At 50.0% G+C, this 144,179-nt stretch overlaps 1 protein-coding gene across 2 annotated transcripts; it reads right to left on the minus strand.

Moving 5' to 3' along the window:
• Positions 1-780: 780 nt before the first annotated feature.
• On the minus strand, positions 781-109,251 carry SART3 (spliceosome associated factor 3, U4/U6 recycling protein). 2 transcript variants are annotated; one of them, XM_075341708.1, is made up of 19 exons: positions 108,894-109,251; positions 92,625-92,751; positions 86,823-86,927; positions 86,490-86,674; positions 86,258-86,363; positions 77,194-77,318; positions 75,625-75,780; positions 75,352-75,490; positions 59,476-59,583; positions 58,720-58,797; positions 50,739-50,797; positions 49,909-50,018; positions 39,878-39,990; positions 39,715-39,791; positions 18,314-18,482; positions 7,562-8,001; positions 6,839-6,991; positions 5,702-5,889; positions 781-1,817 (listed from the first exon to the last, which is right to left on the minus strand). In XM_075341708.1, the coding sequence occupies exons 1-19, from the start codon at positions 109,083-109,085 to the stop codon at positions 1,637-1,639; spliced, it is 2,811 nt and encodes a 936-aa protein (XP_075197823.1). In that variant the 5' UTR covers positions 109,086-109,251; the 3' UTR covers positions 781-1,636. The 2 variants fall into 2 exon arrangements, with proteins under 2 accessions (XP_075197823.1, XP_075197822.1); XM_075341707.1 differs by having other exon boundaries at positions 7,562-8,004; positions 108,894-109,250.
• Between the last annotated feature and the right edge of the window lie 34,928 nt (positions 109,252-144,179).

Below are 144,179 nucleotides of genomic sequence, written 5' to 3' on the forward strand. Positions count from 1 at the left end.
TTAGCGATCTCGCTGTGTGTGACACTGAGCAGCGATCTGGCCCCTGCTGCGAGATCGCTGCTCGTTACACACAGCCCTGGTTCGTTTTCTTCAAAGCCGCTCTCCCGCTGTGACACACAGATCGCTGTGTGTGACAGCGAGAGAGCGACAAATGAAGCGAGCAGGGAGCAGGAGCCGGCGTCTGACAGCTGAGGTAAGCTTGTAACCAAGATAAACATCGGGTAACCAAGGTGGTTACCCGATATTTACCTTAGTTACCAGCCTCCGCAGCTCTCACGCTGCCTGTGCTGCCGGCTCCGGCTCTCTGCACATGTAGCTGCTGTACACATCGGGTTAATTAACCCGATGTGTACAGCAGCTAGGAGAGCAAGGAGCCAGCGCTAAGCAGTGTGCGCGGCTCCCTGCTCTCTGCACATGTAGCTGCATTACACATCGGGTTAATTAACCCGATGTGTACAGCAGCTAGGAGAGCAAGGAGCCAGCGCTCAGTGTGCGCGGCTCCCTGCTCTCTGCACACAGCGCTGGTAACTAATGTAAACATCGGGTAACCATACCCGATGTTTACCTTAGTTACCAGTCTCCGCAGCTTCCAGTCGGCGGCTCCGTGCAAGCGCAGCGTCGCTTGCACGTCGCTGCTGCCTGGGGGCTGTTCAGTGGTCGCTGGTGAGATCTACCTGTTTGACAGCTCACCAGCGACCATGTAGCGATGCAGCAGCGATCCTGACCAGGTCAGATCGCTGGTCGGATCGCTGCTGCATCGCTAAGTGTGAAGGTACCCTAAGTCAAGGGCTGAAACGTGTCTCTTCTGAATAAGTCAGAATCAAACTTAAAAGCCTGTTGCAGCCACATCGGACCTCTCCAATACCATCGTGTGACATATCACAAGGTGCACATTTACTTTTCTTAGAAGAAATTAAGAGCTTTTAGAATACATTAGTGTATACTAATGGGCACTTTTAACTTTTCCTCTGGTAGGTCTCACTCAGTACTAGTTAAATCGAAAATTGAAATGAGCAAAATAAGGTTCTACAATGATATTGTCCCAATACTACAAAGAGCCACAGTAGTCATTCAATATATCCCATTCCCCACTATGTACCTCGGACAGTGTATTCAAGTGTCACAAAAGCAGAAGTGCTCACAGAATTGCTGACTGCACATGGCTTAGATTGGCTTTAGAGTACAGCAAGTGCTTTAATCCAGTTTTAACCAACATAAAAGAAGTGTAAATTTCACAGGGAAAACAATGCATGAAATGTGGGGAATACATATAAAATGCCCATATCTGGGCTCGTTTCTCTATAACTTTTGCAACGGAGTGCGATCAATAGACATTCTGTAACAACAGGTGTAAAAACATACCCCGACAGACCATTATAAGCTACCCTCACTTTGCCTTGCCTGCCTCAATATGAGGGAAATAAGGAAGCCTAAAGTCTGCACTATTAAAACGTAAAAGGTAATCTGTAAAGGACCTAGAAAAACGAACAACCTGTAAAACAAACTGTACGTATATAGCCTGACTAGGCAGAACCTGCAGTCCAAGTGTTTGCTGCAGCTGCTTTCAGCTCCACTAATGTATAAGGTCACAAAAGGCAGTCTTTTTCACATTTTTCCCCATTGCACAGGTCCCAGTTTATTTCCGAAGCAACATCCTGGCAAAGTCAGCATTAGACATCTTCCGGGGCTCTCCTCCATCACCGGATGAACCCTCTGGTGTCTGCTGGGTACCATTTTCGGTCTTTGTGGTGCTTGGTGTATTCTGGCGATGCAGAGATCGGGGTAAGAGAGCCACCTGGGTTCTTCCTTTACCCCTCCTGTTAATAAAAATAAACAGAATTATTTTAAATGTTTAACAAAGTTCCCTATATGTCAGCAATAAAAGATAAAGATGTGTATCAAGATAGAATAGCCCAGGGTAGAGATGCATAGTGAGCCTGCACTCAAGCAGCACTTCTCTTTCTTGCCTCTCTACTGCAGCATAGGCTAGTATTAAAGATACTGTAGTGGCTTGTGTACAGCTTATGTGCAATTTATGAACTACCTGCAGTGCCATTTTGGATCTGGCTCTTGCTCGTGATAGTTTCCTCCCTGGCAGCAATTGCCAGTAGAAAGCAGAGGAGAGCAAAGTGAAGCTGCACTACGGAGAATACACAAGATTCTGTGCACATTATTTATACATTGTACAATTTTATGGCAGCCAATTACTCTACAATCTCACGTACTATATTACTACACTCTTATACAAAGCAGAAATGACATATTAGGCTGCGTGATGGACATGCATAGGAACTAGGAGGGTGAAGCTGAGAGAGCTGCCAGGAGGTACAGAGAGTGGGCCTTATTCCAGAGAGCTGTGTTTTTAAGGTGCTCTAGAGTAACAGGTGCACAGGGCATTGGGCAATCGTTGGTCACTTGCAAAACACAAACAAGAGAAGGCAGAAGTAGTATTTTACAATTTCTGCAACCCCCAAGAAAAAAAAAAAACCCAAAACTGACTTCACTCTCACATTCTAAAAAAAAATAAAGAAAAAAAACCATTTACAAAGTCCTGGCCATATAAACCCTTTAATCTAATATATAAAGCTGAGTGTATGTGTATGTCCGCTAAAAGAATCCGCACCATCGCATTTACAATCACGAAATTTTGCACAGACGCTCCATGTGACCCAGGCAACGTCATAGACCATGTTTGGGCGGCAAAATTTAACTCCGCGCTTTACAATTACTCTCTAAAAATCCTGCCGCCATTAAACTGAAAGGAGGTGGGAGCTAAATAGCAACTGTCAGTGATTGTTATTGGAACAAAATAAACTGTTAGTATAAAAAGCTTATGTGTGAGTAAGACACAGAAAAAGTCAGACAGCCCGGGGAAAAGAGACAGCCCGGGGAAAAGAGACAGCCCTGGGAAAAGAGACAGCCCTGGGAAAAGAGACAGCCCTGGGAAAGAGAGTCAGACAGATACACACAGAGACAGACACAGAAATGGAGACAGAGACATAGACACAGACAGACAAGGAAAGAGACAGAAAGACAGACAGACAGCAACACACATACAGAGACTGGGCGAGAGACAGTTACTATCCCGGGCAACGCCCGGGTACTACAGCTAGTCTAATATATAAAGCTGAATGTGTGTACAGTTAGGTCCAGAAATATTTGGACAGTGACACAATTTTCGCGAGTTGGGCTCTGCATGCCACCACATTGGATTTGAAATGAAACCTCTACAACAGAATTCAAGTGCAGATTGTAACGTTTAATTTGAAGGTTTGAACAAAAATATCTGATAGAAATTGTAGGAATTGTACACATTTCTTTACAAACACTCCACATTTTAGGAGGTCAAAAGTAATTGGACAAATAAACCAAACCCAAACAAAATATTTTTATTTTCAATATTTTGTTGCGAATCCTTTGGAGGCAATCACTGCCTTAAGTCTGGAACCCATGGACATCACCAAACGCTGGGTTTCCTCCTTCTTAATGCTTTGCCAGGCCTTTACAGCCACAGCCTTCAGGTCTTGCTTGTTTGTGGGTCTTTCCGTCTTAAGTTTGGATTTGAGCAAGTGAAATTCATGCTCAGTTGGGTTAAGATCTGGTGATTGACTTGGCCATTGCAGAATGTTCCACTTTTTCAACTTTGCGGCATTTGGCTGAATCTGGGCTGAAAGTATATCCCGGTACACTTCAGAATTCATCCGGCTACTCTTGTCTGCTGTTATGTCATCAATAAACACAAGTGACCCAGTGCCATTGAAAGCCATGCATGCCCATGCCATCACGTTGCCTCCACCATGTTTTACAGAGGATGTGGTGTGCCTTGGATCATGTGCCGTTCCCTTTCTTCTACAAACTTTTTTCTTCCAATCATTCTGGTACAGGTTAATCTTGGTCTCATCTGTCCATAGAATACTTTTCCAAAACTGAGCTGGCTTCATGAGGTGTTTTTCAGCAAATTTAACTCTGGCCTGTCTATTTTTGGAATTGATGAATGGTTTGCATCTAGATGTGAACCCTTTGTATTTACTTTCATGGAGTCTTCTCTTTACTGTTGACTTAGAGACAGATACACCTACTTCACTGAGAGTGTTCTGGACTTCAGTTGATGTTGTGAACGGGTTCTTCTTCACCAAAGAAAGTATGCGGCGATCATCCACCACTGTTGTCATCCGTGGACGCCCAGGCCTTTTTGAGTTCCCAAGCTCACCAGTCAATTCCTTTTTTCTCAGAATGTACCCGACTGTTGATTTTGCTACTCCAAGCATGTCTGCTATCTCTCTGATGGATTTTTTCTTTTTTGTCAGCCTCAGGATGTTCTGCTTCACCTCAATTGAGAGTTCCTTAGACCGTATGTTGTCTGGTCACAGCAACAGCTTACAAATGCAAAACCACACACCTGTAATCAACCCCAGACCTTTTAACTACTTCATTGATTACAGGTTAACGAGGGAGACGCCTTCAGAGTTAATTGCAGCCCTTAGAGTCCCTTGTCCAATTACTTTTGGTCCCTTGAAAAAGAGGAGGCTAGGCATTACAGAGCTATGATTCCTAAACCCTTTCTCCGATTTGGATGTGAAAACTCTCATATTGCAGCTGGGAGTGTGCACTTTCAGCCCATATTATATATATAATTGTATTTCTGAACATGTTTTTGTAAACAGCTAAAATAACAAAACTTGTGTCACTGTCCAAATATTTCTGGACCTAACTGTATGTATGTACAGTATGTCCGGGATTGGCATCTGCACAGTCACAGCTACAGCCACAAAATTTTGCACACTCACACGTCTGGACCCCGAGAGCATCATAGGCTATGTTGTGAGGTGAAATTTTAACCCCGCTCATTCCAATTTACCAATCAATTTTGCCCCTATCTACATAATGGGGAAAAAGTGAAACGAAAAGTGTATCCGCACCGTCGCATTTACAATCACAAAATTTTGCACAGACACTTCATGTGACCCAGGGAACGTCGTAGACTATGTTTTGACAGGAAAATTTAACCCCGAGCTTTACAGTTACTCTCCAAAAAACATGCCTTCATTAAAGTAAATGGAGCCTGGAACTACAGGTTATTAGTAGGAGCTGTGATTGGTTGCTATAGGAACAAAAGACATTCATAGTATAAGAAGCTTATATGTGAGGTAATAAGATGTCGGTGGGGAGACGGGGAAAGAGACAGACGGGGAAAGAGACAGACGGAGCACATTACTTGGCCAATTTATTTAAATCTGTGTGGAATATCTGTGGTGTTGAAATATATGTTGTGAAATGCTTCTATTAGCTTAGTTTTTGCCTTTTAATAATTACATTTATATCTATTTGTTTTGTGGTTTTTGTGTGCAGAATACATTTTTGTTAATACATTCTATTTTGTTAACAGCAGTTATTAACCTGGGCGAAGCCAGGTAGTACAGCTAGTAACCCATAAAAACAAAAAAATTCATCAGTTTGACTATTTAATAAATGAATCAATAAATAAACTATTGTATTGGTTAGCGAATCTTCTGTCAAGAAAAAAAAGGTTAAAATATAAGAGATGCAACTGAGCTGGGATGAATTATTGCACATCTAATATATTGCTAGTGAGTTAGCTCTATATATGAAAAATGTAATTTCCCATTGAGTATTTTTCACCAAAGCAGTATTACAGATAGAAGGTGAAGGTCCCTTGCTGACTGTTTAGTTGTATACGTACGCTCCATAGGCTTGTCGAGGAACCATAGAAGTTGTTGACCGAGCGGCTTCTTGACTGTCTTGCTGTTTCCTTATAGGAGGATTACTTATCGCCACCTTAATAGTATGGTCCTTTATTTTTGTACCATCCAATTTAATTACAGCCTGTGAAGCCTGGGTCTCGTTTTCATATTCAACATACGCAAGTCCCTAAAAGGAGGAAAGGATAATGAGGTTCTTATAATACCCAAAAAAAATGTATTGGATGAATGGAAAATTTTCTACCATTATTTTTCTGCAGCTATCATGTATTACAAAAAATACAGGCTGCTTGATGTTTTTCTGTACTTACTCCAACAAGTGAGTCTCTAATGGCTAAGTTCTATGTCCAGTAATCATCTGTTTGAAACAGCTCTAGTATGCAAAAAATGATCAGTTTCAACTGGAAGAAAAAATTATAGCTATTTTCTATAGGTTCAATGTTAAGAAATTCATTTCACCACTTTTTTTGTCCTGCTATGATAGCGGATTGCTGCTGGATACATTCCAAACAGATGATTGAACATGTGAACTCAGTTTACACCTCGGCTATATGCAAGTTCATATGTCCAGTAATCATCCATTGACACAGATCCCGTAAGCAAAAAATCTGGATCAGTTTCAAATTGATGAAAAACTAATAACATGAGTAGCCAAAAGACCAGGTCTATGTCGTTTGGCTGCTCACGTAACAGAACATGAATAGCATTGCAGTCAATCACTGAGCTCAGTTGCTTATGCCATCTACATCTGAGCTCAGAGATTTGCTGCAAAGCTGTCGACGAGATGTCAGCTCTGCAGCCAAACATCAAAGAAAGGATCAGCGGCAGAGACAGAGAACCTCATCTGGAGAAAGCTCACTTTTCTGTCACGTCACTATTTCTATAGGTAAAGGTTTATTGAAAGGGGACAACTCCACCAATCACATGCAATACAATAATATGTTTAGGTGGTGCCCATAGAATTTAAAGCCATATTCCAGACAAAACAGAGTTAAACAGACACAACTGTATGATGTTCTTTTGTCTGAATGCTTGGTCATGCTGGCAAAGGAGGCCACATAGAGCGGTGTACAACAAGATCAATGCCAGAGTTTTCCTTGCATAAGGCGCATACTCACCTTGGGTTTCCCAGACCGATTGGTCACCAAACGGATCTCTTTAATAGTACCGTGCTCTTTAAATACTTCTTCCAACTCTTCTTTGGTGCAAGTAAATGGTAACCCAGAAATGAAGAGCTTGTGTTTCTCCAGAGCGGTGCTGTACTTAAATACCTAAGAAAGTAGGAGGAAACATTAGAAATGTCTAATATTCTAGTTTGCCATTTTTTTCCAGCTGTTCCTTCAATCTTACAATATCGGGTTTTGGGTCTTTAGCTTTTGTGATTATATTTACATGTGATGGGTTACCGCAGACAACTGTGAAACATTTTACCTCAGATTCATTGTGTTCACACCAGGATTCTAAAAACATTGCAAATTTTTGAAGCAACAAGTTGAGTAAAAACTAGCGACTTTTGGGGTTTTCTGGCACAACCCCCAGCCCACTTTTACCACCGCCACTCTACATGATTAGTGAGAGAACCATCAATCACCCATTGTGATACAAAGAGAACATGGCCTGAGGTAGTGGCGGACTTGTTTCATATCCAGCTATGGTCTCCGGCCAGGTCCTTAAAGTAGATTTTCTCTGAAACGTGGGAGCGTTGCAGAGAAACGTATTCCTGGCTGTGGATGCAATCGTGCCGCCAAGCTCAGAATCATTCTCCCAGGGGTTTGGTCACCATGAATCACCTTTACAATTTGCTTTAACATTTTCCCAATACATTTCATTAAAAAACTGACCTTAAACTCTGGGTTCTTGTTCTTGTCCACACAAGGAGAAACAAACATGGGCCTCCCATTCACTTCATGTCGGTCCATATTCAATGCATTCAGAGCACTTTTCTCTTCAGTAAATTCCACATAGCAGTATCCACGGAAGGTCCCTTTGTTGTTGTAGATAACTCTAACTTGAGTGATCTCCCCGCAGCCAGAGAATATTTTTCTAAGATGCTTCTCTGGATCAGACAAACTGAAGGGCAAGTTGCTCACAAAAACAGTTATATTATCCTTGTGAGGATTATGAAGTATTTTGGGCTGTTCCTTTGCAGCAGGCGGCTTCTGCTTGGCTTCAGAACGGTTTGTGGAGGAACTACTCCTACCGAAAAGCCCAATTTCAGTCTCCATCTCATCTATCTCGTTGTCTTCCAGATCTTCCCCTTTGTGCTTCTTACTGGGCTGTTCTGCTGCAGGGAACAAATAATGACCTACTTAATAAAACACGCACAGAATTTATTTATATTGTTAGGGAATGTGCTCAAAATCCAGACATGCTGCTGCATCCAGGACGCATGTCCTCTCCTGCGAGGCTACGCGTGCTCTCCGCAGGAGACCACAGCTGCCCGTGGCCACGATCAGGGCTGCTGCGGTCTCTTTGTTCTCCTGTGGAGAACGCTCACATAACCGCATCAATGAATTGACATGCTGTGGCTCAGGAAGCTGCATCGCATGTCAGTGGGGGAAAAACAAGCACAGTGGGCATGGTATTTCTAGAAATCACATCCACTGTGCTTGTACTGTACAATGCAGGGTTTTGGACACAGCGAAAAACACTGCATCCAAAACACTGTGAACCCTAATCGTGGACACACAGCCTTAAAAAGTACCCCCCCCCCCAAAAACAAAAAGCCACAAAAAAATAAACATGATGTGTTCATTATATAAATAAAAAAGGGAATTTTGTTACTTACCGTAAATTCCTTTTCTTCTACCTCCTATTGGGAGACCTAGACAATTGGGTGTATAGCTTCTGCCTCTGGAGGCCACACAAAGTATTACACTTTAAAAAGTGTAACCCCTCCCCTCTGCCTATACACCCTCCCTTGGACCACGGGCTCCTCAGTTTTGGTGCAAAAGCAGGAAGGAGAAAACTTATAAATTGGTCTAGGGTAAATTCAATCCGAAGGATGTTCGGAGAACTGAAGACCATGAACCAAAAGAACAATTCAACATCAACAACATGTGTACACAACAGAACAACCAGCCCAAAGGGCACAGGGGTGGGTGCTGGGTCTCCCAATAGGAGCTAGAAGAAAAGGAATTTACGGTAAGTAAACAAAATTCCCTTTTTCTTTGTCGCTCTATTGGGAGACCCAGACAATTGGGACGTCCAAGAGCAGTCCCTGGGTGGGTAAAAGAATACCTCAATCAAAAGAGCCGAAAACGGCCCCCTCTTACAGGTGGGCAACCGCCGCCTGAAGGACTCGCCTACCTAGACTGGCGTCTGCCGAAGCATGGGTATGCACTTGATAGTGCTTTGTGAAAGTGTGCAGACTAGACCACGTAGCTGCCTGACACACCTGCTGAGCCGTCGCCCGGTGCCGCAATGCCCAGGACGCACCTACGGCTCTGGTAGAATGGGCTTTCAGCCCTGAAGGGAGCGGAAGCCCAGAAGTACGGTAGGCCTCGAGAATCGGTTCCTTGATCCACCGAGCCAAGGTTGACTTGGAGGCCTGAGAGCCCTTACGCTGGCCAGCGACAAGGACAAAGAGCGCATCTGAACGGCGCAGGGGCGCCGTGCGAGACAAGTAGAACCGGAGTGCTCTCACTAGATCCAAAGAGTGCAAATCCTTTTCACACTGGTGAATTGGATTAGGGCAAAAGGAAGGCAAGGAGATATCCTGATTTAGATGAAAAGGGGATACCACCTTAGGGAGAAATTCCGGGACAGGACGCAGAACCACCTCACCCTGGTGAAAAACCAGGAAGGGGGCTTTGCATGACAGTGCTGCAAGCTCAGACACTCTCCGAAGTGATGTGACTGCCACCAGGAAGGCCACCTTCTGCGAAAGACGGGAGAGAGAGACATCCCGCAGCGGCTCAAAAGGCGGCTTTTGAAGAGCAGTCAGGACCCTGTTAAGATCCCAAGGTTCCAACGGACGTTTGTAAGGTGGGACCATGTGGCAGACCCCCTGCAGGAACGTGCGGACCTGCGGAAGCCTGGCTAGACGCTTTTGAAAAAACACGGATAGCGCCGATACTTGGCCCTTGAGAGAGCCGAGGGACAAACCCTTGTCCATTCCAGATTGTAGGAATGAAAGGAATGTGGGTAAGGCAAACGGCCATGGCGGAAAGCCGTTATCAGCGCACCAGGATAGGAAGATTTGCCAAGACCTGTAATAGATCTTGGCGGACGTTGGCTTCCTGGCTTGTCTCATGGTGGCAATGACATCCTGAGATAACCCTGAAGACGCTAGGAGCCAGGACTCAATGGCCACACAGTCAGGTTGAGGGCCACAGAATTCAGATGGAAAAACGGGCCTTGTGACAGCAAGTCTGGGCGGTCTGGAAGTGCCCACGGTTGACCCACCGTGAGATGCCACAGATCCGGATACCACGACCGCCTCGGCCAGTCTGGAGCGACGAAAATGGCGCGACGGCAGTCGGACCTGATCTTGCGTAGTACCCTGGGCAGCATCGCCAGAGGGGGAAACACATAAGGCAGTCGAAACTGCGACCAATCCTGGACTAAAGCGTCCGCTGCCAGAGCTCTGTGATCCCGAGACCGTGCCATGAAGGCCGGGACCTTGTTGTTGTGTCGTGACGCCATGAGATCGACGTCCGGCGTTCCCCAGCGGCGACAGATCTCTCGAAACACGTCTGGATGCAGAGACCATTCCCCCGCGTCCATGCCCTGACGACTGAGAAAATCTGCTTCCCAGTTTTCTACGCCCGGGATGTGAACTGCGGAGATGGTGGAGCCTGTGGCTTCCACCCACTGCAGAATCCGCTGGACTTCCTGGAAGGCTTGACGACTGCGAGTGCCGCCTTGGTGGTTGATGTAGGCGACGGCAGTGGCGTTGTCCGACTGGATTCGGATCTGTCTGCCCTCCAGCCACCGATGGAAAGCCAATAGGGCTAGATATACTGCCCTTATCTCCAGGATATTGATCTGAAGGGACGATTCTATCGGAGTCCAGGTTCCTTGAGCCCTGTGGTGGAGAAAAACCGCTCCCCAACCTGACAGGCTCGCGTCCGTGGTGACCACGGCCCAGGTTGGGGGTAGGAAGGATTTTCCCCGAGACAGAGATGTGGGTAGGAGCCACCACTGAAGTGATGTTTTGGTTGCAAGGGAAAGAGATGTTCTTGTCGAGGGAAGCCGCACTCTTGTCCCATTTGCGAAGAATGTCCCATTGGAGTGGTTGTAGATGGAATTGCGCGAACGGCACTGCCTCCATAGCTGCAACCATCTTCCCCAGGAAGTGCACGAGGCGCCTTAAGGGGTGTGACTGACTCCGAAGAAGTGATTGCACCCCCACCTGCAGAGAAAGCTGTTTGTCCCGCGGTAGCTTGACTAACGCTGGCTTGGTATGAAACTCCATCCCGAGGTAAGTCAGTGATTGGGTCGGCGTCAACTTGGATTTCGGGAAATTGATGATCCACCCGAACTGCTGAAGAGTCGCCAGAGTGACGGTAAGACTTTGTTGACACGCCACCCGAGAAGGGGCCCTGACTAGGAGATCGTCCAAGTAGGGGATCACCGAGTGGCCCTGAGAGTGCAGGACCGCCACGACGGATGCCATGACTTTGGTGAAAACCCGTGGGGCTGTCGCCAGGCCGAAGGGCAATGCTACGAACTGGAGGTGTTCGTCCCCGATGGCGAAACGCAGGAAACGTTGATGTTCGGGTGCGATCGGCACATGGAGATAAGCATCCTTGATGTCGATCGATGCTAGGAAGTCTCCTTGTGACATCGAGGCGATGACCGAGCGGAGAGATTCCACCCGAAACCGTCTGGTTCTCACATGTCTGTTGAGCAGCTTGAGGTCCAGAACGGGACGGAATGACCCGTCCTTTTTTGGCACCACGAACAAGTTGGAGTAAAATCCGCGACCACGTTCCTGAAGGGGAACGGGAATCACAACTCCTTCGATCTTTAGGGCGTCCACTGCCTGAAAAAGTGCGTCGGCCTGTGCGGGGGGTGGAGAGGTTCTGAAGAAACGAGCCGTAGGTCAGGAGCTGAACTCTATCCTGTAACCATGAGACAGAATGTCTCTCACCCACCGGTCTTGAACATGTGGCCACCAGGCGTCGCCAAAGCGGGAGAGCCTGCCACCGACCGAGGATGTGGCTAGGTGAGGCCGAGAGTCATGAGGAGGCCGTCTTGGAGGCAGTGCCTCCTGCGGCCTTTTGGGGGCGTGACTTGGACCGCCACGCATAGGAGTTCCTCTGGCCTTTCTCCGGCCGGTTGGACGAAGAGGATTGGGGCTTGGCGGAGGGACGAAAGGACCGAAACCTCGATTGGATTTTTCTCTGCTGAGGTCTCTTAGGTTTGGACTGGGGTAAGGAGGAGTCCTTTCCCGAGGATTCCTTAATAATCTCATCCAATCGTTCGCCAAATAAACGTTCGCCAGAAAAAGGCAAACCAGTTAAGAACCTTTTGGAAGCAGAGTCTGCTTTCCATTCGCGCAGCCACATGGCCCTGCGGACTGCCACGGAGTTAGCGGATGCTACAGCCGTACGGCTAGCGGAGTCCAGGACGGCGTTCATGGCGTAGGACGAAAAAGCTGAAGCCTGAGAGGTCAAGGAAGAAACATGCGGAGCAGAATTCCGTGTGACAGCATTAATCTCAGTCAGACAAGCCGAGATTGCTTGGAGAGCCCACCCAGCCGCAAAGGCCGGGGCGAAAGACGCGCCCGTGGCCTCATAAATAGACTTCACCAAGAGCTCTGTCTGTCAGTGGCATCCTTCAGGGATGAGCCATCGGCAACAGACACAACGGACCTAGCAGCCAATCTAGAGACTGGAGGATCCACCTTGGGAGAGTGTGCCCAGCCCTTAACGACTTCAGGTGGAAAGGGATAACGCGTGTCAGTGTGCCTTTTAGCAAAACGCTTGTCCGGGACCGCTCTGGGCTTCTGGACAGCGTCCCTGAAGTTAGAGTGATCAAAAAACGTATTGCGCGTACGTTTGGGGAATCGAAATTGGTGTTTCTCCTGCTGAGAAGCCGACTCCTCTACAGGTGGAGGCGGGGGAGAGAGATCCAACACTTGGTTGATGGACGAAATAAGATCATTTACTAAGGCGTCCCCATCAGGGGTATCAAGGTTGAGGGCGAAGTCAGGGTCAGAGCCCTGAGCTCCCACGTCCGCCTAGTCATCCTGAGAGTCCTCAAGCTGAGATCCAGAGCAGCGTGAGGAGGCCGGGGAAGAGTCCCAGCGAGGCCGCTTAGCCGGTCTGGGACTGCGATCCGGGCATGAGTCCTCCGCCTGGGACCTAGGGGCTATCCTGGGAGCGCGCTGCGGCGCGGACCGAGAAGGCCCTGGAGGAGACAAACTAACAGGGGCCGGTGCCTGTGAAGAGCCCGGTCTGGACTGCAATGCCTCAAGGAGCTTAGATGACCATTTGTCCATAGACTGTGCAATGGATTGAGAAAGTGACTGAGAGTTTCTCAGCGAAAGAGGCCAAGGACTGTGACTCTGTCCCTGCAGCCTGCTCAGGAGGAGCAGGGGGATCTACATGAGCCGAGGGGCCCACAAGTGCCCGAGGCTCCGGCTGAGCAAGCGTGGCAAAAGTCAAGCATTGATCACAGTGAGGGTAGGTGGATCCCGCAGGCAACATAGCCCCACAAGAGGTACAGGCTGCGAAAAAAACCTGTGCCTTAGGGGCTTTGCTCCTTGTGGACGACATGCTGTAAGCAATAAGTGTCCCTTAGGAGAGCGACCACTGAGGGTATATGGGAAAGGGTTATACAGCCGTTCCGAATATATATAATATATATATATATATATATATATATATATATATATATATATATATATATATATATATATATATATATAAAAAACGGCACCCTAGGGGAACCAGCACCGGGTGACCGGTGCGGCTTACCAACCGCTGGTGTCCTCCAGATTCCCTGTCGTGGGTCCCCTGGAGCTGTAGAGCTGTGCAGCTGCAGCATGCACCGGCAGAATGCTAAACATGGCCGCCGGAGCTCTCAAGGGGGGAGTGGAGCCATGGGCGGCGCCGGCCAAAGGCGGGAATCTGGACGCCCCATAGTGGTCCATTAGAGGGGAGGGGAGACATGCAAAGATGCTCCAGCCCTCTGTCGGTAATCCCGCCCTTACCCCTGACAGGCAGGCCCGGGGGCGGGATTTTTCGCGACTAGGCTGCGATGAAGCCGGGGACTAAATTTAAGGCCGTGCCCGACAAGCAGGCACGGTCGGCGCGGAAGTCTGATGAAAAAACAACGGACGGCGCTACTGGGGAGAAAGGCGACCTCTCTCCCCGTACCGTCCCCACATGGGGACACAGAGTACCTTGAAGGTGCAGGGCCCGGTCCCTGGGGATGAAAACGCTCCGGTCCAGCAGGTTCCACCAGGGGCTGCGGATGGAGCACGGTCTCAGCAGGTGAATGACCGGTGAGGCTCCCACTTCTCCCAGAGCCGCATAAGGGATGGCGAAGGAGACGGCATGTGGCTCCAGCCTTTGTACCCGCAATGGGTACCTCAACCTTAACAACACCGCCGACATAGTGGGGTGAGAAGGGAGCATGCCGGGGACCCCATAGGGGACCTCTTTTCTTCCATCCGTCATACTATGTATGAGAAATCTTTTTTTTTTTTTTTTTTTTTTTTCTATGAGTGGATGTGTGCCTTCTTCCACACAAAGCATAAAACGGAGGAGCCCGTGGTCCACAGGAGGGTGTATAGGCAGAGGGGAGGGGTTACACTTTTTAAAGTGTAATACTTTGTGTGGCCTCCAGAGACAGAAGCTATACACCCAATTGTCTGGGTCTCCCAATGGAGCGACAAAGAAATTCTGTTTTATACTTATTCATGGTAAAATAGTGCATTAAACAGTGTTACAATATACTTTCTGTATCAGTTCTCTGGTTTTCAAGATCTCTGCTTCTTGTAAATAAATGAGAATATTACTGTTCACGTCCGACAGCTATACACCACATACTCATGTGATGCTCACATAGGTGGGTTCCCCTCAATAGGGAATATTATAACAGCTCATCAATGAAGAAAAAAAGAATAGTTACTAAATTATATATATATCCCACTAAGTTAGGAATCTTTGATAATTCCAAAAAACAGGGTTTTTTTTGTTAGGGATGAGCAAATTGATTTGCAGGACCCTGGTCCAGTGGCCACGTCAATAGAGCATGGCCAAAAGATGGAAGCCCTGCGAACTGGCTCCTGATTGCCAAATACCGTGGCAAATCTTCTGATTTGTGAGCCTGGCTTGATGATATCGTTGTGGCATAACGCAAACGTGTTGTCGCACTGGGCCCAATAATCAGAAGAGGTGGTCAGAATTCCAGTAGATCGACAATTCACTTATCTCCTCCACCAGAAACCGACGTGACCGCTCTATTTACCATGCTTTATTTGTGTAAGGTAAATCACAATGTATAGTGTTAAACATTGGGTGATTTGGTTCATATTTTTGAGAGTTATGTAAACTGTTCAAAGCCATTCATTCAACAGCTGCCTAATCAGGTGGGATGGGGACCAGTAGTCCTCTTCATCCATTCCCCACCTAGATGCGGCACCCAGGGCCGCCATCAAGGCATTACTACTGTGCCTGGTGTAGGGGGCCCGGTAAAGAGAGGGGGCCCGGCCAGGCCCGGGGTAAATGCTTATCTTTAGCCTCAGGCAGGACGGGCCCCTTTTCTTCACCAGGCCCCAGTCACAACAGCAGCAGCAGCGGGGCCCTTCACTACCAGACATGACTAATTTGTATGCGAAGGGGCGGAGCATGCAAATTAGCCATGTGCTGTAGTGGAGGCAGGGTCATTGGAGCAGAGCAGGGCGCCGGCGCGTCATCGCTGGGCCGTGCAGCAGGAGGTGAGGTCATCACTCTGAGACCTCATTACACTCCTGCAACAGCGGCTGAGGTGGCGAGGCTGCGGCAGCCAGCGGGACAGGTAAACGCTGTGAGCTGAAGATTTGCTGATCTCTGCCCCGGGCCTGCGCTGATCTCTGCCGGGGGGAGGACGCTGATCTCTGCCTGAAGGTAGAGGGGGGGGGGCGCTGATCTCTGCCGGGGGGAGGACGCTGATTTCTGCCCGGGGCCCGCGCTGATCTCTGCTGAAGGGGGGGGGGGCGCTGATCTCTTCCCGGGGCCCGCGCTGATCTCTGCTGAAGTGGGGGGGTTGCTACAACTAGATCAGGGGTGGGGAACCTCTAGCCTGCGAGCCTCCCGGCCTCTCTGCTGCGAGCCTCCCGCTGCTGTGTGCCACCCTCCTTCCAGTGCTGTCTGTGCTCCCTCAGTCCTGTTCATGTCTCTGGTCTTGTTTGTGCCCCTCTAGTGTTGTTCGTGCCACCGCCAGTACTGTCGAGCCCCAGCCCCTCCTGTGATGTGTATATGCCCCCAGTCCCTCCTGTGATGTATATAAAGTGCCTTGCGAAAGTATTCGGCCCCAATGAATTTTTCAACCTTTTTCCACATTTCAGGCTTCAAACATAAAGATAAAAAAATTACATTTTATGGTAAAGAATCAACAACAAGTGGGACACAATTGTGAAGTTGAACGATATTTAGCGCTTATTTTAATTTTTTGTAAAAAAATAAATAAGTGAAAATTGAGGCGTGCAATATTATTCATCCCCTTTACTTTCAGTGCAGCAAACTCACTCCAGAACTTCATTGAGATTCTCTGAATGATCCAATGTTATTCTAAATGACTGATGATGATAAATATAATCCACCTGTGGGTAATCAAGTCTCCGTATAAATGCACCTGCTCTGTGACAGTCTCAGGGTTCTGTGTAAAGCGCAGATAGCATCATGAAGACCAATGAACACAACAGGCAGGTCCGTGATACTGTTGTGGAGAAGTTTAAAGCCGGATTTGGTAACAAAAAGATTTCCACAACTTTAAACATCCCAAGAAGCAGTGTGCAAGCGATCATATTGAAATGGAAGGAGTATCATACGACTGCAAATCTACCAAGACCCGGCCGTCCATCCAAACTTTCATCTCAAACAAGGAGAAGAATGATCAGAGAAGCCAAGAGGCCCATGATCACTCTGGATGAACTTCAGAGATCTACAGCTGAGGTGGCAGAGTCTGTCCAGAGGACAACAATAGGTCGTACCCTGCACAAAACTGGCCTTTATGGAAGAGTGGGAAGAAGAAAGCAATTTCTCCAAAGATATCCATAAAAAGTGTCGTTTAAAGTTTTCCACAAGCCACCTGGGAGACACCAAACATGTGGAAGAAGAAGCTCTGGTCAGATGAAACCAAAATCAAACTATTTGGGCACAATGACAAACGATATGTTTGGTGTAAAAGCATCACAGCTCATCACCCTGAACACACCATCCCCTGTCAAACGTGCTGGTGGCAACATCATGGTGTGGGTCTGCTTTTCTTCAGCAAGGACATGGAAGAGGATTAAAATTGATGGGAAGATGGATGGAGCCAAAGACAGGACCATTCTTGAAGAAAACCTGTTGGGAGTCTGCAAAAGATCTGAGAATGGGATGGAGATTTGTCTTCCAACAAGACAATGATCCCAAACATAAAGCAAAATCTTCAATGGAATGGTTCACAAATAAACATATCTAGGTGTTAGAATGGCCAAGTCAAAGTCCAGACCTGAATCCAATCGAGAATCTGCGGAAAGAGCTGAAAACTGCTGTTCACAAACACTCTCCATCCAACCTCACTCAGCTCCAGCTGTTTACAAAGGAAGAATGGGCAGTCTGAATTTCAGTCTCTCGATGTGCAAAACTGATAGAGACATACCCCAAGCGACTTGCATCTGTAATCGCAGCAAAAGGTGGCGCTATTAATTTACAGGGGATGAATAATATTGCACACCGCAATTTTCAGTTCTTTATTTTTTATAAAAAGTTTAAAATAAACAATACATTTTATTGAACTTCACAATTGTGTCCACTTGTTGTTGATTCTTCACCATAACATTAACATTTTTATCTTTATGTTTGAAGCCTCAAATGTGGGAAAAGGTTGAAAAAAAAATCAAGGGGGCCGAATACTTTTGCAAGGCACTGTATATACCAGGATGTGCCCAGGAGGGGGATGTATATAGCAGGAGGGGCCCAGGATGGGACATATATACCTAAACGGGGACATAGCTACAAAGAAAGGGACATATATATATATATATATATATATATATATATATATATATATAAAATCACGCATGTTTTTCCAAGAGGGCCAGTGAGACTGTGGGAGGTTTGAGGGGTGGAGGCAGAGCTGGGGAGGAGCCTGGGCGGAGTCCCGAGGGGGCCTGAAAATTTTGCCAGTATGGGGCCCTGAAATTCCTAGTGGCGGTGCTGGCAGCACCTAATGGCCACTTCAAGAGAAGGATGGTTATCGGGGCAGCTGGTCTACACGAGAGTGCAGTTCCCTCTGGTCAGACATTTATGGCACATTTTGCCGATATGCAATATAATTGTATAACAAATATTACAGGCTTTTGCTTAAAAAAATTACAAGTGTGAATCCAGCCTCAGAGAACAATGATTAAGTGACATTTTTCTTTTGGAAATTGTGAAGGAATAACTCACCAGCCTCCTTGCCCCATTCATCATCATCTTCCTCCTCATCCTCTGCTTTACGTTTATCCCCAGGTTTGGCTTTTTTGGGTTTCTTAGCCTTCTTCTCTGCACGAGATTTTTTCCGCTGTTCGGCCTTTTCCTCCTCCTGCCTAGAAAGGATGGCTTGTTTCTCGGCAGCCTGTGAAAAAAAAGGCATAGAGTGTCATAAGACATTAACTCCTTAGCCCAACGCACATGTTTCAGACAGAATATTTACAAAATTGAGTATATTTGATACTCTACGTAAATTCTATTTCTCTGGGGGACACAGGAACCATGGGTTAAAGCCAGCTAGCATTTTGAGGTTGACATTAAAAACATATCATAATGAAAAAGAAGTCAGCTCTTCCCCAGCAGGTTAGCTAGCCTGCTAACAAGCCTATCCAGTTAGTGAGCAAGCAGTAGAAGCAAAAGAATAAAAAAAATTAAAGAACAAATCACACCTTTCCACCACCCCCAAGAGAAAAGAAGGGAATTTTGTTTACTTACCGTAAATTCCTTTTCTTCTAGGTCCAATTGGGAGACCCAGACAATTGGGTGTATAGGCTATGCCTCCGGAGGCCGCACAAAGTATTACACTAAAAGTGTAAAGCCCCTCCCCTTCTGCCTATACACCCCCCGTGCTCCCACGGGCTCCTCAGTTTTGGTGCAAAAGCAAGAAGGAGGAAAAAATTATCAACTGGTTTAAAGTAAATTCAATCCGAAGGAATATCGGAGAACTGAAACCATTCAACATGAACAACATGTGTACACAAAAAAACAGGGGCGGGTGCTGGGTCTCCCAATTGGAGCTAGAAGAAAAGGAATTTACGGTAAGTAAACAAAATTCCCTTCTTCTTTGTCGCTCCATTGGGAGACCCAGACAATTGGGACGTCCAAAAGCAGTCCCTGGGTGGGTAAAATAATACCTCGTAATAGAGCCGTAAAACGGCCCCTTCCTACAGGTGGGCAACCGCCGCCTGAAGGACTCGTCTACCTAGGCTGGCATCCGCCGAAGCATAGGTATGCACCTGATAGTGTTTCGTGAAAGTGTGCAGGCTCGACCAGGTAGCCGCCTGACACACCTGCTGAGCCGTAGCCTGGTGCCTCAAAGCCCAGGACGCGCCCACGGCTCTGGTAGAATGGGCCTTCAGCCCTGAGGGAACCGGAAGCCCAGCAGAACGGTAAGCTTCGAGAATTGGCTCCTTGATCCACCGAGCCAGGGTTGATTTGGAAGCCTGTGACCCTTTACGCTGGCCAGCGACAAGGACAAAGAGTGCATCCGAGCGGCGCAGGGGCGCCGTACGAGAAATGTAGAGTCTGAGTGCTCTCACCAGATCTAACAAGTGCAAATCCTTTTCACATTGGTGAACTGGATGAGGACAAAAAGAGGGTAAGGAGATATCCTGATTGAGATGAAAGGGGGATACCACCTTAGGGAGAAATTCCGGAACCGGACGCAGAACCACCTTGTCCTGGTGAAACACCAGGAAAGGGGCTTTGCACGACAACGCTGCTAGCTCAGACACTCTCTGAAGAGAAGTGACTGCTACTAGGAAAACCACTTTCTGCGAAAGGCATGAGAGAGAAATATCCCTCATTGGCTCGAATGGTGGTTTCTGAAGAACCATCAGCACCCTGTTCAGATCCCAGGGTTCTAACGGCCGCTTGTAAGGAGGAACGATGTGACAAACTCCCTGCAGGAACGTGCGTACCTGTGGAAGTCTGGCTAGGCGCTTGTGGAAAAACACAGAGAGCGCTGAGACTTGTCCCTTAAGGGAGCCGAGCGACAAACCCTTTTCCAGTCCAGATTGAAGGAAGGACAGAAAAGTGGGCAAGGCAAAAGGCCAGGGAGAAAAACCCTGAGCAGAGCACCACGACAGGAAAATTTTCCACGTCCTGTGGTAGATCTTGGCGGACGTTGGTTTCCTAGCCTGTCTCATAGTGGCAATGACCTCTTGAGATAATCCTGAAGACGCTAGGATCCAGGACTCAATGGCCACACAGTCAGGTTGAGGGCCGCAGAATTCAGATGGAAAAACGGCCCTTGAGACAGCAAGTCTGGTCGGTCTGGTAGTGCCCACGGTTGGCCGACCGTGAGATGCCACAGATCCGGGTACCACGACCTCCTCGGCCAGTCTGTAGCGACGAGGATGACGCGGCGGCAGTCGGCCCTGATCTTGCGTAACCCTCTGGGCAACAGTGCCAGCGGAGGAAACACATAAGGGAGCTGAAACTGCGACCAATCCTGAACTAAGGCGTCTGCCGCCATAGCTCTGGGATCTTGAGACCGTGCCATGAACGTCGGTACCTTGTTGTTGTGCCGGGACGCCATGAGGTCGACGTCCGGCACCCCCCAGCGGCAACAGATCTCCTGAAACACGTCCGGGTGAAGGGACCATTCCCCTGCGTCCATGCCCTGGCGACTGAGATAATCTGCTTCCCAGTTTTCCACGCCTGGGATGTGAACTGCAGAGATGGTGGAGGCCGTGGCTTCCACCCACATCAAAATCCGCCGGACTTCCTGGAAGGCTTGCCGACTGCGTGTCCCGCCTTGGTGGTTGATGTATGCCACCGCTGTGGAATTGTCCGACTGAATTCGGATCTGCTTGCCTTCCAGCCACTGCTGGAACGCTTTCAGGGCAAGATACACTGCCCGTATTTCCAGAACATTGATCTGAAGGGAGGACTCTTGCTGGGTCCACGTACCCTGAGCCCTGTGGTGGAGAAAGACCGCTCCCCACCCTGACAGACTCGCGTCCGTCGTGACCACCTCCCAGGATGGGGGTAGGAAGGATTTCCCCTTCGATAATGAAGTGGGAAGAAGCCACCACCGAAGGGAAGCTTTGGTCGCCTGAGAGAGGGAGACGTTCCTATCGAGGGACGTCGGTTTCCTGTCCCATTTGCGTAGGATGTCCCATTGAAGAGGACGCAGGTGAAACTGCGCGAAAGGGACTGCCTCCATTGCTGCCACCATCTTCCCCAGGAAGTGCATGAGGCGCCTCAAGGGGTGTGCCTGACCTTGAAGGAGAGATTGCACCCCTTTCTGTAGTGAACGCTGCTTGACCAGCGGAAGCTTCACTATCGCTGAGAGGGTATGAAACTCCATGCCAAGATATGTCAGCGATTGGGCCGGTGTCAGATTTGACTTTGGAAAATTGATGATCCACCCGAAACTCTGGAGAGTCTCCAGAGTAGTGTCGAGGCTGTGTTGGCATGCCTCTTGAGAGGGTGCCTTGATCAGCAGATCGTCCAAGTAAGGGATCACCGAGTGACCCTGAGAGTGGAGGACCGCTACTACAGTAGCCATAACCTTGGTGAAAACCCGTGGGGCTGTTGCCAGGCCGAACGGCAGTGCCACGAACTGCAGGTGTTCGTCTCCTATGGCGAAGCGCAAGAAGCGCTGGTGCTCTGGAGCAATCGGTACGTGGAGATAAGCATCTTTGATATCGATCGATGCAAGGAAATCTCCTTGGGACATTGAGGCGATGACGGAGCGGAGGGATTCCATCCGGAACCGCCTGGTCTTTACGTGTTTGTTGAGCAGTTTCAGGTCCAGGACAGGACGGAAAGACCCGTCCTTCTTTGGGACCACAAACAGGTTGGAGTAAAAACCGTGACCCTGTTGCTGAAGAGGCACAGGGACCACCACTCCTTCTGCCTTCAGAGTGCCCAGCGCCTGCATAAGAGCCTCGGCTCGCTCGGGAGGCGGGGATGACCTGAAGAATCGAGTCGGGGGACGAGAGGTGAACTCTATCTTGTAACCGTGAGACAGAATGTCTCTCACCCACCGGTCTTTTACCCGTGGCAGCCAGGTGTCGCAAAAGCGGGAGAGCCTGCCACCGACCGAGGATGCGGATTGAGGAGGCCGAAAGTCATGAGGAAGCCGCTTTGGTAGCGGCACCTCCGGTGGTCTTTTTAGGACGTGACTTAGACCGCCATGAATCAGAGTTCCTTTGATCTTTCTGAGGCCTTTTGGACGAGGAGAATTGGGACCTGCCCGCGCCCCGAAAGGACCGAAACCTCGACTGCCCCCTCCTCTGTTGGGGTATGTTCGGTTTGGGCTGGGGTAAGGATGTATCCTTTCCCTTGGACTGTTTGATGATTTCATCCAAACGCTCGCCAAACAATCGGTCGCCAGAAATTGGCAAACTGGTTAAGCACTTTTTGGAAGCAGAATCTGCCTTCCATTCCCGTAGCCACAAGGTCCTGCGGAGTACCACCGAATTGGCGGATGCAACCGCCGTACGGCTGGCAGAGTCCAGGACAGCATTAATAGCGTAAGACGCAAATGCCGACGTCTGAGAGGTTATGGACGCCACCTGCGGCGCGGACGTGCGTGTGGCTGCGTCAATTTGCGCTTGACCTGCTGAGATAGCTTGTAGCGCCCATACGGCTGCGAATGCTGGGGCAAAAGAAGCGCCAATAGCTTCATAGATGGATTTCAGCCAGAGTTCCATCTGCCTGTCAGTGGCATCTTTGAGTGAAGCCCCATCTTCCACTGCAAGTATGGATCTAGCCGCCAGTCTGGAGATTGGAGGATCCACCTTGGGACACTGAGTCCAACCTTTGACCACGTCAGGGGGAAAGGGATAACGTGTATCCTTAAGGCGCTTAGAAAAACGCTTATCTGGACAATCATGGTGATTCTGGACTGCCTCTCTGAAATCAGAGTGGTCCAGAAACATACTCGGTGTACGCTTGGGAAACCTGAAACGGAATTTCTCCTGCTGAGAAGCTGACTCCTCCACCGGAGGAGCTGAGGGAGAAATATCCAACATTTTATTGATGGACGCAATAAGATCGTTCACTATGGCGTCCCCGTCCGGAGTATCAAGGTTGAGAGCGGCCTCAGGATCAGAATCCTGATCAGCTGTCTCCGCGTCATCAATCAGAGATTCCCCCCGCTGAGACCCTGAACAATATGATGATGTCGAGGGAATTTCCCAGCGAGCTCGCTTAGTCGGTCTGGGGCTGGGGTCTGTGTCAGAGCCCTCAGCCTGGGATCTATGAGACACCCCGGGGGGACATTGTTGGTCCAACTGAGGGGGGCCAAGGAACAATGATTCAACAGTGTCCCTGTGCTGAGATACCGGTCTGGACTGCAAGGCTTCTAGTATCTTAGCCATAGTCTCAGAGAGTTTATCCGTAAAGACTGCAAACTCCGTCCCCGTCACCTGGACAGTGTCAGCAGGTGGTTTCCCCCTGGGCCCCCCTTAGCAGAGGCTCCGGCTGAGTAAGTGCAGCAGGGGCCGAGCAGTGCACACAATGAGGGTCAGTGGAACCTGCCGGTAGCGGCGTCGTACATGCGGCGCAGGCAGCATAGTAAGCCTGTGTTTTGGCACCCCTGCCTTTTGTGGGCGCCATGCTATTGTCTTCCCTGAGCAACACAATAGGGTATATAGCCAGAAATCAACTGTGCACCATACAGTGTAAAGTATATACCATAAACATATAATTTATAATTACACTTCTGCACAATGGGGCTAGCACCACAGGTGCTGCTTACCACCCGCTTAAAGCGGTTGTGAGGCCACCAGAATCCCTGCCTCTGTCTCCCAGAATTTGTCCCCCTCTGCAGCGTCCGAGGAGCTGACAGGAATGGCTGCCGGCGTCCTGAGGAGAGGAGGGAGCCGTGGGCGTGACCCAGAAAGTGCGGGAACTGGTGCCCCACTGTGCACAGTGAGGGGGGTGGAGTATGCAAAGCATGCTCCAGCCCTCATTGCTGCTCGTCCTGTACAGCGTCCCGCCCTTCCCCTGCCTGTCAGGGCTGGGGGTGGGAGGAAAAAAGACTAGGCCGCAAAAGCCGGGGACTCGAGTAATAAGCGCGGCTGCCGTATAAGCGCGGCCGGCGCGGAAGTCCCCGGCGCACTACAAGTCCCAGCCGCGCCGTAGTGTTAACCATAGCAGCGGCGGTCAGCGCGGTAGTCCCCATACACAAACACACTCAGCGACGCTGCAGTGTGTAATGGCACATTTAACCCGGTCAGCGCCGCGGTCCCCGGTGCACTAGCACACCCAGCAATGCTGGAGTGTTGCTGTGCGCGGTCCCCACGGGAACACAGAGTACCTCCAAGTAGCAGGGCCATGTCCCTGAACGATACCCGGCTCCTATCCAGCAGGCTCCTCAGGAGTTGTGGATGAAGCACGGTCTCAGTGCCTGGAGACCGATAGGATCCCACTTCACCCAGAGCCCTAAGGGGGATGGGGAAGGAAAACAGCATGTGGGCTCCAGCCTCCGTACCCGCAATGGATACCTCAACCTTAACAACACCGCCGACAAGAGTGGGGTGAGAAGGGAGCATGCTGGGGGCCCTATATGGGCCCACTTTTCTTCCATCCGACATAGTCAGCAGCTGACCAATCTGTGGAGCTGTGCGTGCATGTCTGCCTCCTTCGCACAAAGCATAAAAACTGAGGAGCCCGTGGGAGCACGGGGGGGTGTATAGGCAGAAGGGGAGGGGCTTTACACTTTTAGTGTAATACTTTGTGCTGCCTCCGGAGGCATAGCCTATACACCCAATTGTCTGGGTCTCCCAATGGAGCGACAAAGAAAACAAAAACTTATATGCATGAATGAGTGGGTACTCCAGGGAGGGTGCTGTGTCCCCCAATAACAGCTAGGAAAAAAAATATTAAGGCAAGTACCGCAAATCCCCATTTTGCAGTCGCTTTAGTAGGGTATTAGGGGGCACAGGAATCATGGTGCGACCAAAAACTTTCCCTGGAGTAAAGATAAAAATATATCATCCTGTTACCCCAGAAGGATTCGCTCTTGCGCTGAGCGACCGCTACTTGCAGCACCTTCTTGCCAAGACTTGCATCTGCCAAAGCATAGGTATGGACTGAAAAAAGAGAATTTTGTTAACTTACAGTAAATTCTTTTTCTTATAGTTCCGTATTGGGAGACCCAGACATTGGGTGTATAGCTTCTGCCTCCGGAGGACACACAAAGTACTACACTAAAAAGTGTAGCTCCTCCCTCTGAGCCTATACACCCCCTGGAGAACCAGATCTAGCCAGTTTAGTGCAAAAGCTGAAGGAGAATAGCCACCCACAAGTAAAAACAGAGCAAGAACCGGAACAACCGGAGACTCTGTCCACGACAACAGCCGGTGATAACACGCGGAACAAGAAACTGCCAACAGGCAACAGGGAGGGTGCTGGGACTCCCAATACGGAACTATAAGAAAAAGAATTTACGGTAAGAAAACAAAATTCTCTTTCTTTATCGTTCCTATGGGAGACCCAGACATTGGGTGTATAGCTTCTGCCTCCGGAGGACACACAAAGTACTACACTAAAAAGTGTAGCTCCTCCCTCTGAGCATATACACCCCCTGGATAACCAGATCTAGCCAGTTCATTGCTTTGTGTTCAGGAGGCATACATCCACACATGCATTCTCATCTGATTTTTCATTTTTGGAAAGAGTTTGAAGAAAAGCGGGTCCAAGCCTGGACTCCCGGCATGTCCCTTCTCACCCCACTGTGTCGGCGGTGCTGTTAAGGTTGATTCCAAGGCTGGAGCCTTACATGCCGCGCTCCTTCACCATCCCTCGGGCTCTGGCTTGAAGTGGGAGCCAGCACGGTTCTCCATGCTTTGCAGGAGACCGGTCTCCATCCGCAGCCCTTCAGGATCCTGCTGGACGGAGCACTCATCCCCAGGGACATGGCCCTGCGTCTCAGCAAGCTAAGTACCTGAGATGTTTATGTTGGGGGGTCCCTGTACTTTATTATGGTGAGAGAGTGTGCTGTGTAACTTTTCTGACATTTCCGGCCGGTTCTCTGGTTGTCGCCTGAGAACTGCGCCGATGGTGCCTGCACGCCGGCCGCATCGCTTAAATTTAGGCCCCGGCTTCACCGGAGGCCTACTTTCGATTTCACTGCCCTCGCATGTCAGTCATGCAGAGGGACAGTGCGGCTCCGCCCAGCGGCCGTTCGGCACAGGGGAGGGACACTCCTCTCTGAGTACATGTCCCCTCCCCTGTAAGTCTCCTTGGCCCTCCAGATCCCGCTCTCAGAGCAGGTCCCGCCCCCTCTCCTCGCTCCGGCGCCATTTTCTCAGCGTTTTTCTCTGGATCAGCGCTGGCTGCAGCATCCCTGCTAAGCTGCTTGGGGGTCCGGGCTGTGGGATCTGGAGGGCACACAAACGGTCTGGTAAGCCACAACCTCCGGTTGTGGACCTTCTTATATACTCTCTGGGGGTCATTCTGGCTCAGAGCCCCCACTTCAGCAGCATGTCTCACACGATGAGCAAGGCTGCAAGGCTGTACTCAATATGCACTGCATGTAAGCTCGTGCTGCGTGAACCGAGCACATATCCACATTGTGATGCCTGCTCAATGCCTCAGCCTGGAATCGCACCCACAGTGGTCCCTCCGGCTGCTCCGGTGGCTGAACCCCCGGCTTGGGTAGAATCCTTCTCTAGTTCAATCTCCCAGTCTTTTGCCGACTCCATGGGACAGCTGTCCCAGACTTTGCTGAACATGCATCAGCCCCCTTCTCAGGGCGCCTCTGCTGCTAGGGCTCTCTCAGCGAAGCTCACAGAGGATTCTTCATCTGGTCCCAGACCCCGTCCTCCTAAAAGGAGACGCAGGGTCCCCTCTCCTTCCTCGTCCCGCGGCTCTGATTCAAGAGCTGACTCGCAGGACGAGGAGGATGCCTTTACGGGGGGCTCGGAAGCTACCTCCATGTGCCCCATTGATCTGTCCGAAAGTGACTCAGATGTTAGTGATTTGATTGCGTCCATTAATTCTGTACTGGACCTCAATCCGCCAGTATCAGAGGAGCAACCCTCTCTGGCAGAAAAGCACCAGTTTACCTTGCCTAAAAGGACAAGGAGTGTGTTATTTAACCACTCCAGTTTTCAGGCCACTGTGACCAAGCCTAGGGCCTGTCCTGACAAACGCTTCCCAAAGCGTGGTTCTGATGACCGTTTTCCCTTTCCACCTGAGGTGGTCAAGGAGTGGGCTCATTCACCAAAGGTAGACCCTCCGGTGTCTAGACTCTCAGCTCGGACAGTTGTATCAGTGGCTGATGGCACCTCACTTAAGGATTCCACTGACCGCCGCCAGGTTGACCTTCTGGCCAAATCTGTATATGAGGCGGAAGGGGCCTCGTTCTCCCCATCTTTTGCAGCAGTGTGGGCTCTCAAAGCCATCTCTGCTTCTCTAGAGGAGATGCATTCCCTCACCAGGGAATCTATGCCCGAAATGGTTGCCTTGACTTCCCAAGCTTCAGCTTTTTCATCCTATGCCATGTCTGCCATGCTGGAGGCTTCTCACCGCACTGCGGTGGCTTCGGCTAATTCCCTCGCTATCCGCAGGATCTTCTGGCTTCGAGAGTGGAATGCAGATGCTTCTTCAAAGAAGTACCTTGCTGGGCTCCCTTTTGCTGGGTCCAGGCTGTTCGGTGAACAACTGGATGAAATTATTAAGGAAGCTACAGGCGGGAAGAGTACTTCCATGCCACAAACCAAAACCAGGAAACCTGTCCAGGGTAGGAACCAGTCGAGGTTTCGTTCCTTTCGTTCCTCCAACTGGTCGTCCTCTATGCCCTCGGCCTCGTCCACTAACTCAGCAAAAGGACCAAAAATCCAACTGGCGCACAAAGGCGCGTCCACAGAAGACCGCAGGAGCTGCTGCCACTAAGGCAGCCTCCTCTTGACTATCTGTCCGCGCCAGCAACGTCCTTAGTCAGTGGCAGGCTCTCCCACTTTGGCGACGCGTGGTTTCAACACGTCTCCGATCAGTGGGTGCGGGATGTTATCTCCCACGGCTACAGGATAGAATTCTCTTCCAGCCCGCCAAACAGATTTTTTCTGTCAACTCCCCCCTGTTCCAAGGCCGCCGCCTTCTCTCAGGCCGTGGCATCCTTGCAGGCCAACGGAGTAATTGTACCGGTTCCCGCCCGGGAAGGGTTCAGAGATTTCTACTCAAATCTCTTCCTAGTCCCCAAAAAGGACGGTTCCTTCGGGCCCATCCTGGATCTCAAGCTTCTCAACAAGCATGTTCAGGTGCGGCATTTTCGCATGGAATCTCTGCGGTCAGTCATTGCCTCAATGACCCAAGGGGATTTCCTGGCATCCATCGACATCAGAGATGCCTATCTGCATGTGCCAATTGCAGTTTCTCACCAGCGTTGGCTACGTTTTGCAATTGGAGAGGAACATTTCCAATTCGTGGCTCTCCCCTTCGGGTTAGCCACGGCCCCTCGGGTATTCACCAAGGTCATGGCAGCAGTGATTGCGGTTCTGCACCTCCAGGGGTTGGCAGTGATTCCTTACCTGGACGACCTTCTAGTCAAGGCTTCATACAGCGCAGACTGTCAGCGGAGTGTCTCGCTCACTCTCGCCACTCTAGCCCAATTCGGGTGGCTGGTTAATCTTCCCAAATCCACTCTGACTCCGACCCAGAGTCTCACGTACCTAGGGATGCAGTTCGAGACTCTGCCGGCACTTGTGAAGTTGCCCTTGATCAAACAGCAGTCCCTCCAACTGGCGGTGCGCTCTCTGCTGAGGCCCCGCCGTTATTCCATCAGGCACCTGATGCAGGTGCTGGGTCAGATGGTGGCGTCAATGGAGGCTGTTCCCTTTGCCCAGTTCCATCTGCGTCCTCTGCAGCTGGACATTCTCCGCTGTTGGGACAAGCGTCCTTCCTCCTTGCACAGGTTGGTGGCTCTGTCGCCACAGACCAGGAGCTCTCTTCAGTGGTGGCTTCGGTCCCTCTCTCTGTCTCAGGGACGCTCCTTCCTGGCTCCATCCTGGGTGATCCTCACCACGGATGCCAGTCTATCCGGCTGGGGAGCGGTATGTCTCCACCACCGAGCACAGGGCACTTGGACTCCTTCCGAGTCAGCCCTCTCGATCAATGTGCTGGAAACCAGAGCCGTGCTCCTGGCTCTCCTAGCTTTTCACCACCTATTGGCGGGCAAAACACATCCGAGTCCAGTCAGACAACGCGACAGCGGTTGCCTACATCAATCACCAGGGCGGGACACGCAGCCGCCTGGCAATGTTGGAGGTGCAACGCATCCTTCAATGGACGGAGGACTCCAAGTCCACCATATCCGCAGTCCACATCCGAGGCGTGGAAAACTGGGACGCAGATTATCTCAGCCGTCAAACCGTGGACAGTGGCGAGTGGTCCCTGCATCCGGCAGTGTTTCAGTCAATCTGCCGCAAGTGGGGCATCCCGTCACAACAACAAGGTTCCGATTTACGTGGCTCGCTCCCACGATCCTCAGGCCTTCGCAGCGGACGCTCTTGTTCAGGACTGGTCCCAGTTTCGTCTGTCCTACGTGTTTCCCCCTCTAGCTCTCTTGCCCAGAGTCCTGCGCAAGATCAGAATGGAGGGCCGTCGGGTCATCCTCATTGCTCCAGACTAGCCCAGGCGAGCTTGGTACCCAGACCTGCTCCATCTGTCCGTAGAGGTGCCGTGGCATCTTCCGGACCGTCCAGACCTTCTCTCACAAGGTCCGTTTTTCCGCCAGAATTCTGCGGCTCTCAGATTGACGGCGTGGCTCTTGAATCCTGGATCTTGACTGCTTCTGGTATTCCTCCTGAAGTCATCTCCACTATGACTCGGGCCCGGAAGTCTTCCTCGGCCAAAATCTATCACAGGACTTGGAAAATTTTCCTGTCTTGGTCTCGCTCTTCCGGCCATGCTCCTTGGCCTTTTTCCTTACCGACCCTTCTGTCCTTTCTACAGTCCGGTCTGCAGCTAGGACTGTCCCTCAATTCTCTCAAGGGACAAGTCTCGGCTCTATCAGTGCTGTTCCAGCGGCGTATCGCCCGGCTGGCTCAGGTCCGCACCTTCATGGCAGGGCGCGTCTCACATCATTCCGCCTTACTGGCGGCCCTTGGATCCCTGGGACCTCAATTTAGTCCTCGCGGCCTTGCAGAAACCCCCCTTTGAGCCTCTTAGGGAGGTTTCTTTGTTTCATCTTTCTCAGAAAGTGGTCTTTCTAGTGGCCATAACTTCCCTCAGGAGAGTCTCTGATTTGGCTGCGCTCTCTTCGGAGTCACCTTTTTTGGTTTTTCATCAAGACAAGGGGTGGTTCTCCGTCCGACTCCGGACTTTCTCCCTAAGGTGGTTTCTCCTTTCCACCTTAACCAAGACATTACCCTGCCTTCCTTTTGTCCGGCTCCTGTTCATCGCTTTGAAAAAGCGTTGCATACTCTGGATCTGGTGCGGGCGCTCCGGATCTATGTGTCTCGCACCGCTGCTCTTAGGCGGTGCATCTCTCTTTTTGTGCTAACCACAGGTCGGCGTAAGGGCCTCTCTGCTTCTAAGCCGACCTTAGCCCGTTGGATTAGGTCGACCATTTCCGATGCCTACCAGGGTTCTCAGGTGCCTCCCCCGCCGGGGATCAAGGCACACTCGACCAGAGCTGTCGGTGCCTCTTGGGCTTTCAGGCACCAGGCTACGGCTCAGCAAGTCTGTCAGGCTGCCACTTGGACTAGCCTGTATACCTTTGCAAAGCACTACCAAGTGCATGCTCATGCTTCGGCAGATGCGAGCTTGGGCAGACGCATCCGTATAGGAAGGATAAAGAAAAAGAAAAAGAGAATTTTGTTTACTTACCGTAAATTCTTTTTCTTATAGTTCCGTATTGGGAGACCCAGACATTGGGTGTATAGCTTCTGCCTCCGGAGGACACACAAAGTACTACACTAAAAAGTGTAGCTCCTCCCTCTGAGCATATACACCCCCTGGATAACCAGATCTAGCCAGTTTAGTGCAAAAGCTGAAGGAGAATAGCCACCCACAAGTAAAGACAGAGCAAGAACCGGAACAACCGGAGCCTCTGTCTACAACAACAGCCGGTGATAACACGCGGAACAAGAAACTGCCAACAGGCAACAGGGAGGGTGCTGGGTCTCCCAATACTGAACTATAAGAAAAAGAATTTACGGTAAGTAAACAAAATTCTCTTTTTCTTTATCGTTCCTATGGGAGACCCAGACATTGGGACGTCTCAAAGCAGTCCATGGGTGGGAATAAACAGAAAACTGAGAAGTAGGCAGAGCCTAACTTCACAAATGGGCGACCGCCACCTGAAGGATGCGTCTGCCCAAGCTCGCATCTGCCGAAGCATGAGCATGCACTTGGTAGTGCTTTGAAAAGGTATGCAGGCTAGTCCAAGTGGCAGCCTGACAGACCTGCTGAGCCGTAGCCTGGTGCCTGAAACCCCAAGAGGCACCGACAGCTCTGGTCGAGTGTGCCTTGATCCCCGGCGGGGGAGGCACCTGAGTACACTGGTAGGCATCGGAAATGGCCGACCTAATCCAACGAGCTAAGGTCGGCTTAGAAGCCGAGAGGCCCTTACGCCGACCTGTGGTTAGCACAAAAAAAGAGGTGCACCGCCTAAGAACAGCGGTGCGAGACACATAGATCCGGAGCGCCCGCACCAGATCCAGAGTATGCAATGCTTTTTCAAAGCGATGAACAGGAGCCGGACAAAAGGAAGGCAGGGAAATGTCCTGGTTAAGGTGGAAAGGAGAAACCACCTTAGGGAGAAAGTCCGGAGTCGGACGGAGAACCACCTTGTCTTGATGAAAAACCAAAAAAGGTGACTCCGAAGAGAGCGCAGCCAAATCAGAGACTCTCCTGAGGGAAGTTATGGCCACTAGAAAGACCACTTTCTGTGAAAGACAAGACAAAGAAACCTCCCTAAGAGTCTCAAAGGGGGGTTTTCTGCAAGGCCGTGAGGACCAGATTGAGGTCCCAGGGATCCAAGAGCCGTCGGTAAGGCGGAATGATGTGAGACGCGCCCTGCATGAAGGTGCGCACTTGAGCCAGCCGGGCGATACGCCGCTGGAACAACACTGACAGAGCCGAGACTTGTCCCTTGAGGGAATTGAGGGATAGTCCTAGCTGCAGACCGGACTGTAGAAATGACAGAAGGGTCGGCAAGGAAAAAGGCCAAGGAGCATGGCCGGAAGAGCGACACCAGGACAGGAAAATTCTCCAGGTCCTGTGATAGATTTTGGCCGAGGAAGACTTCCGAGCCCGAGTCATAGTGGAGATGACTTCAGGGGGGATACCGGAAGCCGTCAAGATCCAGGACTCAAGAGCCACGCCGTCAATCTGAGAGCCGCAGAATTCTGGCGGAAAAACGGACCTTGTGAGAGAAGGTTTGGACGGTCCGGAAGATGCCACGGCACCTCTACGGACAGATGGAGCAGGTCTGGGTACCAAGCTCGCCTGGGCCAGTCCGGAGCAATGAGGATGACCCGACGGCCCTCCATTCTGATCTTGCTCAGAACTCTGGGCAAGAGAGCTAGAGGGGGAAACACGTAGGACAGACGAAACTGGGACCAATCTTGAACCAGAGCGTCCGCTGCAAAGGCCTGAGGATCGTGGGAACGAGCCACGTAAACCGGAACCTTGTTGTTGTGCCGGGATGCCATTAGATCCACTTCCGGAGTGCCCCACTTGCGGCAGATTGACTGAAACACTGCCGGATGCAGGGACCACTCGCCACTGTCCACGGTTTGACGGCTGAGATAATCTGCTTCCCAGTTTTCCACGCCTGGGATGTGGACTGCGGATATGGTGGACTTGGAGTCCTCCAGAATCCTTAAGAGAGGTGCCATCAGCTACTGATACAACAGTCCGGGCTGAGAGTCTAGACACCGGGGGGTCTACCTTTGGTGAATGAGCCCACTCCTTGACCACCTCAGGTGGAAAAGGAAAACGGTCATCAGAACCACGCTTTGGGAAGCGTTTGTCAGGACAGGTCCTAGGCTTGGTGACAGCGGCCTGAAAACTGGAGTGGTTAAAGAACACACTCTTTGTCCTCTTAGGCAAGGTAAACTGGTGCTTTTCTGCCAGAGAGGGTTGCTCCTCTGATACTGGCGGATTGAGGTCCAGTACCGAATTAATGGACGCAATCAAATCACTAACATCTGAGTCACTTTCGGACAGATCAATGGGGCACATGGAGGTAGCCTCCGAGCCCCCTGTAAAGGCATCCTCCTCGTCCTGCGAGTCAGCTTCTGAAAAAGAGACGCGGGACGAGGAAGGAGAGGAAGCCCTGCGTCTCTTCTTAGGATGATGGGGTCTGGGACCAGATGATGAATCCTCTGTGAGCTCCGCTGAGAGAGCCCTAGCAGCAGAGGCGCCCTGTGAAGGGGGCTGATGCATGTTCAGCAAAGTCCGGGACAGCTGTCCCATGGAGTCGGCAAAAGACTGGGAGATTGACCTAGATAAGGATTCTACCCAAGCCGGGGGTTCAGCCACAGCAGCCGGAGAGACCACTGTGGGTGCGATTCCAGGCTGAGGCATTGTCAGGTTAAAGCAGGCATCACAATGTGGATATGTGCTCGGTTCAGGCAGCACGAGCTTACATGCAGTGCATACTGAGTACAGCCTTGCAGCCTTGCTCCTCGTGTGAGACATGCTGCTGGAGTGGGGGCTCTGAGCCAGAATGACCCCCAGAGAGTATATATAGAAGGTCCACAACCGGAGGTTGTGGCTTACCAGACCGTTTGTGTGCCATCCAGATCCCACAGCCCGGACCCCCAAGCAGCTTAGCAGGGATGCTGCAGCCAGCGCTGATCCAGAGAAAAACGCTGAGAAAATGGCGCCGGAGCGAGGAGAGGGGGCGGGACCTGCTCTGAGAGCGGGATCTGGAGGGCCAAAGAGACTTACAGGGGAGGAGACATGTACCCAGTGAGGAGTGTCCCTCCCCTGTGCAGAACGGCCGCTGGGCGGAGCCGCACTGTCCCTCTGCATGATTGACATGCGAGGGCAGTGAAATCGAAAGTAGGCCTCCGGCGAAGCCGGGGCCTAAATTTGAGCGATGCGGCCGGCGCGCAGGCACCATCGGCGCGGTTCTCAGGTGACAGCTAGAGAACCGTCCGGAAATGTCAGAAAACTTACACAGCACACTCTCCCACCATAATAAAGTACAGGGACCCCCAGAATATAAACGTCTCAGGTACTTAGCTTGCTGAGACGCAGGGTTCCAAGTCCCTGGGGAGGAGTGCTCCGTCCAGCAGGATCCTGAAGGGCTGCGGATGGAGACCGGTCTCCTGCCAAGCATGGAGAACCGTCCTAGCTCCCACTTCAAGCCAGAGCCCGAGGGATGGTGAAGGAGCGCGGCATGTAAGGCTCCAGCCTTGGAATCAACCTTAACAGCACCGCCGACACAGTGGGGTGAGAAGGGACATGCCGGGAGTCCAGACTTGGACCCGCTTTTCTTCAAACTCTTTCCAAAAATGAAAAATCAGATGAGAATGCATGTGTGGATGTATGCCTCCTGAACACAAAGCAATGAACTGGCTAGATCTGGTTCTCCAGGGGGTGTATAGGCTCAGAGGGAGGAGCTACACTTTTTAGTGTAGTACTTTGTGTGTCCTCCGGAGGCAGAAGCCATACACCCAATGTCTGGGTCTCCCATGGGAACGATAAAGAAAGGTGTGAATCCATGACCAAGTAGCTGCTTTAGGCTATGTGCCCACGGGGACAGTGTCCTGCGGTTATATCTGCAGGAGCTCCCAGAAATCCGCAGCACAACTTTTGTCTGTTTACATGCTGCGGATGCACAGCGGAATGTCCTGCGGATATGCTGCGGTCATTCTGCATTGAGGATACAGTACCATGGCTTCGGCACTGCATCCTCAATGCAGAACAAGTGCTGAGTGATCGGGAGTTCATACTTACCTCCATCACGCAGCACTTCTCTCTGGCCGTGTCTGCACTGTGCACAGGAGAAGGTGGGCGGGCCTGCACCAGCTCTGGCTGTCACATGACCGGAGCTCGTGCAGGCCCCACCCACCTCTTCCTTCCTGTACCTGGCTCCACCGTGGCCTTGTGCACCGGATGGAGAAAGTGACTCCGTTGTCTTCAATCAAGGCAGGTAAGTATGGGACCCTGTGGAGAAATCCGCAGGAATAATTGACATGCTGCAGATTTTTCCACAGGGAAATACCGCATTATTTCCGCTGTGGAAAAAAACGCAGCATGGGCACAGCAGTCCCCAAATGCCATAGAAATGGCTGGGGACTCGCTGTACTGCGGATTTTTGAAAAATCCACGGAATTTCCGCGAAAAAAAAATCGCTGTAAATTCCGCAAATTTTCCGCAGCGTGGGCACATAACCTAAGAGTTAAAGAACAAATGCTTAGTGACAGCCGGCCAAGTTAACTCTCAATTCACATAGAGTGTGCCCTAAACCTGAATGGAGGAGATATTGTCTTCGCTTTATATGCTTTGACAATGCCTATTCGAATCCAGTGAGCAATGGTCACCTTAGAGGCAGCCAGGCATCTGCCGGGGTGTTCTTGGAATGACAAACATGCAATCTAACAGTCTGAATGGAGCTGTGGTTGACAAACCAGGTCTCACGGCTCTGATTACGCCCAGCTTTTGCAAAGCTCTCTCAGTAGATTGAGAGGGCGAATGTCAGAAGGTAGGACAACGTTTTCACCTTACGAATAAAAGATGGACCCAGCTGCAACACCACCTTGTCCAGGTCTACGATAACGTAACGAGCACAACAGGAAAAGACAGCCAACTCTAAAATCTGCTTGATGGAGGCGACTGCTATAAGAAATGCCATCTTACAGGAGAGATGGAATGACTAGATGTCAAACTGGCTAAAGGCGCGTGGACTGAAGAGCGTCCAAAACAAGATTGAGATCCCAAGGATCGGGGTGGGGGAAAATAGTATGATGGCCTTTATGTGAGCAACTCCTGGGTGGAAAGTCTTGACTTGAAATTTAGAAGTCAGATCTGTATAAAGTAGAATATCGAAGGCAGAAACCTGGCCCCTAGGGGAACTAAGCACCAGTGCTGACTCTAACCCTGACTGCAAGAAGAACACTGTGGCCACATTGCTGCTTTTACAACAACAAATATAGGACATCCAAGTACGATGGGAGAACGAAAACGCCAGGAAGCCAGATCACAGGCCCATACCGCAATGTACTCCTACCATCTGTGGTGTCCGCTATAATCTTCTCCAACTGAACAGGCGAGAATCCTAAATCAGTGGAAGGAGGGGGATCTATCTCCATGACCTTTAGAGATAATCTCAACCTATCAATCCTCTCCCTCAACCTCCCAGCTTGATGGGAGTGCAAAATTAAGTCTGAATCGGAACTCAGTCCCTGTGGGAAATGGGCTTCGGAAGAGTGGGAACGAGACCATGACCGCATTGAAGGACACCCAGACAGAGAACTGGATGATGAGCTGATCTGAGGCTGCTTGAGCCGCCTCCGCAAACAGCCATGCTGGAGTAGTGTAGCATGTGGATCAGAATCACTATGGGCAGCAGTGAGAGTACCAACAGACATTAAATATTTCCACAAACATAACAAGGGTCTGCGATACCCTAGTTAACTCACTTAACAAAAGAGCTAAAGCCAGGGCCCATGCTGGAGGGAGCGCCTCATTTTCACACAGGCCACAGGGGTCCTCAGAGCGGGCATAGGCAAAGGAGGCAGAAGGGTAGAAGCAGAGCAACAAGCTGCTATTGAGCCACTGCCTGACGGGCGGGCAGGAATCAAAGGCAAAAGGACAAACTGCCCTAGGTAACTGATTACTGCTCTGTAGAATGAAATTGCGGCAATCCACTCAGTTACGTCTTTTTTACACACAACTGCTAGCCATTTTTTTTCCACAGATAACACTGGTACCTTTAACAGTCTATGGTGCTCTTCACATGTCAGATTTTTTTCCTTGGACCAAGTGGTTTGTGGAAAGTCACGGAGACAGGTGCTGATATTGATCCAAATGTTGGATGAAAATCGTCAATGCAAGTTAAAGGGTCAGTGAAAAAAAATGGGACAGCACTCCGATGTCATCCGTGTGCTGTCACTGATAGGAAAATGTGGATAAAAAAAATTGTTTAAAAGAACAGAGAGTCCTCAGTGGTTGATACCTTTTAATGGCTAACTGAAAAGATGGTAATAATTGCAAGCTTTCGAGACTACTCAGGTCTCTTCATCAGGCATGGTATAACACAAAATCTGAAGAGTCACATATTTATACACAACAGGACTTAGAATAGTGCAGTAAAAAAAAAAAAAAAAAAAAAAAAAAAAGAACAAGTTATATGAAACAGAACTATCTCTATGGCAGGGGGCAAACTGTTGTGGGGCCATAAATACTGCTGCAGTTCAGTGTGAAAGTTTTATTGTCCTTTGATAAGGGTCTGGTCCAGGGCTGGGACACGCTCGGATGGTCAGAGGAGCACATCTTTTAACTGATGTAAAAAGACATGAATCCATGAGACACATTCATTCCTTCTCTGAATGTGTCAAAGGTCATCATAAGTTTGTACTCCCATAGTCTCCTATCTCTCTGGGACTTGAAGTTTCCTTTCAATACCAGCAATTTCATGTCCATGATGCTGTGGTCTGGGTTACAAAAATGTTTGGCCACAGGTAGATCCATCCTTTTTTCTCTAATTGTGTGGCGGTGAGAATTCATCCTTGTCCTGAGCTGTTGTCCGGTCTCCCCTACATACAGACCCCCAGTTGGACATTTGGTACATATAATTAAGTACACCACATTGGTTGTGGTGCAGCTGAAGGTACCTGGGATCTTGTAGTCCTAGTTGTAGTCAACTACTCCTGCACGGAAATCAACTTCTTGGACACCATCATTAAACTACGGAACAATGAAATACAGACATCCCTGTACAAGAAGCCAATTGACCGTCCAACATACCTGAAATGGGACAGTTTTCATCCAAAACACATAAAAAACTCTATTGTATACAGCCAGGCTATCAGGTACAATCGGATATGTTCCAACAGTACAGATAGAGACAATCACCTTGAGGGCCTCAGAAAAACCTTTCTGAATCAAGGCTACCACCCAAGAACAATTGAAAACCAGATTATAAGAGCCACCAGAATATCAAGAAACCATCTTCTACATTATAAAACCAAAGAAGAGAACAACCGGGTCCCTCTTGTAGTCACCTACAATCCACATCTGGAGGTGTTTAGAGGAGCTGCACGGAAACTACAACCATTACTGCAAAAAGATGCCCGGTTAAAATCTATTTTTCCAGACCCCCCACTTCTGTGTTTTAGACAGCCCCCAAATCTAAGAAGCATCATTGTCAGAAGCTCCCTGTCCTCTCCAACATCAACAGGAACATTTCCCTGCAACCAGAAAAAATGCAAGACCTGTCCATTAATATTGACAACGGACAAGATAAAGATTCCCAGATCACATCAGGACTACAAGATCCCAGGTACCTTCAGCTGCACCACAACCAATGTGGTGTACTTAATTATATGTACCAAATGTCCAACTGGGGGTCTGTATGTAGGGGAGACCGGACAACAGCTCAGGACAAGGATGAATTCTCACCGCCACACAATTAGAGAAAAAAGGATGGATCTACCTGTGGCCAAACATTTTTGTAACCCAGACCACAGCATCATGGACATGAAATTGCTGGTATTGAAAGGAAACTTCAAGTCCCAGAGAGATAGGAGACTATGGGAGTACAAACTTATGATGACCTTTGACACATTCAGAGAAGGAATGAATGTGTCTCATGGATTCATGTCTTTTTACATCAGTTAAAAGATGTGCTCCTCTGACCATCCGAGCGTGTCCCAGCCCTGGACCAGACCCTTATCAAAGGACAATAAAACTTTCACACTGAACTGCAGCAGTATTTATGGCCCCACAACAGTTTGCCCCCTGCCATAGAGATAGTTCTGTTTCATATAACTTGTTCTTTTTTTTTTTTTTTTTTTTTTTTTTTACTGCACTATTCTAAGTCCTGTTGTGTATAAATATGTGACTCTTCAGATTTTGTGTTATACCATGCCTGATGAAGAGACCTGAGTAGTCTCGAAAGCTTGCAATTATTACCATCTTTTCAGTTAGCCATTAAAAGGTATCAACCACTGAGGACTCTCTGTTCTTTTAAACAATTTTTTTTATCTCTACTGGCTAACACGGTACAAAGATATATTTTACTTGTAGGAAAATGTGGAGAAACTTTTTTTTGTTCCTCAATATTGAAAAAACTGATTAAATTCTGACCAAACTGAGGAAAATCACTTATTAAACTCAGTTTGTTTTTCTACTAAGTAAAAAAAAAAACCTAAAAACCTAACTTCTGAATGAGGCCTTACCCAAACTAACAAATATCGGGGCTCCCAAAACACAAAGAAAAGGTTAGTTCCTAACCTAACCAATGTCAAGACAGGTCTACGTCTTGGACCCACATCTGCCTCTGAATGACACGAAGATAAACTGAAAAGGCTTGGTGCTAAAAGGCAGGTATAGTCTGCTGGGGGGAACCAACTTTATTTTATGAAGATGTATTGTTAGTGTCAGCCTCCAGGTGGCAGCAGACTTAACCCATGGTTCCTGTGTCCCCCAACAAAGCGACCAAGAAGTGCTGTTACCTTTGCACGCTGTTCATTAACTCTCGATAGCTTGGTTTCGGTTTTTAGAACAGCTGCATCCCAGTCTTCCAAACTCCCTAATAGAAAAAAAGAATGGCAATCGTATTGATGTTTATAAAAAACCATTACATTTCTATTGTAACATTTTACACAAGTTACCCACCTTCTAATCTCTCCAGGGTAAGCAGTACATCACACACATGCTCAGGATAATCCACTGTGCATTGCACGGCACGATGTAAAGCCTTCCTACAGTGTTGAGTGTCACCATGGGCTCTGCGAGAACACAAGGATACAACACAGATAAATACATTTTCCATATCGTACAACCTACATACCTATATCATGTCTACACTGCATTATGAGGAACCTGAAGATAAAACATGACTAATTCCATTATGCAAGAATTACAAAACACATTACATTGGAGTTGATGCCGGATGAAGATAAATGTGACAAAAATATCAGGACAACATCAAAGGACATTGTGCTCAACTGAAGGGGTCAAACTGCTGTATTCCAGCTGACCAAACACATACCATAATTGTCTACATGAAAATGTACATTAAAGGGACTCTGCTTGTTTTGGTTTTGAACAGTCATTCTCTGCTGACACTCAGTGCATCATGGTGAGGCCAAACATTTAAGTGCACCTTCCATCAACTTGTTTTCTATCCATTTTGAATTTGCATGTACCGTATTTTTCGGATTATAAGACGCACTTTACCTCCCCAAAGATTGGGAGGAAAATGAGGGGTGCGCCTTATAATCCGAATGCACCTTACCAGGAGGTGGTGGAGGTCGCAGGAGGTAGGCGTTGTGCTGGGGCGGTGCGTACCCAGATGGAGCTCTCGGCTCAAGATGTCATCTGTACACGTGCCACCTCCGGCCCTTTTGATCTCCCAGCAGCGGACTTAAGGAAAATTGCGCCCGAAGGTGGCGCGTGCACAGAGGAGATCTCGGCTTGTCATTGAGCCAACAGCTCAATCTGCATAAGCGCCGACTCCGGGCACCAGGTCTTTGAAGCCCACACCACCAACAGTTTCTGGAAGTTGCCTACCTCACAGCATGTGGGACACCCGCAACCTGGAACATCGACTGCTCCACCACTCCTGCCTCCAGTGACCCTGCGGCACCATAACTTCCCCAGTAAGAAACCACCGGATTGTAAGACAGACCCCATTTATTATTTTTTTTTCCTGTAAATTTTGGGTGCGTCTTATAATCTGGGGAATCCTATAAACCGAAAAATTCAGTTTCGGCAGGCTCCTTTCAATGGAATAATCTGTTTTAAAGCACCCTTAAAAGTGATATTGTTTTAGTTAATTAGAATGAAAATAAGTTTGAAAATCAACTTGCTTTTTCCATCTGATGACATTCTCCTGCAATGACAGCTTTTAGCGTTCATAGTGTACAGCTGGGGGAGTCCAAAATGGCTGCGGTCAGCAGCAGACGTGCATGAGGGAGCTCCTGACCATCCGATAACATCCAGCCCCCCAGCCGTCAATAATCAGTCCAAGACCCTCCACCTAGGCTACGGAGATCGGGCAGACAGAGGGGGATCCTAAATTTGACAGCAACAACAGCGCTGGGACCCTGTGGAGGCCCCTCGAGACTGAGGCCGGGAACCATACAGCAGGCCGCAGGGCCACAGCAATAACACTCCCGGGGACGAGGAGTGCTCGTGCAGAGGCGATTCAGAAGGCGACAGAGGGCTCAGACAGAGATAATTGAGGTTGCACTGAGCTGCCACCTCATCCCCCAGAATCGGCCCCATCAGCCAGCAGATCCGGCAACCAGAGAGGGGAGAAGAGGGACCGCCGCCATCTTGGAGTCCTGCACTCACCATCCTGATCCCGCGGCCCAGAGGTAGACGCGACAAACGAACAGCCGCAGACCACAGACCAGGAGACCCACGGGAAGTGGAGAAGAGACTGTCATCTGCCCGGTCGGCAGACAGAGGGAGCCGGAGCGGGGAGGTTGGCGAGTCACGCCGGGCCTTCCGGAGGCAGCCAGGAGATCGGAGGCCTCGGCCGGAACCCTCGCGACAGCTGAGGGTGACGCTCTGAGGAACCCTGCCGGGTCCGGAGAGGAGTCTGGGCGGTAAGTGATTGACCCCGCACCCCCGGACGACTCCTCGCGCCCGCGCGCCCACCCAGGAAGAACCGGGTGAGTTGGGGACAAACCCCGCCAAGACCCTCACTCACCGAGAAGGCGTGCTTTTCCTCCCCCCCCCCCTCCGCTCCCATAGCAGAACGTCGCAAGCCTGCCTGGGAACCAGAGGGCTGTCAGACCTGGGCCCGGGGTGAAGCCGCACTCAGGAACCGGACAGGGGAATCTGGGGGAGTCCTGAACCGTGAGCCCCCCCCCCCTCCCCTCTTGGCATTGTGGCTGCACTTACAACATAGCAAGAGACATACCACTCTTTCCTCTGCTGCCTGAGGGTCTGCCAGGAGTGAGACTTTTGCATTTAGGGTCACAAGAAGGGCTCTTAAGCGGTATTCCCAGACCTGGAGCTATATATCTTCCTGGACCCAGGGACTGCTGAGGGGAAAACACAGCAGAGGGATCATAGAGGACACCCCATTGGTCCTACATCATATAAAAAAGCACAGTCCACCTGACCCCCCCCCCCCCCCCACAGGGGTATGTAAAGCGGTGCAGCCCACGCTGCCCAGAGGGAGCGGAGAGACCGGACCCCCATTATACTGGATATAACACAATAACATAAAAGCTGACTTCGACATGGTCAAATTTGGTAATAAAATGGCCAGTGCTCTGCCTAAACCAGCGGTGACCACGACCCAAGCAGATGTAGACAAATTCCTCAAAAAGCATCTCCTGCCAGCAGAAGCGGGGGCTGAATGTCCTCAAAACTCATCTGCTAATACCACACAGGAAATGGAGGATGACGTCAGTGACGCAGAAGACATGGATTCTAGCAAGAGCCTTCCAATCTCCAGATCCTTTATTAAAAGGATTCTCAACAAAGCCTTGGAACCGGTAGTGAAGGAGCTCTCTCACATCAAACAGGATATTGGCCAGATAGGCCACAGAGTGGAAACACTGGAAGCCTCCCAGGCCACGATCACCACAACATCCAACGCCATCATCTCTAGTCTTCACCAACAAGAAGATAATGTCAACCAGATCCATACCATCCTGGAGGACCATGAAAATAGAGAGAGACGGAACAATCTCAGAATAAAAGGTCTCCCAGAATCGGTAGTAAACGAAGCCCTGACCCCAGCTCTTTTAAGCATCTTCTCCGACTTGATAGACACTGACCCTGTACCACCGATAGAGTTGGTCAGAGACCATAGATCTTTGAGACCCCGTCCCAGGCAGGGGGAACTATCAAGAGATGTCATTTGCCGTTTCATGGACTACCGTATTAAGGAGCTCATTCTCAAAAAAGCAAGGGAAGCTGGAACTATAAAATATGAAGACTCCGAAATCAGGATTTTCCAAAACCTAGCTGCCACAACTCTGACCAAGAGGCGAATATTGAAACCCTTCACAGAGGAACTGCGCCAACGCCAATTCCCATACCGCTGGCTATATCCATTTGGCATTGCAATAACAGCAAAAGGGAAACACTATCAAGGCAAAACATCAGGCGAAATTAGGCAAATCTGCGAAGATATAGGGATTACTTTGGAGAAATATCCTGAATTAGAAATCCATAGCTCAGCAACTGCGCTACAGCAACTTCCAGAGCCGTCACCCTGGCACAGCGTCATCCCGAAGGCACAAAGGCCTAGACGCAATGCGGCACAGAAGCTCCAGACGAACTCAGGAAACAAGCTCCATGAGAAGGCCTAGGCTCAAGCCTTTTATTGCCAACCAATGTTTATGCAAGTTAAAAGCATGAAGTCACTTTAGGGGCCCTACACTTTCTGCTCCCTCGTGATGCATATCTATTCTTATCTAGATGATAAATATGTTGTTATTGTTGACTTTAACATATTGTTCTTTTTCTGATCTTTTCTTCATCCCCCATCTCTTCTGCTCCCTTCTTTCCCAGTATGGTCGTTTGTCTGGTCCATTCACCCCACCGGAAAAAGGGTCGTCCACCCGCAACCGTCACTATGCAGACACAACATAAGGTATTTAATGTGACAAGTTTTAACGCTAATGGGTTGAATTCCCCCATACCAAGGGCACAAACTCTGTCTAATTTCCACAAGAAACATATTGACATAATCTTTCTGCAAGAAACACACTTCTGCAAGGGCAAAATTCCAAGCTTTGAAAAAGCATACTATAATACGTGGTGGTTTCATGCTCCCTCCCCAAATAAACGGACTAAAGGGGTGTCGATAGCATTCGCCAAAGACATACCCTTTTTACTCCAACATGAAGTAATTGATCCGGAGGGCCGGTTCATTTTTGTTAAAGGCCTATTAGCGGGTTCCATGGTAACTATGGGAAATATTTATGCTCCAAATGTCAAACAGGTGAGGTGGCTGCTTTCCACACTAAAAAAATTTAAGACCTTTTCGGAAGGTATCCCAATACTCTGTGGAGATTTTAATGTAGCTTTGGAACTAAAATTAGACTCAACCTCAAAAAAGAGCCACATATCACTCAGGGATCTTTCTCGAGTCAAGACTGCTCTCCTCTCTCTATCCTTGACTGATGTCTGGCGACTACAACATCCAACCACCAAAGATTTTACCTTCTTTTCTCACCCTCATAAATCATATCACAGGATAGACTGCATTTTCTTACCCAGGTTTCTACTATCTAACGTCACAGACAACAATCCAATCTACGCCGAACTCTGATCATAGTTATGTCACGGCAAGTTTCACATTACAGAGGGCATATCTGATTCACCGCACATGGAGGCTAAATGAGTCAGTTCTCTCCCCAGAAGACAACAGGAAACGTATTTCTGATCGTCTCCGCAATTATTTTGCGGAGAATAAGACGCAAGACATCAAAGCACCACTTTTGTGGGAAGCACATAAAGCGGTCATAAGGGGAGAACTGATTTCCATATCCTCACACCTTAATAAACAGAGGAAACGGATCCTACAGAATCTATATGAAGAAATAACTATATTGGAAACCCAACACAAAAAATCTCTGTCCCAACAGACTTTAGAATTACTGACTGCCAAACGGGTGGCACTAAGAGACATACTCAACAAACAATCGGCCAAGTTACATTTGAGCTGGAAAAACCGCATATTTGTACATGGGGACAAGGCCTCCAAACTCATGATGTCACTAATAAAAACAAGACAGGCCTGCACGTTTATACATACACTCAAAACACCACAGGGACACCGCACTCAGGACTATTCACAAATCTCAAATGAATTTTTACAATTCTATAAGAGCCTATATCAATCCCGACCAGAAGAAGCAACAACGGAAACAGACAAGAGAAAACGCGGCATACATAACTACCTAGCCAATCTAAGCCTCCCGACACTCTCCAAAACACAACAAGAATCCCTGACAAGACCTTTTTCTCGTGCTGAGGTTCAGTCTACCTTGTCCAGATGCCCCACGGGAAGAGCGCCAGGCCCAGATGGCCTACCAACCATATATTATAAAAAGTTCTTTGACATCTTGGGGGACCATCTCCTGGCAACATGCAATGCTCTGCTCCTGGGGGATCCTATTCCCAAACAAACTCTGGAAGCCCATATTTCATTAATACATAAGGAAGGGAAGGACCCGGAAAGCTGTGGAAGTTATAGGCCCATCTCGCTTTTGAATGTGGACCTAAAAATCTACGCTAGTTTAATAGCAAACCGGGTTGCGGAAATCCTTCCTGACCTTATATCCCCGGAGCAATCCGGATTTATACGGGGAAGAGAAGGGAAGGATAATGCGCTACGCTTACTTCATCTAATGCAACATGCTAGGACCCGGAGCTTGCCCCTTGTGCTATTGGGAACAGATGCCGAGAAGGCGTTTGATAGGGTGGACTGGACCTTCCTGCGGGGTACGTTGGAGGCTTTTCAGTTTCCTCAGTCGGTTATACATGCAATACTACAGATGTACACATTCCCCACAGCCAGAATCAAAATAAATAACACGCTGACTGACTCCTTCGACATCAAAAATGGAACCAGGCAGGGATGCCCCTTGTCCCCCCTACTTTTTGTCATGGTAATGGAGCCATTGATATGCTCCATCCAACAAAACCAGGGAATTGAGGGGATTAACCTACAGGGGACTCACCACAAATCCGCCGCCTTTGCCGATGACTTGTTGGTAGTAATGTCCAGACCCGAAAGAGGCTTCCCTGCCTTCATGAACACACTAGAAGAATACAGCCAATGGTCCAACTTTAAAATTAATCTCTCCAAATCTGAAGCACTGAGTCTAAACGTTCCGAGCGATGTCATCAAACGTCTCCAGAAGTCGTTTCCATTCAGGTGGCCAAAAAGCCACATTACCTATCTCGGCATCAAAATAAGGAAAACCCCCAAATCACTTTTTGACCTAAATTATAAGCCTCTCCTTCCCAAACTCAACACGCAGATAGCCTCATGGAAAGCGCCTTTCATCTCTTGGATAGGCCGGAAAAATCTTATCAAAAGCATAGTACTCCCAAAATTCATATACCTCTTTCAAATGTTACCTATACCAGTCCCCAAATCTTTCCTTTCTCAATGTAATTCTTTAATCTCCAATTACATCTGGAACAAGCACAAACCAAGAATCAATTTTCACATTCTAAGTCTCCCAAAGGACAAAGGGGGAATGGGTCTCCCAAACATATCCGTATATTATAAAGCTGCTGTCCTCTCTAGAGCAGTAGATTGGGTCAGATGCCCCCCGAATAAGTTGTGGACGGCAATAGAGGAACACCTGGCCCCCTCCCCCTTACGAGCTCTTTTACTCGCCCCCCCTTGTCAGGGAAATAAAAGGTCTTGCGCCAATGAACTGACTAGAACACTCTTGGACAACTGGAATCGTAACATAGAGCTCCTGGCCCCTCCTCTTTCACCACTTACCCTAATCTCCGATATACTTGACTCCAGTCTGAATCTCGCCAACACCGCGAAATCTACATATCTAAGTAATGCAAAGATCCCAGTCATAGATCTTCTAAAAGACCGTTCTTTGGTCTCAAGGCAGGAGATGGGTGAGATCCCCCTCCTTTCTAAACTCACATTTCTACATTATATGACAATAAAACGCACAATTCAACCATTACTGTCACAGTCCAACCTCACTAGACCCTTAACCGCATTTGAATCGTATTGCTCGCAAACAAGGTCTCCTAAAAAAATCTTATCTCGCTTATATAACACCCTACTTACAAAAGAATTGGTAGTAAAAAGAGCTTACATATTGAAGTGGGAGAAAGATCTGAACACCACATTTACTGACGCTCAAACGAATCAAATTTATAGGGCCTCGCATGGACCGTCATGTTGTGTGAGGGTTCAAGAGAGTTCCTTCAAAGTAGTTGCGAGATGGTACATAGTCCCGGACACGGCCGCTGCTTGGCAGTCTGCCTCTTCGGGTCTCTGCTGGAGATGTGAGGGGGATAGAGGAACGTATATGCATATTTGGTGGACGTGCCCTCGCCTCCAGATATTCTGGAAGATGGCAATCCAGTTGATTTTTGACCTTACAAACAAGCAGGGGGGCCCAGAACCCATGCATCTGCTACTAAATTTCCCATTGTGGCCTAATGATAAGGCTAACTCGAAACTGGTGTCTTTTGTGAGCTCAGCTTGCAAACTGCTGATTGCTCAATTGTGGCGCACGGCTAATATACCCACCATCTCGCAGCTGTTACAGAAAATTGACCAACTATACCACGCGGAGGAGCTCTCTGCCCTCTCACGACAACAATTGTTCTTCTTTGGGCAAGTTTGGAAGACCTGGAAGGACTACAAATACAATCCTTCTTTTCTGACGGCGATTGCGCAGGGGATGACTTAAAAGAAACCTAGGCTGTCTTCTCCCCCCCCCATTAGGGGACCGAGTGAGCGGACGACCTAGTCCTGAGTACCATGAACATATGATGAATGGACCCTAGACCAACACCCTTTCCCTACTCCATCCCCCCCTATCCTTTCCCCCTTTCTAAAATCTCTTAAACCCTCTATCTCCCTTCCTAAAGCTGGGGGGTAGGTGCTGAGGGCTTTGCTCGGAGCCCTCAGTGATTTCCCCCCCCCCTCCCCCCTTCTCCCTCCTTCTATTTTCTTGCTTCCGCTATATGTTTTCTTCTCTATTTTCTCTCCTTTAAATAGGAAAAAAAAAAAAAGGTTAAAACTGTTCCTCTTTTTTATACTGTTATGAAAGTAGGACATGATCTGGCTCACCTTCCACTATTCGCCTGATATAATGACTTTTGCATGATTTGAGACTCTGTTCTACAGACGACATTGTACCTGGAAGGTGGTTCAATGCAGTTTAATGCAAATTAGTTTCATAGTGATGCTAGTGATGTCCATATTTTTCTTGTTAGGCCTAAGCCACACGGCGAGAAAATCGGTGCGAGTGGAGTGCAATAAAACATCGCATTCCACTCGGACCAATTCTAGCCTGTGTGACAGCACACATGAGCGATTATTTTCTCAGCCCTAATCGGACCGAGAAAACAATCGCAGCATGCTGCGATTGTAATCCGAGACTCTTTCTCTCGCACCCATTCAAGTGAATGGGGCGAGAGAAAAATCGCACTGCACTCGCGGTACATCGGTGTACCGTGCGTGCAGAGCGAGAATGTCTATAGCCGGCTACACAGGCGAGAGGGAGAGAAATCCCTCCCTCCCCTCCTGAGTGCCAGCCCGCCCCCTGCAGCTGAGGTCTGCTCGCACGAACGGACCTCAGTTGCAAGGACACAAGCATGAGACTCGGCTCTGCTGTACTGCCAGCACGAGCCGAGTTTCATGCAAGGGGATCGCAGTAGTCCCCGTGTGGCCCCAGCCTTATGTGCATACATTCTGTTTATATTGGTTTAATAAACAAAACATTAAAACAAACAGTGTACAGCTGGTTTCCGTGGACCTCTGCCACGTGACATTGGCCGAGTGTGCGCCTTAGTTAACTCCTCTCCTGGAATGTAACTTCTAACAAACCAGTCAGCACTCTCCAGCCCAATGACTTCTAAAGTGCAGTTAAATGCTCACCTCATTCCCCTATCCTATGAGCTCCTGCCAAGGTGCGGTTTTAAATCTTGCAGAATCACCAGTCCCCTCAACAAGCTTTATAGCATGGTTCATTAGTTGCAGTGATAACAAACATGCATCTTTTTCAATGGTGTTTGGTTTGCATTTTTCCCAAATTTAACCACGTTTTCATATGTTTTTATTACTCCATTTTATTTTTACAATACATACCAGTTCCATACCAGTTTAATTGTTTGATCAGTTAGATAATGCACTGAACTGACTCAGGCTTGCCTGCATCTGGAAAATCAATGTTTTCTCTGCTACAGATCTAGCAGTTATACAGATCTTATGAATATGCTGGACTACCTGGGAGCACGCCAAGTAGTCCTGCAATGATAATCTACTGCTGATTAAACAGTGATTTTATCAAAACTACACTAAGCAGCCCAGTAAGTGACACCATTGGAATCAGGATCTCTACCCCTACGTTATGCTGTTCTCAGATTAGGTGGCAAAAACCTGGTGACAGACTCCATTTAATACTGTCCTGCAGCCATTTAATGGATTTAGCATAGGTTGTATCTTACAATAAAGTACATTTCTTTATGAAGATAGATAGAAGAGCTCAATGTACAAAGGAAAAAGCCAACCTGTGTTCTCACCGATTACCAGATGGTAGAAAGAAACTCAGAGAGAAGGATAGAAAACTATAGTAAATAAAAAATATGTAGTGTGTGTACAAATCAGATTGTTTTCCTATGCCTGTCAGATTGATTTAAGGGGATTGTCCAGTCATTTGATACGGATGTCAGATCAGCGGGAGTCCAACAGCCGGCACACTAATCAATGCAGCACTGCTCTGCTCTAATGCGTGTAGTGGCCGCTACTGGGTATTGCGGGTAGCATTTGAGCAGTGCCGATACTGGGTGCTGGACCCCACTATTATAAAATGATTGACCCAAGTAAAAGGTCATCAATATAATCACCAGAAAACCTACAGCAAGGAGATGTAAAGTACATTGCCCGCCAGTAATGTTAAATGCTCATATATGCTGAAGCAGAAAAGTCACTGACTAGCTCTGACCGCTGTTCTTACCTTTCTAAGTTGTAATACTCCAGCCACATATTGGCAAACTTGGAGTTGCCTCTGGTCATGATGCTATCCCACAGCTCTCTAGCTTTCTGCATGTTATTGCAGTGTCGGGCCTAAGGAATGAAGTGGAAATATTTTTAATTTCACATTGAAATACCCCTCTATAATGTGTCGGATTGTGACACAGAATATACAGCAGAAACCAGCAGCGTACACAGCAGAGAAAATGAATGCCACTTCCTTGCATATTTCATTCAGCCAGTAATATATAAAATGCACATTAGTTTGTATATAATTATTTGGCCTTGATATATCTAGCAAAGTGAAAAATATTTGCATAAACAGGTCATTTCTATCTATAGCTCCTGAGCTGCCATGAAATGGGTGGGTGGTAGCAAAGGGGACACAATAGGTGGCAGAATCTTTCATAGTATTCAAGCCATAATTAACAAGGAGCTGTGCATATCATTCGTTCACCATCTCCGGCTGTGACAGCGAGTGCACAGACACTAATCGATATCATAAGGGTGCTTTACACGCTGCGACATCGCTAGCGATCTTGTTAGCGATGTGACACGCCAGATCACAGATGCGATATGCCGAGATCGCACATGTGACCGGCGCTATAAAAACCGACCTATGTGCGATCTGGGCAGATCGCATCTGAGATCTGGCATGTCACATCGCTAACGAGATCGCTAGCGATGTCGCAGCGTGTAAAGCACTCTATACTGCATCTAGCAGACACAACGGAGCGGAATCACAGCCGGAGATGGTGGATAAACTGCAGGTGGAGCCAGCTCTTCAGTGTATCGCAAGGTTTGAAATCTTACCTCTATGCTCGCCCAGTTCTGCATGATGCTACAAGACGGATCTCCGCTTTCACTAAACCCTGTGAAGATTGCAGAAACAGTCAATATAACAGACACTTGACACTCCTTATAATGACCTTTTCACCCAACTAAAAAGGTTTGGACAACAGAAAATAAGAAAAAAAAATGTTAATATTAAAACTATAAGTGATATAAAGATGTGGAGGGGTAATGTTGGTGGTCTACTGTTGTGCTCGTTTCTTGGTGCTCTAGGTTAGGAGGGCAATGATTTATTCTAAAGTGGTAGAAGTATATTAGGAGGATTCTATAAAAAAAATAAAGGGCATTATGTACGGTCCCCAACAGTGACATAACAAGTCCCAATACACTTGACTTTGATTGTTTTGTACCTAACTTCATAAAGGGCACAAGGACATTTATGGCGGAATCAACGATGTGCCTGGTGTCTTCCATGTGTAATGTCTCACATTTATGCCACTTAAACTCCTTATACACAATTTAGCCGACTGTACACTTTAGTAGAAGTTATTCTAACTCCTGCATTATAAAAGGATGCCTATTGCAGATTTTATAATAATAATATTTATTCATTTATATAGCGCTATTAATTCCACAGCGCTTTCCATACATTGGCAACACTGTGCCCATTGGGGTCACAATCTAGGTTCCCTATCAGTATGGTTATATTGAACAGTGCCGTGCTACATTGATTTTCTATGCCCTTTATGATCACACAGAAAAGTGAACAAACAAGGACGGCGTTACATGTATTCTATGTTACACAGAGAATGGAAATGTAGGCGATCGGCTTTTGTCTGGGACTTCTGTGACGTATAAATCTACTAGCTATCTACATGTGTCAGTTTTATTTTTCTTCCACCTGTGCACCAAAGATCCATTCTATTAACCGTCATGTGGACACAAGCTTTCTGTAACCTGCCAGCAAGCTCCGCTCAATCTCTCCTGCTCAGCCGCTTAAGCCTCTTTCACACATCAGTGTTTTTGCCATCAGTCACAATCCGTCGTTTTGTGAAAAAAGCGCTGGATCCGTTTTTTTCTCATTGACTTGTATTAGCGACGGATGGCTTCACGCTTCATCCGTCGTGCGACGGATCCTTCGAGAAATTTTTGTCCGGCCGATGGAGCAGACGTCCACAGGAACGTTTTTTGTGTGCGTCTTCGTCCGTCGTTTGTTATAATGGAAGCCTATGGGCTCTGAATCTGTCGCAATCTGTCAAATAACGGATCCATCTTTTTCTAACAGAGCAAGCTCAGATGTGTAAATTCTATTCTGGTCAGAAAAAAAAGTGGCACGACTGATCCTTTTTTTTTTTTTTTTTTTTACATGATCCGTCACATCAGTTTTACTACAATCTGCGACGGATTCGTCACATCAGTCACAAAATGGATTGTGACTGATGGAAAAAACTGAAGTGTAAAACAGGCCTTAGTTATCTGAGAGATCAGAGCGCAGCACATATGAATGCTCTACAATGTGATCTAAGAAAGCAGACAGGGAGGTCTGGAACTGCTGCATACGGTAATATATGTATAAAGAAGGGAATTTTGTTTACTTACCGTAAATTCCTTTTCTTCTAGCTCCAATTGGGAGACCCAGACAGTGGGTGTATAGCTACTGCCCTCTGGAGGCCGCACAAAGAACTACACTTAAAAGTGTAAGGCCCCTCCCCTTCTGGCTATACACCCTCCCGTAGGAGTACAGATTCCTCAGTTTTAGTACCAAAGCAAGAAGGAGGAAAGCCAATAACAGTTTCAAAAACAAATTCAATCCGATAACATGATCGGAGAACTTAAGAAACAACATGAACAACATGTGCACCCGAAAAACGAAACCCTAAGAACAAATAGGGCGGGTGCTGGGTCTCCCAATTGGAGCTAGAAGAAAAGGAATTTACGGTAAGTAAACAAAATTCCCTTCTTCTTTTTCGCTCCTAATTGGGAGACCCAGACAGTGGGACGTCCAAAAGCAGTCCCTGGGTGGGTAAAAAGATACCACATGAACGGGCTGTCAGACAGCCTCTTCCTACAGGTGGGCCACCGCCGCCTGAAGGACCTGTCTACCTAGGCTGGCATCTGCCGAAGCGTAGGTATGCACTTGATAGTGTTTGGTAAACGTGTGCAGACTCGACCAGGTAGCCGCCTGGCACACTTGCTGAGCCGTAGCCTGATGCCGCAATGCCCAGGACGCACCCACGGCTCTGGTAGAATGGGCCTTCAGTCCAGATGGAATCGGAAGCCCAGCAGAACGGTATGTGTGAAGAATTGGTTCCTTGATCCACCGCGCCAGGGTGGATTTGGAAGCTTGCGATCCCTTATGCTGACCAGCGACTAGGACAAAGAGCGCATCAGAACGGCGTAGAGCCGCCGTGCGAGAAATGTAAATCCTGAGTGCTCTCACCAGGTCCAACAGATGTAAACCCTTTTCAAATTGGTGAACTGGATGCGGACACAAAGATGGTAAAGTGATATCCTGATTGAGATGAAAGGAAGAAACCACCTTGGGAGAAAACTCTGGAATTGGACGCAGTACTACCTTGTCTTGGTGAAACACCAGGAAGGGAGATTTGCAAGATAACGCCGCTAGCTCGGACACTCTTCGAAGAGACGTGACCGCCACAAGAAAAACTACCTTTTGTGAAAGCCGAGAAAGGGGAACCTCTTTCAAAGGCTCGAAAGGCGGCTTCTGGAGAGCAATGAGAACCTTGTTCAGATCCCAGGGTTCCAATGGCCGTCTGTAAGGAGGAACGATATGACAAACTCCTTGGAGAAAAGTGCGTACTTTAGAAAGCTGTGCCAAGCGCTTCTGAAAGAATACGGATAGCGCGGAGACTTGACCCTTAAGAGAGCTAAGCGACAAGCCTTTTTCCAACCCAGACTGCAGGAAGGAAAGAAAAGTTGGCAATGCAAATGGCCAGGGAGAAAACCCTTGAGCCACGCACCACGCTAAGAATATCTTCCACGTTCTGTGATAGATCTTAGCTGAGGATGGTTTTCTAGCCTGTCTCATTGTGGCAACAACTTCATGAGATAAACCTGAGGCCGCTAGGATCCAGGACTCAATGGCCACACAGTCAGGTTCAGGGCCGCAGAATTCAGATGGAAAAACGGCCCTTGAGACAGCAAATCTGGACGGTCTGGTAGTGTCCACGGTTGGCCTACCGTGAGATGCCACAGATCCGGGTACCACGACCTTCTTGGCCAATCTGGAGCGACGAGTATGGCTCGATGGCAGTCGGACCTGATTTTCCGGAGAACTCTGGGTAACAATGCTAGAGGTGGGAACACATAGGGGAGTCGGAATTGCGACCAATCCTGAACCAAGGCGTCTGCCGCCAGTGCTCGGTGATCGTGAGACCGTGCCATGAAAACTGGGACCTTGTTGTTGTGTCGCGACGCCATCAGATCGACGTCCGGCGTCCCCCAGCGGCAACAGATCTGCTGAAACACGTCCGGGTGAAGGGACCATTCTCCTGCGTCCATGCCCTGGCGACTGAGAAAGTCTGCTTCCCAGTTTTCCACGCCTGGGATGTGAACTGCGGATATGGTGGACGCTCTGCTTTCCACCCACGTCAAAATCCGTTGGACTTCTTGAAAGGCTTGGCGACTGCGTGTTCCCCCTTGGTGGTTGATGTACGCCACCGCCGTGGAATTGTCCGACTGAATCCGAATCTGTTTGCCTTCCAGCCATTGTTGGAAGGCTCGCAGGGCAAGATAGATTGCTCTGATTTCCAGAACATTGATCTGCAGGGTGGACTCTTCCAGAGTCCACATCCCCTGAGCCCTGTGGTGGAGATACACCGCTCCCCACCCTGATAGGCTCGCATCCGTCGTGACCACTGCCCAGGACGGGGGAAGGAACGACCTTCCCTGTGACAATGAGGTGGGGAGAAGCCACCAACGCAGAGAGTCCTTGGCAGTCTGAGAGAGGGAGACAGTCCTGTCGAGGGACGTCGATTTCCCGTCCCATTGGCGTAGAATGTCCCATTGTAGAGGGCGCAGATGAAACTGCGCGAACGGGACTGCCTCCATTGCTGCTACCATCTTTCCTAGGAAATGCATGAGGCGCCTCAGTGAGTGCGACTGGCTCTGAAGGAGAGATTGCACTCCAGTCCGCAGCGAGCACTGCTTGTCCAGTGGAAGCTTCACTATCGCTGAGAGAGTATGAAACTCCATGCCAAGATAAGTCAGAGATTGGGTCGGGGTTAGATGAGACTTTGGAAAGTTGATAATCCACCCGAAACTCTGGAGAGTGTCTAGTGCCACTTTCAGACTGTGTTGGCATGCCTCTTGAGAGGGTGCCTTTATAAGCAGGTCGTCTAGATACGGGATGACCGAGTGACCCTGCGAGTGCAGAACAGCTACTACTGCTGCCATGACCTTGGTGAAGACCCGGGGGGCTGTTGCCAGACCGAAAGGTAACGCTACGAACTGCAGGTGTGCGTCGTGTATGACGAAGCGTAGGAAACGCTGATGCTCTGGTGCGATCGGCACGTGGAGATACGCATCTTTGATATCTATTGATGCTAGAAAATCTCCTTGAGACATTGAGGCTATGACGGAGCGTAGGGATTCCATCCGGAACCTCCTGACTTTTACGTGTCTGTTGAGCAACTTTAGATCCAGGACGGGCCGATACGATCCGTCCTTTTTTGGGACCACAAACAGATTGGAGTAAAAACCGTGACCTTGTTCCTGAAGAGGGACGGAGGTCACCACTCCTTCCGCTTTTAGAGCGGCCACCGCCTGCAACAGAGCATCGGCTCGGTCTGGTGGGGGAGAAGTTCTGAAGAAACGAGTTGGCGGACGAGAACTGAACTCTATCCTGTACCCGTGAGACAGAATATCCCTCACCCAACGGTCTTTGACGTGTGACAGCCAGATGTCGCCAAAGTGGGAAAGCCTCCCACCGACCGCGGGTGTGGGAATCGGAGACCTCAAGTCAGGAGGACGCCGTTTTGGCAACGGTTCCTCCGGCTGCCCTTTTTGGGCGTGACTGAGACCTCCAAGAATCTGAGCGTCTCTGGTCTTTTTGAGTCTTTTTTGACGATGCGAATTGGGACCTGCCCGGTCCTCGAAAGGACCGATAACCAGACTGACCCTTCCTCTGTTGGGGTCTGTTTTGTCTGTGTTGCGGTAAGGATGAGTCCTTACCCTTGGAGTGTTTGATGATTTCATCCAAACGCTCTCCAAACAATCGGTCACGAGAAAAAGGCAAATTGGTTAAGCACTTCTTGGAATGAGAATCTGCTTTCCAATGTCTCAACCACAGGGCCCTACGCAAAACAACGGAGTTGGCTGACGCCACTGCCGTGCGGCTTGTAGCGTCAAGAACAGCATTAATCGCGTACGACGCGAATGCCGCCATTTGCGAGGTCAATGGTGCTACCTGCGGGGCAAATGCACGTGTGACGGAGTCAACTCGCGCAAGCCCGGCTGAGATAGCTTGGAGTGCCCATACGGCTGCAAAAGAAGGCGCTAATGACGCTCCAATCGCTTCATAGATGGATTTCAGCCAGAGCTCCATCTGCCTGTCAGTGGCATCTTTAAGTGCCGCTCCATCTTCAACTGCAACCAAGGATCTAGCTGCAAGCCTGGAAATTGGAGGATCCACTTTTGGACACTGGGTCCAACCCTTGACCACCTCAGGGGGAAAAGGATAGCGTGTATCTTTAAGCCGTTTAGGAAAACGCCTTTCAGGATAAGCGTGGGGTTTCTGGATTGCGTCTCTAAAGTCAGCGTGGTCCAGAAAAGTGCTTAAAGTACGCTTAGGGTATCTGAAATGGATTCTCTCGTGCTGCGAAGCTGACTCCTCCACAAGAGGAGCTGGTGGGGAAATATTTAACATCTTATTGATGTTAAATATAAGATCATTAACTATGGCGTCACCATCTGGTGTATCTAGATTGAGAGCGGTTCCAGGATCAGAATCCTGATCAGTTACGTCCGCCTCATCACCCATAGATTCATCTCGCTGGGATCCTGACCATTGAGATGAATGTGAAGGCCCGTCATAGCGAGCCCGCTTAGGCTGCCCGGGGCCATCGTCCGAGTCAGAGTCTTCACCCTGAGGTGTATATGCCCGTCCCGGAGCTTGGAGCTGAGGGGGACCAGGGGGCAATGATTGCACAGTGTCCGTGGCCTGAAGTACAGGCCTAGCTCGCAATGTGTCAAGAATTTGTGACATAGTGAGAGACATTCTGTCAGCAAAAGCTGCAAACTCAGTGCCTGTCACCTGGACAGCATTCACAGGTGGTACACCCTGGGTCACGTCCAGCAGAGGCCCCGGCTGTGCAAGCGCCGCAGGGGCCGAGCACTGCACACAATGGGGGTCCGTGGAGCCTGCCGGTAGAAAAGTCCCACATGCGGTGCAGGAAGCATATAATGTCTGTGCCTTGGCACCCTTGCGTTTTGCGGACGACATGCTGCTGGCTCTCTGAATGTGAGAGAGTCTATAGCCAAAGGGCGACCAGCGCTATGTAATACCAAGTATTTGTAGCAACAAAATACTAAGAATACTACTGGCACAAGAGGGGGTGAGCCCTGAGGGCTGCTTACCGCCCGCTGAATAGCGGGTAAGAGGCGCAGAATTCCTTGTCTGGGTCTCCCCGGCTCCCCTCTGCAGCTCAGCGTGTCAGCAGGAATGGCTGCCGGCGTCTGTGGAGAGGGGCGGTCCGTGGGAGTTCCCAAACAAAAGTGCGGGAAACAGTGTCCCCTCTGTGCCGATTGTGAGGGCTGGAGTATAATAATTATAATAATAATTTTATTCATTTATATAGCGCTATTAATTCCATAGCACTTAAAACGACTCCAGCCCTCAGCGCTGATGCACTGGCCAGCGTCCCGCCCCTCTCCTGACTGGCAGGTCTGGGGGCGGGAACGAACGGGAGCAGGCCGCAAAAGCCGGGGACTCGAGTTATCAGCGCGGCCGCCGTAAAAGCGCGGGCCGCGCTGAAGTCCCCGGCGCACCACAAGTGCCAGCCGCGCCGCAGTCCCAGCGGCCGGCATGACCGATTTCTAGATGTGGCCAGCGTCCCGCCCCTCTCCTGACTGGCAGGTCCGGGGGCGGGAACGAACGGAAGCAGGCCGCAAAAGCCGGGGACTCGAGTTATCAGCGCGGCCGCCGTAAAAGCGCGGGCCGCGCTGAAGTCCCCGGCGCACCACAAGTGCCAGCCGCGCCGCAGTCCCAGCGGCCGGCGCGACCGATTCCTGGAAGTGTGCCTGCTTCAGCTAAGCTGAATGAGGCCATGGCACAAGCGCCGTAGCGCTGATGTCCCCCGGCGCACTACAACACCCAGCATGCTGCGGTGTGAGCGCCTGCACGGGGACACAGAGTACCTTGAGGATGCAGGGCCATGTCCCTGATGTACTCCGCTCCATCCAGCATCTTGTCCAGGGGCTGTAGATGGAGCCCGGTCTCAGTGCCTGGAGACCAGTAAATCCCACTTCACCCAGAGCCCTGTAAAAAGGGATGGGGAAGGAATCAGCATGTGGGCTCCTGCCGCCGTACCCGCAATGGGTACCTCAACCTTACAAACACCTCCGACATACAGTGGGGTGAGAAGGGAGCATGCTGGGAGCCCTGTTTATGGGCCCTCTTTTCTTCCATCCGACATAGTCAGCAGCTGCTGCTGACTAAAAACAATGGAGCTATGCGTGCGTGTCTGACCTCCTTGCGCACAAAGCTAAAACTGAGGAATCTGTACTCCTACGGGAGGGTGTATAGCCAGAAGGGGAGGGGCCTTACACTTTTAAGTGTAGTTCTTTGTGCGGCCTCCAGAGGGCAGTAGCTATACACCCACTGTCTGGGTCTCCCAATTAGGAGCGAAAAAGAAAGGTTGCACAGATATAGATTATATCAAATCTATCTTCAGTCTGTTCCTAAGCACTTTAAAAAAATAAAAAAGTACAAAACTTGCAGGGAACTGAACAGAAATCATCGTACCGGTCTACAAATACTTACTTTCTTCCACTTCTTGCTTAAGGTAGTCTAGGGCACGAACAAATGCAGCTCTAAGCTCCTCGTGTTCTTTACTGGAGTCTGAAAGGTCAATGAATCAGATAAGAAATAATGTATACGCGGCTTTATTACAAACCGTCCAATTCAGTTTTGTGAATGGTGCAGAGTTTGTATCTTCCCAGCTTAATTCTAATGTATTTAGTCACAAAGCACATATATGGCTCAATAAAGTGGCCATACTCCAATAACTGTAGGCTGAATGTCCGTTTGGTAGACCGCCATCTCTCCAGACTCCTCCATACACATGAGCGCTCAGCTCTATAGAGAGAATATGAGTGCTATGGGGAGAAAGGAGAAAGCGGCTTCCCTGAAAAAAAGAATCAGGGGTGGAAACGGAAATTCCAGCCACTCGATCTGTTGGAGTAGACTCAAAAGACCCCAATACACATCAGAATGTCAGTCATATGGTTCCTCCAAAATCAGCAGGTTTGGCCGATTTATCTATTTGGCCCTTACTCAGCAAAAACAACATGTTTCATTACGTGAACCCCCAGTCATACTGGACAGTTCCACAATAGCCATAAGTAAGAAAATAAAGGACGACAGAAGAGAAGAAAACCTTTCCAATCAAAATCTGCTCTTGGGACACCACACTACACTTCAGGTACCCAGACCAATTGAAAATGACAGATTTGGACAATTTTTATTTGTGCAGTTAAAAAGATCTAAAATCTTACAATAGACTTAATATTTAGTTACCTTTTGTGAAGTCCACCCTTCGTCTGAGATAGTCCAAATATGACTGCCAAATGTCTACATAATCTGTGGCTTGAATGAACCCTGCATTTAGAGCCTTCTCAAAAGTTTCTATATGGGGAAGGAAAAAAAAAAAAAAAAAGACGAGAAAAGCTTCATAAAAAAAGGATCCACCAATACAAGTTCAGTGAGAAGTTCCAACTATTTAGGATTATGAACTGCACTCATACTTCCACAGATCAGAAACTTACTAAACACTAAGGCTACATGCGCACGCTGCTTTTTTTCCTGCTTTTTTGCTGCTTTTTTGGCTGCAGTTTTGTTGTCAGAACTTTCTGACATTTGACTTCCCAGCAAAGTCTATGAGAAGTCAGATTTGTCATGCGCATGTTGCAGTTTATTTGTCAGCGTTTTATTTGTCAAAGGTTTGTGACAAATAAAATGCATCATGTTCATTCTTCCTGCGTTTTTGTCAACATTTGTCACAAAAACGCAGCAAAAACGCAGGGTGTGAAAAACGCACCAAAAACGCACCTAAAATTACATGCGTTTTTTGTGACATTTCCAGGCTCTCTCTGACAAGGTGCAGTTTTGGCTGCAGTTTGTGAACACAAAAAGATGCAGCGTGCGCATGTAGCCTAACCAGTCTAAGGCTACATGCGCACGCTGCTTTTTTGCTGCTTTTTTGGCTGCAGTTTTGTCAGCAGAACTTTCTGACATTTGACTTCCCAGCAAAGTCTATGAGAAGTCAGATTTGTCATGCGCACATTGCAGTTTGTCAGCGTTTTGTCAAAAGTTTGTGACAAAAAAAAAAATGCAGCATGTTCATTCTTCCTGCGTTTTTGTCAACATTTGTCACCCATTGAAATCAATGAGGGCATCAAAAACGCAGGAAAAATGCATGCTAATCAAAAGTGGTGCATTTTACCTGCCTTTTACCTGCGTTTTTGGTACCAAAAACGCAGGTGATTTGTCAGGAAGTGAGGTAACAGGCAAGTGGTCCCGTCCCGTCCTCCACGTGTTCCCCGAAGTACCGCTGTCCCCAGGGGAGATGATGTGGAGGACGGGACTATCAGCGGCAGCGAGAGGGAAAAATCAATGTTTTCAGCTGCCAATGTCCATCCCCCTCTTGCTGCCGCCGCTGATAGTCCAGTCCTCCACGTGTTCCCCGACGTACCGCTGTCCCCAGCGTGCACGCACAGGGGAGATGATGGACCCCTCTCGCTGCCACCGCTGATAGTCCCGTCCTCCACGCTCCTGTCAGCTCCACGCAGTAGCGCGATCAGCTGAGCTGTCACTGAGGTTACCCGCTGTCACTGGATTCAGCGGTGGCCACGGGTAACCACAGTGACAGCTCAGCTGATCGCGCGGCTGTCTTCAGTTGCTGCATGGAGCTGACCGGAGCGGCGGTGTCTACTGCTTCTCCGGTCACCTCCATGCAGCAGAGCTGGAAGCGACGTTGGACCATCCTGGATTACGCCGGACATAGAGGGCTTTTTGGGGCTTATTAAATGGGAGAACAAGGGAATTTGTTAGTGTTTTTTATTTCTAATAAAGGATTTTTTCAGGTGGGTGTTTATTTACTGTAACTTACAGATTAATCATGGAAGGTATCTCGGGGAGACGCCTGACATGATTAATCTAGGATTTAGTGGCAGCTATGGGCTGCCAATAACTCCTTATTACCCCGATTTGCCAACGCACCAGGGAAAATCGGGAAGAGCCGGGTACTTTCCCAGAACAGCCGCATCTAATGGATGCGGCCATTCTGGGCGGCTGCTGACTGATATTGTTAGGGTGGGCGGCTCCCCATAACGTGGAGCTCCCCATCCTGAGAATACCAGCCTTCAGCCGTATGGCTTTATCTGGCTGGCATTAAAGTTGGGGGGACCGCACGCCAGTTTTTTTTATTTATAATTTTTTTTTTTCAATTCAACAAGCTTTATGGGCTTGTTTGAACTGAATAATACATGAAACAATTGTTGACAAAACTGCAGCCAAAAACGCACCAAAAAAAAGCAGCAAAAACGCACCAAAAAAGCACCTACATTTTTTGTGACATTTCCAGGCTCTCTCTGACAAGGTGCAGTTTTGGCTGCAGTTTGTGAACACGAAAAAGAAGCAGCGTGCGCATGTAGCGTAAGAAGTATCATATACATTACAAATGCCAAGATCTGGTTTTAAAGGCTTATTTCCATCTTGTAACAGTATAGAAGAACACTGGGATATCCCATCATTTGATAATATTTGACAAACCATCATAGCCGATAGTGTTGGCAACACTGAAATTGTTCCAGAAAATGATGCATTTCTCCCAGAAAATTATTGCTATTCCTCCTTTTTTCCCCTTTGTGTGTATTGGAATAACAAAAAAAAAGAGAATTTTGTTTACTTACCGTAAATTCTTTTTCTTATAGTTCCGTATTGGGAGACCCAGACATTGGGTGTATAGCTTCTGCCTCCGGAGGACACACAAAGTACTACACTAAAAAGTGTAGCTCCTCCCTCTGAGCATATACACCCCCTGGATAACCAGATCTAGCCAGTTTAGTGCAAAAGCTGAAGGAGAATAGCCACCCACAAGTAAAGACAGAGCAAGAACCGGAACAACCGGAGCCTCTGTCTACAACAACAGCCGGTGATAACACGCGGAACAAGAAACTGCCAACAGGCAACAGGGAGGGTGCTGGGTCTCCCAATACGGAACTATAAGAAAAAGAATTTACGGTAAGTAAAAAAAATTCTCATTTTCTTTATCGTTCCTATGGGAGACCCAGACATTGGGACGTCTCAAAGCAGTCCATGGGTGGGAATAAACAGAAAACTGGGAAGTAGGCGGAACCTAACTTCACAAATGGGCGACAACCGCCTGAAGGATGCGTCTGCCCAAGCTCGCATCTGCCGAAGCATGAGCATGCACTTGGTAGTGCTTTGAAAAGGTATGCAGACTAGTCCAAGTGGCAGCCTGACAGACCTGCTGAGCCGTAGCCTGGTGCCTGAAAGCCCAAGAGGCACCGACAGCTCTGGTCGAGTGTGCCTTGATCCCCGGCGGGGGAGGCACCTTAGTACACTGGTAGGCATCGGAAATGGCCAACCTAATCCAACGAGCCAAGGTCGGCTTAGAAGCCGAGAGGCCCTTACGCCGACCTGTGGTTAGCACAAAAAGAGAGGTGCACCGCCTAAGAACAGCGGCGCGAGACACATAGATCCGGAGCGCCCGCACCAGATCCAGAGTATGCAACGCTTTTTCAAAGCGATGAACAGGAGCCGGACAAAAGGAAGGCAGGGAAATGTCCTGGTTAAGGTGGAAAGGAGAAACCACCTTAGGGAGAAAGTCCGGAGTCGGACGGAGAACCACCTTGTCTTGATGAAAAACCAAAAAAGGTGACTCCGAAGAGAGCGCAGCCAAATCAGAGACTCTCCTGAGGGAAGTTATGGCCACTAGAAAGACCACTTTCTGTGAAAGAAGAGACAAAGAAACCTCCCTAAGAGGTTCAAAGGGGGGTTTCTGCAAGGCCGTGAGGACCAGATTGAGGTCCCAGGGATCCAAGGGCTGCCGGTAAGGCGGAATGATGTGAGACGCGCCCTGCATGAAGGTGCGCACCTGAGCCAGCCGGGCGATACGCCGCTGGAACAACACTGACAGAGCCGAGACCTGTCCCTTGAAGGAATTGAGGGATAGTCCTAGCTGCAGACCGGACTGTAGAAAGGACAGGAGGGTCGGCAAGGAAAAAGGCCAAGGAGCATGGCCGGAAGAGCGACACCAGGATAGGAAAATTCTCCAGGTCCTGTGATAGATTTTGGCCGAGGAAGACTTCCGAGCCCGAGTCATAGTGGAGATGACTTCAGGAGGAATACCAGAAGTCGTCAAGATCCAGGACTCAAGAGCCACGCCGTCAATCTGAGAGCCGCAGAATTCTGGCGGAAAAACGGACCTTGTGAGAGAAGGTCTGGACGGTCCGGGAGATGCCACGGCACCTCTACGGACAGATGGAGCAGGTCTGGGTACCAAGCTCGCCTGGGCCAGTCCGGAGCAATGAGGATGACCCGACGGCCCTCCATTCTGATCTTGCGCAGGACTCTGGGCAAGAGAGCTAGAGGGGGAAACACGTAGGACAGACGAAACTGGGACCAATCTTGAACCAGAGCGTCCGCTGCAAAGGCCTGAGGATCGTGGGAGCGAGCCACGTAAACCGGAACCTTGTTGTTGTGCCGGGATGCCATTAGATCCACTTCCGGAGTGCCCCACTTGCGGCAGATTGACCGAAACACTGCCGGATGCAGAGACCACTCGCCACTGTCTACGGTTTGACGGCTGAGATAATCTGTCTCCCAGTTTTCCACGCCTGGGATGTGGACTGCGGATATGGTGGACATGGAGTCCTCCGTCCACTGAAGGATGCGTTGAACCTCCAACATTGCCAGGCGGCTGCGTGTCCCGCCCTGGTGATTGATGTAGGCAACCGCTGTCGCGTTGTCTGACTGGACTCGAATGTGCTTGCCCGCCAACAGGTGGTGAAAGGCTAAGAGAGCTAGAAGCACAGCTCTGATTTCCAGCACATTGATCGAGAGGGCTGATTCGGACGGAGTCCAAGTGCCCTGCGCTCTGTGGTGGAGATATACTGCTCCCCAGCCGGATAGACTGGCATCCGTGGTGAGGATCACCCAGGACGGGGCCAGGAAGGAGCGTCCCTGAGACAGAGAGAGGGGCCGAAGCCACCACTGAAGGGAGCCCCTGGTCTGTGGCGACAGAGCCACTAACCTGTGCAAGGAGGAAGTCCGCTTGTCCCAACAACGGAGAATGTCCAGCTGCAGAGGACGCAGATGGAACTGGGCAAAGGGAACCGCTTCCATTGACGCCACCATCTGACCCAGCACCTGCATTAGGTGCCTGATGGAATGACGGCGGGGCCTCAGTAAAGAGCGCACCGCCAGATGGAGGGACTGCTGTTTGACTAAGGGCAGCTTCACAAGTGCCGGCAGAGTCTCGAATTGCATCCCTAGGTACATGAGCTTCTGGGTCGGAGTCAGAGTGGATTTGGGCAGATTGACAAGCCACCCGAATTGGGCTAGAGTGGAGAGAGTGAGCGAGACACTCCGCTGACAGTCTGCACTGGATGAAGCCTTGACTAGAAGGTCGTCCAGGTAAGGAATCACTGCCAACCCCTGGAGGTGCAGAACCGCAACCACTGCTGCCATGATCTTGGTGAATACTCGAGGGGCCGTGGCTAACCCGAAGGGGAGAGCCACGAATTGGAAATGTTCCTCTCCGATTGCAAAACGTAGCCAACGCTGGTGTGAAACTGCAATTGGCACATGCAGATAGGCATCTCTGATGTCGATGGATGCCAGGAAATCTCCTTGGGTCATTGAAGCAATGACCGATCGCAGAGACTCCATGCGAAAATGCCGCACCTGAACATGCTTGTTGAGAAGCTTGAGATCCAGGATGGGCCGGAAGGAACCGTCCTTTTTGGGGACTAGGAAGAGATTTGAGTAGAAACCTCTGAACCGTTCCCGGGCGGGAACCGGTACAATTACTCCGTTGGCCTGCAAGGATGCCACGGCCTGAGAGAAGGCGGCGGCCTTGGAGCCGGGGGGAGTTGACAGAAAAAATCTGTTTGGCGGGCTGGAAGAGAATTCTATCCTGTAGCCGTGGGAGATGATATCCCGCGCCCACTGATCGGAGACGTGTTGAAACCACACGTCGCCAAAGTGGGAGAGCCTGCCACCGACCAAGGACGTTGCTGGCGCGGCCAGATAGTCAAGAGGAGGCTGCCTTAGTGGCAGCAGCTCCTGCGGTCTTCTGAGGAGGCGGCTTCGTGTGCCAGTTGGGTTTTTGGTCCTTGGCTGAGTTAGTGGACGAGGCCAAGGGCTTAGAGGACGACCAGTTGGAGGAACGAAAGGAACGAAACCTCGACTGGTTCCTGCCCTGGACAGGTTTCCTGGTTTTAGTTTGTGGCATGGAAGTACTCTTCCCGCCAGTAGCGTCCTTAATAATTTCATCCAGTTGTTCACCAAACAGCCTGGACCCAGCAAATGGGAGCCCAGCAAGGTACTTCTTTGAAGAAGCGTCTGCCTTCCACTCTCGAAGCCACAAGATCCTGCGGATAGCGAGGGAATTAGCCGAAGCCACCGCAGTGCGGTGAGAAGCCTCCAGCATGGCAGACATGGCATAGGATGAAAAGGCTGAAGCCTGGGAAGTTAAGGCAACCATTTCGGGCATAGAGTCCCTGGTGAGGGAATGCATCTCCTCTAGAGAAGCAGAGATGGCTTTGAGAGCCCACACTGCTGCAAAAGATGGGGAGAACGAGGCCCCTGCCGCCTCATATACAGATTTGGCCAGAAGGTCAACCTGGCGGTCAGTGGAATCCTTAAGTGAGGTGCCATCAGCCACTGATACAACTGTCCGAGCTGAGAGTCTAGACACCGGAGGGTCTACCTTTGGTGAATGAGCCCACTCCTTGACCACCTCTGGTGGAAAGGGAAAACGGTCATCAGAACCACGCTTTGGGAAGCGTTTGTCAGGACAGGCCCTAGGCTTGGTCACAGTGGCCTGAAAACTGGAGTGGTTAAAGAACACACTCCTTGTCCTCTTAGGCAAGGTAAACTGGTGCTTTTCTGCCAGAGAGAGTTGCTCCTCTGATACTGGCAGATTGAGGTCCAGTACAGAATTAATGGACGCAATCAAATCACTAACATCTGAGTCACTTTCGGACAGATCAATGGGGCACATGGAGGTAGCCTCCGAGCCCCCAGTAACGGCATCCTCCTCGTCCTGTGAGTCAGCTCTTGAATCAGAGCCGCGGGACGAGGAAAGAGAGGGAGCCCTGCGTCTCCTCTTAGGAGGACGGGGTCTGGGACCAGATGAAGAATCCTCTGTGAGCTCCGCTGAGAGAGCCCTAGCAGCAGCGGCGCCCTGAGAGGGGGGCTGATGCATGTTCAGCAAAGTCCGGGACAGCTGTCCCATGGAGTCGGCAAAAGACTGGGAGATTGACCTAGAGAAGGATTCTACCCAAGCCGGGGGTTCTGCCACCGGAGACGGAGCAGCCGGAGGGACCACTGTGGGTGCGATTCCAGGCTGAGGCATTGTCCGGTTAGAGCAGGCATCACAATGTGGATATGTGCTCGGTTCAGGCAGCACGAGCTTACATGCAGTGCATATTGCGTACAGCCTTGCAGCCTTGCTCCTTGTGTGAGACATGCTGCTGAAGTGGGGGCTCTGAGCCAGGATGACCCCCAGAGTATATAAGCAGGTCCACAACCGGAGGTTGTGGCTTACCAGACCGTTTGTGTGCCCTCCAGATCCCACAGCCCGGACCCCCAGACAGATTAGCAGAGATGCTGCAGCCAGCGCCGATCGCTGTGAGAAAATGGCACCGGAGCGAGGAGAGGGGGCGGGACCTACTCTGAGAGCGGGATCTGGAGGGCCAAGGAGATTTACAGGGGAGGGGACATTTACTCAGAGAGGAGTGTCCCTCCTCTGTGCCGAACGGCCGCTGGGCGGAGCCACACTGTCCCTCTGCATGACTGACATGCAAGGGCAGTGAAATCGAAACTAGGCCTCAGGCGAAGCCGGGGTCTAAATTTAAGCGATGCGGCCGGCGCGCAGGCTCCATCGGCGCGGTTCTCAGGTGACAACCAGAGAAACGGCCGGAAATGTCAGAACAGTTACACAGCACACTCACCCCAACAATAAAATACAAGGGACCCCCCGAACATAAACGTCTCAGTACTTAGCTTGTGAGACGCAGGGTTTCAAGTCCCTGGGGATGAGTGCTCCGTCCAGCAGGATCCTGAAGGGCTACGGATGGAGACCGGCCTCCTGCAAAGCAGGGACAACCGTGCTGGCTCCCACTTCAAGCCAGAGCCCGAGGGATGGTGAAGGAGCGCGGCATGTAAGGCTCCAGCCCTGGAATCAACCTTAACAACACCGCCGACACAGTGGGGTGAGAAGGGACATATGTCGGGAGTCCAGGCTTGGACCCGCTTTTCTTCAAAAACTTTCCAAAATGAAAAGAAGGGAATTTCGTTTACTTACCGTAAATTCCTTTTCTTCTAGCTCTAATTGGGAGACCCAGACAATTGGGTGTATAGGCTATGCCTCCGGAGGCAGCACAAAGTATTACACTCAAAAGTGTTAAGCCCCTCCCCTTCTGCCTATACACCCCCCGTGCTCCCACGGGCTCCTCAGTTTTGGTGCAAAAGCAAGAAGGAGGAAAAAGAATTATAAACTGGTTTAAAGTAACATCGATCCGAAGGAATATCGGAGAACTGAAACCATTCAACATGAACTACATGTGTACACAAAAAAACAGGGGCGGGTGCTGGGTCTCCCAATTAGAGCTAGAAGAAAAGGAATTTACGGTAAGTAAACAAAATTCCCCCCTTCTTTGTCGCTCTATTGGGAGACCCAGACAATTGGGATGTCCAAAAGCAATCCCTGGGTGGGTAAAATAATACCTCGTAAGAGAGACGTAAAACGGCCTTTTCCTACAGGTGCGCAATCGCCGCCTGAAGGACTCGTCTACCTAGACTGGCATCCGCCGAAGCATAGGTATGCAACTGATAGTGTTTCGTGAAAGTGTGCAGGCTCGACCAGGTAGCCGCCTGGCACACCTGCTGAGCCGTATCCTGGTGCCTCAAAGCCCAGGACGCGCCCACGGCTCTGGTAGAATGGGCCTTCAGCCCTGAGGGAACCGGAAGCCCAGCCGAACGGTGGACTTCGATAATTGGCTCCTTGATCCACCGAGCCAAGGTTGATTTGGAAGCCTGTGACCCTTTACGCTGGCCAGCGACAAGGACAAAAAGTGCATCCGAGCGGCGCAGGGGCGCCGTACGAGAAATGTAGAGTCTGAGTGCTCTCACCAGATCTAACAAGTGCAAATCCTTTTCACATTGGTGAACTGGATGAGGACAAAAAGAAGGTAAGGAGATATCCTGATTGAGATGAAAGGGGGATACCACCTTAGAGAGAAAGTCCGGAACCGGACGCAGAACCACCTTGTCCTGGTGAACAACCAGGAAAGGGGCTCTGCATGACAGCGCTGCTAGCTCGGACACTCTCCGAAGTGAAGTGACTGCTACTAGAAAAAACCCTTTCTGCGAAAGGCGTGAGAGAGAGAAATATCTCTCATTGTCTCGAATGGTGATTTCTAAAGAACCAGCAGCACCCTGTTCAGAATCCAGGGTTCTAACGTCAGCTTGTAAGAAGGAACGATGTGACAAACCCCCTGCAGGAACGTGCGTACCTGTGGAAGTCTGGCTAGGCGCTTCTGGAAAAAACACAGAGAGCGCTGAGACTTGTCCCTTAAGGGAGTTGAGCGACAAACCCTTTTCCAGTCCAGATTGAAGGAAGGACAGAAAAAATGGGCAAGGCAAAGTGCCAGGGAGAAGAACCCTGAGCAGAGCACCACGACAGGAAAATTTTCCACGTCCTGTGGTAGATCTTGGCGGACGTTGGTTTCCTAGCCTGTCTCATAGTGGCAATGACGTCTTGAGATAATCCTGAAGACGCTAGGATCCAGGACTCAATGGCCACACAGTCAGGTTGAGGGCCACAGAATTGAGATGGAAAAAAACGGCCCTTGAGATAACAAGTCTGGTCGGTCTGGTAGTGCCCACGGTTGGCCGACCGTGAGATGCCACAGATCCGGGTACCACGACCTCCTCGGCCAGTCTGGAGCGACGAGGATGACGCGGCGGTAGTCAGCCCTGATCTTGCGTAACACTCTGGGCAACAGTGCCAGCGGAGGAACACATAAGGGAGCTGAAACTGCGACCAATCCTGAACTAAGGCGTCTGCCGCCAGAGCTCTGGGATCTTGAGACCGTGCCATGAACGTCGGTACCTTGTTATTGTGCCGGGACGCCATGAAGTCGACGTCCGGCACCCCCCAGCGGCAACAGATCTCCTGAAACACGCCCGGGTGAAGGGACCATTCCCCTGCGTCCATGCCCTGGCGACTGAGATAATCCGCTTCCCAGTTTTCCACGCTTGGAATGTGAACTGCAGAGATGGTGGAGGCCGTGGCTTCCACCCACATCAAAATCCGCCGGACTTCCTGGGAGGCTTGCCGACTGCGTGTGCCGCCTTGGTGGTTGATGTATGCCACCACTGTGGAATTGTCCGACTGAATTCTGATCTGCTTGCCTTCCAGCCACTGCTGGAAAGCTTTCAGGGCAAGATACCCTGCCCGTATTTCCAGAAAATTGATCTGAAGCGAGGACTCTTGCTGGGTCCACGTACCCTAAGCCCTGTGGTGGAGAAAAACCGCTCCCCACCCTGACAGACTCGCGTCCGTCGTGACTACTTCCCAGGATGGGGGTAGGAAAGATTTCCCCTTCGCTAATGAAGTGGGAATAAGCCACCACCGAAGGGAAGCTTTGGTCGTCTGAGAGAGGGAGACGATCCGGACGAGGGACGTCGGCTTCCTGTCCCATTTGCATAGGATGTCCCATTGAAGGGGACGCAGGTGAAATTGCGCGAAAGGGACTGCCTCCATTGCTGTCACCATCTTCCCCAGGAAGTGCGTGAGGCGCCTCACGGGGTGTGACTGGCCTTGAAGGAGAGATTGTACCCCTTTCCGTAGTGACTGCTGTTTGATCAGCGGAAGCTTCACTATCGCTGAGAGTATGAAACTTCGTGCCAAGATATGTCAGCGATTGGGCCGGTGTCAGATTTGACTTTGGAAAATTGATGATCCACCCGAAACCCTGGAGAGTCTCCAGGGTAACGTCAAGGCTGCGTTGGCATGCCTCTATAGAGGGTGCCTTGATCAGCAGATCGTCCAAATACTGGATCACCGAGTGACCCAGGGAGTGTAGAAGGGCTACTACAGTAGCCATAACCTTGGTAAAAACCCGTGGGGCTGTTGCCAGGCCGAACGGCAGTGCCACGAATTGCAGGTATTCGTGTCCTATGGCGAAGCGCAAGAAGCGCTGGTGCTCTGGAGCAATCGGTACATGGGGATAAGCATTTTTGATATCGATTGATGCAAGGAAATCTCCTTGGAACATTGAGGCGATGACGGAGCGGAGGGATTCCATCCGGAACCGCCTGGTTTTTACCCGTCTGTTGAGCAGTTTCAGGTCCAGGACCGGGCGGAAAGACCCGTCCTTCTTTGAGACCACCAACAAGTTGGAGTAAAAACCGTGGCTCTGTTGCTGAAGAGGAACAGGGATTACCACTCCTTCAGCCGTCAGAGTGCGCCGCGCCTGCAGAGGAGCCTCGGCTCGCTCGGGAGGCGGGGATGACCTGAAGAATCGAGTCGGGGGACGAGAGGTAAACTCTATCTCGGAACCGTGAGACAGAATAACTCTCACCCAGCGGTCTTTTATTTGTGGCAGCCCGGTGTCGCAAAAGCGGGAGAGCCTGCCACCGACCGAGGATGCTACTAGCGGAGGCCGAAAGTCATGAGGAAGCCGCTTTGTTAGCGGCGCCCCCGGTGGTCTGTTTAGGACGTGACTTAGACCGCCATGCATCAGAGCTCCTTTGTCTTTCTGAGACCTTGTGGACGAGGAGAATTGGGACCTGCCCGCGCCCCGAGAGGAGCGAAACCTCGACTGCCCTCTCCTCTGTTGGGATATGTTTGGTTGGGACTGGGGTAAGGATGTATCCTTTCCCTTGGATTGTTTGATGACTTCATCCAGACGCTCGCCAAACAACCTGTCGCCACAAATTGGCAAACTGGTTAAGCGCTTTTTTGGAAGCAGAATCTGCCTTCCATTCCCGTAGCCATAAGGCCCTGCGGAGTACCACCGAATTGGCGGCCGCAACCGCCGTACAGCTCGCAGAGTCCAGGACAGCACTAATAGCGTTGCCGAAGTTTGGGAGGTAATGGATGCCACTTGTGGCGCGGCCGTGCATGTGGCTGCTTCAATTTGCGCTTGACCTGCTGAGATAGCTGGTAGCGCCCATACGACTGCGAATGCTGGGACAAAAGAAGCTCCGATAGCTTCATAGATGGATTTCAACCAGAGCTCCATCTGCCCGTCAGTGGCATCTTTGAGCGAGGCTCCATCCTCCACTGCAAGTAATGATCTAGCCGCCAGTCTGAGATTGGAGGGTCCACTCTGAGACACTGAGTCCAACCTTTAACCACGTCAGGTGGAAAAGGACAACGTGTATCCTTAAGGCGCTAAGAAAAAACGCTTATCTGGACAAGCATGGTGATTCTGGACTGCCTCTCTGGAATCAGAATGGTCTAGAAACATACTCGGTGTACGCTTGGGGAACCTGAAGCGGAATTACTCCTGCTGATAATCTGACTCCTCCGCCGGAGGAGCTGAGGGAGAAATATCCAGCATTTGATTGATGGACGCAATGAGATCGTTCACTATGGCGTCCCCGTCTGGAGTATTACGATTGAGAGCGCCCTCAGGATCAGAATCCTGATCAGCTGTCTCCGCATCATCAACCGGAGATTCCCCCCGCTGAGACCCTGAACAACATGATGTCGAGGGAAATTCTAAGCGAGCCCGCTTAGTCGGTCTGGGGCTGGGGTCTAAGTCAGAACCTTCAGCCTGGAATGTATCCTGGGAGGACATTGTTGGTCCAATTGAGGGGGGCCAGGGAACAATGATTCAACAGAGTCCCTTTGCTGAGATACCGGCCTGGACTGCAAGGCTTCTAGTATCTCAGCCATAGTCTCAGAGAGTTTTGCAAACTCCATCCCCGTCACTAAGGACCGTGTCAATAGGTGTCTCCCCCTGGGCCCCTCTTAGCAGATGCTCTGGCTGAAGAAGAGAGTCACAGGGGCCACACAGTGCACACAATGAGGGTCAATGGGACCTGCCGGCAGCTGGGTCGTACAAGCGGCGCAGGCAGCCTAATAATCCTGTTTTTTGGCACCCCTGTCTTTGTGGGGCCATGCTATTGTTTTCCCTGATTAACACAAAAGGGTAAATAGCCATAATGAACTGTGCTCATACAGTGTAAAGTATATAGTAATAACACAGAATGTATCAATACACTACAGCACCATGGGGGTAACACCCCAGGTGCTGCTTACCAGCCGCCTAAAGCGGTTGTGAGGCCACCAGAGACCGTGTCTGGGTTTCCCAGGGTTAATCCCTCTCTGCAGCGTCGGAGGAGCTGACAGGAAATGGCTGCGGCGTCCTGACGAGAGGAGGGAGCCGTGGGCGTCTCACACAGTGCACAGTGAGGGGAGTGGAGTATGCAAAGCATGCTCCAGCCCTCATGCTGCTCGTTTGTCCCTCTCTTCCGTGCAGCGTCCCGCCCTTCCCCCTGCCTGTCAGGGCTGAGGGCGGGAAAAAGGAAGCTAGGCCGCAAGAAAGCCGGGGACTCGAGTATAAGCGTCGCCGCCGTAAAAGCGCGGCCGACGCCGAAGTCCCCGGCGAACTACAAGTCCCAGCCGCGCCGCAGTTTCACATGGCAGCGGTGGTTAGCGCGGTAGCCCCTACATATAAACACACTCAGCGACGCTGAGTGTGTAATGGCACATATAGACCCGGTCAGCGCCGCGGTCCCCGGTGCACTAGCACACCCAGCAAAGCTGAGGTGTTGCCGTGCACGGTCCCTACAGGGATACAGAGTACCTTCAAGATGCAGGGCCATGTCCCTGAACGGAACCCGGCTCCTATCCAGCAGTCTCCACAGGAGTTGTGGATGAAGCACGGTCTCAGTGCCTGGAGACCGATGGGATCCCACTTCCACCAGAGCCCTGAGGGGGATGGGGAAGGAAAACAGCATGTGGGCTCCAGCCTCCGTACCCGCAATGGATACCTCAACCTTAACAACACCGCCGACAAGAGTGGGGTGAGAAGGGAGCATGCTGGGGGCCCTATATGGGCCCACTTTTCTTCCATCCGACCTGGTCAGCAGCTGCTGCTGACCAATCTGTGGAGCTGTGCTGTGCATGTCTGCCTCCTTCGCACAAAGCATAAAAACTGAGGAGCCCGTGGGAGCACGGGGGGTGTATAGGCAGAAGGGGAGGGGCTTAACACTTTTGAGTGTAATACTTTGTGCTGCCTCCGGAGGCATAGCCTATACACCCAATTGTCTGGGTCTCCCAATAGAGCGACAAAGAAATCAGATGAGAATGCATGTGTGGATGTGTGCCTCCTGAACACAAAGCAATGAACTGGCTAGATTTGGTTATCCAGGGGGTGTATATGCTCAGAGGGAGGAGCTACACTTTTTAGTGTAGTACTTTGTGTGTCCTCCGGAGGCAGAAGCTATACACCCAATGTCTGGGTCTCCCATAGGAACGATAAAGAAAATGGCAAATTGGACATAATTTCACACAAAAGTTCATAAGGGGCTGGACAAAATTGCTGTTATATTACAGCATCCTCAAAGTAATATTTGGTTGCACACCCTTTGGAATAAATAACTGCACAATCACTTCCTATAACTATCAACAAGCTGCCTACATCTCTCAACTGGAATTTTGGGCCGCTCTTCTTTTGCAAACTGCTCCAGGACTCTCATATTTGAAGGGTGACGTCTCCCAATAGTAATTTTAAGATCCCTCCATAGGTGTTCAGTGAGATTTAGATCCGGATCTGGTGGCCACTTCAGAACTCTTCTTTATTTCCATTAATTTCTGTGTGCTTCTTGAAGTATGTTTGGGGTCATTGCTGGAAGACCCATGACCTAAGATGCAAACCCAGCTTTTTGACACTGGCACTAAAAAGTGACCCAAAATCCTTTGGTAATCTTCAGATTTCATGATGCCTTGCAGACAGTCAAGGCCCTCAGTGCCAGAGACAGGAAAACAGCCACAAAATATATTTGCACCTCCACCATATCTGACTGTAGGTACGGTGTACTTTTCTTTCTAGGCTTCGTTTCATTTTCGGTAAACAGTAGAATGATGTGCTTTACCAAAAAGATGTATCTTGGTTTCACCTGTCCACAAGACACTTTCCCAGAAGGATTTTGGCTTACTTGCGTACATTTTGGCAAAAAGCAGTCTAGCTTTTTTTAGGTTTCTGTGTCAGCAGTAGGGTCCTCCTAGGTCTTTTGCCATAGCGTTTCATTTCATTCAAATGTCGAAGGATAGTTTGCACTGACACTGATACACCCTGAGCCTGCAGGACAGCTTGAAATTCTTTCGAACTGTATTGCGGCTGCTTACTCACAATATGGACTATCCTACATTGCAACCCTCAATAAATTTTTCTCTGTCATCCACGTTCAGGGAGATTATCCATAGTGCCGTGAATTATAAACTTCTTGATTATGTAGTGCAGGAACATAAAGATCTCTGGAGCTGAACTTGTAACCTTTAAATGGTTGATATTTTTCAACAATTTTGGTTATCAAGTCCTCAGACAGTTCTCTTCTCTTTCAGTTCTACATTCTTAGTGTGGCACACACAGACACATTGAAAAGGTTGAGTCAACTTCTCTCTTTTTTTTATCTGGTTTCAGGTGTGATTTTCATATTACCCACACCTGTTAGCTGACACAGGTGAAGTTTGAATGAGCATCACGTGCTTGAAACAAAGTTGTCTACCCACAATTTTTGAAAGGTGCCAACATTTGGTCAGGCCAATTTTTGGAGTTGTGTGTGAAATTATCTTCATTATCATCTCACACAAAAAAAATAAACATGTGTATGAGAAAACATATGTAAGTGCAATAATTTTCTGGGAGAAATACTTCATTTTCTGGAACAATTTCAAGGGTGTCAACACTTTTGGCCATGACTGTATATTATATATTGCAAACAATGGAATTACTCAGTTTACCTTTCTATAGGTGCTGTTTTTAAGCTAATATTACTAAATGTGCAGCCTAATGCCATACAAAATAAAGCTGAAATATAAAAGGTATTACTTGTACTGGTCTGTACAGTTATAACACATCGGATAGTTAAAAATGTTTTTGTCTGAATACAATGGAGACTTACCACTTATGGGTTTGTGATCAACACAATGTCGCTCTAAGGCAAGGATATAACTTTTCCACAAGCCTACAGTCCACGGACAATTTCTAACAGCTCGATCATGTGCACCAAGCACAAGCTCCTTCATTTTTAGCTGTCTGTCCTAAGAGAATACAGTATGAAAATGGAGGTACTAAGTTATTTTATTTCTATTAAATCATGAAACTAATAGCTGGATGACCAAATGAACAGATCACCCATAAACAGGCAATACTGCCTTTCCAGCTCGATACTCACAAGATACTGTGTATATCTGGCCCAAAGATCTGGCACTAAGCAGTTGTCAGCCAAGGCACGCTCGAAGACAAGCTGGATACGAGCTGGGTCTCCTTGTTTCACTTCAAAGTCAAGGTAAGCTTGGTATTCTGCCAGCTTTGGCGTTTCAGCAGCCAACTAATGGAGTACAAGATGGAAAGTTAGCGAGACTATGACTGAACATGGCACAACACAGATCCCGGTATCCTTAATTGTGGTGTACAGTATCAGCTTTTGGAAAAAGTAACGTGTTTTTTAACAGTCATTTCATTAAATTTCAATATTGTAAAAATATACAAAGTTTAGGGAAAAACATGTTGTTTTCTAATACAATTTGGTAGAAAGATTATTATAGGTTTAAAAGGGAACCTGTCAGGTGGAATATGCACCCAGAACCATGAGCAGTTCTAGGTGCATACTGCTAATCACTGCTTAACTGTCCCTGTATACACTAGCATAGATAAAGAGATCTTTAGAAAAAGTATTTCTAAAGATCGTTTCTTATATGCTAATGAGGTCAGGGACTAGTCACAAGGGCGTTACTTCCCTTGGCTAGCCGACTCACATAGCATGTTAGTATGCCCTTGTGGGCGTACTATAGGATACTTACATGCTAATGAATGCGCAGCTTCCCTGCACATACCTCACTCTTCATGGCAGCTGGCGGAGGATGGATGCGCACTGGACATGATCCGGAATCCCCAGCACTTCCGATCATGCGCACTAAATTGATGCCGGGTGTAAGATTCCCGGCTTCAGTGAGGTGTAATGCGCATGACAACGAAGTCCCAGGGACTCCGGATCATGCGAAGTGCGCTTCCATCCTCCTTCGGCCGCCATCAAGACTGAGGTACATGTGGCGTCGTTGCGCGTTCATTAGCATGTTAGTACGCCTACAGCATGCTAAGGAGGCCTACTAGCCAAAGGAATTCACGCCCTTGCAACTAGTTCTTGGCCTTATTAGCATATAAGAAACGATCTTTAGAAATACTTTTTCTACAGATCTATCTATGCTAGTGTATACAGGGACGGTTAGGCAGGGATTAGCAATATGCACTCAGAACTGCTCATGGTCCTGGGTGCATATTACACCTGACAGGTTCCCTTTAATAGGTATTCATACAAAAAATAGGGCTGGAGCTCATGGACACTGCAAGTACTGTACCATACAGCCATAAGTACTGTGTGTACCTCAGCATGGTGCGCTTCATGTCAAACCGTCCTACCCGGTTGTAAACCTCAGCATGGTGCCCATCTTACCCTGTCTTAAGTTGAAAATCTTCATATTAAAGCAACTGAAGAGGGAGCACGGTCCAAATTTTTTTATTGAACCATATGGACTTTTACTGGATGGATCCAACAGAAATAAACTTTAGGTGGTATATTGGGCCTCATACACTTCTAGTGGTTGGCTATAATTATTTATATGCACTTCAATAATAATATCCTTACATTATACATAACATTGCAGTCTCAACACTACTGATCACATGCAGTTATTGTCATATCTATTATGTTATTATATTCAATATGGATGGTTATAGCGCTCACCAGGCCCTCCTCATAAGGTTTGTACTTTTCCACTTGTTTTAGCGCCTTCTTGTAATTCTGAGTGACAGATTCTGCAATAGGTTCTTCTGACCACTCTTCATACTCTGCATAGGTTGATGCCATATCTATCAAGGATACAAAGAACCTCAATGTATAAGCACGTCATAAAATTCACTGACTTATCCCAGTCATTGCTTATATCGGGTCCTGTTGTATGAGCATTATTGGGATGACTGTATACATATAGCAGGTGAAATAGGTATTGAACATGTCACCAATTTTTTAAGTAAATATATTTATGAATATGCTATTGACATAAATTTCTTACCAGAGGTCGGTAATAGCCCATCCAATCCACACAGGCAAAGAAAGCAAAACTATAGATGTCCATTCTTCTACACAAACACTCTTCAAATCCTGAAGGTTCCATGGGTAGAGATGAGTGAACCTTTGGAAATTCGGTTTGGAGGGTACAGTCGAACCTTAGATAAAAGTCGGTTTGTGACCCCCAACTTGACCCGAAGCTCAATGGAAGTCAGTAATTGGGCAGTTTGTGTCTCCGCTCACTTGCAGCCAGCCATAAGCAGAACACTTCCGGGGAGGGTGGGAGGTTTTTCAAATTTTTTTGTGTGCACACTACATCTGATCATGCTATTGTTACCCCACGTGCGAGCTGTTCAAACACTGCACGCGGCTCCCACAGGGCTGAACATCACTGACACCCGAGCACAGCACTGCTCACTTGAGTGGTTTGCACTCGTAACTCACTCGAATTTCGAACCCAAACTCTGTTTTTTTTGTAGTCTGTGTTCGAACCTTGAACTTTAGGTTCGCCCATCTCTATCCAATAGCTCCTTCTATGAAATCGGAGTTTTGGTTCCTTCCATAAATTTTCCATTGTATTGAGTTCAGGTGATTGGCTGGGCCATTCGAGTATCTTTATTTTCATGCTCTGAAACCAAATGAGAGCTTCCTTAGCTGTGTGTTTGGGATCAGTGTCCTGAGAATTGTCCACCTTTGTTTCATCATCAGCATCCTGGTAGCTGGCAGTGGACTTTATCAAGAATGTCTCAGTACACATTCATCCTTGCTTCAATCAAATGACATTTGCCAGTACCGTATGCTAAATAACAGCCCCACACCATGATGTTGCCACCTCCAAACTTCACTGTTGGTATGGTGTTTTTCGGGTCACATGCAGTGACTTTTGGCCTCCAAACATGGTGTGTGTGGTCATCCAAAGAAATCAATTTTGGTCTCATCTGACCAAATTATATTCTCCCAGTATTTCACAGACTTGTCTAAATGTTGTTGAGCAAACGTTAAATGCGCAATGGAGTCTTGCATAGTGAGCATGCATATAGGTCATGGAGATTGAGTGCATTACTTACTGTTTTCTTTGAAATAATTGTATCTGCTGATTCCAGGTCTTTCTACAGCTCTCTACAGGTGGTTATGATAATTATTTTAACCACTCTGTCTGAAATCTTGCGGGGGAACACTTGGTCATGGCTGCTTTACGGTGAAATAATGTTCTTCCACTTAAGGATTATGGCACTAACAATAAAGCTGCAAAGGTCTTGAGACAGCTCACTAGTTTTATTTATCATGAGGTGTTTCTTGTGTGGCACCTTGATAATGAGACACTTTTTTTAGGCCATCTGTTGAACCTGCTGATATTTTTCATAAAGTGGTAGGATTGCTTTCTAATTGCTGACAGATTTCAACAGACGTCATGACTTTCCATGGCTTTTTGCACCACACTGTCTTCATGTGTTCAAGATGTTTACCCTGGGTAATTTCTCATTATTACACAAATGAAATTATGGACATGTATGGTTTGATTTCTTTGTCTTTGTGGATTATAAACATCTGGTGAGCAATTCATGTCAATAGCACCTTTGGAAATACATTTACTTAGAAAATTGGTAACATGTACTTATTTCAAACACTATTCAAAATGTGGTTCAAACTAAAAACTCAAGAAAAAAAATTGTTATCTGAACAATTACATAAAGCTACAATGTTTTTGGATCTGCATTTTGCTCACCTTTAGCTCTTTCACACTTTAACATTCAAAGAAGGGAATTTTGTTACTTACCGTAAATTCCTTTTCTTCTAGCTCCTATTGGGAGACCCAGACGATTGGGTGTATAGTACTGCCTCCGGAGGCCACACAAAGCATTACACTAAAAAGTGTAAGGCCCCTCCCCTTCTGGCTATACACCCCCAGTGGGATCACTGGCTCACCAGTTTTAGTGCAAAAGCAAGAAGGAGGAAAGCCAATAACTGGTTTAAACAAATTCACTCCGAAGTAACATCGGAGAACTGAAAACCATTCAACATGAACAACATGTGTACCCGAAAAACAACCAAAAATCCCGAAGGACAACAGGGCGGGTGCTGGGTCTCCCAATAGGAGCTAGAAGAAAAGGAATTTACGGTAAGTAACAAAATTCCCTTCTTCTTCGGCGCTCCATTGGGAGACCCAGACGATTGGGACGTCCAAAAGCTGTCCCTGGGTGGGTAAAGAGATACCTCATGTTAGAGCTGCAAAGACAGCCCTCCCCTACGGGGAGGCAACTGCCGCCTGCAGGACTCTTCTACCTAGGCTGGCGTCCGCCGAAGCATAGGCATGCACCTGATAATGTTTGGTGAAAGTGTGCAGACTCGACCAGGTAGCTACCTGGCACACCTGTTGAGCCGTAGCCTGGTGTCGTAATGCCCAGGACGCACCCACGGCTCTGGTAGAATGGGCCTTCAGCCCTGATGGAACCGGAAGCCCCGCAGAACGGTAGGCTTCCAGAATTGGTTCCTTGATCCATCGAGCCAGGGTGGATTTTGCAGCCTGCGATCCCTTGCGCTGACCAGTGACAAGGACAAAGAGTGCATCCGAGCGGCGCAGGGGCGCCGTGCGGGAATGTAGATTCTGGGTGTTCTACACCAGATCCAACAATGCAAGCCATTACATATCGATGAAATGGATAAAAGGAAGGTAAGGAGATATCCTGATTGTGATAAAAAGGGGATACCACCTTAGGGAGAAACTCTGGGATCGGACGCAGCACTACCTTATCTTGGTGAACACCAGGAAGGGAGCTTTGGATGACCGCGCTGCTAGTTCGGACACTCTCCGAAGAGACGTGACCGCTACCAGAAAAGCCACTTTCTGTGAAAGTCGAGAAAGTGAAAACATCCCTCAGAGGCTCGAAGGGCGGCTCCTGGAGAGCAATTAATACCCTGTGCAGATCCCATGGGTCTAACGGCCTCCTGTACGGAGGGACAATGTGATAACCCCCCTGCAGGAACGTGCGTACCTGAGGAAGTCATACTAGGCGCTTCTGAAAGAATACCTACAGCGCTGCGACTTGTCCTTTAAGGGAGCCGAGCGACAAACCTTTTCCCAATCCAGATGCAGGAAGGGAGGAAAAAGGAGACAATGCAAATGGCCAGGGAGACACTCCCGAAGCAGAGCACCAAGATAAGAATATCTTCCACGTCTTGTGGTAGATCTTGGCAGACGTCGGCTTCCTAGCCCGACTCATGGTGGCAATGACGTCTTGAGATAATCCTGAAGACGCCAGGATCTCGGACTCGATGGCCATACAGTCAGGATCAGGGCCGTAGAATTCAGTGGAAAAAACGGCCCTTGGGACAGTAAGTCTGGCCGGTCTGAGAGTGCCCACGGTTGGCCGACCGTGAGATGCCACAGATCCGGGAACCACGACCTCCTCGGCCAGTCTGGGACGACGAGGATGGCGCGGTGGCAAGCGGAGCTGAGCTTGCGTAGCACTCTGGGCAACAGTGCCAGAGATGGAAACACATAGGGTAGCTGGAACTGCGACCAATCATGAACTAGGGCGCCCGCCGCCAGAGCTCTTTGCTCGTGAGACCGCGCCATGAAAATCGGGACCTTGTTGTTGTGCCGAGACGCCATTAGGTCGACGTCCGGCATCCCCCAGCTGCTACAGATTTCCTGACACCATTCTGGGTGCAGAGGCCATTCCTCTGCGTCCATGCCCAGGCGACTGAGGAAGTCTGCTTCCCAATTTTCTACGCCCGGGATGTGAACTGCGGATATGGTGGATGCTCTGTCCCCCACCCACGTCAGAATCCGCCGGATTGCCTGGTAGGCTTGGCGATGCGTGTTCCACCTTGGTGGGCGATGTCTGCCACCGCTGTGGAATTGTCCGACTGAATTCGGATCCGTTTTCCTTCCAGCCACTGCTGGAAGGCTTGCAGGGCAAGACTGCCCAGATTTCCAGAACATTGATCCGAAGGATGGACTCCTGTGAAGAGAGTCCTTGACCGTCTGAGAAGGGAAACGTTCCTGTCTAGGGACGTCGACTCCCCAACCCATTGGCAAGGCATGTCCCATTGAAGTGGACGCAGATGAAACTGCGCGAAAGTGACTGCCTCTGCATGAGGCGTCTTAAGGGGTGTGACTGGCCTTGAAGGAGAGACTGCACCCCCGTCTGTAGTGAACGCTGCTTGTCCAGCGGAAGCTTCACTATCGCTGAGGGAGTGTGAAACTCCATGCCCAGATATGTCAGCGATTGGGTCGGTGCCCGATGTAACCTTGAAAAGTTGATGATCCACCCAAAACTCTGGAGAGTCTCCAGCGCCCCGTTCAGGCTGTGTTGGCATGCCTCTTGAGAGGGTGCCTTGACAAGTGGATCGTCCCAGTAAGGATCACAGAGTGACCCTGAGAGTGCAGGACTGCTCCCACTGCTGCCCTGAACTTGGTGAAAACCCGTAGGGCTGTCGCCAGACCGAAGGGCAGGGCTACGCACTGAAGATGCTCGTCTTCAATAACGAAACGTAGCAAACGCTAGTGCTCTGGAGCAATCGGCACGTGGAGATAAGCATCCTGATATCTATTGATGCTAGGAAATCTCTTTGGGACATTGAGGCAATGACGGAGCGGAGGGTTACATCCGGAACCGCCTGGCCTTCACGTGCTTGGTGAGCAGTTTTAGTTCCAGAACGGAACGGAAAGAGCCACCCTTTTTTGGCACCCCAATCAGATTGGAGGAAAAAAACGTGTCCTGTTCCTGAAGAGGAACAGGGATTACCACTCCTTCTGCCTGCAGAAGAGCCTCGGCTCGGTGGGGGGGGGGGGGGATGTCCTGTACACGTGAGACACAATGTCTCTCACCCACCGGTCTGTGACCTGCGGCAGCTAAATGTCGCCAAGCGGGAGAGTCTGCCACCAACCGCGGATGCGGAGAGAGAGAGCTGAAGTCATGAGGAGACCGCCTTGGTAGCGGTTCCTCCTGCAGCCTTCCTTGGGCGTGATTGAGCCCGGCCGGAATTTGAGCCCCTCTGAGCATTTTGAGCCCTTTTGGACGAGGACAATTGGGACCTGCCCGAGCCTGGGAAGGACCGAAACCTCGACTGTCCCCCCAGGACAGCATTACTAGGGTAAGTCGCAATGCAGACATTGCGAGGTTAAGGACACCACCTGCGGCACAGATGTACATGTGCTCAAGACCAGCTGCGCAAGACCAGCTGAAAAAGCTTAGAGTGCCCATACGGCTGCGAATGCCGGAGCAACCGACACGCTGATAGCTTCACAGACAGATTTCAACCCGAGGTCCATCTGTCTGTCAATGGCATCTTTAAGTGACGTCCCATCTCCACTGCAACTATGGATCTAGCCGCAAGCCTGGAGATTGGGGGATCCACCTTTGGACCCTGGGTCCAGCGCTTTACCACGTCAGGGGGAAGGGATAACGTGTATCCTTAATACGTTTGGAGAAAACGCTTATCTGGTAAGCGTGGTGTTTCTGAACTGCTTCTCTGAAGTCAGCGTGGCCAGAAAAGTACTCAATATACGCATGAGATACTGAAAAAGGATTTCTCCTGCTGTAAAGCTGACTCCTCCCCTGAAGGAGCTGGGGGAGAAATATCCAACATGCCATTGATGGACGCTATAAGATCATTCACTATGGCGTCACCATCCAGTGTATCCGGATTGAGAGCGATGTCAGGACCAAAGCCCTGATCAGCTACGTCTGCCTCATCATACAGAGAGTCCTCCCGCTGGGACCTTGACCAGTGATGAAGCCGAGTGCCGCACCCAGCGAGCTAGCTTAGGCTGTCTGGGACTGCCGTCCGTGTCAGAGCCTTCACCCTGGAATGCCTGGGACCCCCCCCGGAGCACTGATTATGTTCCAAATGAGGGTGGCCAGGGAGCATTAATCAAGATTGCCCATGGCCTTGTCTGGACTGCAAAGTCTCTATCCCATGACAATCTATCAGCCGAAACTGCAACTCCGTCCCTGTCCCTGGACAGGGTTCACAGGTATAGAGACCCCGGCTGACCAAGTGCTACAGGGGTGCATTGCACACAATGGGGGTCAGTGGAACCTGCCGGTGGAACAGTATCACATGCAGGAAAAGCAGCATAGAAAGCCTGTGTTGCTTTTTTGCTGCTGTATTCTAGCCATCTATGCAATGTATAGCATACAAGCATAAACACTTCAGCACATGCAATACAAGCAGCATAGAAAGCCTGTGCCTTGGCACCCTTGCTTTTTTGCTGCTGTTGTCCAGCCATCTAGGAGAATACAGCCAAGAGTAGCGACCGTACAGTGCAATGTATAGCATACAAGCATAAGTACAAATGAACACTTCAGCACATGCAATACAAGCAGCCTATAAAGCCTGTGCCTTGGCGCCCATGCTTTTTTGCTGCTGCTGTCCAGCCCTCTAGGAGAATATAGCCAAGAGTAGCGACCGTACAGTGCAATGTATAGCATACAAGCATAAGTACAAATGAACACTTCAGCGCATGCAATACAAGCAGCCTAGAAAAACTGTGCCTTAGCACCCTTGCTTTTTTGCTGCTGTTATCTCGCCATCTAAGATGGGCATATAGCCAAAGATAGCGACCGTACAGTGCAGTGTATAGCATACAAGCATAAACTACAAATGGACACTTCGGTATTTAGTGGGGTCAGCACTTCAGGTGCTGCTTACCGCCCGCCTATAACGCGGGTGTGTGGTCGCCAGAGCCCTGTGAGTGGTTGCCCAGAGCATGTCTCCGTTCCCCAGCTCGGACTGCGTGCAGGAATGGCTGCCGGCGTCCTTCTCCAGCTCGTGTGACGAGGGGCGGGCCGTGGGCGTGCCCCAGACAAGAGCGGGAAACTGGCGTCCCACTGTGTCCAGTGAAGGGGGCTGGAGAATGCAAAGCAGACTCCAGCCCTCGGCGCTGACTGTCTGTACAGCGTCCCGCCTCACCCCTGACTGGCAGGGCTGGAGGCGGGAACGAAACGAAAACTAGGCCGCAAAGCCGGGGACTCGAGTAATAAGCGCGGCCGTCCAAGTGCACGGCCAGCGCGGAAGTCCCCGGCGCACCACAAGTCCCAGCCGCGCCACAATGTAAAAAACACCCAGCAGCGGCCGGCGCGGCAGTTCCCAATACATAAAGTCACTCAGCAAAGCTGTAGTGAATAATAGCACGAGCGCTCCGCGCTGTTGCCCCCGGCGCACTAACACTCCCAGCAATGCTGGTGTGTGTGTGCGCGCTTGCCCGGGGACACAGAGTACCTTAATGTAGCAGGGCCTGTCCCTGACGATACCCAGCTCCATATCCAGCAGGTTCTCTGGGTCTGTGGATGGAGCCCGGTCTCAGTGCCTGGAGACCTGTAAGATCCCACTTCGCCCAGAGCCCTGAGGGGGGATGGGGAAGGAAAACAGCATGTGGGCTCCAGCCTCCGTACCCGCAATGGGTACCTCAACCTTAACAAACACCCGACAAAAGTGGGGTGAGAAGGGAGCATGCTGGGGGCCCTAGTATGGGCCCTCTTTTCTTCCATCCGACATAGTCAGCAGCTGCTGCTGACTAAAAACAGTGGAGCTATGCATGGATGTCTGACCTCCTTCGCACAAAGCAGAAAACTGGTGAGCCAGTGATCCCACTGGGGGTGTATAGCCAGAAGGGGAGGGGCCTTACACTTTTTAGTGTAATGCTTTGTGTGGCCTCCGGAGGCAGTACTATACACCCAATCGTCTGGGTCTCCCAATGGAGCGCCGAAGAAATATTCAGGACCCCATAATTCCCCCTCCCTCCATTCCAGATCTGGTCTTTTATTATCTTGAAGATATTAGCACAGTAGTGTCTATACTCCTTAATAATGATTCATCTTGCAGTTTGACATAATTCTGGTGTAAAACTGATTGTGCAACTCGAACTCAGTCAACATTTTGAGAAGAAAAAAAAAATAGACAATAATAGCGTAAGCTACAAAAGTCACTCCTTGGTGTAAAATTTTTGCAGTGGCACACAGCAGTTGAAAGATGTGCCAAATTCATTAACAAGGGAATCTGTCATCAGTTTTTCGTTATGTAATCTGAGATTGGGGTGAGGTGGGGACAGAGTCCCTGATTCCAGCAATGTATCACATAGTATACTGGGTGCAGGAGTTATGATAAAGTTTCAGTTTTCTCTGGTGCAGTTCTAGCAGAGCTCAGATGCTAAGCTGTAACCCCCCCCCCAGCTTTCTGTATACATTGTATAGTGACAGAGAGCTGCTAATAAGTGTTGGGAGCGTGGTTGGACTAGGATGCATGAGGCCAGTTGTCCTCTAGTGATAATCTCCTGCTGATAAAACACTGATTGTATTGAGACAGCAAAACCCAGTGACATCTCAGGGTAATTGGGGGGTCTCAGCAGCTACATGATCGTACTCTCAGAATTCATAGCAAAAACCTTGTGACAGATTCCCTTTAACCTTCGTCCGGCTGAGTAGGTACAATTGTAACTATTCCGTTTTAAAATTGCAATACATTTTTTTTTCCAAAAGCCGTAGAGGGCTGAAATTTCGTGCCATCTCTGCAGTTTTGGTCCAGAATATATTGGCCAAATTTCAATAAAATATCTCCACCCCCTTCCGAGATAAGGGGTCGCTGTTAACGTTGCAAAATTATGCAGCCTGACGAAGGTTAAGAGGCGCAAGCAAAAGTAAGACTACTTCACATTTACTTTTATGAATAATTTCCAACTTTGGGGTACCTTTATGTAGTCTGTTTATTTTAGCTATATCTAAAGAGAACTTACCTAGAAGGGGTACACCTAGCTGGCGTTTGAAAATGGTGTGGATCCTCTCAAGTTGGGTATTCAGCGTTTGCTGTTGTTCTGCTGAAGGGATGGCACCTGGCAAAGGCTAACACATAAGGAATAAAGTAGCTAATCATTTTCTACATATTTCAACCAAGTCACAGCAAGATAGTGACGTTCATAAACATTCACAAAGAAAGAACTAGATATTCCGGTATGTAGACTAAATTACCTGCACGGTTCCTAATATCGCATTCTCAAACTCCCTGTAGGCATCCCATATACTGGATCCCTTGGTTATATGGAGTCCAACAGCTGTTAATGCCCTCTCAAAGATAGAGCGAACCTTGGCAATGCCACCCTCTTCCCCCATCCCTCCAATCGAATACTGGGCATACTCCAACCAAATTTCTGGACCTAAAAGAGACGTGAATAAATGATCATTTCTGCTTTACATCAGCATAATGTACAGTTCTGAAATAAATTAGATGGATTTCTCATACAAGATGCACCAGACAGATGATCTAGTATGAGGGTGGATGTAATATAGACAAATGGCGCTTACAGATGTAATCTTTGACAGCTTTCTCAAACAGCTCATAAACCGTCTCACGACTTTTGCTATCTTCAGCCATCTTCATCTCATCTTTCAACCAATCCAACCATATCTCTGCCGGAAAAGAATAAGCAAACAAGGGCTACTATTGATAATAAAAGGGATAAAATATGTAGAAATAACACATTAAACGAGAGAAATCCTATATATTCCTTACAATATAATTAAAAAATGTGCGATTTACAGCTAGTAAAGGTGTTATGGGTCACAATAAAAAACATTTTCTCTGTGGCTGAAAAGTGTAATTTTTGTGAGAGAACTTTTAGAAAGGACCGGTCACAAAAGAAGGGAATTTTGTTTACTTACCGTAAATTCCTTTTCTTCTAGCTCCAATTGGGAAACCCAGACAATTGGGTGTATAGGCTATGCCTCCGGAGGCCACACAAAGTATTACACTAAAAGTGTAAAGCCCCTCCCCTTCTGCCTCTACACCCCCCGTGCTCTCACGGGCTCCTCAGTTTTGGTGCAAAAGCAAGAAGGAGGAAAAAATTATAAACTGGTTTAAAGTAAATTCAATCCGAAGGAATATCGGAGAACTGAAACCATTCAACATGAACAACATGTGTACACACAAAAAAACAGGGGCGGGTGCTGGGTCTCCCAATTGGAGCTAGAAGAAAAGGAATTTACGGTAAGTAAACAAAATTCCCTTCTTCTTTGTCTCTCCATTGGGAGACCCAGACAATTGGGACGTCCAAAAGCAGTCCCTGGGTGGGTAAATAATACCTCATAATAGAGCCGTAACGGCTCCGTCCTACAGGTGGGCAACCGCCGCCTGAAGGACTCGTCTACCTAGGCTGGCATCTGCCGAAGCATAGGTATGCACCTGATAGTGCTTCGTGAAAGTGTGCAGGCTCGACCAGGTAGCTGCCTGACACACCTGCTGAGCCGTAGCCTGGTGCCGCAAGGCCCAGGACGCTCCCACGGCCCTGGTAGAATGGGCCTTCAGCCCTGAGGGAACCGGAAGCCTCGAAGAACGATAAGCTTCGAGAATTGGTTCCTTGATCCACCGAGCCAGGGTTGATTTGGAAGCTTGTGTCCCTTTACGCTGGCCAGCGACAAGGACAAAGAGTGCATCCGAGCGGCGCAGGGGCGCCGTACGAGAAATGTAGAATCTGAGTGCTCTCACCAGATCTAACAAGTGCAAATCCTTTTCACATTGGTGAACTGGATGAGGACAAAAAGTTGGAAAAACGGCCCTTGAGACAGCAAGTCTGGTCGGTCTGGTAGTGCCCACGGTTGGCCGACCGTGAGATGCCACAGATCCGGGTACCACGACCTCCTCGGCCAGTCTGGAGCGACGAGGATGGCGCAGCGGCAGTCGGCCCTGATCTTGCGTAACACTCTGGGCAACAGTGCCAGAGGAGGAAACACATAAGGGAGTTGAAACTGCGACCAATCCTGAACTAAGGCGTCTGCCGCCAGAGCTCTGTGATCGTGAGATCGTGCCATGAATGCCGTGACCTTGTTGTTGTGCCGGGACGCCATTAGGTCGACGTCCGGCATCCCCCAGCGGCAACAGATCTCCTGAAACACGTCCGGGTGAAGGGACCATTCCCCTGCGTCCATGCCCTGACGACTGAGAAAGTCTGCTTCCCAGTTTTCTACGCCCGGGATGTGAACTGCGGAGATGGTGGAGGCCGTGGCTTCCACCCACATCAAAATCCGCCGGACTTCCTGGAAGGCTTGCCGACTGCGTGTTCCGCCTTGGTGGTTGATGTAAGCCACCGCTGTGGAGTTGTCCGACTGAATTCGGATCTGCTTGCCTTCCAGCCACTGCTGGAACGCTTTTAGGGCAAGATACACTGCCCTGATCTCCAGAACATTGATCTGAAGGGAGGACTCTTGCTGAGTCCACGTACCCTGAGCCCTGTGGTGGAGAAAGACTGCTCCCCACCCTGACGGACTCACGTCCGTCGTGACCACCGCCCAGGATGGGGGTAGGAAGGATTTCCCCTTCGATAATGAAGTGGGAAGAAGCCACCACCGAAGGGAAGCTTTGGTTGCCTGAGAGAGGGAGACGTTCCTGTCGAGGGATGTCGACTTCCTGTCCCATTTGCGTAGGATGTCCCATTGAAGAGGACGCAGGTGAAACTGCGCGAAAGGGACTGCCTCCATTGCTGCCACCATCTTCCCCAGGAAGTGCATGAGGCGCCTCAAGGGGTGTGACTGACCTTGAAGGAGAGATTGCAACCCTGTCTGCAGTGACCGCTGTTTGTTCAGCGGGAGCATCACCATCGCTGAGAGGGTATGAAACTCCATTCCAAGATATGTCAGTGATTGGGCCGGTGTCAGATTTGACTTTGGAAAATTGATGATCCACCCGAAACTCTGGAGAGTCTCCAGAGTAGCGTTGAGACTGTGTTGGCATGCCTCTTGAGAGGGTGCCTTGACCAGCAGATCGTCTAAGTAAGGGATCACCGAGTGACCCTGAGAGTGGAGGACCGCAACTACTGTAGCCATGACCTTGGTGAAAACCCGTGGGGCTGTCGCCAGGCCGAACGGCAGTGCCGCGAACTGAAGGTGTTCGTCTCCTATGGCGAAGCGCAGGAAGCGCTGATGCTCTGGAGCAATCGGTACGTGGAGATAAGCATCTTTGATATCGATCGATGCAAGGAAATCTCCTTGGGACATTGAGGCGATGACGGAGCGGAGGGATTCCATCCGGAACCGCCTGGTCTTTACGTGTTTGTTGAGCAGTTTTAGGTCCAGGACAGGACGGAAAGACCCGTCCTTCTTTGGAACCACAAACAGGTTGGAGTAAAAACCGTGACCCTGTTGCTGAAGAGGAACCGGGACCACCACTCCTTCTGCCTTCAGAGTGCCCACCGCCTGCAGAAGAGCATCGGCTCGCTCGGGAGGCGGAGATGTTCTGAAGAATCGAGTCGGAGGACGAGAGCTGAACTCTATCCTGTAACCGTGAGACAGAATGTCTCTCACCCAACGGTCTTTTACTTGTGGCAGCCAGGTGTCGCAAAAGCGGGAGAGCCTGCCACCGACCGAGGATGCGGTGTGAGGAGGTCGTAAGTCATGAGGAAGCCGCCTTGGTAGCGGCACCTCCGGCGGTCTTTTTAGGGCGTGACTTAGACCGCCATGAATCGGAGTTCCTCTGATCCTTCTGAGGCCTTTTGGACGAGGAGTATTGGGACCTGCCCGCACCCCGAAAGGACCGAAACCTCGACTGTCCCCTCCGCTGTTGGGGTATGTTTGGTTTGGCCTGGGGTAAGGATGTTTCCTTTCCCTTGGATTGTTTGATGATTTCATCTAATCTCTCACCAAACAAACGGTCGCCAGAAAATGGCAAACTGGTTAAGCACTTTTTGGAAGCCGAATCTGCCTTCCATTCCCGTAGCCACAAGGCGCTGCGTATTGCCACCGAATTGTCGGCTGCAACCGCCGTACGGCTCGCAGAGTCCAGGACAGCATTAATAGCGTAGGACGCAAATGCCGACGTTTGAGAGGTTATGGACGCCACTTGCGGCGCAGACGTACGTGTGAGTGCGTCAATTTGCGCTTGACCCGCTGAGATAGCTTGGAGTGCCCATACGGCTGCGAATGCTGGAGCAAAAGACGCGCCGATAGCTTCATAGATGGATTTCAACCAGAGCTCCATCTGTCTGTCAGTGGCATCCTTGAGTGAAGCCCCATCTTCAACTGCAACTATGGATCTAGCCGCCAGTCTGGAGATTGGAGGATCCACCTTGGGACACTGAGTCCAGCCCTTGACCACGTCAGGGGGGAAGGGATAACGTGTATCCTTAAGGCGCTTGGAAAAACGCTTATCTGGACAAGCTCGGTGTTTCTGGACTGCCTCTCTGAAGTCAGAGTGGTCCAGAAACATACTCGTTGTACGCTTGGGAAACCTGAAACGGAATTTCTCCTGCTGAGAAGCTGACTCCTCTATTGGAGGAGCTGAGGGAGAAATATCCAACATTTGATTGATGGACGCGATAAGATCATTCACTATGGCGTCCCCATCAGGAGTAGCAAGGTTGAGAGCGGCCTCAGGATCAGAATCCTGATCAGCTACCTCCGCTTCATCATACAGAGAGTCCTCCCGCTGAGACCCTGAACAATGTGATGATGTCGAGGGAATTTCCAAGCGAGCTCGCTTACGCGGTCTGGGGCTGCGGTCCGTGTCAGAGACCTCACCCTGGGAACTATGAGACACCCCGGGAGGACATTGTTGTTCCAACTGAGGGGGACCAGGGAGCAATGATTCCACAGTGCCCATGGTCTGAGACACCGGTCTGGACTGCAAGGCTTCTAGTATCTTAGCCATAGTCTCAGAAAGTCTATCAGTAAAAACTGCAAACTCCGTCCCTGTCACCTGGACAGTGTTAGCAGGTGGTTCCCCCTGGGCCACCCTTAGCAGAGGCTCCGGCTGAGTAAGTGCCACAGGGGCTGAGCATTGCACACAATGAGGGTCAGTGGAACCTGCCGGTAGTATAGCCGTACATGCGGCGCAGGCAGCATAGTAAGCCTGTGCTTTGGCACCCTTGCTTTTTGCGGACGACATGCTGTTGTCTCCTCTGAGCAATCCAGGAGGGTATATAGCAAAAAATCAACCGTGCACCATACAGTGTAAAGTATAGCCTATAATCATATAATCTATAAGTACACTTCTGCACAAGTGGGGCCAGCACCTGAGGTGCTGCTTACCGCCCGCTCAAAGCGGTTGTGTGGTCACCAGAATCCCTGCCTGGCTCTCCCAGAGCTTGTCTCCCCTCTTCAGCGTCAGAAGAGCTGACAGGAATGGCTGCCGGCGTCCTGAGGAGAGGAGGGGGCCGTGGGCGTGCCCTAGAAAGTGCGGGAATCCGGTGCCCCACTGTGCACAGTGAGGGGGGTGGAGTATGCAAAGCACGTTCCAGCCCTCAGCGCTGACGTCCTGTACAGCGTCCCGCCCTTCCCCTGACTGGCAGGCCTGGGGGCGGGAAAAGAGTGAGACTAGGCCGCAAAAGCCGGGGACTAAAGTTATAAGCGCGGCCGGCGTGTAAGCGCGGTCGGCGCGGTAGTCCCCGGCGTACTAACGTTCCCAGCCGCGCTGCCATGTGAAATGGCAGCGCGCGGTCAGCGCGGTAGTCCCCAGTAAACTAACACACCCAGCACGCTGCAGTGTGTGATGGCACAAGCGCGGTCAGCGCTGCGGTCCCCGGTGCACTAACACACCCAGCAATGCTGGAGTGTTTCCGTGCGCGGTCCCCACGGGGACACAGAGTACCTCAAAGTAGCAGGGCCTTGTCCCTGACGATACTCGGCTCCTTGTCCAGCAGATTCCCCAGGGGCTGTGGATGGAGCACGGTCTCAGTGCCTGGAGACCGGTTAGGATCCCACTTCACCCAGAGCCCTAAAGGGGATGGGGAAGGAAAACAGCATGTGGGCTCCAGCCTCCGTACCCGCAATGGATACCTCAACCTTAACAACACCGCCGACAAGAGTGGGGTGAGAAGGGAGCATGCTGGGGGCCCTGTTATGGGCCCTCTTTTCTTCCATCCGACATAGTCAGCAGCTGCTGCTGACTAAGCTGTGGAGCTATGCGTGGATGACAGCCTCCTTCGCACAAAGCATGAAAACTGAGGAGCCCGTGAGAGCACGGGGGGTGTAGAGGCAGAAGGGGAGGGGCTTTACACTTTTAGTGTAATACTTTGTGTGGCCTCCGGAGGCATAGCCTATACACCCAATTGTCTGGGTCTCCCAATGGAGCGACAAAGAAATATAACTATATTAGCTGTGAGCGTGTCATCTACATACCTTCAGTTAATGGGAACAGTTCGCTCATCTTTTGGCGGGCACGTCTTAATCTATCCAGTTCTCCTTCCTGCCGCAACAGCTTTATTAGGTCCAAATGGCAGTTGTAGTCAAAGGCATTTATAGAAAGCTAATAAAGAAGAAGCACATTTCAGAGTAATGTCAGTATGGAAGAATATTATAATCATTTTCATTTATATAGCGCCAACATTCTGCAGCACTTTACTATTCAATGTTCGCAGTCACTAGAAGAATTGTCCAGATCTGATCCATTTGTGTGTGACATGACTGATGCAGAAAAATGGAGAACCCTCTGATCCAAATCTCTGATTTAGAATGTTTTGCTTCTTATAAATTGTGGTATTATCATATATTTGGCTCCTGATTAATAAAGTTCCATGACACCTATAATCCAATGCCCGGTGACATCTCCTTTTAATGGAAACAGGAATCAGTCAGGCTGGACCTCTACCTGTCCAGCAAATTCTTTTCCCAGACAAAAAGCAGGACCAAAGAAGGGAATTTTGTTACTTACCGTAAATTCCTTTTCTTCTAGCTCCAATTGGGAGACCCAGACGATTGGGTGTATAGCTACTGCCTCCGGAGGCCACACAAAGTATTACACTAAAAAGTGTAAGGCCCCTCCCCTTCTGCGTATACACCCCCCGTGGGATCACGGGCTGCTTCAGTTTTAGTGCAAAAGCAAGAAGGAGGAAAGCCAATAACTGGTTAAACAAATTCAATCCGAAGGAACATCGGAGAACTGAAACCATTCAACATGAACAACATGTGTACCCGAACAACCAAAAATCCCGAAGGAACAGGGGCGGGTGCTGGGTCTCCCAATTGGAGCTAGAAGAAAAGGAATTTACGGTAAGTAACAAAATTCCCTTCTTCTTCGGCGCTCCATTGGGAGACCCAGACGATTGGGACGTCCAAAAGCAGTCCCTGGGTGGGTAAATTAATACCTCAAGTTTGGACTGTAAAAACAGCCCTTCCCTACATGGAGGCAACCGCCGCCTGCAGGACACTTCTACTTAGGCTGGCATCCGCCTAAGCGTAGGCATGCACCTGATAACGCTTGGTGAAGGCGTGCAGACTCGCCCAGGTAGCCGCCTGGCACACCTGCTGAGCCGTAGCCTGGTGCCGTAATGCCCAGGACGCCCCCTCGGCTCTGGTAGAATGGGCCTTCAGCCCTGATGGAACCGGAAGCCCAGCAGAACGGTAGGCTTCAAGGATTGGTTCCTTGATCCATCGAGCCAGGGTGGATTTGGCAGCCTGCGACCCCTTGCGCTGACCAGTGACAAGGACAAAGAGTGCATCCGATCGGCGCAGGGGCGTCGTGCGGGAAATGTAGATTCTGAGTGCTCTTCACCAGATCCAACAATGCAAATCCATTTCATATCGATGAAATGGATAAGAACAAAAGGAAGGTAAGGAGATATCCTGATTGTGATGAAAAGGGGATACCACCTTAGGGAGAAACTCCGGAATCGGGCGCAGCACTACCTTGTCTTGGTGAAGCACCAGGAAGGGAGCTTTGGATGACCGCGCTGCTAGCTCGGACACTCTCCGAAGAGACGTGACCGCTACCAGAAAGGCCACTTTCTGTGAAAGTGGAGAAAGTGAAACATCCCTCAGAGGCCCGCAGGGCGGCTTCTGGAGAGCAATTAGTACCCTGTTCAGATCCCATGGGTCTAACGGCCTCAGTACGGAGGGACAATGTGACAAACCCCCTGCAGGGACGTGCGTACCTGAGGAAGTCGTGCTAGGCGCTTCTGAAAGAATACAGACAGCGCTGGAACTTGTCCTTTAAGGGAGCCGAGCAACAAACCTGTTTCCCAACCCGATTGCAGGAAGGAAGAAAAGTAGGCAATGCAAATGGCCAGGGAGACACTCCCTGAGCAGAGCCCTAAGGTAAGAATATCTTCCACGTACAGTGGTAGATCTTGGCAGACGTCGGCTTCCTAGCCCGTCACATGGTGGCAATGACGTCATGAGATAATCCTGAAGACGCTAGGATCCAGGACTCAATGGCCACCCAGTCAGGTTCAGGGCCGTAGGATTCAGATAGAAAACGGCCCTTGGGACAGTAAGTTTGGCCGGTCTGGTAGTGCCCACGGCTGGCCGACTGTGAGATGCCACAGATCCGGGTACCACGACCTCCTCTGCCAGTCTGGGGCGACGAGGATGGCGCGGCGGCAATCGGAGCTGATCTTGCGTAGCACTCTGGGCAACAGTGCCAGAGGGGGAAACACATAGGGTCGCTGGAACTGCGACCCATCCTGAACTAAGGCGCCTGCCGCCAGAGCTCGTTGATCGTAAGACCACACCATGAAACTCGTGACCTTGGTGTTGTGCCTAGACGCCATTAAGTCGACGTCCGGCCTCCCCCGAAGGCCCCAGATTTCCTAAAACCCGTCCGGGTGCAGAGACCATTCCCCTGCGTCCATACCCTGGCGACTGAGGAAGTCTGCTTCCCAGTTTTCTACGCCCGGGATGTGAACTGCGGATATGGTGGATGCTCTGTCTTCCACCCACATCAGAGTCCGCCGGACTTCTTGGGAGGCTTGCCAACTGCGTATTCTGCCTTGGTGGTTGATGTATGCTACCGCTGTGGAGTTGTCCGACTGAACTCGGATCTGTTTGCATTCCAGCCGCTGCTGGAAGGCTTGCAGGGCAAGAGAACGTTGATCTGAAGGGTGGACTCCTGCTGAGTCCACGTACCCTGAGCCCTGTGGTGGAGAAAGACTATTCTCCACCCTGACAGACTCACGTCTGTCGTGACCACCGTCTAGGATGGGGGTAGGAAGGACCTTCCTTTTGACAAAGAGGTGGGAAGAAGTCACCACTGAAGAGAGTCCTTGACCGTCTGAGAAAGGGAGACGTTACTGTCTAGGGACGTCGACTTCCCATCGCTTTGGCGGAGAATGTCCCATTGAAGTGGACGCAGATGAAACTGCGCGAAAGGGACTGCCTCCATTGCTGCTACCATCTTCGCTAGGAAGTGCATGAGGCGTCTTAAGGGGTGTGACTGGCCTTGAAGGAGAGACTGCACCCCCGTCTGTAGTGAACGCTGTTTGTCCAGCGGAAGCTTCACTATCGCTGAGAGAGTATAGAACTCTATGCCAAGATATGTCAGTGATTGGGTCGGTGTCAGATTTAACTTTGAAAAGTTGATGATCCACCCGAAACTCTGGAGAGTCTCCAGCGCAACGTTCAGGCTGCGTTGGCATGCCTCTTGAGAGGGTGCGTTGACAAGTAGATCGTCCAAGTAAGGGATCACAGAGTGACCCTGAGAGTGCAGGACTGCTACCACTGCAGCCATGACCTTGGTGAAAAGCCGTGGGGCTGTCGCCAGACCTAAGGGCAGGTCTACGAACTGAAGATGCTCGTTTACTATAACGAATCGCAGCAAACGCTGGTGCTCTGGAGCAATCGGCACGTGGAGATAAGCATTCTGATGTCTCTTGATGCTAGGAAATCTCCTTGAGACCTTGAGGCAATGACGGAGCGGAGGGATTCCATCCGGAACCGCCTGGTTTACACTGCTTTTTGAGCAGTTTTAGGTCTAGAACGGAACGGAAGAGCCGTCCTTTTTTGGCACCACAACCAGATTGGAGTAAAAACCGTGATCTTGTTCCTGAATAGGAACAGGGATTATCACTCCTTCTGCCTGCAGAAGAGCATCGGCTCGGTCGAGAGGTGGGGAAGTTCTGAAGAATCGAGCCGGAGGACGAGAACAAAACTCTATCCTGTACACGTGAGACAAAATGTGTCTCACCCACCGGTCTTTGACCTGTGGCAGCTAAATGCCGCCAAGCGGGAGAGTCTGCCACCGACCGCGGATGCGGAGAGCGAGAGAGAGAGAGAGGGCTGAAAGTCATGAGGAAACCGCCTTGGTATCGGTTCCTCCGGCTGCCTTCTTTGGTCGTGATTGAGCCCGCCAGGAGTCTGAGCCCCTCTGAGCCTTTTGAGTCCTTTTGGACTAGGAAAATTGGGACCAGCCCGAGCCTGGAAAGGACCGAAACGTCGACTGTCCTTCCTTGGGTTTTGTTTGATCTGGGCTGGTGTAAGGAAGAATCCTTACCCTTGGCCTGCTTAATGATTTCATCCAATCGCTCAGCCAAGTCTGTCACCAGATAATGGCAAACTGGTTAAGCCCTTTTTGGAAGCAGGAGCTGCCTTCCATTCCCTTAACCCCAAGGGTCTGCGCAAAACCACGGAGTTGGCGTATGCCACCGGCGTACGGCTCGTAGAGTCCAGGACAGCATGAATAGCGTAAGTCGCAATGCATGCGAGGTTAAGGACGCCACCTGCGGCACAGATGTACGTGTGACAGTGTCTATCTGCGCAAGACCAGCTGAAATAGCTTGGAGTGCCCATACGGCTGCGAATGCCGGAGCAAACGACACGCCGATAGCTTCACAGCCAGATTTCAACCAGAGGTCCATCTGTCTGTCAATGGCATCTTTAAGTGAAGTCCCATCTTCCACTGCAACTATGGAGGATGTCGCGGTGGAGGAAAGCTTGTCTGGATAAGCGTAGTGTTTCTGGACTGCTCCTCTGAGTCAGAGAGGCCCAAAAGGTACTGAATTTACGCTTGGGATACCTGAAATGGAATTTCTCCTGCTGAAGCTGCCTCCTCCACTGGAGGGGCTGAGGGAGAAATATCCACCAGTGTATTGATGGGCGCTATGAGATCATTCACCATGGCGTCCCATTAGGAGCATCCAGAATGAAAGCGGTCTCAGGATCAGAAACCTGACCAGCTACCTTATCATACAGAGAATCCCCTCGCTGAGACCCTGACCAGTGTGTGAAGTCGAGGGTCTCTCCCAGCGAGCTCGCTTAGGCTGTCTGGGACTGTCGTCCGTGTCAGAGCCTTCAGTCTGGGATGTATGGGACCCCCTTGGAGCACGGATTAGTTCCAACTGAGGGAGACCGGGGAGCCTTGATTCAACAATGCCCTTGGTCTGAGTCACCACCCTGGACTGCAAAGTTGCTAGAATTTTGTTCATAGTCCAAGACATTTTATCAGCAAAAAAACTGCAAACTCTGTCCTCTGGACAGTTTCACAGGTGGCCCTCTCTGAGCCACCACTAGCAGAGACTCTACCCATTAGGGGTTAGTGGAACCTGCCGGTAAAACAGCCTCACGTGCGGTACAGACAGCATAGAAAGCCTGTGCCTTGGCCCCCTTGCTCTATGCTGACGACATGCTGTTGTCTCCTAAGAGCTATCTAGGGGTATATCGCCAAGAAGCGACCGTACAGCCACAAGTCTCAGCCGCGCCGCAGCCTCCAGCGCGGCAGTTTCCCACAGATAAACTCACTCAGCTAAGCTGCAGTGAGTATAGTCCAAGCGCGCAGCGCTGTTGTCCTCGGCGCACTAACACGCCCAGCAATGCTGGCGTGTGTCTGTGTATGGTCTTGCAAATATAAGCACAAGAATAAAGTACACAAAAAAACACTGTGGCAATAGTGGGGTCAGCACCAAGGTGCTGCTTACCGCCCGCATAAGCGGGTAAGTGGTCGCCAGAATCCCTTTGCTGGGTCTCCCAGAGCCTGTGTCCGTTCTCCAGCTTAGATTGCCTGCAGGAATGGCTGCCGGCGTCCTGTGAAGAGGGGCGGGCCGTGGGCGTGCCCCAGACAAGAGCGGGAAACTGGCGTCCCCCTGTGCCCAGTGAGAGGGCTGGAGTATGTAAATAAGACTCCAGCCCTCGGCGCTGATCATTGTACAGCGTCTCGCCCCTTCCCTGACTGACAGGGCTGGGGGCGGGAACGAAACGTAACTAGGCCGCAGAAGCCGGGGACTAGATTTATAAGCGCTGCCGTCGTAAAAGCGCGGCAGCGCGAAAGTCCCCGGCGCACCACAAGTCTCAGCCGCGCCGCAGCTCCAGCAGCGGCTGGCGCGGTAGTTCCCGACACATAAACTCACTCAGCTAAGCTGCAGTGAGTAAAGCCCAAGCGCGCAGCGCTACTGTCCCCGGCGCACTAACACACCCAGCAACGCTGGAGTGTGTCTGTGCATAGACTGTACGGGGACACAGAGTACCTTAACGTTGCAGGGCCTGTCCCTGACGATACTCCGCTCCATTCCAGCAGGATCTCCGGGTCTGTGGATGGAGCCCGGCCTCAGAGCCTGGAGGCCGGTAAGATCCCACTTCACCAGAGCCCTTCAGGGGGATGGGGAAGGAAAACAGCATGTGGGCTCCAGCCTCCGTACCCGCAATGGGTACCTCAACCTTAACAAACACCCGACAAAAGTGGGGTGAGAAGGGAGCATGCTGGGGGCCCTAGTATGGGCCCTCTTTTCTTCCATCCGACATAGTCAGCAGCTGCTGCTGACTAAAACAGTGGAGCTATGCGTGGATGTCTGACCTCCTTCGCACAAAGCATAAAACTGAAGCAGCCCGTGATCCCACGGGGGGTGTATACGCAGAAGGGGAGGGGCCTTACACTTTTTAGTGTAATACTTTGTGTGGCCTCCGGAGGCAGTAGCTATACACCCAATCGTCTGGGTCTCCCAATGGAGCGCCGAAGAAAGGTATATTCCTCATGCCACAGAAACAATATGCTTAACAGACCACACAACGGTTTCTTAAGCGGGCTTTACACGCTGCAACATCGCCAGCGATGTCACGAGCAATAGCACCGGCCCACGTCGGTGGTGCGTCACGGGGTGATCGCTCCCGTAGCGAACAATATTACTACGGCAGCGTCACACGCAATTACCTGGTCACAGACGTTGCTGTGGCCGCCAAACAATCTCTCCTTTAAGGGGGAGGTTCGTTCGGCGTCACTAAGCGTCTGTCCAATAGCAGAGGAGGGGCGGGGATGAGCGCCTGGAACATCCCGCCCACCTCTTTCCTTCCTCATTGACGGCGGCCGCAGATACGATGTTGTTCCTCGTTCCTGCGGTGTCACACATAACGATGTGTGCTGCCGTAGGAACCACAAACAACCCGAGTTCCAAATGAGGAACGATTTTTTAAAAATGAACGACGTGTACACGACGCACGATTTGACACCTTTTGATCGCAAAAAGGTGTCACACACAACGACATCGCCAACGAGGCCGGTTGTGCGTCACCAACACCGTGACCCCGACGACATCTCGTTAGCGATATCGTTGTGTGTAAATGGGCTTTTAGGCTCTATACGCACACTCAGGCAGGTGGGGAGTGCTTCAGAGGAGTATGGAACCATAGACTTAGGTTCTGTGCGCACACTCAGGCAGGTGGGGAGCTGTTCACTTCTCAACAGCCTTTTCAGCGATCGGCCTGAATCTACACACCCCCATCGAGTTGCAGAGAGCATTTAAAAAGTTGTCTGGGGACTAAAATTTTTCGCAAAGTTGTCATGACAAGTGGCTGTAGTTGGTGACATGTTCCTGTGTTGGGATGTCATCAATGTAGCACGGAATGGGAGTGGTGAAGGAAAAGTGAAGAGAGTACTGTTTTAACAAAGAAAAAAAATACTAACGCAGTCTGAAATTAATTGTTTTATTTTAACCACTTAGTGGCAGAGCAAGTTTTGACCTTAATGACCAGGTCAAATTTTAGAAATCTGACAAGTGTCCAGTTATTTGGTGGTAACTCCGGAATGCTTCAATGGACCCCAGTGATTCTGAGATTGTACCTTATGTTAGTGGTAAATTTTGGGCGATATAATTTGCATTTATTTATGAAAATAACAAAAATTTACAAAAAAAAATAAGCAAATGTAGCAAGTTTCAAACTTAGAATTTTTATGTCCTTAACCCCTTCACCACCCAGCCTGTTTTCACCTTTTTCGTATCACATTGTACTGTATGTTAGTGGTAAATTTAGATCAATTTTTTGTCGTTTATTTGTGAAAATGTCAGAATTTTGGTGAAGATTTTGAAAAATTTAGCAATTTCAATTTTTCTATCCTTAAACCAGTTAATCGTGTCGTATAAAAGAGTGGCACGGTGGCTCAGTAGTTAGCACTGTTGCTTTGCAGTGCTGGGTCTTGGGTTCAAATCCCACCAAGGACAAAATCTGCAAGGAGTTTGTATGTTCTACCTGTGTTTGTGTTGGCTTCCTCACACACTACAAAGGCATACTGATAGGGAATTTAGATTGTGATCCCCAATGGGGACAGTGTTGCAGATGTATGTAAAGCACTGTGGAATTAATGACACTAGAAGTGAAAAAAAAATTAAATAAATATATATTTTTTTGATTTCATGTTAGATAGTGAGAAAAACAGGCATGTGTCCTTTTAGACAGTGTTTGTAAACATCTAGTTTCAACCGTGTATATATTATATATGTACACGTACACACATACAGAGTTGAAAGCAGAAGTTTGCATGCACTAAAAAGACACATGCATGTTTCATTTTTCACGCTTTAGGTCAATTGGAAACCAAAATTATTTCTATTTGCCAAATGCCAGAATAATGAGAGAATGTTTTAAGGCATTTTTATTACTTATTATTGCAAAGTCAAACGTTTACATACACTAAGAGTTCTATGCCTTTAAACAATATGGGACAGCCCATATGATGATGTCATGACTTTGGAAGCTTCTGATAGGTTTATTAGCAACAACTGACTTAGAGACACACCTGTGGATGTATTTTAATGCACACCTGAAACACACTGCTTCTTTGTGTAGCATCATGGGAAAGTCAAAAGAAAATCAGCCAAGATCTCAGGAAGAGAATTATGGTTTATCCTTAGGTGCAATTTCCAGATACCTGAAGGTGCCTTGTTCATCTGTACAAACAATTATACGCAAGTACAAACAAGATGGGAATGTCCAGCCATCATACCGCTCAAAAAGAAGATGGGTTCTGTGTACCAGAGATGAACATGCTTTGGTCAGACATGTGCATATCAACCCAAGAACAAAAGCAAAAAACCTTGTGAAGATGCTGGCGGAAGCTGGTAAGATTGTGTCATAATCCACAGTGAAATGAGTACTGTATCAACATGGGCTGAAAGGCCACTCTGCCAGGAAAAAGTCATTACTCCAAAAGAAACAAAAAAGCCAGATTAATGTTTGCAAATGCACACAGGAACACGTCCTGTGGTCTGACAAAACTAAAATTGAACAGTTTGTCCATAATGACCATCGTTACGTTTGGAGGAAAAAGGGAGAAGCATTGAAGCCTAAGAACACATCCCAACTGTGAAACACGGGGGTGGAAGTTTCATGTTGTGAGGGTGTTTTGCTCCAGGAGAGACTGGTGTACTACACAAAATATATGGCATCATGAGGAAAGAAGATTATGTGGCAATACTAAACATCTTAAGACATCAGCCAGGAACTTAAAGGGAACCTGTCAGGTGCAACATGCACCCAGAACCACGAGCAGTTCTGGGTGCATATTGCTAATCCCTGCCTAACCGTGTCTGTATACACTAGCATAGATAAAGGGATCTTTAGAAAAAGTATTTCTGAAGATCTTTTATCTTTTGCTAATGAGACCGGGGACTAGTCCCAAGGGCGTTACTTCACCCCACTAGCCGTCCTCTTAGCATGCTAGCACTCCCACAGGAGCGTATTACAGGGAACCTGTCAGCAGAAATTTTGCTCCAAACCTAAAAGTTTCCCCTTCTGCAGCTCCTGGGCTGCATTCTAGCAAGGTTCCTATAGTTTTTGTGCCTCCTTTTAGACCAAATTAAATACTTTATAAAGTTGTACCTTTTGGTATGCAAATCTTCTAAATTATCCATGGGGGCGGGCTGTCTGGTGTTCATTACTGTCCCTCCTGCCGTTTTACGCCGTCCCCAAACGCTCCATTTCATACTTCAGGACACCGCCCAGTGCACCCGTGGTCCCGCGCATGCGCCATGTGACTGTACCGGGACTGTGCACTGTGTGCACAGTGTGACCGCTGGTGACATGTTGCGCAGGCACGAGATTATGGGCGGCGCTGTGATTGTCATCAGCAAGTGCCAGCCCATCATCGCGTGCCCGCCCTTTCCCCTCTGCCTCCAGTGTTCTTGCGCAAGCGCTGGCCAGATGACCCGACGTCACCTCTCGTAACCGGTGGTGTCCTGCTCCCATCTATTTCCTGCTCCAGGGCAAGATGGGGAAGAGGTGACGTCGGGTCAATACAGGTTTATTCTGATTTTATTTCAGAGAGTGAAAAAAACCTGCAGATGTGTCTTTTTAGATAGTGTATGGAAACTGGTTTCAACTGTGCATCTGGAAACTGAAGATAAAATTATTCACCATCTTAGCGCCAATATGGCACTGCCTTTACTTTATATGTGAAAATCCAGGTGGTTGGTTCCCCCTTAAGGATCTCTGACCTTTAAGATTGGATAGAAATGAAAAACTTTTCAATTTGCCAAGATCACTGGTAGGGAGATTCTAAAAAAATAAAAATAGGTGACATACAGCAATTGGGCATCTGCAAATATGGACATCTTATGTAATATGCTGCCTATTTATATTCCTAATATGGAGGAATTAGCTCTAAGGGTGTGTGCACACGTGAAGTACCGTATTTTTCGGACTATAAGACGCACTTTTTCCCCCCCAAATGTTGGGGGAAAGTGGGGGGTGCGTCTTATAGTCTGAATGTAGGGCTGCGGGGAATGAGGGTGCTGCGGTGGAGCGGGTCATCAGGGGCATGAGCAGGCTGTAGCAGCGCCTGCCGTGACCACGTGGGCCCGCTCATTTCATATGCATTCATTTTCCCGCCCATCTCTAAGCGCAAAGTCGGCGCTGACAGGTGGGCAGGGTGATAGGCGGGGGATGCGCGCATAGTAAACAGCCGGCCCGCATGATCACCCCTGGCAACTACAGCCTGGAGTGATCATGTGCGGCTGTATTTATTGCCCCCCGCTCATCATCATCATCAGCGCGGGGTGCAGTGAATCAGTACACATTACTCACCGACAACGATCCCTGCAGCACCGCAATCTCCTCCTGTCTGCCGGCCGCGGCTGTGTGTGGAGACTAGCGGTGCTCACAGGGATGACGTCATCACTGTGCGCACGTGTCCACAAACAGCTGCGACCGGCACAGACAGGAGGACATTGCAATGCTGCAGGGAGCGTGCCCGGCTCCACATAGGTAAGCGGTGCTGCTGCCGGCACAGAGAGGAGGAGGAGCGATTCTGCGTGGAGCGAGGAAAGGTGAGTATAAACGTTTATTTTTTTTGTGTGACACAGGATGCGGCCATATAGCAGGATAGGGGTATATAGCAGGATGGGGGTATATTATGAGCAGGATGGGAGTATATAGCAGGGTGGGGATATATAGCAGGATAGGGGTATAAAGCAGGATGACGGCATATAGCAGGATGGGGGTACATAGCAGGATGAGAGCACCCACCTGGATGGGGGTATATAGCAGGATGGGGGTATATAGCAGGATGCGGCCACATGCCAGGATGGGGTATATAGCAGGATGCGGCCACATGCCAGGATGGGTTATATAGCAGGATGCGGCCACATGCCAGGATGGGGTATATAGCAGGATGCGGCCACATGCCAGGATGGGGTATATAGCAGGATGCGGCCACATGCCAGGATGGGGTATATAGCAGGATGCGGCCATATGCCAGGATGGGGTATATAGCAGGATGCGGCCATATGCCAGGATGGGGTATATAGCAGGATGCGGCCATATGCCAGGATGGGGTATATAGCAGGATGCGGCCATATGCCAGGATGGGGTATATAGCAGGATGCGGCCATATGCCAGGATGGGGTATATAGCAGGATGCGGCCATATGCCAGGATGGGGTATATAGCAGGATGCGGCCATATGCCAGGATGGGGTATATAGCAGGATGCGGCCATATGCCAGGATGGGGTATATAGCAGGATGCGGCCATATGCCAGGATGGGGTATATAGCAGGATGCGGCCATATGCCAGGATGGGGTATATAGCAGGATGCGGCCATATGCCAGGATGGGGTATATAGCAGGATGCGGCCATATGCCAGGATGGGGTATATAGCAGGATGCGGCCATATGCCAGGATGGGGTATATAGCAGGATGCGGCCATATGCCAGGATGGGGTATATAGCAGGATGCGGCCATATGCCAGGATGGGGTATATAGCAGGATGCGGCCATATGCCAGGATGGGGTATATAGCAGGATGCGGCCATATGCCAGGATGGGGTATATAGCAGGATGCGGCCATATGCCAGGATGGGGTATATAGCAGGATGGGAGCACATACCAGGATGGCAGTATATAGCAGGATGTGGGACATATATATACAAGGCAGGAGGATCATTACCAGGCTGGGGTACCTGAGTTAGAGAATTTGGAGATTACCCCCATAACAGTGTCAGCAGCAGATCCTCGCCACATAAGTGTGTAATGACCACATTTTTTGCTTAAAATTTTATTTTCCTATTTTCCTCCTCTAAAACCAGGGTGCGTCTTATAGTCTGAACAATATGGTATTTGGTGCAGAAAAAAACATGTTTTTGATGCAGATTTTTCCCACTCATTAGTATGAGTGAAATTTGCAGCAAAAAAGCTAAAAGAATTAATATGCCGCAGATTAACATCTGCACCAAATCTGCAAGGGAAAATAAGTAACGTGTTTCTCACTCACATTGCTGGTATCAGTAAACTGTGACAAATCTGTGACAAATCTGTGACAAACCCCCCCCCAACAAATCTGCAACGTAAGCACAGGCCCTAATAGTGTATAGTGTTAGCCAGGGCAATCATTACAAGAATATGGAGGAGGGAGGATAGAGGGAATCCCTGGGGTGTGACACTATGTACAGTAGAAGGCCTTGAGACTCCTCCATTAACCCTAACTTGAGCCATTGGAGGTGTAAAGGGCCACGATTTGTAATAACATATTACCCAATCCAATCCATTTTAGTGTCGCCCTCAAAAAATCCCAACCCACCCTTTCAGAGACTATAGACAATAAGCAGGCAGGGGGTCCCTGAGAGCGCACCCCAAGGACAAAGCCTTAACCAGGTTGTCTCCGGCCTTCCCTCCCTTCCCAAGACAAAGCCCAGTTACTTTGGGTATTTTTGTTTATAATAGATCTTTGTGCATAATACTCTTCTTTATTTTTAATGCATATACACACACTACATTTCACGATGTATAATATATATTCTGCACAATTCAATGCACAACATAAAAGCCCGAATTAACCCCAACATCCCCAGACGATTTTCCATTTTCGTTTTTTCCTCCACTTCCTCCTAGAACCATAGCTTTTTAATTTTTCCGTCAATATAGCCTTATAATAGGGCTTATTTTTTGCCGGACAAGTTGTGGTGCTTTTGGATAACACCGTTCATTGTACTCAATATTGTACTGAAAAAAAAAATAGAAAAAAAAATTCCAAGTGCGGTGAAAATGCAACTGCACAATTTTTTTTAACTTACCATGTTGATTATATGGTGAAACTGACCTGGCATGATGATTCCCCAGGTCGGTACGAGTGCATAGATACCAGACATGTATAGTTTTACTTTTATCTAAGTGGTCAAAATTTATTTAGAAGTTTGGAGGAAAAAAAAAAAAATTTAAGAAAAAAAAAAATTGCGCTTTTGTTGCCATTTCCCGAGACCCATAGCATTCTCAATTTTCAGGATCTGGGGCTGTGGGATGGATTATTTTTTTGTGTCTTAAGCTGACATTTTTATTATACCATTTTTATGTAGATGTGCTGTTTTGATCGCCTGTTATTGCATTTTAATGCAATATTGCGAGAACCAGAAAAACTTAATTTTGGCATTTGGAATTATTTCTCATTACGCCCTTTACTCATCAGATTAATTGATTTTATATTTTGATAGATCGGACATTTCTGAAAGTGGCGTTACCTAATATGTGTATTTTTGTTAAATTGTTCTATTCTCAATGGGGCAAAATGGGGTGATTTGAACTTTAAAGTTTTAAAATAAATGTAAAAAAAAAATAAATAAAAAAAAAAATAATATTTATTTTGCTAGTCCCCCCCCATGGGACTTTATGCCTGCACCTTCCGATGGCTTGTGCTGATCAGAGAGATGTTTCAGCATTGCTCTGATCAGGAGAAATGCTAATCTCCTGTGAGTGTCGGCACTCTGCTGGTTTTCACAGAAAGTGAGTCATATCAGAGACAGGGGTCATCATCTCACCCCGAGATGTCATGGCAACCCATCGTGACATGAAAGAGTTTAGCGGGCATCACGGTATAATAGGTATAACAAAAATAAACACTAGGGTGCTAACAATCAACTATGCCTGAAGCACATGACAACCCATTGGCGCCCCATGATTGTGTCACAAGGCTGCCGATGGCAGCGGGGAATAGCGATATGAGCGCCGGAGCACGTTAGATAACGCGGTCAGTGTGACAGCGCAATCTAAGGTGTTAACAGGCACTGGTGGATCTCCGATCCACCGAAGCCCGTTAGGGGTACTTCACACACAGCGAGATAGCTACTGAGATCGCTGCTGAGTCACGGTTTTTGTGACCTCATCAGCGATCTCGCTGTGTGTGACACTGAGCAGTGATCTGGCCCCTGCTGTGAGATCGCTGCTCTTTACACACAGCCCTGGTTCATTTTTTTGACGTTGCTTTCCCGCTGATAAGCACACATCGCTGTGTGTGACAGCGAGAGAGCAACAATCCTGAATGTGCAGGGAGCAGGAGCCGGCGTCTGACAGTCTGCGGTAAGCTGTAACCAAGGTAAACATCGGGTAACCAAGGTGGTTACCCGATATTTACCTTCATTACCAGCCTCCGCAGCTCTCACGCTGCCAGTGCCGGCTCCTGCTCCCTGCACACGCTAAGCTAAGCGGTGTGCGCTGGTAACTAAGGTAAACATCGGGTAACCATACCCGATGTTTACCTTAGTTACCAGTGTCTGCAGCTTCCAGCGCCGGCTCCGTGCAAGCGCAGCGTCGCTTGCACGTCGCTGCTGGCTGGGGGCTGGTCACTGGTCTCTGGTGAGATCTGCCTGTTTGACAGCTCACCAGCGACCATGTAGCGACGCAGCAGCGATCCTGACCAGGTCAGATCGCTGGTGGGATCGCTGCTGCGTCGCTAAAATGTGACGGTATCCTTAGCCGCACGTTTGCTGATCAGCAGACAAGTGCGGGGATGACAGTAGGTGCAATATGCATGCCCATGGTAACCAGAGGGAGGTGGCCTAGGAGATTATAATATATAATATCTATCCTAGGACGTAAAGGGGTTAAACAATAGGTCAATTTTTGATTATAGCTTCCCCTTCACCCCCAGCCTGTTTTTACCTTCATGACGAGGTCATTTATTTCAATTATGACCGGTCACTTTACGATGTAATAACCCTGGAACGCTTCAGCGGATCCCGGTGATTCTGAGACCGGTTTCTTGTGACACACTGCACTTCATGTTAGTGGTAAATTTAGGACAATATTTTTTGTGTTTATTTGTGAAAACCTGGAGACAATTTTTAAAATTTCGCAATTTTCCCACATGTCTACTTTATATCTGCAGATTTTTTGAAAAATATTTTTTTTGTTAGTATTGCTGTATATCTGATTACTCACCATCCTCCATATATAGAGGACACCCAGATATAATTCATCCCATCCTCCATGAATACAGGACACCCTCCCCATATAGTGGATCCCATCCTCTGTGTATACAGGACTCCCCCATATAGTGGATCCCATCCTCTGTGTATACAGGACACCCCCATATAGTGGATCCCATCCTTTGTGTATACAGGACACCCCCATATAGTGGATCCCATCCTGTGTATACAGGACACCCCCATATAGTGGATCCCATCCTCTGTGTATACAGGACACCCCCATATAGTGGATCCCATCTCCTCTGTGTATACAGGACACCCCCATATAGTGGATCCCATCCTCTGTGTATACAGGACACCCCCATATAGTGGATCCCATCTCCTCTGTGTATACAGGACACCCCCATATAGTGGATCCCATCTCCTCTGTGTATACAGGACACCTCCATATAGTGGATCCCATCCTCCGGGTATACAGGACATCACCATATAGTAAATCCCATCTCCTCTGTGTATACAGGACACCCCCATATAGTGGATCCCATCCTCCGGGTATACAGGACACCCCCATATAGTGGATCCCATCTCCTCTGTGTATACAGGACACCCCCATATAGTGGATCCCATCCTCCGGGTATACAGGACACCCCATATAGTGGATCCCATCTCCTCTGTGTATATAGGACAGCCCGATATAGTGGATCCCATTCTCTGTGTAGGTACACGCCGATATACTAGATACCACTCTCCATGTATACTGGATCCACTTGCTCCCCGCCATCACCTGCTCTTCCAGTCTCTGAATTTCTGCTTCATTTTCTCTCTCGTCTTCCTCCTCTGAGGAGGACTGTCCGGTTCCCTCTGGTGAACCACCTTCTTGCTCCTCTTCCTCGGACTCCATTCCTTCTTCTCCTTCCTCCTCACCCCCGAGCCCTGAGGTTTCTCTTTCCTCCTGTCCGTGTCCAGCAGCCGCCATCGTGCTCTTTGCTGCGAATTCACAACGTTGTTGGGCGGGCAGGTGTCCGCGATAATCCTGTGTACAGGATTACTATTAGTAACCAACACTGCGGGCATATTCACTGGAAAGACATCCTGTGCACACACCAGAACCTCGCAACAGATAATATACGTGTGCTGGAACTATATGTTGTCTGGAGAAAATGATTATTTTTAATGCAGGCATTGTGAACAGCCTTGTCTCCAGGGAGACGCAGGACCAGGCGTTCTATGGGTCCTACTTAATACTGCCCTCTGAAGCGCACGTTACGGTCGGCTCAAAGGCGGACATGTTGGTTGTGGCAATGTGCTCAGAACTGTGGTCTGGGATGGCGCCTGCCCCCGTGTGGTGAAGATGCAGAACTTCCATAGAGACAGACAGAAACGGAATCGACGTGTGAGGGTCTTCAGCTTCCAGAATACCAGCTCAAGAACAGCTGCAAGAAACGTATCTGCAGACCTCAAGTGGGCTGAGCCTAGTAGTGCAAGGAGATATTTATTTATTGCTTTATATATACATATATATATATATATATATACTGTATATATCTATGTATATATATATATATATACACATATAAAAATATATGTGTGTTTATATATATATATATATATATATATATATATACTGTGTATATATATGTGTATATATATTTTTATATATATATATATATATATATATATATATATTTCTAGGGTTGGAACTTATTATTATTCCAAGATGATATAGATTAAAATCAACTTTAAAATTAACTTAGTTGGGAAAACCCCTCTAGATCTCTTTTTTGGGGGCCTATTTTATCTTGAGGAAAACAAGTTGCCTTATAATTCTGCACCCTTTGATAAAAAAAAGTGTTGCTATCCTTAGGCACCCTTCCTCATTACACAACTACACATCACCCGATATGCTTTATCCAATAAGCATTCTAGGTTATACAGCTTTGAGTTGGTAAATCTGCATAAAAATGATGACAAGATCAAAATATTTACTGGCCTAATAATTGTGCACACAATGTATATACAACGATCATATTTCCTGGTTTACAGTGCTGCTCCAATTCTCTTTTGCCTGATATGACTAGTCTAACTTGCCAGCTCTCACATGGCTCTATGTGTTAGGCCTCTTTCACACGTTCGTGAAAAACCACGCACATTTTTCACGGACGTGTCACAGGTGCGTTTTGCCCTCCGTGAGCCGTGTTTATGGCCTACGTGTTTTCTCCATGTGTTCTCTGTGATAACACACAGAGAACGGGAACTTTCCACTCACCTGTCCCTGGTGTTGCTGACCGTGGTGCTGATCTTCGATCTCCGGTCCTGCCGACTCCCCCCTGCTGCAGCTTCCGGCCGCAGTGAAGTGAATATGCAATGAGCATAATGAGCGGCGGTCGGCAGCAAATGACAGCAGCAGCAGAGACAGCAGGGCTGGAGAAGGTGAGTAATGTTTTTTTTTTTTTTTCTCGCAGACACATGTGATTTCTCCGGCGCGTGTCACACGGAACACATCCGTGTGGTCCGTTTGCGTTATGTGTGACACTCGTGATGCCAGAGAGAAAACGGACATGTCGGCATGTGGAGCACACAGGTACACGTATGCTCCACACGTACACACGGTCCACGGCAGAAAACGCACGTGAGCGCAGATCCATTGATTTTAATGGGTCTACGTGTGCCCGTGTCTCCGGAATGTGAGAAAACGGACCAAACACGTACCGGAGACATGGACGTGTGAAAGAGGCCTTAGTTGGAAGTTGCTTTTACAATGTAAATCTTTGCTGCCTCGTTCTTTTAACGCCCCATAAATTTGCACTTGAAAAGTGCCTTCTGGGTCACAAATAGAGCCCTGTACGCACCGGGAAGTTGGAATTGCCACCACGTGACACACAAGAGGAACAGAGCCGTGCTGAAAACTGGAGAAGACAGCAATCTTTGGTTGCAGTGCTTCTTTACTGTATAGTATTCTAGGGGCACAGTCAGACGGCCTTATAACATGGACGACGATCACATAACAATGCATGGCTTTACTGGCAACTCTCCTGCTGCATAGAAATACAGTACATGCTGCTGTTTGGATCAAGAGAGCTGCTAGTCAGGCCATGTATTGTGATGAGATCGTCATCCGTGTTATAAGACCGTCTGACTGCTTCCTTAAGAAGAGAAAGAGTCATGCCTCATGTAAATGCTCAATCCATATTTTTCACATATAAACCATGTGCCCATTATAGTCTACAGGGCTGTTCATATCTTGTGATTTTTTTTATGGACTGACAGTCAGCAAAAAAAAGAGTCATGTCCATTTTTAAGATGTTGACGCTTGTGCCTGTTTGTGTGATCAGGTACTCTTGTAGGTCATTTAGTGCACAAACGACACTAATGTAAAAGGTTTTGAATATTTTGATGTGACACTTGGGTGCCTCTCACCTCCCTTAAATGTATCTGGAGTTGTGTGACAGTCATCATTCAGTTCTGAAGGGCAATGTTCACAATGAAGCAGTCATCAGTGTGGGATTTGTCCAAAGGAAGTCCACTTGTATGCCTTTCTGTGACTCCAGTCTCACTGTATCTCTGTTACAACCTACTGATGAAACTCTAAGCTCAGTGGCCACTTACGTCTGAGAACATCCTGCTTGAAGCCTCACAATGTCGAGGTACTGTTGATCAATTGTTAGGTGTCATCTTGGTCTCATGATGTCAAAATGTGAACAGCATGATGAAGGAGACTATTGTAATACCAATTTTATTTGAATCGCAAAATGTATTGGCCATTTCATGGATCAAACACCTGTTGTGAATTTTGCCATTAAGGTCCTTGTTAGAGAACGGCAAGTTGTGCAAAAACTACTGAAACACTGAACAGTTGGACATGTGCATTCAAAAGTTTAGAGAAGGGTACATTAGGGTATGTGCGCACCTAACGTTTTTTTGTGGCATCATAAATGCTGCGTTTCTGGCCGCTAAAATCGCACATAAATGCAAAACGCATCAACAAACGCATGGTGCGTTTTTGGCTGTGATTTGCTGCATTTTTGTTCACTGTGTTTTTTTTTATCAGTGATCAATGCCATTCAAGATTGGTGAAGAAAAAAAAAATGATCTGATGTCATTTCCTGCTTCAATCTGTTCTCATTCATTCTCCACTAGTGTATGCAGGAGAGCAGACAGTAGCTGCAGAACTACAAGGCTCAGCATGCTCCATCTAGTACTGTATGTTGGAGGGACAGGCAGGGGGAGCAGAACTACAAGGCTCAGCATACTTCATTCACTAGTGTATGCAGGAGAGCAGACAGCATCTGCAGAACTATGAGGCTCAGCATCCTCCATCCAGGACTGTATGCAGGAGTTTTTTGCCCAAAAACGTAAAAAAAAAAATAAATGACGTGGGCTTCGCCACATTTTTGTATGCTAGCCAGGTACAGCAGGCAGGTACAGCTGCCCCCAACCTCCAGCTGCCTATTTGTACTTGGCTGGGAACCAAAAATATAGGGTAGCCCTTTTTTTTCATTATTTCATGAATTTCATGAAATAATTTAAAAAAAAATGACGTGGGCTTCGCCTCATTTTTGTGTCCAGTCAGGTACAACTAGGCAGCTGGGGATTGGAATCCGTAGCGCAGGGTGCCCAAGCTTTCTGGGCACCCCTGCTGCGAATTGCAGTCCACAGCTGCCCCAGAAAATGGCGCTTTCATAGAAGTGCCATCTTCTGGCGCTGTATCCAACTCCTCCAGCGGCCCTGATGCCAGGTGGCTTGCTGGGTAATAATGGGGTTAGGGCTAGCTGTGTATTATCAACTGGCCCTAAGCCCGAAATTCATGGTGTCACGCCAATATTAGACATGGCCACCATGAATTTTTAGTAAAGATAAAAAAAAAAAACACAACAAAGAGAAAAATATTTTTATTAGAAATAAAACAGAACACAATTAGTGACTCCATCTTTATTGAAATAAAGAACCCCCCCTCCGCAGTAATCCTGGGTCAAGTGTCCAGCGATGTCCAATCCGGATCAAATATCATCTGATCAGTTGCCGGGAAAAAAGGCAAAGCAATCAGATGATGTGTCAGGTTCAACGATATGAATCACATGACACAGCAGCTGATTGTATAAACGGCGTTTATACAATGAGCTGATGCATCAGTAGGTAAAAAAAAACTACACACCTCTGTGCAGACTCCCGTCTGATCGTTGCAGGACCCGGTGGTAATCAGATGATGCGGTCACCTGACAGCATCAGCTGATAGTTTAAGCCGGCCGGGCGGTAAATAGCCGGCGTCACCGCTGGACTTATATGATTAGCTGATGCCGTCAGGTGACCGCATCAGGTGACCGCATCTGCTAATCACCGGCAGGTCCTGCAGCCAGCGGACGTGTCCTGGGAGTCTGCAGACAGGTGAGTATGAGATTTTTTTTTTCTACTGTTCACTTTTGATTTCGCAGCTGCTTCCACCTCCCGTCCGGACATGGCACAGGACGGGAGCGGACATGGCGCCGGACGGGAGGTGGAAGCAGGGGTGACAGTACCGGGAGGATTCACGCTTCTGTGTTTACCAACAGAAGGAATCCTCTTCCTGTACATGTCACTGTACTACCCACCCCTTGCGTTTATAGCTGCATTTTTAGTCATAGAAATGCAGCTATATTTGCAATTTGCGTTTTTCATTGCGTTTTTGAACATCTCATTGAACTCAATGGGTGAAAAATGCAGTGAAATACGCAGGAATAATTGACATGTTGCGTTTTTGTGGGCACCACAAAAACGCAGCTAAAAAACCCGCTGTGTGCGGACAGCAAAAATGAAAACTCATAGACTTTGCTGGTGAAGCAAAGTCATGTAGTTTTCTGAACAAAAACGCACCCGAAAAACGTGCAAAAATGCAGTACAAAAATGCCTAGTGCGCACATAGCCTTAGGTTCACCTGAAAAGGGTAGAGAGCATTTTAGGATCATCCTAAAATTTCATCCAAAAGTTAAATATCCCTAACTTTTTGTGAGTGGTGTATGTGTTCAACTGTTGTTTTTTTATGTTTGCTATTGTGGGCAAAGTTTTGGGTTTCCAGATGTTTTCAGCCAAGTCATCCCCAATACTGGTGTTTTTAAGAAATGGCAAAATTTGGCACAAATTTACCACGCCCTCCCCCCAATTTCCCTAATTATGAAATGTCACCCCAGGAATATATTCCTCCTTTTCCTCCCTTCATTGTATAACCTGCTATGCGGACAGACCCTTCATTGTATAGCCTGGTCTGCAAACAGACCCCCACCTACATTACATAGTCTGCTGTGCTAAATGACCTTCCTTTTCCCAACTCCATTGTCTGTTGTGCTGACAGACCCTCCATTCCCACCCCCCTTAATTGTATACCGTCCTTTGCTAAAGGCCCCGTCACACTAAGCAACATCGCTAGCAACATCGCTGCTAACGAACAACTTTTGTGACGTAGCAGCGATGTTGCTAGTGATGTCGCTGTGTGTGACATCCAGCAACAACCTGGCCCCTGCTGTGAGGTCGTTGGTTGTTGCTGAATGTCCTGGGCCATTTTTTAGTTGTTGCTGTCCCGCTGTGAAGCGCACATCGCTGTGTGTGACAGCGAGACAGCAACAACTGAATGTGCAGGCAGCAGGAGCCGGCTTCTGCGGAGGCTGGTAACCACAGTAAACATCGGGTAACTGTGGGGCCCCGAGGCTCGGTGTCGGTGCAGCGGTGCATTACCTTCAGGGACTCCACTCGGCTGGACCTTGTCACAGGTAGGAACTCCTCTATGTTGATTGTCGTGACGCCACTCTCAGAATTGCGGTCAGTGGAGACCGCCACTGCAGGTTAGGGGTGCCTGGGGCTGATGGTAGGTGCAGTCAGTTGTAATAGCCTCCTGAGAGTGAGGCATGCCCCAGGGTCCCGTGTAGGTGTGTGGAACTACAAGTCGCAGAATGACTCACACGCACAAGCAGGATGTCTTTCAGGGATTTTACTCACTGTTGGTGGCAGGGTGAGTAACCCGGGCGTAGCTGGGATGAACCAGGCTGGAACCAGGTGTCCTTCAGGCTGACTTATGAGGGTGGCTACCAACTCGCCTTCCTTAGCCCGTTGTGTTTTGGGGTAACCCCTGCTTGAAGCCCTGCTGGGGTCGCCCAGGGAAGTTGCTGGTGCCTCTCTCCCCTTCTTTTTTGGCCCGTTTGCTTGTAGCCTGGACCAGGTCACTCCGGCTGCTTGCCTCCTGTGAACTATGGGCCCTCACTTTGCTACGTGGCTGCGGACTCTGTAGTGTTGTCTTGGGGGTGTAAAGTGCCCCCTCATGCAGGTTTGGCAAAGGAAAGGTGAATCTATCCCTGCACTGGGACCTGCTACCCGTTTGGGCCTGGTATCTCCCTGACAGTCTCCTTACTTTCCACTCCGTTGCTCTCTCTTTAGCCGTGTGTGGATTTCGGGCAGCACTACCAGGTGACCGTTCTCCCCCGTCGGTAGTCACTGCGCGGACACTGTTAGACTGCAACAGCTCCAGGGTCTGCTCCTCACGTCTGCTCTCCCTGAGCTGCACACTAAACTGGCTCACTGCTCCTCCTCTCCTGTTCTTGCCTACGTCACCTAGCAACCAGGCTCTCTACCACACCCCTTGAGTGGAGATGGAGGCTTCGCCCCCTCCACCCCTCGAGTGGAGATGGAGGCTTCGCCCCCTCCTGGGATCCCCAGGGGTCCTCTCAAAGGTACATGTGTGAGACCTGATCACTATGCGCCTGTGTAGTCACACCTCGGTCAGCCTTCTGGATTACCTGTTTTGTACTGTCCCCAGCATGGGTGCAGTACTCAGTGGTGCCTGACCAGGTCAGGGGCGCCACATTCCCCCTTAGTTATCACCAGCACGTCCTCGGGCTGCAAGACAACATTTTAAAATGCGTAAAACAGTAAAACATGGTAAAACGTTTTAAAACCATCAGGTACCATACATCACCACCCTCCACCCACAAGTCCGTTAACCCACCCTAAACCCTCTCAGCAGGTCACCGGTTTCTTTTGGTAACCAGGTCTGGGCCATCAGCTTCCCCAGACCTTTCTTCCCATCTGCCTCTCCCGTTGGCCGCGCCTTCAGCCACTTCTGGCAGGATGTAGAGGCGGCTTTCATGGTCTGGTGGTTTCAGGGTATACCTGGCCTGGTGGAGCCGCGCCTTCAGCCTCTTCTGGCAGGATGTAGAGGCGGCCTCCACAGTTGGTGCTGACCAGGTACCCTCTTTGTGGTGGAGAGCCAGGCCCCATAAACAGGCGTGCTCCCTGGTTGCAGGCGAGCCAGGCCCCTAAACAGGCTGGCTCTGGAGGTGGTACCTCTGGGGTAACTATTTACACTGCGAGAGTTTGTGGCTATAGCCAGTTCATAGCCTTAAGGTTCATTTTTCAAAGTGCAAAAAGAGGTTTATCACATAAGTTCATGTGGGCACATGCTTGAACTTGTAAACGTTGCGAAACTTGTCAAAACTTGTAACTGCTGTACTTTACTTTACATGGACTTTGCTCCTTCTTCCTCCTTACCAGGGCTTGGGCCTGTAGGGCTGCGGCACCTATTGCTTTCTCCATCTCTGTCATCATCTGTAGTGGTCTCATCAATGGGTTCTTTGTCTTTTCTTTCCTCTTCTTCTGTGTCTGTTTCTTTTTCTCTTTCTTTATCTTGTAGTGTTAAGACAGCAGGTTTACTGTAGGGATTGCTGGGGCATGGTGTAACATCTAGTGCGTACCATCCGCGTTCTCCTTGGTGTTTGGTGAATTCCACTGAGTCTCCTATCTGCAGGTTTCTTCCTGGATGTCCTCTGGGTAAATGTGCTCTAACATCCCTTCTGTTCACAAAGATGCCTTCTTTCATGCCATGTACAACTATGAAGCCATATCCTGATTTTAAACTAAAGTCTTCCACTACTCCACGACAAAGGGGGCCTCTGACCTGCGATTTGGCTCTTCTCAAGGACCGCTTTTCCTCTAAGTCTCTGGCCGTTACTTCGTCTTTTCTATCTGGAGATTGCTGTGCAGGGGAAAACTTTGTTCTGCTGCGGCGCCATGTCTTGCGGGCTGGATTCTGCTGGGCTGCTACTTCACTGCTTGCAGGCTCCCAGGTGAGGTATCTGGGCAACTCTTCCTCAGCGGAGGATGTCGGGTCCTCTTCATCCCAGCGGGAGTACGGCAGCATCTCTGGCTCTTGGACTGGTGCTGCATCCACTGCTGATGGCTCTGGGGTCAGCTTCTCAGATTCTTGGCCTCCCCTCCCCCTTAGTTCTTCTGGGCACTCCTCTTGTGGCAGCGCTAGGGATGGATTTTCATCAGCAGGCCAGGGCGGGGGACTCTTTTGCATGAATGTTGCAGGAGTCTTCCTGTGAGTATGCGGAGGGAGCAGATACCGGTCCACCATCTCCTTTGGGAAGTGGGCCTCTAGATCAGCCTTCAGCTTCCAGTATTCGGGGTCCTCCCCCAGCAGGGACTTCCTAGCAGGGACTTCCTTGGGCTGGGGAGCGGTGTCTGCTCTGGCCTTGCAGGCCGGGGTAAATGATTGTACATTCTTGTCTTGGCGGGCCGAGCCTGGCGTTGCAGCGGCCTGGTCTTGGCGGGCCGGGCCTAGCATGGCGGCGGCCTGGTCTTGGCGGGCCGAGCAGGGCATCGCTGCGGCGGCCTGGTCTTGGCGGGCCGAGCAGGGCATCGCTGCGGCGGCCTGGATTGGCGTCGCAGCTGCGATGGGATCTGTGCGGGCCGGGCTGAGCGCTTCTGCGGCCTGGATTGGCGTCGCAGCCGCAGCCGGTCCTTGGCGGGCCGCACCTGACGTGGCTGCGGCCTGGTTCAGCACCTCGCTTGCGGCGCGGACGAGCTTCGCTGCTGCGGTGGGGTCTTGGCGGGCCGGGCCTAGCATGGCGGCGGCCTGGGTCAGCGTCACGCCTGCGGCGTGGAGGAGGGTCGAGGTGGCAGCCGGATCTTTGCGGGCCGGGCTGGGCGCTTCTGCGGCGGCCTGGGCTCGGCGGGCCGCACCTGGCGTGGCTGCGGCCTGGTTCAGCGTTGCAGCGCCGGGCGCCTCTTCAGGGACCGCGGGCATGGCAGCAAGGGTCGGGGCACTCGCGCTGACAGGGGCAACACCGGACTCACCCATCGGTAACATCGTCGGGGCCTGAGTCGTCGCCGCTCGGGCTGGCACTCGTCGTGCGGTTCCCCTCTCGTAGGCCTGAACCGCCGCAGCCATCTCCTGCAGCTCCGCACGTCCCTCTCGGATCTGCTGCACGATCCTCGCCTCCAGTCGGTCACTGAACTGGGCAAGCTCCCAGGACCACCAGGCAGCGGAACCCGGCTCTGGGCTCCCATCCTCAGACGCCATCTTCACCACGTCGTCGCCGCTCTGCAGATCCTTTCTCAGCAGCAGACCTCCGACTCTTCCTTGCAGTCTCAGTGCCAGTTCCTTCACTGCCTTGAACTCTTCTCCCAACAGCAGGCTTATCAGTTTCTGCTCTGCCTTTTCCAGCAGCAGGCTTCTGGCTCCCTTTCCTTCCCGACGTCTCTGAACGCCTCCGCTCTCATCACTTGCGAGGTCAGGACTCTTCAGGGGATCTCTGGGTAGCCACACCTCTTCGTGGGCGGTAACTTCTCCCAGCGCGGGCTGCTGTTGTTTTTCAGCGCGCTTTTCATGGTGGCAATATGGCGGCGCTTCCAATTTTCCAAGCGGACCGCCCAGGCACATGGTCACCTGTCTGAACAGGTCTAGTCCTTATCCTGTTCACAGCGCCAGATGTGTGGGGCCCCGAGGCTCGGTGTCGGTGCAGCGGTGCATTACCTTCAGGGACTCCACTCGGCTGGACCTTGTCACAGGTAGGAACTCCTCTATGTTGATTGTCGTGACGCCACTCTCAGAATTGCGGTCAGTGGAGACCGCCACTGCAGGTTAGGGGTGCCTGGGGCTGATGGTAGGTGCAGTCAGTTGTAATAGCCTCCTGAGAGTGAGGCATGCCCCAGGGTCCCGTGTAGGTGTGTGGAACTACAAGTCGCAGAATGACTCACACGCACAAGCAGGATGTCTTTCAGGGATTTTACTCACTGTTGGTGGCAGGGTGAGTAACCCGGGCGTAGCTGGGATGAACCAGGCTGGAACCAGGTGTCCTTCAGGCTGACTTATGAGGGTGGCTACCAACTCGCCTTCCTTAGCCCGTTGTGTTTTGGGGTAACCCCTGCTTGAAGCCCTGCTGGGGTCGCCCAGGGAAGTTGCTGGTGCCTCTCTCCCCTTCTTTTTTGGCCCGTTTGCTTGTAGCCTGGACCAGGTCACTCCGGCTGCTTGCCTCCTGTGAACTATGGGCCCTCACTTTGCTACGTGGCTGCGGACTCTGTAGTGTTGTCTTGGGGGTGTAAAGTGCCCCCTCATGCAGGTTTGGCAAAGGAAAGGTGAATCTATCCCTGCACTGGGACCTGCTACCCGTTTGGGCCTGGTATCTCCCTGACAGTCTCCTTACTTTCCACTCCGTTGCTCTCTCTTCAGCCGTGTGTGGATTTCGGGCAGCACTACCAGGTGACCGTTCTCCCCCGTCGGTAGTCACTGCGCGGACGCTGTTAGACTGCAACAGCTCCAGGGTCTGCTCCTCACGTCTGCTCTCCCTGAGCTGCACACTAAACTGGCTCACTGCTCCTCCTCTCCTGTTCTTGCCTACGTCACCTAGCAACCAGGCTCTCTACCACACCCCTTGAGTGGAGATGGAGGCTTCGCCCCCTCCACCCCTCGAGTGGAGATGGAGGCTTCGCCCCCTCCTGGGATCCCCAGGGGTCCTCTCAAAGGTACATGTGTGAGACCTGATCACTATGCGCCTGTGTAGTCACACCTCGGTCAGCCTTCTGGATTACCTGTTTTGTACTGTCCCCAGCATGGGTGCAGTACTCAGTGGTGCCTGACCAGGTCAGGGGCGCCACATAACCAAGAAGCCCTGTCCTTGGTTACCCGATATTTACCTTTGTTACCAGCCTCTGCCGCTCTCACTGTCAGTGCCGGCTCCTGCTCTGTGCACATGTAGCTGCAGCACACATCGGGTAATTAACCCCATATGTACTGTAACTAGGAGAGCAAGGAGCCAGCGCTAAGCGGTTTGCGCTGCTCCCTGCTCTGTGCAGATGAACCCTGTACTCTATACCCTATATATGCACCCTGTGCAGCTGCACCCGGTGTGCGCTGCTCCCTGCTCTGTGCACATTTAGCTGCAGTACACATCGGGTAATTAACCCGATGTGTGCTGTAACTAGGAGAGCAGGGAGCCAGCGCTCAGTGTGCGCTGCTCCCTGCTCTCTGCACGTGTAGCTCCGTGCGCTGGTAACCAAGGTAAATATCGGGTTGGTTACCCGATATTTACCTTAGTTACCAAGCGCAGCATCTTCCACGCGGCGCTGGGGGCTGGTCACTGGTTGCTGGTGAGCTCACCAGCAACTCGTGTAGCGACGCTCCAGCGATCCCTGCCAGGTCAGGTTGCTGGTGGGATCGCTGGAGCGTCGCAGTGTGACATCTCACCAGCAACCTCCTAGCAACTTACCAGCGATCCCTATCATTGTTGGGATCGCTGGTAAGTTGTTTAGTGTGACTGGACCTTAAGAGAAACTCCTTTTCACCCTCCACTGTATATTCTACTGTGCTGACAGACTCTCCTTTCACCCCTCCATTGTAGTCAGCTGTGCTACCAGACCCTTATTTCCTTCCCAGCATTGTGCTGTCAGATCTTCCTTTTCCCTCTCCGATATACAAGAAGCAGTGCGAACAGACCGTCCTTTTCCCCCCTCCACCATATACTCTGCTGTGCTGACAGAACCTCACTTCCCCCACACCACTGTACAGCCAGATGTGGTGACAAACCCTCCTTCCCTCCCTTCCATTGTATAACCTGCACTGCAGTGCTGACGGACCCTTCTTTTCTCCTGTTCATTGTATAAACTACTGTGCTGTAATACCCCCTTTTCCTTATTCCATTATATAGCCTACTGTTATGACAGACTCTCATTTTCCCCCCTCTATTGCACAGCCAGATGTGCAGACCTTCAATTTCCATCTCCATTGTATGCTCTGCTGGGCAGATGGGCTATCCTTATCTTTCCTCCATTGTATAGCTTGCTGTGCTGATAGACCCTCCATTTCCCACACACCACTGTACAGTCTGCTGTGCTCACAGACCCTCCTTTTCGCACACATCACTGCACAGCCTGCTGTTCTGACAGACCTTCCTTTCCCCTCCATTGTATAGCCTGTTGTGCTCTTACCCACACCAGACCTTCATTTTACCCCTCCATTCTACAGCCAGCTGTGCTGACAGACCCTTTGTTTCCCCTTCCATGACGTTGGCATAGTAGAGTCCTGGTGACCCCTTATACTGCTACCATACCCCCACCCCCAAAAGCTTAACCCCTTATTGAAATGACCACAGACACATAGTTGGATGAAATGGCCACAGCAGCCTTTTATTTAAACATAACTTATAATAACATTTATAAAACAAGGGGTTGTGGTCCTCGAAGCTCAAACAATCTGGTGATCACCCAATACTCCGAACCTACCTTCCCCCTCAACCCCATTACTCCCAGCCGCAACCACAAACTCGGGAGCACCAAACAAATATGAGGGAGAAGGGTTAAACCACCAAGCACGGGAACCGACCCCACCAAGCCGATGTTCCCCCATGATCACCAGACCACTCCCCAAGCCAGTAATTAACGGGGGGAATTCCACCTCCAATGGGACCCCCCAATCCAATTTTCTCCAACTTCGAGGACCCCACCCCCACCACCTCTGCCACTATGACCCAGACAAACAAAACAAAATAAAACAAAACCAAAACAAGACAAGACAAAAAGGGAGGGTGGGCGGGAAAACTACTTCAGCTGCAGCCGCAGCAATGCCACTTTTTCCCCGCTCCCAGCCTAACTGTCCCTAAACCCCCACCCCTCTCCCTCTTCACCCTATCCCCCCTAGCCACGTCATGCCGGCCTCCACCTACCCCCTGGGGAGGGGGTGGAGGTTCCAGCCGGGCACTTGACGTTGGCATAGTGGAGTCATGGTGACCCCTTATACTGCTACCATACCCCCACCCCCAAAAGCTTAACCCCTTATTGAAATGACCACAGACACATAGTTGGATGAAATGGCCACAGCAGCCTTTTATTTAAACAGAACTTATAATAACATTTATAAAACAAGGGGTTGTGGTCCTCGAAGCTCAAACAATCTGGTGATCACCCAATACTCCGATCCTACCTTCCCCCTCAACCCCATTACTCCCAGCCGCAACCACAAACTCGGGAGCACCAAACAAATATGAGGGAGAAGGGTTAAACCACCAAGCACGGGAACCGATCCCACCAAGCCGATGTTCCCCCATGATCACCAGACCACTCCCCAAGCCAGTAATTAACGGGGGGAATTCCACCTCCACTGGGACCCCCCAATCCAATTTTCTCCAACTTCGAGGACCCCACCCCCACCACCATAACGAGAGCGCTTTGACCCCCTCAAACGCTCGAGACCCCCCCTCTACCGGACAATGCCAAGGCCCGCTCAATACCCTCCTGGATCCCCAACGACCACAAATCTGTTTCCACTGCATTCAGGTGAACCCCATCTGCCAACCAGTAATCCTGATCCACCGCCTCCAGGTCAAAATGACGGACCGCCACCCCCCCATTCCTCACTACAAAACCCGAAATGGCCCGATTGATTTTTATACGGGTCTTATTCAGCCTTTCAACTGACCGAGCCCTACGCCATGTCCGTCTCGGGACAATCTCTGACCAGACCGTCCGAAGTCCTGGTACAGCCACCCACAGCCGAAGTAAATCATGTTTGATATCTCTGATCAACTCCCGGCCCGCCACCATTCCCACATCATTCCCCCAACGTGCAAGACCAGAATATCCGGCGCCCGGTCCAAACGCATTGCCCTGTGCACCTCGGGCAACACCCGCATCCACCGCATGCCCCGGATACCCAACCACCGGATTACCGCCACACTTCGTGCAAAGCCCAGCTGACGACCCTCCGATCGAATGTCTGCCCGGATCGCTGCCGGGTGGACAAAGGAGTGGCCCAATATCCAGACCAAACGGGAAAAATCCCCTGTAAAGGAAGACAACAAAAATACATTACAGTACCATACCATAACCCAACAAATCCAAAACTCACCACCTCACAAGCCAAGCTAAGGGCGCACATAACTCAAATATCTCCTGGATTCCCACCGACCTATCCTCCGTACTACCTCCGGACTCAACCCGCACACCGCCGCCTCAGTCGCCGCTCCAATCCTAAAAGAATGAGGCGCATAACAACTAGGATCCAGGCCAAGACCTTCCACACACCTCCGGAAAATTGCCCGAAACTGATAATTCGACAAGAACGAACCATCCTCATGACAAAGCAACGGCCCATCTACCCGCGGTCCCAACCCCTTAAACTCCCGTAAACACCGCACCGGACACATTGCCGATTCCGCCACCATCCCCAGTACCACCCGCCGTCCTCTGCCGGATTGATCCGTCTTGGACCTCCGGAGCCAAAATTCCACGCTGGTGTCAAATAAAAGAACATCTCGCGCCTGAATCCCCCCGAAACCTTGCCGACTAACCGCCACCAGTTCCCCAATCCGGAGCGCTCCGAAAAACGCAAACGAAAACGCCAGACGAAACAAAATAACCTCAAAAACAGACGAACACACCGCACTCAGGTGGGCCCCCATTCGCTCCAATAGAGCAAAAGACACTGGCCTCCTTCTATCCACACAACTCTGCCCCCGGCAAAACCCCCTCAACGCCTGCCGCACCAAAAAGCTCTTCGTCAAATCCGGCCTATTTCGCAACTTAAAACCAAAAGCCAGGCCCGCCACCACTCGACCCACCTTCGCCTGGGACCAACCCCATACCGACCACTGCCCGATCCACAAGAGTAACACGCCTACCTGATCCTCCACCGACCGAATCAAACCAAAAGACTGCACCCAATCCTCCCATTGATGCCATGCCTGCTGATAAGCCGTCCAAGTCGCCTCTGCCAACGATCCTTTGATCAAATGTCCAACTGCCCTCATACCACACTCCATAGTTCGGGAGGGCACTGCAATCCCACGGCCATCGCCCCCGGCGCCAATTCCCTGAAGCGATCCCACTGGAAACGAGAGAGAGCATCAGCAATAGAATTCAACACCCCCGGCACATGCGACGCAGACACACAAGCATTGATGGACAAACAGGCCAGCAGTAATCTCCGCAAAACTTTAATCACCGGACCGGAATTAGCCGAGATATTGTTAATCGCTAACACTACCCCCATGTTATCACAGTAAAACCGCACCCGCCTGTTCCGAAAATGCTCCCGCCACAGAGTCACTGCCACTAAAATCGGAAAAATTTCCAACAGCACCAAATTCTTCACCAGCCCCGCCGACCGCCAAACCTCCGGCCATCGCTCTGCACACCACTCTCCTCCAAAATAAGCCCCAAAACCCTGCCCCCCAGATGCATCGGTAAATAAGTCCAACTCCGAATTACCCACCAGAGGCTCCATAAAGAGGGACCGCCCGTTATAATCCGCCAAAAATTGTCCCCACACCTCCAAATCCGCCTTGACGTCGGCTGGCAGACGCACAAAATGGTGAGGCGCTAGCACCCCCGCAGTGGCCATCGCAAGCCGCCGTGAAAAAATCCGCCCCATCGGCATCACTCGACACGCAAAATTGAGTCTGCCCAGCAACGATTGCACCTCCCTCAGGGAAAGCTTTTTGACCCTCAGCGCCCTCGCCACCTGCTCCCTGAGAGCGACCACCTTATCCGCCGGTAACCGAAACTCCCACTTGTCCGAATCAATAACAATCCCAAGAAAAGAAATACATGTCCCCGGACCCTCTGTCTTCCCCGGCGCAAACGGGACACCAAAACGCTGAGCTACCCACTCGATCGTTGCAAGCAAACTCTGACAAACAACCGCATTCCCTGGACCAACACAGAAAAAATCATCTAAATAGTGAATAACAGACTGCAAACCCGAAACATCCCTAACCACCCACTCCAAAAAGGAACTAAATGCCTCAAACAATGAACAGGACAACGAGCATCCCATGGGCAGGCATCTGTCAACAAAATAATTCCCTTCCCAAAAACAGCCGAGCAAGCGTACACTGTCCGGATGAACCGGCAACAACCGAAATGCGGATTCAATATCCGTCTTAGCCATCAGAGCCCCCCGTCCACACCGCCGCACCCAGGCCGCCGCTTCGTCAAACGACGTATACACCACCGAGCATAGCTCAGGATCTATACCATCATTCACCGATCCCCCCCCCGCGGGTAAGATAAGTGGTGAATCAGCCGAAACTTATTCGCCTCCTTCTTCGGCACCACCCCCAACTCTGCCTCCTCCCTCCTAGGAAACCTATTTAGGTAAGGGAGCATCTCTGGAAGCTTCACTGGAGTCTCCCCCTTTTGAATTACCAGGCCCCCCTCTGACCTTGCTACGTCGGAAACATCTCGACGCCCCGTGATTGGTGCCGCTACAGTGTGAGCAGTGGTGTTTAAACTTACACTGCTCCCCAAACTTGTACTGGCCCTCATTGAAGAGCCAGCAAAGCCCTGATTTCTGCGATCCCGGCTGCCCTCCAGCTCCCCCGCCGGCCTGCTGGCCGTACCGCCCCCCAGCCTGGCCGGAAACCCCGGCCGCCCCTGGAAAGGAATGCCCATACCGAGTCGGTGCCATGACCCGCAACCAGAGCCCAATATCCTTCTGGTCCCATCTTATGGATGGCCGAATGGCTTTCCGCTGACGAAACTGTTCGTCATACCGCAACCAGGCCTGCCCCCCATACACCCTATAAGCTTCCCCTATAGAATGCAAATAGCAGAAAAGGTGCGAACAGTTGTCCGGCGCCTTTTCCCCTATTACACTAGCTAAAATTGCAAACGCTTGCAGCCAGTTTGTAAACGTCTGAGGGATCAACCGCCACCGCCGCTTCTCATCATCCTCTTTTTTGTTGTCATCTTTCTTGGGCTTGTCCAAATTAAATTTCTCTAACGGCAACAAAGAGAAGATCTCAACATAATCATCCCTCCAAATTTCTTCCCTAACTTCCTTCTTCAAATGCGAGCCCAGCGGCCCCTCAAAACACACGTAAACCTCCCCCCTCGCCTTATCATCCAAATGAATCCGATCCTTGTCCTTTTCCGTCTGCACAGAAACCGACACTGGCTCGGACCCCCGCCGTACCTCCGCCGCACTCGCCGCCGCCGCCACCCCCACGCTTGGGACTGCCGATCCCACCCACGCCGAAGCACAACTTCCGACACTCCCCTCCAGCCGCGCCAGCCACTGCCTGACTTCCGACAAAACCTCCCCAACCCCTAGTGACCCCGGCGGAGCCGCCTGCCCCTGAGCCATCCCAGCCCCAGTCGGACCCACTGCGCTACTTGACACAACATTAGCCAAAGGAGACAAACAAGACACAGAGCTGTACTCACCAAGCTGCGCAGGAGCTGTGATCCCGCCAGCCGTCAATCCCGAATCCTGCCGTCCAGCCGTCCCTGGCGCCGCGTCCCTCTCCTGTCTGAAGTCCTCCACTGGTCCGATCGGCGAAGGTAACCTCGGATCGGTCGGTCCCGAGCCCAATCCAGGTGGTCCACGCACCGCCGCTCCTGGATCCCGACCACCAGGCTGCTGCTGAGACCCAGAGCAGTCCTGCTCTGGCCCGCCGACCTCCTGCCAGGGATCCCGCCGTCCGTCCTGCGTGTCCCGTGCCGTCCAGCCAGGCCGCCCGACCGGAACATCGCCAGTGCGGCCTGCCGCAGCCTCCAGGTCCATTTGACGCCAGGTAGCAGCAGGCCCCTCCCCCCTATCGGGCCGAGGCCTGCTAACCACCGCTGACCTCAGCCGCGGACGTGAATTCCTCCCGGCCTGGAGGGGGCTCCGAAGGCTGGACACCCCCCCCCACCGCCGGAGGGTCCCTAATGGGGCTTCCCCGCTGCCGCTGAGGCCCCGCAGGCGCTGCACCGGACCGTCCCGGCTCTAACCGCGGCCTGCGAGCAGGCCGCGCCTGCCCTGTGGCCCGCCCGGAACCGCCGGGAGAGAGACGCTCCGGAGGCCTGGACCTGCGGCATGGCCGCTCCCTAATTACCGGAGAGACCTCCGCGGCCGGCCCCGGAGCCCCCCCCGACCGCCGACCACAACGAGCAGGCCGCGCCTGCGGCCTAGCCGGGGCAGACGCACCCGGCACCACGCCACCAGCCAGCACTGCCCGCAGCTGCTCCTCCAGCCAGCCGGATGGATGGCGCCGAGCCGCCCCCCGCAGCTCCTCCAACAGACCGTCCATAGCAGGTGGGATAACGGTCTCTTTTCTTTTTTTTTTTTTTTTTCTTTCTCTCGGCAGCAGTGTCTGTGAGTGGCAGACAACTACTTCAGCTGCAGCCGCAGCAATGCCACTTTTTCCCCGCTCCCAGCCTAACTGTCCCTAAACCCCCACCCCTCTCCCTCTTCACCCTATCCCCCCTAGCCACGTCATGCCGGCCTCCACCTACCCCCTGGGGAGGGGGTGGAGGTTCCAGCCGGGCACTTTATATTCTCTACTGTGCTGACAGACCCTACTTTCTCCCACACCTCTGTACAGCCACCTGTGAGGACACACCCTCCTTTTCTCCCTTCGATTTTTATAGCCTGCTGTGCTGACAGCACCCCTCCCTTCCTTTTCCCCATTTCATTGTATAACCTGTTGTGCTGACAGACCCTCTCCTTCTTTTTCTGTCCTTCATAGTATAGCTGTCACGGGTGTGTCATGGGAGACAGACAGTCCTGTGGTGTCCAGCTGTAGATGGTCACAGCATTGGCTGCTCAAACTGCTTCTTGACCTTCTATTATTTCTGCTTGGTTTTCATCCCTTTCCCTTTAGGACCCTGCATGTGCCGCCCCTGTGTCAGCAGCCGAGATCCGGATCTGCGGTGGCTCGAGGGTCTCCGGACCCAGGGGTCGTGCAGCCACTCAAATAAAGGGAGATATTTACAGGGGGAGTTATAGAATTCGTGGCACCACCCGTGGTATGTGGTAATTAGGGGTACCACCATTGCAGTTGGGAGTACCCGGGGATGATGGAATGGGGCAGCCAGGTGTTGTGACCCTCCACGGGTAGGTGGAATACCCCGGGGCTTGGTGATGGTAGGGGAGTGCCGTTGGATGCAAAAGGGGGTCACTTGCGTACTCATTCAGTCCATTAATCTAAGGCCCGTTTCACACGTCAGTGAAAAACACTGATGTTCTTCACTGACGTGTAAAACATGCACATGTCCCTCCGTGTGCCGTGATTCACGGCACACGTGGGTTGTCCATGTGCAATCCGTGATCCGTGATTGCAAATGGACATTACTCACCTGCCTTAGCTTCTGCTGTTTATGGTGCTGCTGTTTATGGTGCTGAACTCCTCGGCTCTGCAGTGTCCGCCCACTGCTCTCTGCAGCTACTTCTGGGTCGGCTGTTCCTGCTTTCATGAATATTCATGAGCCGGGCAGGAGCTGCAGAGAGCGGAGGCTGCACAGCGAATCGCTGGAAAGGTTAGTTGAAAATATTTATTATTTAATATGTCAGTGTTCATAGCCGGCTTTAGGCATGTGCGAGTTGTGCGGCCACACAGGGCTCCGGCAGGCCGACAGCAGAGGGGGTGCCTAGGGAGCAGCTGTTTACTTTCACTTTGCTGCTCGCGCCCCTCCCCCCTTCTCTGTGCCCTGCGTCTGGTCTCCTCCCGCTCGGCACAGCCTCAGGCAGGGGGCACCCTCCTCTCCTCTCCCTACACAGCCTCCAGCACGGAGCGCCCCTCCCCCCTCCTCTGTGCCCTGCGTCTGGTCTTCTCCCGCTCTGCACAGCCTCAGGCAGGGGGCGCCCTCACCTGTTCTCCGCTGTGTCCTCTCCTGTATTTACCATAGAGAGGGGGGAGGGGCAGCAGCAGCACTGCCGGAGATGCAGTTACAAAAGCCACACTAAACTCCTGGAGCCCAGGAAGTGACTGTGAGTATAACATGCTGTGTGTGTGTCATCTGTAATGTGTGTGTGTGTGTGTGTGTGTGTTATGTAACATGTGTGCAATGTCTGTCTGTCTGTGTATCTGTCTGTCCGTCTATTATCCGTCTGTCTGCCTATCTTGCTATTATATATCTGTCTATATATCTCAATTATCTATCCTATATCTATCTATTTATTATCTATCTATCTATCTATCTATCTATCTATCTATTATCTGTCTGCCTATCTCTCTATTATATATCTGTCTTTATCTATGTATCTCTATTATCTATCCTTCTATTATCTATCTATCTTTCTATTATCTATCTATCTGTCTGATATCTATTTGCCTATCATCTATCCAGCCTCGGTCTGGTACACAGACACCAGTCAATGCCGCAGAAAGCTCTCTTAAGCTGCTTTCACACATCTGGTTTTTGCCGTGCGACACAATATGGCGCTCTGCAGGAAAAACGCAACCCGGTTTTTTTGCCGCCGGTTGTGGTTTTTCCTGCATAGACTTACATTAGTGCCGTATTGTGCCGCATGGCCTTGCGTTCGGTCCGTTTTTTGCCGGATGCGGCAGATTTAGCCGATGCGGCGGCCGGATGGAATGTTGCCTGGCACGTTTTTTGTGCGGCAAAAAAAAACGCATCGCGCCGCATCCGCATGCGGACGGGCCACATGTAAAAAACTTATGCAAAGGATGTGGTGTTTTCGCCACATCCGTTGCATAGGTTTCACAGCCGGATTGAGCCGCACTGCTCAAACCGGATGTGTGAAAGTAGACTTAGGCTGCTTTCACACATCCGTTTTTTGCAGTGCGGCTCAATCCGGCTCCAAAACCTATGCAACAGATGTGGTGAAAAAAACGGATCCGTTGCATAAGTTTTTCCATGCGGCCCGTCCATTTTTTGACGGATGCGGCTTGAAACTGAGGATGCGCAGTGTAAAAAACCGCATCCGTCGGCCGGATGCGGTTTTTGCTGCAGGACGCCACATCCGGCGTCCATAGGCTTGCATTCTAAATCGCGCCGCATTGCGCCGGATCTGGCGCAATGCTGTTTTTGCGCCGCACAAAAAAAGTGCCAGGCAACGTTCCATCTGGCCGCCGCATGGGCTAAATATGCCGCATCCGGCAAAAAACGGACACAACGCAAGGCCATGCGGCACAATACGGAGCTAATGCAAGTCTATGCAAAAAAACGCAACCGGCGGCAAAAAAGAAATGGTTGCGTTTTTTCTGCAAAGCGCCGTATTGTGCCGCTCAGTAAAAACTGGATGTGTGAAAGCAGCCTAACTAAACAAGGGACACGGCGGCAGGGGCACCACTGGCATCAAAGATCCAGAGCTCCGACCCAGAACTTCTTGGCCAGAGCCCCGAGTCTTCTGCAACCACTGCACTGAACTATGTCGGCGTCACCCCGATACAGTTCAATCCTGTGACAGAGCACAGCGCTCCCTGCTCTATCACTGCCAGTCTCCTAAGCCACAGACCGCTGCAGGCCTGTGTCTTAGGAGACCGTATATCCACAAGGGCAGAGCAGTGACATCATTGCATCGCGCTGCCTCCGCAGGCCACCATAGAAGAGACGATGGAGGCTGCGGTGCTGGGAATCAGGATTAGGTGAGTATAATTTTTTTTTAATGTCTATATGGGATCTTTGAGGGCTCCTGTTGTATATAAGAGGCTATGTGGAGGCCACTGCTGTGTGCAGGAGGCTGTGTGGGGGCTCCTGCTGTGTGCAGGAGGCTGTGTGGGGGCTCCTGCTGTGCATAGGAGGCTGTGTGGGGGCTCCTGCTGTGCATAGGAGGCTGTGCGGGGGCTCCTGCTATACATAGGAGGCTGTGTGGGGGCTCCTGCTGTGTGTAGGAGGCTGTGTGGGGGCTCCTGCTGTGTGCAGGAGGCTGTGTGGGGGCTCCTGCTGTGTGCAGGAGGCTGTGTGGGGGCTCCTGCTGTGTATAGGAGGCTGTGTGGGGGCTCCTGCTGTGTGCAGGAGGCTGTGTGGGGGCTCCTGCTGTGTATAGGAGGCTGTGTGGGGGCTCCTGCTGTGTATAGGAGGCTGTGTGGGGGCTCCTGCTGTGTATAGGAGGCTGTGTGGGGGCTCCTGCTGTGTATAGGAGGCTGTGTGGGGGCTCATGCAGCGATTTGCATATAGTTGTGTGGCTTCTAGAGTTAACTCCTCCTGTGGACCCCAGACACCCCAGTCCAACCCATCTATCTTTTATATAGTGGCTATGTGTGTGTCATGTATATTGTGTAATTTACGCAGTGGCAAAATGACTGGGCCTGTGGGTGATGGGGGCCATTGCTATTTTCTCGGATGCATGGTTGAACACCATTGAGGACTGGATGGCCACTGGCTCCCTGTATCGCCCTTGCTCTGCAGCTGTGGGCCCTGGATAGGTGTAATGACATCAGGGGGAGCCTGTGACGTGATGCCAGTGGGCCCTGCAGCTGCGGCCAGAGTGGGTGCAGATCATGTGTAGGGGGTAATAGATACATATATATATTTACTAGCTGTAGTACCTGGCGGCGCCCGGGATAGTAACTGTCTCTCTCCCTCTCCTCTACACTCTCTGTCTCCCTCTCTCTCTGTGTTTCTGTCTCTTCCTGTCTGTGCTTGTGTTTGTATGTATCTCTGTGTGTCTCTGTCTCTGTGTATCTCTGTCTCTGTGACTATATCTGTGTCTCTGTGTCTGTCTCTGTCTTTGTGGGTTTCTGTGTGTGTCTGTCTGTGTATCTCTGTCTATGTGTCTGTCTCGGTGTGTCTCTGCCTCTGTGTCTCTGCCTGTGTGTCTCTGTGTGTGAATGTGTCTCTGTATGTGTCTGAGTTTCTGTGTATCCGTGTTTTTGTCTCTGTATGTGTGCCTGTGTGTGTCTCTGTCTGTGTGTCTCTGTCTATGTCTGTGTCTCCGTCTCTTTCTCTGTGCCTCTGTGTCTCTGAATCAGTCTTTGTGTGTCTATGTCTCCGTGTGTCTCTTTATCAGTCTGTATCAGTCTGTCTCTGTGTGTGTGTGTGTGTGTGTGTGTGTGTGTATGTGTGTGTGTGTCTTTGTGTGTCTCTGTATCAGTCTCTGTGCATCTCTGTGTCTCTCTCTCTTTTTGTCTCTGTGTGTCTCTTCTCTGTCTCTATATCAGTCTCTGTGATTCTATGTCTGTGTCTATGTCTCTGTGTGTCTGTTTGTGTGTGTCCCTGTCTCTGTGTGTGTCCCTGTCCCTGTGTGTGTCCCTGTCCCTGTGTGTGTGTGCGTGTGTGTGTGTCTGTGTGTGTGTCTCTCTCTCTGTGTCTGTGTGTGTGTCTCTCTCTGTGTTTGTGTGTCTCTGTCTCTGTATCAGACTCTCTGTCCCTGTGTGTGTCTGTGTTTGTCTCTATTGAAATCATATTATCTGACATATTACCTGTCTTAAAAAAAGAATGTCCTTTGTTGCCTATAGCAACCAATTACAGCTCTTATTAATGACCTGTAGTTCCCAGCGCCATTGATTTTAGTGTAAGCAGGTTTTTGCGGCGAATAACTGTAAAGTGCGGGGTTAAAATTTCTCATCAAAACATAGTCTATGACGTTCCCTGAGTCACATGAGGCGTCTGTGCAAAAGTTCGTGATTGTAAATGTGACAGTGCGGATTCCTTTATTGGACGGACGGACGGACACACACACACACACACACACACACATACCTTTATATATTAGATTATACACCCTACATATGCCCTGTACATGTCACGTATAGTGTGTAATGTAATGTAATTCTGAATATTGACCTGCCATATCCTATAGGTGTGTAATATGCGCTCTGTTAGGAATTCAGTTGCTGATTCGAGTAGTTGTCACCTGATCACTCACATGCGATTTGCAATGTGTGGTCATCTGCAGAATGACGTCTCCTCCTGTTCCTCTCAAATTGAAAATGATAACAATGAGAGACGCAGGAGGAGACGTCATTAAGCAGATGACCCCGAGTCTTCAAAACACTTGTGAGTGATTTCATTGGCAAATGAAATCCTAACAGTGTATATTACACATTTTGGGGGTTCGACCAGTCAATGTGCAGCAGAGCAGGGAGAAGCCATTGGGCACCGGCCTCCCGGACGCCTCATCTTAGTTGCATTGTCCTCGGCAGAGATAAAATGTGTTTTATCTGAAATGTGTAAGCGTCAGAGTAAAATATACACGACTGCAATAATGGAGCCGGTGTCTGATTCCTTCCACGCGGGGGTCGTGCAGGAGGGATCAGCTGTCAGATTCCTTACCTGGTAGAAAATAAGATTGGAGTCTCAAATGTTACAAGGCCTCACTGCCGTCTGCACATCACATGGAATGGTTTAGGGGATGTTCACACGGGGCATCTTTTTTACCACAAATATGCAGTGTTTTTGTCCCAAGAATGGACCAAAAATGCACCGCGGCAAAAACGCATAAAAAAAGCAATGTGTTTTTGACACATTTTTACCGCGTTTTCCCCAATGCGGTTTTTAAGTCTGATCTATTAACTGGAAGGGCTCAAAAACGAAAACGCAAAAAGAATTGACCTGCTGCATCTTCAAAAACGCAGCCAACACAAGATGCCCAATGTGGACAGCAAAAGAGCAATCCCATAGACTTTGCTGGGAGGAGGAAATGCATGCAGGGCCATCTGTGTGACCCCAAAAATGCAACAAAAGTTGTCCTGTGTGAACTTAGCCTTAATGTTGTTATGAAGGCCATTCTATCAATGTAATGCATCGTCAGCAACTGAGGTGTATTATGAGGTTCTGCAGCAGCTGAGTTGTGTATGATGAGGTCCTGCAGCCGCTGAGGTGTGTATTATGGGGTTCTGCAGCCGCTGAGGTGTGTATTATGGGGTTCTGCAGCCGCTGAGGTATGTATTATGGGGTTCTTCAGCACCTGAGGTGTGTATTATGGGGTTCTGCAGCAGCTGAGGTGTGTATTATGGGGTTCTGCAGCAGCTGAGATGTGTATTATGGGGTTCTGCAGCAGCTGAGATGTGTATTATGGGGTTCTGCAGCAGCTGAGGTGTGTATTATGGGGTTCTGCAGCCGTTGAGATGTGTATTATGGGGTTCTGCAGTAGCTGAGGTGTGTCTTATGGGGTTCTGAAGCAACTGAGGTGAATTATGAGATTTTGCAGCAGCTGAGATGTGCATAATGAGGGTTTATAGCATCTGAGGTGTGTATTTTGAGGTTCTGCAGCAGCTGAGGTGTGCATTATGAAGTTCTAGAGAATATTACATTATTCGGTGTGGATTTATCTTACAAATTTTCCAACAAAATTATTTGCAGCATTGCCAAATGGGGTGTGCCCAGTCTGGTTAATAAAGGGATTACAATATATATGCCGTAGTTCTTCCATACACCGTGCCCCTCCCTCATGGTGTGTATGTGGTGCTGCACCTCAGTCTGTTCAGGTCAGTGGAGCTGAGAGGCAGCGACACATACACTGCGCCCCCCATCCTCATGGTGTGTATGTGGTGCTGCACCTCAGTCTGTTCAGGTCATTGGAGCTGAGAGGCAGTGACACATATAACCTGAGGACTCTTTATTATGTAGAAAGCAGAGATTTTTTTCTAATTTCGTACATTCCCCTTTAACATCTGTATTTTGGACTTTTTGGTCCGGAATACACACAGCATTGGCCGCCGACTCCATGGTGCCTTGTCTGCTATCATCTTTTACATTTATCCTCAGGATTTGTATAGTAGATGTTGATCCCACCAATGGGACCACGACCTGCGCCGCTCTAAGTGTATAGGAATTTATACCATCTCTCCACAAAGAGTGGCAGCGCCTCATTCTGCAGATACATGTGCGCCCCATTGGGGGATCCATATGTACCATCCATAATGTAATATCCAGGCATGCAGCATGTACGAGATGAGAAGACCCCCAATAAGAATAATTTCAGATGTGGTGGAATTAATGTGGATTTGAGAAGCAGATTCTCCAGCACAAATCTGGAGGACTTTATTGTACATTTGAAGAAATCAATTTTCTTAGGATATAAAAAAAAATGGCCTCTGATCCTCATTTGTTTCCAGGAAATTGGGTACAAAATCAGTAGGGGGGGGGGCACCAAAGGGCAGTTTTGCACAAGGCGCCATACAGGCTAAGGCCGGCCCTGTCAGTGTTTTTCTGGTACGTGTTTCACGGTTCACACCATAGTGTGGTCCGTTGGTCATCAGTGATGCCAGAAAAAAATGGACTTGTCTCCGTGCAGAATCACGGACACGAAGTGTACGCTGCACAGAGACACGTTCAGTAAAAAATCACTGATGTGTGAGCAGACCCATTGATTATAATGTGTGTGCGTATGTCAGTGATTCTGGTACGTATGAAAAAAGCACATTCGTACCAGAATCACTGACGTGTGAATGGGGCCTTACACCGACAACTGGATAAACCAAAGTTCTGGATACCGCTGCCGCTGAGGGGAGCTTAGTTCGAGTCCCGTCCCCAATGGTGCTGCCTGGTGATCCGTGACCTGCCTCCTGGAACTAAGTTTACTTCTCTGTTGGTCCCGGTAGCATGAAACTTGCCGGGTCCCGCTCCCCACTATGGCTATGTGTGGGAGCTTGCTCTCAGGGTTCACGCTTGGGATTTTCTGGACCGTTTGATTGGAAAGTCCTATCCCCCTCATTGCGCTAGCACCCCGATTTTGGAGCGGGTGGAGAACGGATCTTGAAGGCTCCGTCCTCGTCGGGTAAATTGTCAGGACGCCTGAAGCTACACCCTGACCTAGGTTCTACGTACCCCGTCGTGCCCTAGCCCTTGCCCGGTGATGGCACAAGGCCACCGGCTGTGCTCCTCGACAGTCCGTGCCCCTTGTCACGATCCCCCTGCGACCGGGGTCCAGCTTCTACCAGGCCCAGACCAACGTCTGCCACCTAGTAGTTCCAAGGAGCCCAGCTCCTGACATCCTCTCTCTCTGAGAGCTACTTCTCAACTGACTGTCTCCTGACCTCCCCTTAACCAACCCCCCAAATGGGCGACCCTATTCCACTCAGGCCATCCACTGGTGTGTCTAGTGGTTGTGGTGCAGAGTGTTCCTAGGATTTTGATTAGCTTGTTCTTGGCAACACCAATGGTTAGGGACTCTTAACCAAGGAGGAGATGGATATTGCACAGAAGGGCAGATTGCACAATACCCTGTGACGACCTGATAGGCCAGGGCGTCTCAGATGAATTATATACTATAGTCACTGTACTGGAATGGGCTATCTACGAGTATGAAATAAATGTCTCAGTTATGGAAGTTCCCATATTTAGGACTACCGCCAAACCAATCAGATAGAGAATAGGTGGCCACTCTTGTCCAATTTACTCTCTATTTGCAGGTATGGAAGGTACAGAAGAAGCTTCTCCTTCAGACATACCGTATTTTTCGGATTATAAGACGCACTTTTCCTCCCAAAACTTTGGGAGAAAAATGAGGGGTGCGTCTTAAAATCTGAATGTAGCTTACCGGGGGGTTGTGCAGAGGGGTCAAAGGAGGCAGGGAGATGCTCCGTGCAATGTACTGTGCTGCTGGTCTGTGCATCGGGCAGCGCCGCTCTGTTCTGTTTGGAGCCGCTCCATTCTGCTCTGTGCATGGCTGCTCCATCCTGCTCGGCTGCTCTGTGCACGGCTGCTCCGTCCTGTTCGGTGCTCTGTGCAAGGCTGCTCCATCCTGCTCGGCTGCTCTGTGCACGGCTGCTCCGTCCTGCTTGGCTGCTCGGCTGCTCCCTCCTGCTCGGCTGCTCTGTGCACGGCTGCTCCGTCCTGCTTGGTGCTCTGTGCAAGGCTGCTCCGTTCTGCTCGGCTGCTCTGTGCACGGCTGCTCCGTCCTGCTCGGCTGCTCTGTGCACGGTTGCTCCGTCCTGCTTGGCTGCTCGGTGCACGGCTGCTCCATCCTGCTCCTCTGCTCTGCTCAGCTGCTCCATCACAGAGAAGAGCGGCGTCGCTGGCCCCACACAGAGCAGAGTGACAGCGGCCCTGCACAGAGGAGAGCGACACCGGCCCCACACAGAGAAGAACGGCATCGCCGGCCCCGCACAGAGCAGAGTGACAGCGGCCCCGCACAGAGTAGAGCGACACCGGCCCCGCACAGAGCAGAGCGGCATCGCTGGCCCCGCACAGAGCAGAGCGGCATCGCCAGCATCGCACAGAGCAGAGTGACACCGGCCCCGCACAGAGCAGAGCGGCATCGCTGGCCCCGCACAGAGCAGAGCGACACCGGCCCCACACAGAGCAGAGCGGCATCGCTGGCCCCGCACAGAGCAGAGCGGCATCGCCGGCCACGTACGGAGGAGAGTGACAGCAGCCCCACACAGAGCAGAGCGGCACCGCCGGCCCCACACAGCAGAGTGACAGCGGCCCCGCACAGAGCAGAGCGACACCGGCCCCGCACAGAGCAGAGCGGCATTGCCGGCCCCGCACAGAGCAGAGTGGCATCGCCGGCCCCGCACAGAGCAGAGTGACAGTGGCCCCGCACAGAGCAGAGTGACAGTGGCCCCGCACAGAGCAGAGTGACAGTGGCCCCGCACAGAGCAGAGTGACACCGGCCCCGCACAGAGCAGAGCGACACCGGCCCCGCACAGAGCAGAGCGACACCGGCCCCGCACAGAGCAGAGCGACACCGGCCCCGCACAGAGCAGAGCGACACCGGCCCCGCACAGAGCAGAGCAACACCGGCCCCGCACAGAGCAGAGCAACACCGGCCCCGCACAGAGCAGAGCGATATCGCCGGCCCCGCACAGAGCAGAGCGATATCGCCGGCCCCGCACAGAGCAGAGTGACAGCGGCACCGCACAGAGCAGAGCGACACCGGCCCCGCACAGAGAAGATCGGCATCGCCGGCCTCGCACAGAACAGAGTGACAGTGGCCCCGCACAGAGCAGAGCGACACCGGCCCCGCACAGAGCAGAACAGCGTCGCCGGCCCCGCACAGAGTAGCACCCGCAGTGACCCCCGGTCCTCTGCAGCCCCCCTCCCTGGTAAGACACCACCAGATTATAAACAGACCCCATATTTTTTTTTACCTTTTTTTCCTTCCAAATTTGGGGTGCGTCTTATAATCTGGTGCGTCTTATAAAACGAAAAATGCGGTAGTTACTACCCTTGTATTTCAGTTTGATGTATTGCAGCAGTCAGAAGTCCTAAAATTGATACAATGTATACAAATAACTAAGTGTTATATAATATAAAGAAATGAGGAGACAGATCATTCATTTTTTAACACTTTATTAAATACAGTCTCTACCTATACCTAAAGCCATTGATCCAGAAGAAGGCAAAAAACCTGCACACGTTCAGCCAATTTGTGCCACAGGGAAAAAATTCCTTCTTGACCCCGAGAAAAGGCGATCAGTTCAAGAACCCTAGACCAAGGCTATACTACAACTAACTAACTGAAATTTAGGACGGTTACATCATATCAGATCCCTTATGTGGCATTCATAAACTCTCATCAGAAGAAATGGAATTAGGCCAGTGGCAGTATAAGACGTGTTTAGGCCTGTTGTTTGAAGACCAGAAATAGCATTCGCTATTACCCGACTAGGACAGATTTTATATGTCACCCCACCACAAGGACCACTCCTGTGTAATTCCTGAAGAATGAAATCATCCTAAGTGATGTAGTGAGTGACTACACACCCCCCTGTGGCTTTAGGGCACTGACCCTTCAATCTGTTGGGGTGCAGCTGTGGGACCCTATTTTCAGAGATGATGTCCTCCACCCAACCCTCAAAAAGCTGAAAGGGTCTTCAGGAGAGATGGGTAGTCGAGCTGGCCATCAGACGGTCGCCTCTGTAGCTGTAGTGTCATTTTTCCTAAAAAGTGCCCGTTTGTTATGTTGTCCAAGATGGAGACCAGGATGTGACCAGTTATGGAAGTTCCCATATTTAGGACTACCGCCAAACCAATCAGATAGAGAATAGGTGGCCACTCTTGTCCAATTTACTCTCTATTTGCAGGTATGGAAGGTACAGAAGAAGCTTCTCCTTCAGACATACCGTATTTTTCGGATTATAAGACGCACTTTTCCTCCCAAAACTTTGGGAGAAAAATGAGGGGTGCGTCTTAAAATCTGAATGTAGCTTACCGGGGGGTTGTGCAGAGGGGTCAAAGGAGGCAGGGAGATGCTCCGTGCAATGTACTGTGCTGCCGGCGCTGCTGGTCTGTGCATCGGGCAGCGCCGCTCTGTTCTGTTTGGAGCCGCTCCATTCTGCTCTGTGCATGGCTGCTCCATCCTGCTCGGCTGCTCTGTGCACGGCTGCTCCGTCCTGTTCGGTGCTCTGTGCAAGGCTGCTCCATCCTGCTCGGCTGCTCTGTGCACGGCTGCTCCGTCCTGCTTGGCTGCTCGGCTGCTCCCTCCTGCTCGGCTGCTCTGTGCACGGCTGCTCCGTCCTGCTTGGTGCTCTGTGCAAGGCTGTTCCGTTCTGCTCGGCTGCTCTGTGCACGGCTGCTCCGTCCTGCTCGGCTGCTCTGTGCACGGTTGCTCCGTCCTGCTTGGCTGCTCGGTGCACGGCTGCTCCATCCTGCTCCTCTGCTCTGCTCAGCTGCTCCATCACAGAGAAGAGCGGCGTCGCTGGCCCCACACAGAGCAGAGTGACAGCGGCCCTACACAGAGGAGAGCGACACCGGCCCCACACAGAGAAGAACGGCATCGCCGGCCCCGCACAGAGCAGAGTGACAGCGGCCCCGCACAGAGTAGAGCGACACCGGCCCCGCACAGAGCAGAGCGGCATCGCTGGCCCCGCACAGAGCAGAGCGGCATCGCCAGCATCGCACAGAGCAGAGTGACACCGGCCCCGCACAGAGCAGAGCGGCATCGCTGGCCCCGCACAGAGCAGAGCGACACCGGCCCCACACAGAGCAGAGCGGCATCGCTGGCCCCGCACAGAGCAGAGCGGCATCTCCGGCCACGTACGGAGGAGAGTGACAGCAGCCCCACACAGAGCAGAGCGGCACCGCCGGCCCCACACAGCAGAGTGACAGCGGCCCCGCACAGAGCAGAGCGACACCGGCCCCGCACAGAGCAGAGCGGCATTGCCGGCCCCGCACAGAGCAGAGTGGCATCGCCGGCCCCGCACAGAGCAGAGTGACAGTGGCCCCGCACAGAGCAGAGTGACACCGGCCCCGCACAGAGCAGAGTGACACCGGCCCCGCACAGAGCAGAGTGACACCGGCCCCGCACAGAGCAGAGTGACACCGGCCCCGCACAGAGCAGAGTGACACCGGCCCCGCACAGAGCATAGCGACACCGGCCCCGCACAGAGCAGAGCAACACCGGCCCCGCACAGAGCAGAGCAACACCGGCCCCGCACAGAGCAGAGCAATATCGCCGGCCCCGCACAGAGCAGAGCGATATCGCCGGCCCCGCACAGAGCAGAGTGACAGCGGCACCGCACAGAGCAGAGTGACAGCGGCACCGCACAGAGCAGAGCGACACCGGCCCCGCACAGAGAAGATCGGCATCGCCGGCCTTGCACAGAACAGAGTGACAGTGGCCCCGCACAGAGCAGAGCGACACCGGCCCCGCACAGAGCAGAACAGCGTCGCCGGCCCCGCACAGAGTAGCACCCGCAGTGACCCCCGGTCCTCTGCAGCCCCCCTCCCTGGTAAGACACCACCAGATTATAAACAGACCCCATATTTTTTTTTACCTTTTTTTCCTTCCAAATTTGGGGTGCGTCTTATAATCTGGTGCGTCTTATAAAACGAAAAATGCGGTAGTTACTACCCTTGTATTTCAGTTTGATGTATTGCAGCAGTCAGAAGTCCTAAAATTGATACAATGTATACAAATAACTAAGTGTTATATAATATAAAGAAATGAGGAGACAGATCATTCATTTTTTAACACTTTATTAAATACAGTCTCTACCTATACCTAAAGCCATTGATCCAGAAGAAGGCAAAAAACCTGGACACGTTCAGCCAATTTGTGCCACAGGGAAAAAATTCCTTCTTGACCCCGAGAAAAGGCGATCAGTTCAAGAACCCTAGACCAAGGCTATACTACAACTAACTAACTGAAATTTAGGACGGTTACATCATATCAGATCCCTTATGTGGCATTCATAAACTCTCATCAGAAGAAATGGAATTAGGCCAGTGGCAGTATAAGACGTGTTTAGGCCTGTTGTTTGAAGACCAGAAATAGCATTCGCTATTACCCGACTAGGACAGATTTTATATGTCACCCCACCACAAGGACCACTCCTGTGTAATTCCTGAAGAATGAAATCATCCTAAGTGATGTAGTGAGTGACTACACACCCCCCTGTGGCTTTAGGGCACTGACCCTTCAATCTGTTGGGGTGCAGCTGTGGGACCCTATTTTCAGAGATGATGTCCTCCACCCAACCCTCAAAAAGCTGAAAGGGTCTTCAGGAGAGATGGGTAGTCGAGCTGGGCCATCAGACGGTCGCCTCTGTAGCTGTAGTGTCATTTTTCCTAAAAAGTGCCCGTTTGTTATGTTGTCCAAGATGGAGACCAGGATGTGACATAATAACAAAATAGGGAACATGATATTAGACATTTCTATAATACATTCATTCATTATCTATCTAATAGGATGACAACAGCTCTCCAGACCTGCATCCCACCAAATGTTCAGAGAAAATAGACACCATCAACTTGTATGTAAACCAATCTAAGTCTAGGTTCTATAGATGCAATGCCCAGATACCAAGATTCAACATACTGCAGAACAAGCAGATGGATAGGGATTATGTATACAGGTGGTGTCATCTCACATGCCAACTTTCCGTACAGGTATACAAAGAAATGGCTGTAGCAGAATGCCATAAAACAGAGTCCAGATTTTGTTCTGTATAATTAGTGTGTGATGACACATAAGGCACCAAATATAATATACCGATAGTCTTATAATCTAAAGGCCACTTTACACACAGAGATAAATGTGCGGCAGATCTGTGGTTGCAGTGAAATTGTGGACAATCAGTGCCAGGTTTGTGGCTGTGTACAAATGGAACAATATGTCCATGATTTCACTGCACAGATCTGCCAAAGATTTATCTCTGTGTGTAAAGTGGCCTTAAGGGGCACTTTGGACACTACGACATCGCAAGCCTATGCTTGCGATGCCGAGCGCGATAGTCCCCGCCCCCGTCGCAGCTGCGATATCATGGTGATAGCTGCCGTAGCAAACATTACCGCTACAGCAGCTTCACATGCACTCAACTGCCCTGCGACTTTGCTCTGGCCGGCGAACCGCCTCCTTATTAAGGGGGCGGGTCGTGCGGCGTCATAGCGATGTCACACGGCAGGCGGCCAATAGAAAAGGAGGGGTGGAGCTGAGCGGGACGTAAACATCCCGCCCACCTCCGTCCTTCCGCATAGCCGGCATGAGCCGCAGGACGCAGGTAAGGTCATGTTCCTCGCTCCTGCGGCTTCACACACAGCGATGTGTGCTGCCGCAGGAACGAGGAACAACATCGTAACATCGGTCCTTCCGAGATTATGGAAATGACCGACACTACACCGATGATACGATTTGGACGTTTTTGCGATCCTTAATCTTATCAAAAAGGATTTACACACTACGTTATCGACTGCGACGCCGGATGTGCGTCACTTTCGACTTGACCCCACCGACATCGCAGCTGCGATGTCGTAGTGTGCAAAGTGCCCCTAACACTAATCAATATCATGGCCCTTTCTAAATTCTTCAGTCTTGCTTTCTGGATCCAGATATACTCCCTAGAAAGAAAAAAAATAAGTGTCAGGGAAAGGCCTAGAAATCTGGAGACTAATGGAAAAATGGAAAATGGACTTCAATTGGTTGTGTTTATATGTGATCTGAGGTCCTTAAATTAGATTGTGACTAGATGCCCCATATGTGCACATATGTGAGAACAAATAATGTACAACAATCCCCCACCTACCAATTTTTCAGATTATAATGACATATAATGCATACGTTCCAACATTCCAAAATGTAATGGTCTCAGTGATTAAAAATGGCGTCATTTACTCCACATTTTTCTGTATCACTCACTTCAATATCTGACAATCCATATTTTTTCAATTTTGCACCTTAATGATAAATGTGGAGCAAATTCTGCCAGTGCATGTTATCAAGCATGGTAATGCCCTTCCCAATGTTAGAGGAGATTAATGTGTCACATTTTTCAAGTCAAGTAAAAAAATATTTTTTAGAAAACTGGTATTTTTTAATCTTATTAAAAATGGTTGGAACAGAAACTTATTTGATGTATTTTTAGGACCGTTCTTACCTGTCTACATTATGTGTTACCGTTATGTAGAAGTGCAGTATTAAAAACGTCATATTTCCTATCAGAAAAGTTCCCGACTCTTTTTTATTTTTAAATTTTGGAATAGGTGTTTAAAAATGGTGTAATAAAGGCTTTAGGGTATGTGCGCACGTTGCTTTTTACCTGCTTTTTACCTGCTTTTTTGCTGCTTTTTCTTCTGCGCTGTTTAATGCCAAAATGGATGTGTTCTTCTATTCAAGCAAAGTCTATGGGAATTTGGGTTTCTTGTTCACACTATGTTGTTCAAAATGCTGCCTTTTTGTGGCAGAACTTTGGTCAAAAACTCAGCTTTGCAGTGCAAAACCCAAATGGCAAAAACAATTGACATGTTGCTTCTTTGAAAAGCTGAGTTTTTGACCAAAGTTCTGCCACAAAAAGGCAGCATTTTGAACAACATAGTGTGAACAAGAAACCCAAATTCCCATAGACTTTGCTTGAATAGAAGAACACATCCATTTTGGCATTAAACAGCGCAGAAGAAAAAGCAGCAAAAAAGCAGGTAAAAAGCAGGTAAAAAGCAACGTGCGCACATACCCTAAAGCTTTGAAAAATATAGCTTAAGTATTTACAACAATGAAATGTTGCACTTTGAAAACAAAATACATAAAATGAAGCAAATGCTCCTATATATATATATATATATATATATATATATATATATATATACACATACATATATATATATATATATATATATATATATGTTCCAGAATGTATGAATATAAACCCTCTTCCATATGATGGAATAATGAGAATTTTTTCTCCCATAAAATCTGAAATTAAGTAACAGATTCACCAACATT

The sequence above is a fragment of the Anomaloglossus baeobatrachus genome, chromosome 1 (genome assembly GCF_048569485.1).
Source record: "Anomaloglossus baeobatrachus isolate aAnoBae1 chromosome 1, aAnoBae1.hap1, whole genome shotgun sequence".
In the NCBI taxonomy this organism is placed as follows: domain Eukaryota; kingdom Metazoa; phylum Chordata; class Amphibia; order Anura; family Aromobatidae; genus Anomaloglossus; species Anomaloglossus baeobatrachus.

Coding starts and splice junctions, on each gene's coding strand:
- SART3 (XM_075341707.1), bottom strand. CDS start 109,085: ATGGCGGCTGCTGGACACGGACAGGAGGAAAGAGAAACCTCAGGGCTC. Junction 86,675..86,822: donor AGCTGTCAAAGATTACATCT/GTAAGCGCCATT, acceptor CGTCTCTTTTAG/GTCCAGAAATTTGGTTGGAG. Junction 39,991..49,908: donor GAGTATTACAACTTAGAAAG/GTAAGAACAGCG, acceptor GTGTTCTCGCAG/AGCCCATGGTGACACTCAAC.